This window comes from Pteronotus mesoamericanus, unplaced genomic scaffold (genome assembly GCF_021234165.1).
Source record: "Pteronotus mesoamericanus isolate MK-2021 breed Mesoamerican mustached bat unplaced genomic scaffold, CSHL_Meso_final contig_173, whole genome shotgun sequence".
Classification (NCBI taxonomy): domain Eukaryota; kingdom Metazoa; phylum Chordata; class Mammalia; order Chiroptera; family Mormoopidae; genus Pteronotus; species Pteronotus mesoamericanus.
In genome coordinates, this window is record NW_026555072.1 from 6,308,723 (window position 1) to 6,452,901 (window position 144,179).

A 144,179-nucleotide genomic window follows, 5' to 3' on the forward strand; every position below is an offset into this window, starting at 1 on the left:
GCAGAGTAACTTGCTCCTTCCATACTGATAAGCAAACATTAAGTGCTGGAAACAAATGCATAAATCACAAAATGCTGCCATGAAAGGAATCCTTGGAAGCCATCAAGTGCAACCTACGCTTTTCCAGATGGGGAGACTGAGGCAGAGAAGCAAAGTCATTTGCTCAAGGTATTTTATGCTAATTAGGTGAGAAAGCTTCGATCAGACTCTACACTAACTGATTATAGCCCAAGCAGACAATATTATAGCATTTAATCAGCTCTCAGTAATCCTTGATAAAACATGAAAGTCAAAGCAAACTATGAAAAGTTGGAATCAATACAAAGTGGCTTTTTAAACCCATCATCCATGGTAATGCCTCATTGTGACCTCCTGCTATAAGAAGCCATTTAACCTTGGGACTATTGACTAAATAGAGAAGGCAGGTCTGAATCAGGGGTTGTAGTGCACTTTATTAACCAACAAAACAGTACCATACAGGCAAAATCGTATTTCAATTGCAAAATAGACACATGCATATTCCCACATGTAGTAGCACTTGGGCACATTTCAGACAGAACACTAGGCACCAAGTTCATAGTCAAACTAAATGTAGTTCACGATGCTTCAATATTTTTTCTTCAGTATAGTATACGTTCTTATTTAACAGTTGTGACGAAAAGGATAACTTTTAAAATCTAATTCTCAATCCTACAATGGGGTAGCCTTCAGAACTGTGAAGCAGATGGTTTAACAGAGCCATGTTCTATCAGCTGTTGAAATTGACTAGTTTCTCTGGAATGGAGAAAATACCTACGGTATCTTTCTTAGTGTTGAACAATCACTTAGTGCTAAAATATGGTGGGAGTTCTCAGCTCCGATTTTATGTTTATGCACATCGGGACTGGCATCCATTTTAATAATCTGTAGCTTAATAGGGCTGATCTAATTAGAATAAATTAATTGGTTTTCTAAAAAGCCGAGAAGAGGGTAGTTGAATACTCAGGATTTATTCAATATTCAAGTTCTGGATATGCTATCAATCTGATTACTGTTAAAACTCTTGCGAGTTGAGATTTTTGCCAAAAGGTATGTCAGAACCAAGTTAATAAGTAAGTGAACAGAAATAAATGAAATAGATCAGGGATGTAATTTTTGTAAGTGGTTTGGTGTATGTGCATTTCCTTATGTACTAGAGCATATCCAAGACATTGCCAAAAATCCTAACTTAGCAAAAACACTTTTCAAATGAAAGTTAAACAGCACCAGGAAAATTCTACACTTTGCTCTTGGGTTAGGCAAAACAAATATCTTAAGTCCTCACACCAGGGCCATAACTTAATTTTGGATTTATGATAAGGTTAATTATATAATAAACTTGGGTTAGTCTCCTTTGGCAATCTTTAATTCCCATTCAATAAAAAATAGATTAGGTTAAGGGATGTTAGGAGATAAAGAGGATATGAAATAAAATGCTGAATATGAGAGAAGACAGAAGAAGCAGTAGCCTACTCAGCAGCTATAAAACAATCATGTGACATTTTATAGAAGGGCAAACATGATAATGTCACTCTATTATAAAAGCATAAAATAATTCAGGGATATAATGCCTGACCTGATTAATTAAAAAATTAATTGGATCTAACTTGTTTAATAATATATGGAAATATGTTCATTGAAATTTTTATTTAAAAATTTTGGCACATAAAAGAGTAAGTTTCAGCTATCTAGAAACTTCATTTGAAATGAAATGTTCATTCATTGATGATGCAGAATAAGGCATTACTGTGTGTCTACCACCTGCATACCTGAGTCCACTGAATCTTCTCAATTGCTTTATTGATCACATGTGTTGATTTTTATCCAGGAATTTACATTAAAAAATAAGTAGTTTGTGGCTGAAACCTTTGGAAGGGGCTTTTAAAAAATCTGATAGTTTTAATTTAAAAATGGGAAAGACAAGAGGTGGTACTGGTCTGGGCCCACATAATTCCTTAGAGAATTTAGTATTCATAGGTAAAACCACTCAATTTCATGTCTTTTATAAAGCTTAATAACTAAAGCAAGTGAATTTATAAAATATAGCCATAATTTCCTTCTGTATCTCATAGTCTCAACAAATAACAATATGAAATTTTTAATGTCTATTTCAGTTATTTGAGAGAAACTGGCATGCTAACACTTACTATAGGGTAACCATGTTGAAAACATATTTAAATTAACAGACCTGTCTAATTCTACTATGGTCATATGAAAAAAGAAAAATAAATTTCAGCCAGGATCTACCTGAAAGAAAGGAAAATACAGCTTTCCTGAAATTGGTAGAGAATGTTATCATCGATGATGAGTGAAGTGATGTCTAGCCATACTCCAGGAAGAAGAAAAGATGCCTCATGTAGAGCTAGTCAGCGAGGCCTCTTGGGGACAGTCCTGCCATTAGTTTACTCTGCTCACCTGGGGAGCTGTACAAAAGTCACAGAAAGTCAATTTAATCATTATGCTTTGGTAAACACTGTCCTATTTAAGAAGCAAAGGGGAAAATATACAGGTGAGCTAACACTGAGACTAGATGTCTAGAAACTGTAGGAATCGGAAGTGGTCCAGAGACTCCTGTGGCAACAGCCTACAAAATGCCCCTCCCCACCTCACTGGTATATCTCTACCGCTTTCATGTACTATTTCCTCATACAAAGTGAGAACTGCTCACCCCAAGAAGCCGTGATCCTCTCAGCTCTGGACCTACACTTCACCATTTCCTAAAGACTGAAAAGATCAGTCACAGGCTATGCCGTCACCTATTTAACCTCTACAGAAAGTTAAATGCTTCATTTCTGCAATCGTCAGGCATTTTATGTTAAAGGGGAAAAAACAGAACATAGAAATTGTTTCTGATAAGCGCTTGAACTCGAAATTAAAAAAACTGATCACAAGGTTGTATTCTACCAATAACACAAATTAATCTACACCGACAAATAAGATGGAGCTTGCTCTTACTGATTTTAATGAGGTGATTCCATGAGTTGTTTTCACTTTAACACAGACTAAGCTAAGGGGTTACATCCAGTTCATTTAACTATGGTCTAATGAGAGACAGCCATTAATTTGTCAATATTTTCTTTCTGATGATACTGGAAAAGAGTAAGCAGAGCATATAGTTCAGGATCATTTCAGCAGCCTAAACTTGTATGCCACAAAACACAGGGCAGTCACTGATGTGGAAAATCCAATGATCTTCAGCAGGCCTGGCACAGAGGGAAGATTCCTTTCCCAGAACGTGCACATGATTTCGGTAGCTGGAACATCCTAGATGAATGAACATAGATAATTAGCAGAAGACTCCTGCACTAACTAGGAGGGGCAAAACGTATTTGTAAAATACATGCATGGATATGCCTTGGAGAGTGGCACCAACAATTATATCAGAGGCTAGAAGATGAAAGACAGGAGTTTTATATGCAGTTACTGGTCTATGGAGATGAAGCTGCCAAATTTACCTCTGATTCAGGTTCTTCAACGTCTAGATTTGCCACCTTCCCCATAACATACAAGATCTGAAAGAAACCAGCAATTGTATTGTGAAATTAAGTTCTATAGTTTTGACAGATTCAAGGCCCTGCTGGCCACAGATGAGCCCCCTGAGTGGAGTAAGGGTACAAAAAATAGACATACATATTTATTTATTCAAGATCTAAAAAGGTTAGATACAAAAAACAATGCTGGACTCAGGAGGGAAGGTAACTTGGCTTCCTCCCTTACCGATCTAGCTGCTCGTTCTCCAGCTTCAACAGCTCCTTCCATGTATCCGCTCCAATGTGTGGCTGTCTCTGTTCCAGCAAAATAAATCCTGCCTACTGGTTCACGAATCACCCTTGAAGTGAACAGAAAGGTCATGGTTGCTTGAGAAGGCACTGAGGGTTAACGAGTCAATCACTGCCCTCATTTACCCCACAGAAGACAAGGTATCTCATATTGTTTAAAAAACTCCCACGCAACTCAGTCAAATGTGAAAGGCTTCTCCCTCCTTGTTTCCTGGGCTTGCACCCAAGGGTCTGAATTTTCAAGCCAGAGAGAATCAGGCTGTCAGATCATCAATCACTAAAGGTGATGTTGACCTTTTCCTAGCCATCCAGAATTGGAATATAAGAACATGCATTAAATTCACTATCAGACTTATTTGTTGTATGATTACTGTTTGTAATCCATTCTGCTCCCTACACTGTCTTTCCAAAGGGGTATGTTCTGCAAGAGATCTCATCTGATGGCAGACCCCAGCCTGGCAGGCACTCCCAGGTTGCCAGGAGGAACTATAGTAGCAAGTGGAAAGATAAGGAGATTAAATGATTTCTGTCAAGGAAAAGACCCAAGGGATTATATGTCTATCTCCTTAAAAAAAAACAACCTCTGTACAGTTAGCATCTAAGAATTTATCTGGAGACTGGCTGAAGGCAGGGAAATGGGCCTCCTTTTACAAAGAGATCTCAATGAAGAGAACCATGGAAGGGCTGAATGGGCAACTATCCTTTCCTACCTTGTTGGCTTTGACTCCTACCATATGTATAGACACTTTCATAAAATCTGCTAAGCTTCACATCTCTACCCCAAAGGCCTGCACCTCAATTAATAATAATAAAAGAATCTCATGTAACAAAAGGGTTACCAAATTTTTTTCCTTCCTGGACAAATGTGACCTTCAGTTAACTTTCTAGCTCTGTTCCCTTGGAAACCTGATGAAGGTATAATACTATCTATGTTACTGAGCAACACTGCTTATGCTAAAAATGTCTTCCCCAACCCAATAATGATAAATTGGATCCAGGCTGGGAAGACTGGCATGAATTGTAAATACCTAGTAGGAGCTATCTCTTTGGATTTCAATGAGTGTGATGCCTCTTGTGACTGGGCATATCCCTTGCAGGGACCCTGGACACTATGCCAATGAGGCCATTACAAGAGACAATGGTTCCTATTGGGCTTCTAAACCAAGATGGACTTCCCCACCCTGTAGGACTATCATCTCCACACCTTAGCTGCATACAGCAGGGGCCCCTCTCCCTGAAGAGGAATATATGATACTGCTCTGCTGGCAAGACATGTTTGGCCCATGTCCTTCTGTGTAGAGTGGTGCCCAGGAGCCTAGAGTAGTCATATGAGACTGAATGTCTAATTCAGCTCAAGAAGGCCCCTTGAAGGACACTATAACTTGGGATAATTTTCACGTGAACTGCCGACATCTGAAATCCTCACCTGTGTTCTGCTATTGTTCTCTGTGCTGACAGCTATTTTTCTATGCACCGACATACTTATTTTCCTATGGACATCCAGAAATATATAAACTGGCTACCTGAGACATTATAAATAGGAATGCTGACTACTATTTCTAAATTTCCCATTGAACTTTGCTTATTTTTGTAAGTTTGGTATCTGGGTAGTACCTTCCATATTGAGTCATGATGCCAGGAGGAAAGTAGGCGGTATAACAGCCCCCAGAGTACTGTTCTTCGCACCAGTTTTTTTCTTCATAATGCACTGGCTGAAATTCAATGAAGAGAAAATTCCAAAGAAAAGACGCAGCTGAAATTCTTTCAGTTAACAATGAAAGTTCTTGTGTATTTTACTTTTAAAAAGTTTATATTCTTAAAAAATATGGACCTGGTTTTCTATCACATTTCTGGGGAAATATGACGGAACCAAGTAATGGTCTTCTGTGAGGTACCAAATGACTAAACATGTATACTTTGACTTTCTCAACCTCTTTACTGTGGACACAGGGCATCTCCAGGCAGATTCTGAAGTATTTAGACCTAAGTCTACAGGATACCCCATCAATAATCAGGTTCTGGAAAGGTCTACTGAAATCTCTGGATTCTCTAAATAACAGACTTTACCTCCTCATCTACCAAGGCATTACTGCTGAAAAAGGGGGTGAAAGGGAGGAAGTAGAAAATAAATACAGAGTCCATTTCTGAGTTTTTTTCCAGAACTAGTTCTTTAAGCTAGAAAACTGAATGATAGGAATTCTGATAAAAAGGGAAGAATTAAAGATTAAGATGTTTGTCAAGGGACATGAGAGAACCTTCTCTGATTTCCCTAACACATTCTGCCAATTTGTTATTTGAACAGTTCAGAGATAATCCTCTAAAAGAGCCTTAAGCTATCTGTTAGGATCTTCAGAAAGAATTTCATTTTCATAATTGTTTTCAGTGGTAGATTTAAAGCAATGAAATTCTGAAATGAGCTGTTAACTGAGTCTACAAATGGAAAAATAAATTGATATGACTTTGACCTGGGTAGAGTCTAGATTCAGTTATATTGTCAAGTATGTACTGCAGTGCCTTCACCAAAAAATGATGGGATTTTATTTCACAGAAGTCAGTTGACCTTGACAGGAGGGCAGGCTCTTGGTTCTGGGAACTGATCTTATCCACCCAGGAGATAATACCTGAAGCTCCAGGCTCTGACTACACCTGGCTGCCAGTTATTCAGTGAACACTTAAATAGCCCAAGGAATCACTGCATCAAAAATTTCTTGCACCTAACAGCAGCTTTTAATGGCCTTCTGTGATAGCTGAAGTTAATCCTCCAGTAAGCATATCCCTTTATACTCTCTTCATAAGCCTGTCAGGGAACCAGAATGTGCTTTGCTTTACCCTTTAGAGCTAGTAGAGAACAACCTGCTAGGTATTAAAGCTGAGTGTTCTTACTTGTAAAGCTTCTTCAGATCCAAGCACTTTGGAGTACAACTCACAGATTTTTCTCTTTCTATAAAAAAAGAACCAAAATTGTTAAGGAAGTAATAACTGATGAGTATAGAATAAACACTATGAGTTCCAGGGCTCTTGCCAATGAACCAGATTTATCAAGGAAAAATTAAAATCCATGGCCTTCTGTAACCACACAAAATGAACATTTCCATGTATCTGCACTCCAAGTAACTCTATGCCTCAATATAGTTATTTGATTTAAAGATACAACAGAATTTTCCTTCTTTTTTTATAGTTTGCCTCGCACTACCCAATGCCATCTCTATTCAAGATTAAAATGGGGGAAGTAACTTTAAGTTAAATTCAATCATTTTAGGGATTGATTCTAAGTCACTTTTCTGGAATATGTACATTTCTACAATAATCCCTATTATAAGTTTGTAGTACATATGATTTTTTAAACCATCCTATATCTGTTTTACAAATATTATGAACATATAAAGCTCATTTAATCTTTTAGGCAGAACATAGATTATGCTAGACCAAGAGATGCCTATGGTCATTCCAGTCTAGTAATCTGTAATTTGAGAGAAGGTTTATGAACACAGGGTTCCAAAGGGTGTCTGGGGAATGAGCATGATGTGGTGTTACCCCAAACACAATCTTTGGTTACATTCATAAATCCTTATGTAAGTGACTAACACAGAACATGACACATATTATGTTTTAAAAGTCAGTAGCTGAATTTATCTAAGTCCTTTTTGGAAAAGATATATTTTGAACTCACACACACCCTTAGTGAAATTTAAGTTTTAATTTACTAAAACTACCCATTTTAGAAATGACTGGTTCTACTTTGGGATTTGTTGGAAGAGGTCCCCACTATGCAGTTATATATTTTTGGTTTACCTTCTTTAGTCTTTATGTAGTTTAAACATTGAAAGTGCTCCAAAATATTTCTTACAGGTTAAGAAACAACAGGAAAAAAGAGTTGCTAAAAATGTGGCAAAGGGTTTAATTCAAATATATAAGGCAAGCATTAAAAGCTGAAAAGACAGCCCTGACTGGTGTGGCTCAGTTGGTTGGGCATCGTCCTGCAAAGCAAAAGGTCACTGGATCCATTCCCAGGCAGGGCACTTGCCTGGGTTGTGGCTTGGCCCCCAGATGGAGCTTGTACAAGAGGCAACCAATAGATGTTTCTCTGTTGCGTAAGTGTTTCTCCCCCTCTCTTTCTCCCTCTCTTCCCCTCTTTCTAAAAGGAAATAAAATCTTTTTTAAAAAGCTGAAAAGACAAATGGCCAAAAATGGGGGTGGGCAGGGGAGGGGGGAAGGGAAGGTTATACTTAGCAGTAATAGAACAGATTTTTAAAGGTGACACTTTCATGTTTCCAATTACATTAGACAATATTTTTAAATTTTTTTATCCTCATCTGAGGACTTTTTTTCCCCCATTGCTTTTTAGAGAGAGAAGAAAGGAGAGAGGAAGGAAGGAAGAGAAACATAGAAGCTTTGCATTGATTGGTTGCCTTCCCCACACTGGATGCGTATGCCTGGGGACCTAGCATGAGGGATCTGGGATCCAACATGCAACCTAGGTATGTGCCCTGACAGGGAATCTAACCCACAACCTTTCAGTTACAGGAAGATGCTCTAGCCACTGAACCACACCAGCCAGGGCTAGAAAATATTTTTTAAAACATACTCCTACTGTCTCTGAATAATGTTGGACAAAGTGTAACCTTATAAACTTACCCAAATGTTCATGTTCACACCATTTATATAACTCAGAACTTCCATCTTGTGGATATACAGTGTTAGGAGAGCACCAGGAGAAAGTGGAATTATAAACACTGCTTATTGCAACAATGTTACCATCAAATGTTTTAGGAGGGAGAAAAATGCCACTCCTGAGGTGATGTCATGTAACATTAGGTCACTATTTAAGCTCCAGTACAAACAGGAAAAGTTTGGTTTCCCTTCAAAGAGCTGTTTATACTGTAGATCAATAATTACAAAGGAAAGGGAGAACTGGAAGTAGTCTCAAAACTACTATCCTCCTATCTGTCTCTCTCTGTCAAATGGAAGCCCTTCATTTCAGAGAAGGAGGTTGGGGCTCAGTGCACTAATGAGAGTTGTTACACATCACTCAACTAATTAATGGCAGGGCTGAAGCTCAACTCTCCTGAGCATCCTACCTATAGTTAGTGCTCAATAAAAATGTATTGAATCAAAATCCATCCTCAGCCTAGAATGGTGTCCTCTATGATATAGATACAGATATAGATGACTGATCCTTAGCTACTTCACATGAGGTTACAAAGAATAATGCCAACATTTTGAGTCAATTAGAAAACAAAAGTATTGACAATTGTTCTGAAAAGTTTAATGAGGTTTAACTTATTTTGGGGACATGTAATAAAATCTTTATTAAAACAGTGTGAAACCTAAAATCTAATCAACATAGAGGCAGCTGATTTTTAAGTCATGAATGATAAATCAGTTATAATAGAAATATGTCATTATTAACTGTATTTCATATTATTAGATAAGTCAAGAATAAGTTCATACAACTACATCAGGAAATTATCTTCCCCATTCATTCCTCCCATTAAAATAAAAAAAATAAAAAAGTAATGCAAGGCAGTTGGAGCAATACACTGACTGATTAGTTGGACTCTAAAAATGATAGAACATTTTAATGATGGACAAAAGAGGTCACTGTGTACAACATTTTGTAGTTAAATTTACCCACTGGTTTCTAAATCTGGATGTTCATCACAATCACTTGCAAAGCTCATTAAAAAATACAAATACTCAGGCCCCACCCTCACCTACTGAATCATAATTTATCAGCCTCAGACAATATATATTTTTCAAACATTCTTTTTTAAAATTTAAGTATAGTTGGTATACAATCTTATATTGGTTACACTAGTTTCAGATGTATAATATAGTGATTTGACATTTTTATACATTACAATGTAATCACCCCACAAGTAATCATCTGTGATCATGTTACTTATCACAATATTATTGAGTAAATTCCCCTTCCCCTTTTACCCATCCCCCTACACCGCTCCCCTCTGGCAACCATCCCTTTGGTCTCTGTTCCTATGAGTCTGTTTGGTTTTAGTTTTGTTTACAGCATTTGTCTTTCTCTGATTTATTTCACTTAGTGAAATACCCTCTGAGTCCATCCATACTGTCACAAATGGCAAGGTTTCATTTTTTTTTATTGCTGTGTAATAGTCTAGTGTGTGTGCATGTGTGTGTATGCACCACATCAAGCATTCTATGGGACATTTTGATTCAGTGAGTTCCGGGAACTGTTGTTCCAGTCAATGACATATTAGCACTTCTAAAGGTGTTGTCTAATAAAAACTTTTGAGAAATTCAGTCACCATGTGGAATCATAACCAAATGTCTACACTTGGGTTGGTATTTATTTTACTATTAATAAGGAGGGGGAAGCAGGAAATCCAAAAGAAAATGTCAAGCTTAGTGTGGTGTAATGAAAGAAAGTATGCATTAGATGCTATTCCTGACTTTGTCACAAACTAGATGCAGAGCCTTGACCAAATCGTTACCTACCACTGGACCCCACAATTTTTCCTCTATCGAGTGAGTAGCTAGACGCTAAAATAGTTCCCTTCCTGACAGAAAATCTCATGGTAATTCAAGTAAACTAATCCATGTGAAAATGTGGTAATTTCTGCAGCTTTTTGTGACTTCCAAGGTCATTCAAGTAACTCTTAAAGCAAGGGCTGCTAGTGGATTTACTGTTTAATGTTTAAATTAAATGCAAGGAGAAGTACATTGTGTATATATTGGTCCTCTTCAAAAGCTAACAAGGGTTTTAAGACTACCATAAACAGGGGAAGTCCAGAAATTCCTAGAGGTAGCCCTCCAACAGCAAAATGACTGTTTCCAGGTATGATTTTATTTGAACAAATAATTTCAAGGTAAAGCAAAACAAAGCAAAAATACAACATGGCAGAAAGAGAGAAAGGGAGAAAGAAAGAAAAATCCATTGTCTTTAAATCCTTTTATACTAGGAAGCTCTTGGGAGAAGGGAACATCAGAACTGTGTCCTAGATAATCTAGATAATTCTCCTAATAAAAGGGGAATACTTTTATGTATATAAGTTGAAACATATATGTATGGATTTGTTTTTCAGAAAAAGTGCATGTCAGAGAAACTTTGTAAAGGGATAATGGTCTTGCAAGGTTATTGAAACTGGGTCTCTAAAGGTTTTTTCACAGGTAACACCTATGATTTTTCTTCATCCATCTTACAAAGAAACCCTAACCTCTCAACCACTATAAAATAAAAACAGATATGTAAAACTTAATTAATTTATGCTTATGGACAAGGGCTGTGCCGAGGTAGCTGTGGCAAAATACAAAAAGGTTGTTTCATTAGGATTTTGAGAATATTAATGAATTATTATTTTTTGCAATGCTATTATATTGTTAGTGCAACAAGCACGATATAAGCTAACTTGTTACATATGTTCCAGAAGTAAATTCTTACCTTTCATCTTTATGGAGTTTTGCTAGTTGGACAGCTTTTCGAGCAAGTATGAAGCTAGAAAGAGAGGTTACATTTAAACAATTAGGTAATATCTTAAGAGTTGCCTTTTCAAAAATGTTCTTGCTTCCATGTGCTCAGCATTAATGAAATCTCCCACACCCTCCCAATATTTTCCTCTGCTAGAACAAATGCCATGCTGTCTTCAGTCTGCCTCTGTATCCAAAACCCCTGCTAGGGTGTAGGCTCCTAAATGACAGGTGGCCTCCTACTCAATATTTTACCCCCAAAATTTGGCACAGTTTTTGGCATACAGTAGGAAACAAATGTCAGAACAATTGATGTTGTATTAAATGATTATCCTGGTAATGACTATTGCCTTATGCCAAATACTTGATAAAAGCTGGAAAAACAAATGTAAATATATGTCTGTATGGATGCCATGGTGGGACACCCAGATTCCTCTTCAGAACCAAGCATTCATTGCTCTCAGCTCACAGCTGAACCCTTCTCCAGCAATTGTACTCTGTAGCAGAGAACTGCCTGGCACAAAATCCCCTGCTCCTCACCAGCATGACTATCTCAGGAGTTCAGGATACCTCTAAAGGATCATAGAGCTCCAGAACTCACTGTGGGGTGGTTTAGGCCTTCATTGGATCAACACTGGAAACCAATCTCTCCTTCTGTCTGGTCCTGATTCCTTCCCCACAGGCAGTGATCCCAGAGCACTTCCCAATAAACCTCTTACACCCAAATCACCATCCCCAAGTTAGCTTCCTGGGAAACTTGCCTAGTACATTCCCCAAATTTAGTAACTGAGTAAAATTCAGTTATACTCTGCTTCCTTTTAATCAAATAGATTTTATTCATTATACTTATATTACTAATAACTTGCATATTTTAAAGAATTGAATTATGACAAAGAAGTCCTTATAATATTACTAGAAAATAATTTTTTTAACCAAAAATCTAAACGAGCTAAGGGACAGTGAAGTTATTTCTCCATTAAAAAATTTTAAAAATTGAATTTCTTTTGTTCTAGACATAAAAGACAAGTAGATCAGGACTGAAAATGCAAGGACTAAAAACAGGTATTTTGTCTTCTCCCTCAGCCCAAATTAAACTAACTTTGACTTGGAAGTTCCTTTAGAGCTGTTCTCATTTCAAGCTGTTGAGATCACTTTGGGAAGCAAAGATACAAAAATGTATTTGTGTTAACACAGAGAATAGTATTTCAGAGGAAGCTGTACACTGTTTAAAAATTTGAACTGTTGTGCTTTATGAGAGATAGTCATAATTTTACTTGATTTAATACTATATGTTATGGCTTGCTAGTAATGATTTTAGTTAAAAGTTTAGATTCATGCAACAATCTATTGTTTTAGACTTATGCAATTATTTAAATGAAAATCACCAATATCTGATAAAATATTAAATCATTTAGCTGAAAACCTTTTTAGATCTTGGGAGCTTTTTACAGTTCCCTTTCTAAAGAGCAATTAGTGTTAGCTATTTCTGTTGAATCTAAAGTCAAGAATGAAATAACCTTTTTGATCTACTTCTATATGGAAAACTATCCTTTAAGTTTCTTTGGTGTTTTATTGAGGAAATCAAACATACTGGCTCTGGGGTGGGAACATTTCACAGCTCTAAAGTACAAGTTCCTTTCTAATTTCCAAAAGGCACTAAATATCACAAACAGTACTGGGCAATTAATACTATCTTCAAAGCTTTCCTTGCCCAGAACAAAGAGCAGGGTGGAGGCAATATAGTTTCAAGGCAAGAACAGGGTGGAGACTATTGCCCAGATAAATCTTTTTTAGAAACTGCCTAAATAATCCCATTACCATCTGGAAGTCTTCTGCATGCATGTCTTTATCAATAAAGCTAGAAAGCCCAGAAGGGCAGATGCTACAATATCTAACTCCCAGGTTAAGAGAACATCAATGTTCTTCCATCCACAGGTGGACTAATGTTGACCGAGTCACCTAAAATATCTACCTCAACCTCCTGATTTCCTTTGGCATGTAGAAGGTGATGCCAAACTGCACAAACACTCTGTATCCTTTCCTGAACAGAGTAGTTAGAGATGAAGAGCATATGTTGTCATTGTGGTTATTATGTTGTGATCTCCTGCCCTTTCCATGGAGGCTAATGCTGTTTCTTACATTTTACAGACAGAGAAGTGGTTACAAAATGGTTTGGTAGCAATCTGGTAGCACAGCCTGTTTTCCAAGTCCCTTGGGTCATGGGTCTGCTCCTCTTGTTTTTGTAATTTCCCTTTAATAATGCAAAACACATGAGCTCTACTCTTCCAGGGGTGAAGGGGAAAATCACAGATCCCTAAAAGTCACTTGACTGCTATATAAGCTGTGCTCTTTTGCTGCCATATGGTAGACCAAATAGCTCTTTTGTTTGTACAGCTTTGAGGAGCGCTAAAATACATGGCAACTGGGATACTGTGGCACTCCTTAGCAATCTGTGGGAGTCCCCTTTCCTTCTCTGGATGCCTAGTCCTCAAAGGGCAGAGCAGCTGTGGGTGGGATTGGGAGGAATGGGGAAGACCTCTCCTCTTCTAGACACAGAACTTCTCCCTGGACCATCCCTGGTGAAGGACAGCTATAGAATGATCTGCTAGAACAAGTGGCATCTACTGAAGGCCTGGTACTGCTTCAAACTGCACTTCCTAATTAGTCATGCATCTTATATCCCAGGGAAACAATGAACATATTAATATTTGCTACATAGCAATGTTTGGAATGGAGAAAAGGATAAATCCCAGAAACCCTAACTTTGGAAGATTTTACACGATAAAACAGTTCTCATTCCAGAATGGTTGTGGATATTCTGCCTCTAGGCAGGGTTGTCTACCATACCACCTAGTTAATGCTGCTTCTTTTGCTGTGTTTAATGTATAAGTTTTATGGAGGGAGGAAATATATGGGAATAAGTTCAAATAGTGTCAATTTTAGTAAAGCTTCCCAGTGTTCTTGTGCTATGTATAAAATATTAATATTTTAATACATGGAAACATAATATAGTTCTGTAGGGTTAATTATTATTGACTGCACTTGATTTTGAAACAGTATGCTCTGACAGAGTCCACACAAATACACCAACACCATTTGAAAAATGCAGAATACCCAGTTCTAACTTACCCCATGATAGCAGGCAGTGATCCATCTGGCTTGCTGTCATCCAGGGTTATCGAAATTGGAGCCTCCTCATCTTGGATGATCATACAACCACAGTAATCTTAACCAGAAGAAAATCAATAGAATATTGAGATTGACCTCATCAGAAATTTAGGGGAAATATATATATATATATTTAGGGGAAATATATATTTATATATATATATATAAAATTTATATTTATATTTATAAAACTATTTTGCATAGAGAAAAGAAAAGTTTAAACTATTGCTCTTTGCCTGAACTTCCTACAAGCCATTTCCTATCAAATATACACTTGACTACATAAGATGTCTATTCACCCAGACACATGGAAAATGACCCATCTTGATTACCTTTACATAAAGGTCATATATGAAAAATGCATAACTGGTATTGTAAGATGATCTTGGAGCCCTGGAATACACAGCGTAAGAGAGGGCTGTGGGCTGTGTTAGGGAGAATCACTATTATGAACTCATGGAAGAAGTGGCAGGAAGCAATCCTTTGAGTATGAGCAGAAGGCTTATCAACAATAGCTACCCTATCTGCCCAGACCCTGCCTCATTTAATCTTCACAATAACCTGACAGTAGGTTTTGTTGTTACCATTTTACACAAGGAGACTGATACCGAGAGAGGTTAAGTGTCACACCACAGACCACATAGCTAGTAAGCAAGTGAAACCCAGGAAAAAGTGACTTCAAAGCAGTGCTCTTTCCATGGTGCCCTTTTGTCTTACTCTGCTCATGAAGAGTAAGTGGGAGGACATATGCAAGGAGGCAGAGTAATGGTGGCCCTGCAACTAGTGGGATTTCTTCCCTCCCCTTAACAGCCAGCAAGTGTTTTTAGGGTCATTTTGTGTTAGGATGGACTATGAGGAAATGAACAGACTGATATTTCTGTACTTTTCTCTACCAATTTGAAAGCGCTACCTTTTTTTCTGTTCAATATCTAGTATAATGTGCCTAAAAAAGTACAGTTCCTTCTCTTAATACAATTTAAACATGAATAAATGCAGCCTACCCTTCTTCTTCCAAAAAGCTTCCTTGTAATACATCATACACTTAATGATAGCTCCCATTGGAAGACGTTGGACTAACTGGTTTCTCTCAGGTGGCAACTCTGGAGTAAAGTGAATCTTGGCTGTCAGAGTCGGAGGGATGGCAGTAATTACATATTTGCACTAAAAGACACAAACACAAAATACCACCTCAAATGTGAGCCAGAATGTTTGCAGAGGGTATGAAACATGATATTTGTCATTTTGAATAACACTGAACAGTAAGAGCATACAAAATGAGGCCAGTGCAAGGCAGAAAACAACAAGGTAGGTCAGCAAAATCTGGTCATTTGGAAGACTGAGTTGGAAGCATGCCAGTATTATGCCACTGCTTGGATTATATTTGGTTAGAGGCTACAGAATACACAAGCACTATTTAATATACGATCCTTTTGACTAAACTGAATTACCTCATAAACTTCATGATTCAACGTCTGTACAATGATGTTGTCACCTGACTGGTCAACACAGGTAACAGGACGTGTCAGCTTCACTCTGTCGCCAAGAAGGCTCATTATCTTTTCACTCACTTGACCAGATCCACCTACAAACTTCCGTTCCTACAGGAGAAGGCAGGCAAGAAACATAAAAGCCCAAGGACTATCATATTTGCCACTGATTAGAAAACCTCCAGAAAGTCAGAGGCCATACCTCCACCCTCTGTACATTTAACCATTGGAAGAACTCATTAAGTCAGAGGCAAAGTCTACCAAAAGACCTTGATTACCATGTTCTGCAGTTCCTGGCAATAAAAAGCAGTTACTAGTTTATAAAGTCACAGAATCAAAAGACATGTTCACCTGTACTGGTCCCTTCACTGAATGCAAACAGCAGCAAGTCTCTGGGCTTCAAATGCCCAGAGGGAATGCATGGAGGGAATCCTGGGAAAGGGCAGGTGTTGTGCTTCTCCCATGGGATATGACTTCTTTTTTTAAAAAAATTAATTTTCTTTTTAGTTTTATTGAAATGGGGATGGAGTTTATAACTCCCCTTGGTTTCTTAAAGCCCTAGCCAAGGGTTGTCTAAACAGATTAAAGTGTTGTCTAAGAGAACAGGTTCAGAGTGCTTTTATAAAGCACCTGGTCATCACCCAACGATATTCTAAGAATCTAAATCTCAGATATTGAGTAACTTTTTGCAAAAATGTCTCGAAGTTTCAATGTGGGGGAAGAAGGGGAAAACCTAAGCACCTGTGTGTTCCTCCAGACATTGTTAAGTAGTTCCTTTGATCAGCCCTATAAGTCCATGAGTGCTTTTCCCCACTGTTATCTGCTCTACTCAACATGGAAATGGTTCCAGCTAAATCTAAGAAGTTAAATCCTTAATATAATGCATTTTGTAAGAACCAGGGGAATATACTTAGCCTGTTGTAGAATATTCTTTGTAATGGTTAGAAATACATGTAGGTAGACTGAGGAACAGCTCAACATTTAACAGTTGGGTACCTCAATCATGCTCTAATAGAAAACCTTGCATGAGCAGCCACACAGTGATTTTATGCTTTTCATAACTGGCTATTGTTCTAATGACACCACCAAAGTTCTTTATAAAAATATGCTCATAGTAGTTCAGACCTAAAATGATGATCTATCTTTCCTCAAGAAACTAGGACCATTTAATTTATAATTTGACCTCTGTTTTCCAAGACTTATTTTCAGTTTTAGTAGAGTGCAAATGGAAAGACCATGGACTATTTCATCTCGTTCACTGCCTATCCCTCCATGTCTAGTATTGGTCAAATTAAATTATTAAATAATAAATCTAAGTTCTTTATAAAAACATTGTTATAATTGTTTGAGAGTCATAATGTGAACTGTGCTTTCCAAAAGTTCATGTAGAGTATGGCTAGAAGCATCCTGGCTCCTCTGAATGAGTCAAGATACCCTGGAAAGTAAAATACAGGTTTAAAGGAGTAATGTGTTATTTCTGCCTATAAGTAACGAAAGAAAAAATGCAACTGTCCCGTATTTGCTAAAGGTAAGGATCAAGTGGACAATAACTCTTGGGGCCACAAGAGCAACTTGAGGACTTCTGGATATCTCCTAAAGAGAAAAATAATTCACTTAGTGGAGAAGGGCTCCACCCCTTGCACTATGGAACAGAGCAAAGTTAGATTTAAACTACTAATTAAACCTCATTTCATCAAGGCATTGTATTCCTAGAAAAGAGAGACCCATTTGCTTTGGATAAGGGAGAGCCTTGAAATGATCTTAGAGGCTAAAAAAAATGGGGAATTAGGATTCTGGCCTCATCACTGGTTTGCTGTGTGTTCACAGAATATGCTAAATGAGTCCAAAACAGAAGTAGTATGGAGCCAAATTCTAGTTGGGAGCAAAAATTTAGAATCCAAAATACAGAATTTACTAATGAAATGGTGGCCATAAATCACTATGAAAATTAGAAGAAAGAATAGTGACTTCTATTCTATAATAGTTAACATAAAAGAATAACTGAGACACAGAATGGGACAAAAAAGCTTTATGTATGGAGCAGAGATGACTTTAAATATAATAATTTTACAAGTATAGTAATCCCCTCCTTATCTGTGTGCAATATCTTCCAAGACCCACAATGGATGCCTGAAACCACGGAGAGAAACAAACCTTATATATACTATATTTTCCCTATACATACATATACTTTACAGCTTCTCTTTGGCATATCAAAAATGCCAAATCACTACTCTTGCAATTTGGAGTCATTATTAAGTAAAATAAAGGTTACTTGAACATAAGCATTGTGATACTGTAACAGTTGAGATGATTACTAAGTGATCAACAGGCAGGGAGCACCTATAGTGTGGAGACACTAGACAAAGAGATAATTCGTGTCTCAGGGAGGACAGAGTGGGAGGGCATGAGATTTCATTTTATTTCTCAGAACACTGCACAATTTAAACTTATGAATTGGTTATTTCTGGAATTTTCCATGTAATATTTTCAGATTGTAATTGACCAAAGATAACTGAAACTTCTGACAGAAGGGCAACTATACTAGAAATTTTTGGAAATTAGTTATTTCAGTAATTTAGCTTCCCCTTACATAAATAGCCTAATTTTACCTATCTTCAAAAGGAAAGAGCAGCATTCCCAAAACCTACATAATTCAAAATATAACATTCTTTAGCTGTGATCTTATTTGCAGGAATGAGAAATGGAAATGAGAAATTTTGTTTTCAGAAAAGTTTTTTGAGATCATCTCAAGCTGCTAATTATTCATGTTTCAAAATGCTTCAATTATTCAGACACTGATCTGGGGGTAGGGGTAAAAATCTCAAATAAAGTTATACTGGTAAATGGACCCTCCATACCTGGCCCCCATTGGTAACGGAGAATATCCGAGTGGTGCCACCACACTGCTTCACATACCACAAGAACCACAAGGCAGAAACCTCATGAGGCTCAGAGGTCACATTGATGTTCACAAAGAGAGACGCAAACTGCTTAGCAGTCCTGGTCACAGAATAAGAGTGCATGTCAGAAGTAAATACATATATGCTTCACTGGGCATGTTTTTAAAACACAATTTAGTATGGTTAGAAAATATTTCCATGGCTTTTGAAAAAAACATCATGAACTCAATTTCTGAAGGAATGCATATTTTAACTCTTAGGAAAAATGAACTTTTACCTTGCTTTTCAGAAATTATGGGTTAGCTTCAAATATGCTAATCCCAGTGTAGTCTAAAGGATCGATATGCTTTTCAGGGATAATTAAGGATATCTGTTCTCACTTATTTGAATAACCCTCCTCTACTCTCCACCTCCACTGGTCCAGGTCCAGGTCCTGGTCCAGGGTACCACTGACTGTCACCTGGGTTACAATTGTGGCTGCTCATGGTTATCTCTACCTGGTCATCTTATACTCCCTCTTGATGCTTCTCCAAGTTATAGCCAATGAAGTCTTTTAACAGCTCAAAACAAAACAAAACAAAACAAACTCTACTCCACCTAAAACCTTTCAAAGGTTTTCACGGAAAAAGGCAAAAGTCTCAAATATGGCAATTACTCTTGCACCATCAGCATCTCAACCAGTTCTCCAATCTGTCATTAACATCACTTTCTCATGGCCTCTTTATGGTCCAGGAATACTGTCCATACTTTGCTAAAACATGCCAAACTTCGAACCTCAGGGCCTTTATAAAAGCTATTTGCTGTTCTCTCTACCTTGAAAATAACTTCTCCAAACCATCCACCCTTCGTAATGCCCACTGTTCACTGTGGCTTATTGCTGGAATATACCACCCATTAGACTATTCATCCTTCAGGTCTGCAGGATGAATCCACAGTACATCATTCTTGGAAAATACCACCCCCTCACACCATCAAGGTTTCCCCCACCATACCATAACTACTGCTGTACATTCCTGGGAGATACCATCTACAAATATCATCCAACTTTTATGTCTCCCCCCAATCTATTGTGACTCATTCTTGGAAGATACTACCTTTCCACATCATCCATCCTTCCTGTCTTCCTCATGCACTATGGCTCATTCCTGGAAGATACAATCTACACAGCTTGTCTACTCCCCATTCAATGTGGTTCATTCTTGGAGGACACCATCCCATCACACCATTCATTCTTCTTGCCTCCATATCAACTGGCTCATGACTGAAAGATACCATTCTCCCACACCATCTATTGTTCCTCTCTTACTACGCCCCCTGTGGTAATTGCTACTAATACTATCTAAACACATATTTCATCTCCTATGTCTCCTCTAACAACTGTGGCCCATTCCTGGAAGATACCTACTCCCCTAAACCATCCACTTCTCCTGCCACCCCCATCCACTGTGACTTATTCCTGGAAGACACCATCCCACTACATCATATATCCTTCCTGTACCTCCCCCTACTGTCACTAAGCATTCCCAGATTATACCACTCCCTCACATAACTTATCTTTTTGTATCTCCCCATCCACTGCAGCTCATTCCTGGAAGATACCATCTCCTATACCATCTAACCTTCCTCTCTCCCCATACTCTGTGGCTTATTCCTGGAGGATACCAATACCACCACCCACACCATCCACTCTTCCAGTCTCTCCCACCCCCATCCACTGTGGCTTATTCCTGGAAGATACCCAGTCCCTACTCCACCCAGCCTTCCTGTATCCCTCACCCCATTCATCAGCTCATTCTTGGAAGATAGCATCTGCACATACCATCCATCTTTCTTGTCTACCCTCATCAACTGAGGCTCATTCCTGGAAGATATCATTCAACCAATCCATCCATCCTTACTGTCTCTCCTCATGTACTGTGGTTCATTCTTGGAAGTGACCACTCTCCTTCAACATCCATCCTTAGCTATCTACCCTCATCTATTGTGGCTCATCCGTTTACACCATCATCTCTTCCTGTCTTCCCCCATCCCCTATGGCTCATTCTTGGAAGATACCATTCCCTCACATCATTCATCATTTCTGTCTCTACTAACTCACTGTGGATCAATTTTGGAGGATACTAATCCCCTACACTATCCACCCTTCTTGTCTTTCTCCTGAAATATAGCATCCCACTGCACCACCCATCTTTAATGACTCCTCTCTATGCACTGGGGTTCATTCCTGGAGAATACCATCCCTCACACTAGCCATTCTTCCTATCTCCTGCCAGCAACTTGCTTATTTTTGGAAGATACTATCCAAACATACCACCCATCTTTCATGTCTTCCCTCCATCCACTCATTTCTTGGCTCATTTTAAAAATATACCATCTGTACACACCATCCACATTTCTTGTTTTCCCAATCCACTGTCACTCATTCTGGAAATATACTGTCTTCTTACACTATACATTTTTATCCACTATAGAACTTTCCTGAAAGATACCATGCTCCAGCACCTTCTACCCTTCCCTGTTTCCTCCCATCCTCTGTGGCTTATTTTTAGTTGACGCGTCAACTTTCTTGTTTGTGTTCAAAGATTTATTCACTAAAGAATATCTCCTTTATTCTCTGACATTTCAGGTTCACTGTTACAGTCCCTCTCCTAGCATTATGTAATTTTGTCTATAATGCCAGTCTCCTGCTAGAAGAATGTAAACTCCATGGGAGCAGGGGCCTTGTTTAACAAATTCACCACCATTCCTCAGTGCTTGCTACAGTACTTTCACATAGAAGCCTCAAATGGTGACTGAATAATTTGTAACCATTTATTACAGATTATAAAGATTTTAATCTTTATTTATACAGATTAGTTGATTATTTATTAACATATAGCTAATAACACACGTTCTCACTGAAAACATTATGCAATTTGTATTTTTGCTAAAATATACTAGTGTCCTTCCATTTCATATTTTTATATCTATATGGAATTACTTTAAATTCTTTCCAAATTGTTTCTATAGCTGACCACTATATAATCTGAAAACATAATCACTTGTTTTATTGCAAATCACACAACCCTTTCATTAAAAAAAAAAAGTTCTACTTCATTCACCTACTTTTCCTCTTAAGCTTTAGGTTACTTTTATGTTCAAACATGCTCTGAAATCTAAATGTTTTTAACATTGCTACTGACTGAAAGATCATTAGGTTTCCTCTTAACTCTTTTCCTATAACTTATAAAGAAAAATGCTGCAGTTCAAGATAGGATAGAAAAATCAGAATTGAAGATAAAAAGTAACTTTTAAATGTCAAGATTACTGTGTCCAGCAGATCTTATCAATGAGGTCTTTCATCGTAATCCTGTCCCACTCTTCTGCACGTGGAGCATTCCATGGTGCATCAGCTGGAATCTGCAGAGAAAGAAGGGCTCATATCTAGGTGTGATGGTTACTGCCCACTGCCTTGCCAAGAAGCCCTAAGAAGAACCTCTGAAAACTGGTTTTTATATCCATGTTGGAATCTGTGATTGGCATATAATTCAATGTAGATAGCTCTTTGGATTCCATGTATTAATGCTGTTACTATAATAACTAATAATAATAATGGCAATATATAAATGCATGTATAACTATGTAATAGATACATAAATTAATAAATTTTGAGAATGATAATTATTAGTATTGAAAGCTAACACCCATTTTAAGTCCCCAATTTAAGTTTCAGAGTGATGTTACAGAGACTGAGACTAAGTAAAAAATCCTTGAGGCAACTAATCTTTCTTTCCTTTACTACTAAAGGGGCATCACGTAAGTAGGATACCTGGCATACATACATCACATAGATTGTCAGTGGCAGAGAGTGGAAAGTACACAGGCATTAATATTAGACGGATGTGGGTTGAACCTTGGTTCCCTTGCTATGTGGTCTTGTGGGAATTACACAAACCCTTGGCACTCATTTTCCTTATTTGTAAATTGGAAATACTGTGAACTTTTCAGAGTTGTTGGGTGCACTGGAAAGGATATGCATCATTATCCAGAGCCATGTTCCCTGGACTGTAAAAGGACATGAAACAGTGGCTATTGTTACTTTAGAAACAGGTCATGTGCAAACTGAACACCCACACTTTACCTCTTTTCCCATGTTATCCATTGTCCGCCACAGGTTGTTGTAATCCAGATATGCAATGGGATTCCAGACTGGAGGGAAGGCACCCCGAAATGGGTAAGTTTTCCCCTGTAACATAAAAACAAAGGATAAATGAAGATAGTATTTTAAAAACTCAAAACCAACCAATGTAAGAGCCATTTTCAAAGTAATAGAATCCTCTACTGTGTCAAAAGCAACAGGTCTAAGTAGTTTTTAAGGCCTTATTTACTAATTCAATTCCTTTTTCTTTAAACACAAAACATCTGGTGAATCTTAATTAGGTCACAACACCTATGAATACAATTTTGCATGAGATTTTGATTTTTTTATCAAATAAAAATATTAGATATTTGAAGAAAGCCTACTGTGTGCACTGCACAATATTAACTGTGTTGATTTTTTTTTAAAGGGCTAAAGCAAAACTCTTGATTATCAAGGCAGGGACACAAGATATTACAGCATTTGCATTCATATGTGCACACTTGTAAGCATGTGCACACACACTCCAATTGAGTAAAAATATACACAGCCAGTAAGTGACAAAGAAGAAATTTTCTCTTCCACAGTAACAAATTCAAGTAACCTGAGCAGATTACATGATCCAATTTCTTATATGAAAATACTGTGTTGTATTCCTGTAATGCTTTTTGTGACTCCAAAATCCTTTATCCTTACTACCACTATCAGCACTAACATTTATTAAGATCTTTCTCCATGCCCTGGCTGGTGTGGCTCAGCAGACTGAGCACCAAACTGCGAAGCAAAGGATCACTGGTTCGATTTCCTGTCAGGGCACATGACTGGGTTGTGGGCCAGGTACAATGTGTGGGCACGCGAGAGGCAACCACACATTGATGATTTTCTCCCTCTCTTTCTTCCTCCCTTCCCCTCTCTCTAAAAACACATAAATAAAATCATCTTTTTAAAAGATCTTTCTCCATGCCTGGCACTGCTCTAAGCTATTTATATGCATTATCTCATGTAATGTTTATCCCAACTTTGAGAGGCAAGCCCTATTAATATTCCCATTTTATAAATGAGGAAATTAAAGCCTGGGGATATTAGCTAGAAAATAGAAAAATAGAAATTTCTTGTTCTCAAAGTATTTGCTCATAAACATAAGTTTTCTGGCCTCCCATAGGGTTGGTGAAATGTTGAAATAGGCTTTTTCTAAAGACATCTTAAACTTCCCAACTTTTAAAATAGAGAGAACTTTGAAATGTGAAACTTATAAACCTTCCACTCATATTTTTTATAATTCTAAAGAGTAAAAATGGAGACTAATAAGTTCTGAGGTATAAGATGGCCGCTGGGCAAACAGGGTCAACTTTGGAAAATGCCAAAACATGTTCTGAGAGAAATGGGCAGAGACATTTTACCAAGAACACAAAAAATAGCTATGGAAAAAGGAAAGAATGAGGTTAAGTAATAGCTCATAGGCAGCCTTCACAACAGCTGGTTCTTGTTATAATTCTTCTCTTAATTAAAATTGGGGGAAAATCTACATTTTTCTCTATGAGTTTATATTCAAGTTAACAGTCTCATAAAAAAACTAATCTTTGCTTTGAAAAAGTTACTTTTAAAAATTAAATATGCCCAGTCATCTGAGAACATTAAGAAAAGTATTATAAATATAATTTAAAAAATGTGTCCTACATTCCTAATTAAGTTATTCTCAGGACAAGGACAACCACAGTAAGATTTCATGCGAGGTCCTAAGGACCCCATGATCTAAGCCTTGTTAAACAGAGGTGTCAGGAGGACTGAAGAGTTCAGCGAGACAGAAGAGTCTAGCCTGGCAATCATTTTAGGAATGGGAGCCATGGAATATTCTAAGATTATAAAGACCCACGATGGCATTAATCTTTATCCTGTTGAGAAAAGCACCAAGTTGATGAAGGAATATTATTATTTACTCTTAGCATTTCCTAGCTTCTCGGCTCTTATTCCACAGAAAACCTAAATCTGCTAAAGAAATGCATATACTATGTGGAAACAGTCACCTACATGTCACCTCTTCCTTTCTCACAAACTCCTGGAAGGCTCATTTCTTCCATGGCCTGCTTCTAAACTAGGTAACTCTTGAGACTACTTTTGCATGTGTCAGTCCCCAAAGTATTGCAGTGGGAGGGCCTGGAGAAGTCTGTTAGCTGAGAACTGCCTGCTAACCAGATCTTCTCAGACTCTTAAATGCAATGTCATAGTTTTCTCAAAAAGGTGTCAGCAGTTTCTCAATCCTAAACCACTTAGGCACAGAAATGCCTTTACAACCTAAGACAGTGAGGTAGAAACTCCAGGAATACTTTCACATGGCTACTGCTCTTTAAAAATAAAAAAGCTTCCCAGCAGTGGAATCGCTAGGTCAAAAGGCATTTCCATTTTTAGTTTTTTAAGGAAATTTCATAATGTTTTCCTCAGTGGCTGTACCAGTCTGCATTCCCACCAACAGTGTCCTGGGGTTCCCTTTTCTCCACATCCTCACCAGCACTTGCTGTTTGTTGATTTATTAATGATGGCCATTCTGACCAGTGTGAGGTACTATATCATTGTGGTTTTAATTTGCATTTCTCTGATGGCTAGTGATGTTGAGCATCCTTTCATATGCCTATGGGCCCTGTGTATGTCCTCCTTGGAGAAGTGTCTGTATGGGTCCTGTGTCCACTTTTTAATTGGATTACTTGTCTTCCTGGTGTTAAGTAGTATGAGTTCTTCATATATTTTGGAGATCAAACTCTTGTCCAATATGCCATTGGCAAATGTGTTCTCCCATACAGTCAGTTCTGTTTTCATTTTGATGATGGTTTCTTTAGCCATGCAGAAGCTTTTTAGTTTGATGTAATCCCATTTGTTTATTTTTTCCTTTATTTCCCTTGCCATAGGATGTATATTGGCAATAATATTGCTATATGGGCTATCTGAAATTTTCCTGCCTATGTTTTCCTTTAGGACTTTTATGATGTCACAACTTACAGTTAAGTCTTTTATCAATTTTGACTTTATTCTGGTATATGGTATAAGTTGGTGGTCTAGTTTAATTTCTTTTGCATGTACCAGTCCAGTTCGCCCAACACCATTTGTTGAACAGGCTATTTTTACTCCATTTTATGCTCCTGTCCCCTTTGTCAAGTATTAATCGACTGTAGAGACTTGGGTTTATTTCTGGGCTCTCTATTCTGTTCCACTGAGCTATATGTCTATTCTTATGCCAGTACCAGATTGAATACTGAATCACCAATTCAAAAGAACTTATGCACCCCCATGTTTCATAGCAGCGCTATTTACAATAGCCAAGTGCTGGAAACAGCCTAAGTGCCCATCAGTAAATGAGTGGATGAAAAAACTGTGGTACCTTTACACAATGGAATACTACACAGCAGAAGGAAAGAAAGTGCTATTACCCTTTACAACAGCATGGATAGAACTGAGACTATTATGCTAAGTGAAATAAGCCAGTCTGTGAAAGACAAATACCATATGATCTCACCTATAAGTGTAATCGAATCAACAAAATAAAGAACAAAACAGAACCACAGGCATGGAAACATGGAGCAGACTGACAGTGACCAGAGGGGATGGGGGAGGGAGATAATGACGGAAAGAAGGGGAAGGGACTAGTCAAAGAATATGTATGAATGACCCACGAACATGCACAGCAGTATGGTAATTGGTGGTGAGATGGGCAGAGGAGGGCAAGGGGAAATAATTGGGACAACTATAACAGAATAATAATAAAAATGATTTAAAAATATTAAAAAAGTAAAAAATAAAAGTCTTGAACAAAGGGCAAGTTTATTTTGTGCCTATACTCTGAAACCCTCCTACCCTTCCAAATTGGCTTTTACTCTTTAGAGGAGAATGTCTTTGATACAGCAGAAACTGTTGATGTCTAGTAGAACACAATGTTCCTGGAATTGTGCCCAAAATACTTAAGTCCTTTTGAGAAATCACATCCTTGATCTACGAACATTTGTAATAACAAAAGACTAGTGCGAGATGAGGACAGTTTATGACTCCCACATCATTCTTTATTTTTGGTCATATGAGATAAGCCAAGTTTATAGTAAGAAAGTAGCATTGGCATGTTAGAGAGCTTCAGCTCTCTGTATCTTTATATTTTAGTTAAACAAAAGGAAATGAGTGTTATTAAAGACTATCATAGGCCACTGAGGATGGCTCCCAACTATTTTTCTTTAATCGTCTAAAAATAAACAAATATGTTCTGGATTGGTTTAGCAATATGTCTATAACCCATATGAATTCCTTGGCACCATTCTAGTCCCACTGTTTCATAACAAGCCTATAAAAAAATTTAGTGGTTTCTTTTCCATAGTTCATAATAATGCTTTAAATAAAGAAATAATCTAAAAAGAGACCCATTAGGAGAAAAAAAGATAGCGGAGGAGTGAATGGGAGTCACGCTGACCTCCTCCCAAGACAAAACTGGAATTGCGACTAAATAGTGGAGTAATCACCTGGAAAACAACAGAATGATAGAGGGAGAAGAGCCTTGGAGCTGTGGACAGACAGTGGAATCAACTTTCACACATTCGAACAGGTGAGAATTGCAGTGGAGGCTTGAGAGGGTGGGCTGGGAGCCCACGGGCACCAGCACCAGAGGGACATTGAAACAGCCAGTTGGATCCCCCTGAGAAGAACATAAACAGGGACCCCTAGACTACAGCAGCTGAAACCAGGAAAACACACAAAGCGCAACCCCAAAAAGCTTAGGGGTGCTCTCTTCCAGAGACAGGTGGCTGGAGATGCAAAGAGACATTTAAAGGGCCAACACAAAAATGTGCAGTGGCAGCTCCCTTCCTTGATGTCTGGGTAGAGGCGGCAGCAGAATGTGCTGGTGCCTGAGGAAAGATTGGTGAGGAAAACTTTGTGAAGAGATCTGAGACGGTGGCCAGCAGAGCCGCTGGTGATAACTCACCTCCCACTTTGCAGCTACCATCTCACTCAGGCATAAGTAAATTAATTAACCTGCCTTTTGGGCGCTCCACACACAGCTTGTGTGCATGTGGGCTGGGGGCTGAGTGCAGACTGGCTGGAAGAAATAGAGGATCCCTGGCCAAAGGGGACACACAGCTGCATAGAGACCCTTGAGGAGAGACTGGAGACAGAGGGGTTGGAGAAAGAACTGAAGGATTATCCGAGATTCCTGGATCAGACTCCCCCCTCATTCTGTAGTCCCCATTTTGCGCAGGCAGGCCACACCCCTAAAGAGGCAGAAGCGGGCGCACAAGCTGGAAGGTGGGCGATTACAATGCGGTCCACAGAAATAGTGGATCCCTGGCCAAAGGGGTCACAGAGCTGCCCAGAGACCCTCAAGGAGAGACTGGAGACAGAGGCATTGGGGACTCCAGGTGCTGACTCTTCCCCAGTCCATGATCTCCATCTTGCTCAGGCGGACTACTCCCCTGAGTGACAGCAGCTTATAAGGGGATCATAGTCCCACCATCAGGAGGCACTGCTCTGCCCTGTGGTGCCTAAGCCTGACAGATGAGGACAGAGTGACCAGATTGACAATCACAGGAGACAGACACAGACAGCAGATTCCTGGAAGGCTCAAATGGCTCCAGGTTAGATAGGGTCAACAACTGACATCATCAGAGGCAGACCCAGAAAGAAAAGTAAATAAATAAATAAATAAATACATAAACAAAAAAAACAAATAAATAAAAGACCTGCCTACTACAATAGAAGTTTAATCCACAAAGTCAGGAAATCTAGATGGAAATCGAAGCAAAAGCAAAAAAAAAAAAAAAAAAAAAAAAGACTCTCACAAAAATGGGAAGAAAAAAAAGTTCCCCCAAATGAGGGGAAAGGAGGAATCCTCACACAGAGAGCTAACTGAAATTGAGGCAAGTGAACTATCAGATACTGAATTCAAAACAATGACTCTAAGGAAGCTCAATGAGCTCAGCCAGCTCAAAGGTAACTATGAGAAACTATCAGGAACTTAGAGCAAACTATATCAACCTGGAAAAGGACATACAAACTATCAAGAAGACACAGGAGGATACGAAGAATACCATTTCTGAGTTGAAGAACACAGTAGAAGGAATCAAAAGCAGACTAGATGAATGGATGAAACTAGAGAGCATTATGCTAAGCGAAATATGCCAGGGGGTGAAAGACAAATACCATATGATCTCACCTATAAGCGGAACCTAACCAACAAAACAAAGATGCAAGGAAAATAAGACCAGCAACCCTGAAAGAAAAAGAAACCAACAGAGACAAGAGGGAAGGAGGGAGGGGTGGGTGGGGGAACAGGAAGGGAACGGGAAAGTCAAGGAACATACAGCAAGCACTCATGGACAAAGCCAAAATGGGGAAGGATTGAGGGAGGGAGGCGGGGCAGGGGAAAGTGTTGGGGGGAAGGCGGAGACAAATATATTTGGGAAAATGAATAAATTAATTTTAAAAAATACAAAAGATGTTACTTTTATGTAAAATAGTTGGGGAACAGGCTTCATTCTATATCTAGAATCTCAATAGTTTAGTGGGCAAGTTCCAAAAATTATATGGAACTACAAAAGACCCCGAATAATCACAGCAGCCTTGAGAAAGAAGAACAAGTAGGAGGAATCACACTACCTGATATCAAGCCATACTACAAGGACATAATAATCAAAACAGCATGGTGTTGGCATAAAAAGAGACATATAGATAAATAGAGCAAGAGAGAGAGCCCAGGAATAAACTTGTGCCTTTATGGTCAATTAATATTTGACAAAAGAGGCAAGAACACAAAATGGGATAAAAACAATCTATTCAATAAATGGTATTGCGAAAATTGGACAGATAGATGCATAAAAATAAAACCAGACCACTTTCTTACACCATATACCAGAATGAAAAAAAAAATTAAAAAAGAGACCCTTTAAATAGGATGGCAGTGTTATATTGTATTAATAGTTAATAAAATAATTTTCTTCCTCTTTCCAAATTCAGGTAGCCAAGCTCTCTTCAAACATGCATAGTTCTACTCTACCTAGAAAAAGCCATTATAATTGACATGGAAAAAATCTATCCCATTGAAATGTGCTGGTTCTCCCAAATCTGCATCCAGTTCCTATGCTTCTCAAGGCCCTCCCTTCTCCCACCTACTGACTCCCCCAGGGTCCAATCCCCAGGCTTTTCCTTTTCCTCTGCCCAGCCATTTCCCTGGGGGACTCATCCACCATCTATATTTGTTATTATATTTGCACACTGTTATGGTTTTCATTTTCAAGCCTCTGCTCCTTTTATAAGTATTACCAAGTTGTTATCTACAACCTTTCTCACAAATTTAAGACTGGCAGCACACTCCTGAATGCTTGTTCATTGTTGGGAAATGCCCTGTCTGGTTTCAGAAACTATAACCCTGCCAACAGGCTGGAGCACCCCAACGCTGGAAATAATCAGGAGACCTTGGAGAAACAGGCTCCTAAAGATTACGCTCCTGGCAGGGGCGCAACTCTTGCCTCTCTGCTTTGTCTTGTGAGGTCCTTGTCAATGATGGGTAAGACCCCTTGGGGGAGAGGTGACCTAAGCCAGGCATTGACTGGTATAGGCAGCAGACAAGAAACTGGGGGACACGGAGAAAGGGCAAAAAGGCCAGCACCTCTCAGCTTCGCTTGGACACAGCCAGAGTCCTCATTATAGCTGAAAAACAGTCTCCTTATCTCTTTGTGGTCCTCTACCCATATCTGGCTCAGGCTTGAAACAGTGCAGGAATCAGCCCTAAATCAGATCTGGCTGTTCCCGGGGAAATCAGGCTGAAAAGTAAATTCTTTAATGTGTGCTTTGTTCTTCCCTCAAAGCTCTGGCCAGCTTATGCTGAGAAGGACATTTACATTATTTACACCCCTTACACTATATTGTTAGGCACCTTTATGTCGACTTTAGTCTCTCACTTGTTTATACTGATCTCCTCTCAGAGATCCCATGTAAATAAGTGTGTTCCTGTCACTTGTCTTCTTAAAAGCATCATATATCCTCTGTGAAACTTAACATACTGATGTAATGAGATAACGAATGCACTCCTGTTACCTAGCTCCACTGATAAGATTTTCAATAAAAGCTTTGGAACAAAGGGCGATGGGGCCTTCTCCATTAGAGGGATATGCCACGGGCTTCTCCACTAAGAGGGAAGTGCCCACCTCTGCTCTCCCGGCAAACAGAGAAGTGCTTGCGATGATTTGTGTTTATTCCCCTTATCTGTGACAACCCCGGGATGGGCTCTGTGGGATTCAGACCCCTGTTTCCATCTCAGTTGGCCCCCGCCAGTTTCCCTCAGATTCAGAGTGCGCTGCGCTCCCTGTGGCATGCTCCTTCCCCCCAGCACTGCGGTTGCTGCCTGGGCCGGACAACAGGTGACCCCCAGTGGCGCTTCCCTGTGGTGTCGCGCCCCCTCTAGCTGCCGTGCAGTGCAACAGTCCATAACCTAGCATTCCACCTTATTCTCAGCCCCTCTTCTCAGGACTTGCACAGTTGTCAGGTAACACAGTGGGCACTTGAACTGTACAGTCCTATCTTTAGGAAAAGATAACCATTAAGCTCAGATATAAATGATTACACATCATCAAGAAGGAAAGGTTCAAAATAAATAGTTATGCCATTTTCCCCAAGAAATTCTAGTTATATACAATAATTACAAACAAAGCAATTATGATAGAAGTAATAGGAGTTCTGGAATCTGCTGAGTAAGTAAAGATAATTGACAGAGCATTTTTAACAACTTTAATATATCATTCACATACTCTATAGTTCATACATTTAAAGTGTAAAACTTAACACTTTTGGATATATTCACAGAGTTGTGCAACTATCACATGTAATTTTACAACATTTTGTCACCCCAGGAAGAAACACTTAATCATTAATAGTCACTCTCCATTATCCCCCACCCCATTTGAAGAACTATGAGATTATTTTTTCAAAGCAGCTGCATCATTTTACATTCCATTTTACATTATGAAGGTTCCAATGTCTTCACATCCTCACCAACACTAGTTACTGTATTTTTTTATGACAGCCATCCTGGTGGGTACAAAGTGGTATCTCATTTTAGTTTTGACTTGCATTTCCCTAATGACAAATGGTGGTCAAAGTTAAATCAGGCTTGATTAATGGAAGGTCATGTTGTTGAGCCCATCCTCACTGCCATGACATTTTTTATGTGGGCCCACTGAGAAAGTTACAGTGGAAAGAGATGGTGTGATGACTTTGTACTGCGTCAACTTGTTCAGGCTGAACTGGATTTCCTAGAATTTCCTTTCCTATTCATTTCTGGTTAGTGTAGGCAAAAGTAAAGTGAAGCAGCATTCATTCTGTAGTTCACATATATTGTTGCTTATCTCACAGCACAAAATAGCAGCCTATGGCACCTCACCATTTTCTATGCTGTATTCAACTGATTTATGTATGTCTTTCATTCCTGACTAGTCTCAATTCACTTGAGAAGAAGGACTATGCTTCACATTTGTTTATTATATCCTACACTGCCTTGTAAATACCAAGAGATGCACCTTAAATGAAAGAAATAAAAAGGAGTATGGAATTTTTGCTTTTATAGCCCTTCTCATGTCACATTTAGCTCTAAGCGTCCAGTCTTTTCCTATGCAAATGACTTTTTCTTTTCCCAAATCAGACAAGACCTTCTAATGAATGTCAATTTAATACTAACTTTTAATATCAATTCCCCATACATGCCTTTTCTAAAATAGCCATAACCAATATTACCATCAAATTTAGTAGAATTCACTATGTGTAAGATGTTTAAGGGAAAAGCAAAAGAAGACTCAGTTCCTTAGGAAACCTAAATCTCTAAAAACATTCCCTATGTTAGCATTTCTCATTCTGATCTTTATGGCTGTTATATGAAAACGGGTTCCATGGTCATAAATTTAGGAAATCTTGGCTTATAGTTAAACATCTTTAAATTTTTTTCTTACTGCCAATCCACATAGGACTCCTAATTTGCTAATGGACATCTTGGTTCTCAAAGAGAGAATATAGAGCACTTCCAAAATTTATCTGCCCAACAAACCCCCTCTTTGGCAAAGAACTTTTGGAATTAATGTTGCTAAGAAAATATTCCCGTAAGCATTCTTTCTTCATATTCTGGCTGGCATTGGCAGGGGCTTGAAAGAACATGGGAAGTTGTGATAACCAGAAGACTTACTTTCCAAATGCTACATGGAAATATATTTTCATGTCTACCTTTCCTGGAAAAGAGCATACATCATCCCACAACAATGAGCCTAATAAGAGACATAAAATAAAATCACACTTGCACATTTACCTAAAACTGAAAGTTCTCTGTGCTGAGTCTCAGGCCTAGACTTCTGCCAGTTAGAACTGAGCAATACAGAAAGTGCGTCAGAACAGATGAAGGGGGTCAACTGGAGTTAACTGAGTGCATTCACCTTGTGCATCCTGGTGACTGGGCAGAGACAGCCCTCTACTGGATGGAGTTACCTCAGCTATGGCTCCTATGATCATGATGGTAAAGACATGATGAGGACTTGTAGCAGGAGGGAGGGTGGACCAGGAGCCATCAGATTCCTAGCACAACCTTCCCAACATTTTTACATCTGAAAAGCATTTTTTTAAAAAATCTTTTTTTAAAACACATTGGGAAAAGTCACAGATACTCAAGACTTCTTTGGTAGGTGCCCAAATAATTACATAGATTAGCAACTTCACCATGTCTGTGCCCCAGGAACTACTTTTATCAGCCACTGCTGGTCAGCAAGTGTGAGCCAATAGCGATTCCTTCCCAACATCTGTGAAGGCTGATACTTTCTCAGAGATGTTCATCTGCTAAATATGGAGTGGAAACTAGGCCACTGGATAACATATAAAATTAAATCTTAGCCTGAAGTTCACTGTGTATAATTTGAGCCACACAAATTATAAGAGTTATAGGAATGAAAGGAAATGAACTAGTATATCAGTAATTGTTCTCTTTGTTTGATAAATCTGACATGAGAAAAGTCTTTTAAATGAAAAGGACTCAGCTCCACAGCTTTCGGGATCAAAGTGTTCATTATATTTAACTATAATAGCACAGATTTTCTGTGATCCCACCTAGAATTTTCTTCTAGTTGCATTAAACTCAAACACAGCAAAAAATAAAATGAAATGCTATGAAAATAGTATTGGATTGCTCAAATACAAGGTATCAACATTATTATCATTATTTGTCTCTTTTCAGTTTCAAGCTCTGTGTCTGCTAAAGCTAGTTATCAACTAGATTTTTACATTTATCTATCTGTCTCTGTCTCTCTTTCACACACTTCTGTAGGACCTTGAACTTTCTCCCATCTCTAAAGTAAGGATAACTGTCACTTACTGAAACTCTGAGGCCCACTATGTTTTCAAAAGTTATTTGTTCATTGAGGTTGACATAGTAGTGAAAAACCTTGGAGTCTACACCCAAGGGAAAGGGCTATGTAGCAGCATCAATCTTGTTAAGAGGCAGGTCAGGACAATGACAGAAAAGATTTTCTGGCTGGGTCCGAGTGTGTTCATGGGACAATGGAAATAATTTCCCTTCTTCAGGAAGTGCCCAGAATACAGCAGATATGAAATTCACAGTATATTAGAGGTTTTTTTCATTGTTTCAACTGAAAGGCTATTCTGCAAAAGTTTGAAAATTCCAGACCAATGATGAAGCCTTTCAGTTGGGGTAGTGGGCATATGCTCTGGGGTGTGGGGTAGTGACTTCAAAAGGGTGGAACAGGGAGGAAGTAGAAAGCAAGAAATGGGGAGGAAGGAGGATATTCTAACTTCAAATTGGCAATTATGTTCTAACCTATAAGATCAAAACCTCCAGGAACTGGGTTATCATGAAGACTAGAGCAATTCTCTTGAGGAAGCTGCTTATATAATGTTTAATTCCATTCACAAGGTTCTTTTTGTCATTAGCCAAAATGTTGAAGCCCCACTTGAGGAGGTGATTACGAAGTTCCACAGCTTTAGTGAGAGAAATCCTTTGTCTGACCTAAACCAAGGTAGGAGGGTGACTATAGATTACTTTTCAATTAATGACCAGAAAACAATTTATGTAGTAATTAACTCCCTATTAAACATGAATGGAAGGAAGGTCAAAAAAGTTCTGTAGAGGGACGATGGTAGCAAAACCGTGTGAATGTTACTTAATGTCACTGAAATGTACACCTAAATATGGTTAACATGGTAAATTTTATGTGTATTTCACAGTTGCTTTAAAAATTAATGGAAGGAAAATATTTAATAATTAACCCGACTGCTATATATTGGGCTGTCATTTCAACTGAGCAGAAACTTTATTCTCTTAGAAACTAAATCAGAGACTTAGCCCTGAAAGTTTACAGGAAAAGAAAGAAGCTTTTGAGAGAAAATGGCTAATGCTGACCAAGTTTTCTAAACAGTACAAGGCTTTAAGAGTAATTTCTGTCACTAAGCTTTCCTGTGACCACAAGAAGTAAATGAATTCTTTTTAAAATGGGGGGGGGGAAGGAAGTTACTAAAAGCTACTTTTTACAAGCTTTGCCAATATATCTTTTTTCTGAATACTTGATAGATCAAAGTGAAAATATGTAAATATTTTTAGTCTCTCTGCTTTTAAAAACCTATACAATTGTAACTTAGAGAGAAAAAAATCATCCTTCTTACATTACCTCATTTTTTACAATCAAAACAAAATTTCTTATCATGAGCACAGGCCCACTACCTCTTGCCTGACCTAATTGTCTTCTTTCTATCTCCTACCCTGATTTATAAAAATTACTTTAAGTCCTCCTTTTTTTCTTTTTCTTTTTAACCAGGCAGAGTATAATGGCATAAAATAAAATACTCTTGGACATACTTTGGCCAATAAGTTTACATAAATCATTTATCAAAAAGTACAGCCTAAAATTCCAAACCATGCTCTATACCTCTGGACTTAGTATTTTAACACAATAATAAAATTCATCTGTAGTCTTCAGCCTACTGAGCCTAACTGCCATGACCTGGGGTTGCTCAGGTGTCAGGTGCTCATGAAGGCCAGAGGGGCTCCAGATCTGCATCTCAGGATCTTCTCAAGACAAGAGAAGTCACTCTGGTGAATGGCGCCATATATGGCTCCCAGGCACACACTTTATCCCTCAGGTCCACAGGAGCCCTTGTTGCCAAAGTGGCAGATAATTTTTGTCACATCTTGGAGCAGTTTATTAGAGGTTCACAAGCTGACTTTCTGACCATGGAATAAGGAATAATGTGGTTAACGCACTGAACCCTGAGATTAAGAGTTGGAAAATCTCATTTTGGCTCCTAAATTCTCTGAGCTTGTCTTCTCATCTGTTAGATAAGGAAAAATAATGTTTATTACTTCATAGGGTCATTGGGAAGCTCAAATGGAGTCAGGATAGGAAGAAGCTAGGAAAATTCCTGGGCAAGTGGAATAGGGAAACTGAGACAAATAGTTGAACAAAGTGGCTGAACAATTTACAGGCAGGTGCAGATGGTCACCAGGGTGGACAGCCCTGAGTTCCTGGCAGGGGGCAAAATTGGGAAAACAAGGACCTTGCCCCAAAGGTAACCTTTCCTCTCCTGATCTTTCCTCCTGGAGATAACATATTAAATGCCTCAGTTGCATTTCAGCTCCAGGCCCAGAAAAGCAGCAAAACCACACTATTATTAAAAGCAAGAGTTATACCTGGCAAACATTAAGACCAACAACAACAAAAAATACATCCTCTGCTTTCCACACAGCCTACTGGCTAAACCAAAGTTCACCTCCTAGCAACAACAAAAAATTACTTAGCATTCCAGCACACACACAAACTGTAAAACCTTTAATTTCAGTTGTTGGCATAGAAACCTGGAGTAAATGGCTGTGGGAAGGATAGAATAAACACACGGAAAAAAATGCTTGCTGAGTTGTTACTATCAAGAAAGCCTATATTGTTTCAAATAAATTTTTATCACACTATTCTCTAAAAACAAATGTGTGGTATATATTTATAGATTCTAATTTTATTTAGAGAGGATGTGAAAAGCAGAGAGAAAGTCAGAATGCATGAATATGCCAATTTCTCTTTCAAAACAGCTCCTGAAAAATGCCTTGCTCCATCTCTGGCAGTATTCTCCATCTCCACACCCTACCTACATTACTAAGATCTGAAGGAACTGATGGAAAATCATATCCAGCATTTCTTCGTTCCTCCCCAAAACATGGCATTGCAAAATTTAAAAAAAAAATCCACAATCCAATGAAATTCACTCATAAGACAATCATAATAACTGCACATTTTATTTACTAATGCAAGTAATGAATCAATCAATCCATGAGGCATTCAGGTCCATCTGCTTCCCTAATATACAAAGAAAAAGAATCATTGAATAGAATGTTTTAAAAATATCTAGCTGATGCCACCTTTTAAGTTACAGACACATGATTAATTTATATTACTTTCACAAATCAGAGATAATCTCCAAAACAAAGCCATATTGAATTCACAAATTCATTAAACCTGTTCACTGTTAAACCCAGGCAAGAACATTTTATGTAAGAATAAGAATTTACTAAACCAGAATTAGAATAGGAATTCTATTCACAGGATTCATGAAGTAAAAGGCAGAATTGTTAGCTAATATTATTTATTGTTATTATTTACTTGTCTCCTCCTTTTAGATGGCAAGCTCCATGGGAGCAGAAACTTTGATCACATTCCCACCACTCTATTTCTAGCCTGGAATGATATCTGGTCCAGAGTATACTTCCCAGTAACTATTTATTGAATAAATGAATGAATTTAACATAAGAATGTGAACCTTCTCTGATTGAAGTAGATAGACATAGTCTATTGGGGAAGGGGTGAGGTAGAAAACACTAAACATCTATCCCTAGTGCTCGGCTCTGAGGCTCAGGCTAGGTACTCCACATTGTTATGTCAAAACTTGCACTGTAAACACAAATGAGCAAAGGTCAAGAATAGTTCTTTGGTGAATACTAAAGTGAAGCTGGATGCACTGCAGACTGCTGACAGGAGAAACGATTGAGGCATTCTCTCAAGCTGAACATTAGGAAAACTGAAGAGCTGAAGCAATCTGGATCATAAATAATACTGCTTGATTTAACTAGACAGTGGCAATCTGCCAGTGATTCACCAACTTCACTATGGCGTTATTTTAAAAAAAGAATCAGGAAATCCAAGATGGGAGTGGAGTAAGTAAAAGAAAGCTACACTAACCTCCTCCTAGGACCAATCTGGAATTACAACTAAATTATAGATAAATTATCTTGAATAACCAACTGAACACTAGCTGGAGAGAAGCTTTATAACCATGGACAGACATAGAAAACCAAGGAGCTACGATCAAGGCTACTTTACCCAGCAAGGCTTTCATTTAAAATTGAAGGAGAAATAAGGAGCTTCCCAGACAAGAAAAAAAAAATAAGGAGTTTGTTAACACAAAGCCAGTACTGCAACACATGTTAAAGGGCTTCGCAGAAGGAGGGGGCGGAGGGGGTGGAGGGGGAGGAGGGGGAGGAGGAAGAAGAGAAAAACAAACAAAAAAAAAGCCCCAAAGGAAAACAGTCTAACAATAAAATGTCAGTACATATGTACCTATCAATAACTTTAAATGTAAATGGCTCAAATCCTCCAACCAAAAGACAAAGGGCAGCTGAATGGATAAGAAGGCAAGACCCATATATATGCTGCCTCCAAGAGACCTATCTCAGAACAAAAGATACACACAGATTAAAGGTAAAGGGGTGGAAAAAGACATTTAATAAAAATGGAAAAGAAAAAAAAAGCTGAGGTAGCAGTACTTATATCTGACAAAATAAACTTTAAAACCAAGGTTACATTAAGGGACAAAGAAGGATACTACATAATGATAAAGGGAACAATCCAAAACCCTAGTAAACATTTATGCGCCCAACCTAGTAAACATTTTTGCACCTAAATATGTAAAGCAAATCTTGATGGACATCAAGGGAGAAATCAACAGATATACAGTCATAGTTGGGAATTTTAACACCCCATTAACTTCAATGGATTGATCTTCCAGGCAGAAAATCAACAAGGAGAAAACAGCCTTAAATGACACACTAGATCAAATGGATTTAATTGATATCCTCAGAGCATTTCACCTGAAAGCAGCAGAATGCACATACTTTTCAAGTGCACATAGAATGTTTTCCAAAAGAGACCACATGTTAGGACACAAAACAAGTCTCAGTCAATTTAAGAAGATTGAAATTATATCAAACATCTTTTCTGATCACAATGCTATGAAACTAGAAATCACTCATGAGAAGAATACTGAAAAACATACAAAGACATAAAAGCTAAATAACATGTTAAACAATGAATGGGTCAAAAATAAGATAAAGGAAGAAATCAAAAGATACCTTGAAACAAATAAAAATGAGGATGCAAAGATCCAAAATCTGTGGGACACTGGGAAAGCAATCTTCAGAGGGAAATTCATAGCATTACAAGCCTATCTCAGAAAACAAGAAAAAGCTCAAATAAACAATCTAATTTTACACTTAAAGGAACTTGAAAAGGAACAACAAACAAAGCTCAATGTGAGTAGAAGGAAGGAAATAATTAAGATCGGTGCCAAAATAAATGAAATAGAGTCTAAAAAAAAAAAGATACAAAAGATCAATGAATCCAAAAGCTGGTTCTTTGAAAAGATAAGCAAGACTGACACACCTTTAACCAGACTCATCAAGAAAAAAAGGGAAAGGACCCAAATAAATAAAATCAGAAATGAAAGAGGAGAAATAACAACTGGCACCAAAGAAATATAAAGGATTTTAAGAAAATATTATGAACAATTATGTGCTGACAAACTGGACAACCTGGATGAAATGGATAAATTCCTAGAAACACACAATCTTCCAAAAATAAATCAGGGACAATCAGAGAATCTGAATAGGCAGATTACACCTAATGAAATTGAAGAAATAATCAAAAAACTCCCAACAAACAAAAGCCCTGGACCAGATGACTTTCTAGGTGAATTTTACCAAACATTCTGAAAAGAACTAATACCTCTTCTTCCCAAACTATTCCATAAAATTCACAAGGAGGGAAGTCTCCCAAGCTAATTTTATGAGGCCAGCATTACCGTAACTCTGAAACCAGATAAAGACACTACAAAGAAAGAAAATTATAGGCCAATATCATTGATGAACATAGACGTTAAAACCCTGAACAATATATTAGCAAACTAAATACAGCAATGCATCAAAAAGATTATACACCATGATAAGTGGGATTTATTCTGGGAATGCAAAGATGGTACATCACTCACAAATCAAAAAATGTGATTCACCACCTAAACAAAATGAAGGATAAAAACCACATGATTATATTAATAGATGCAGAAAAAGTTTTTGATAAAATTCACCATGCACTTATGATAAAAACTCTCAGCAAAATGAGAGTAGAGAGAACATACCTAAACATAATAAAGGCCATATATGACAGACCCGCTGCCAGCATCATAGTTAACAGGCAAAAACTACAAGTGTTCCCGTTAAGATTGGGAACAGGACAAGGGAAATCTGCTTTCACCTCTATTATTCAACATAGTATTGGAAGTTCTAATGACAGCAATCAGACAAAAAGAAGAAATAAAAGGCATCCAAATTGGAAAGGAAGAAGTAAAACTGTCTTTATTTGCAGATGACATGATACTGTACATAGAGAACCCCAAAGATTCAACCAAGAACCTACTAGAACTGGTAAATGAATTCAGCAAAGTAGCAGAATACAAAATTAATATTCAGAAATCTGTTGCATTTTTATGCCAATAATGAACTAACAGAAAGAGAAATTATGAAAACAATCCCATTCACAATTGCTTCAAAAAGAATAAAATACCTAGGAATAAATCTGACCAAGGATGTAAAAGAACTGTACTTTGAAAATTATAAGACACTTAAGAAGGAGAAGGAAAAAGATGGCGGAGGAGTGAAAGGGAGTCACGCTGACCTCCTCCCAAAACCAAACTGGAATTGCAACTAAATAATGGAGTAATCACCTGGAAAGCAGTGGAGCGATAGTGGGAGAGGAGCCGAAGAGCCTTGGTGCCGCGGACAGTGGATTCGACTCTTACACATCCCAACGGGTGAGAATTGCGGTTGAGGCTCGAAAGGGTGGTCTGGGTGCGCACGGGCACTGGCACCAGAGGGCCATTGAAACGGCCAGTTAGCATCCCCCCGAGAAGAACGGGGTCTGAATCATAAACAGGAACCCCTAAACTACAGCAGCTAAAGCCGAGAAAATAGAGACAAAACGCAACCCCAAAAAAGCTTAGGGGTGCTCTCTGCCAGAGACAGGTGGCTGGGGATGCAAAAAGACATTTAAAGGGCAAACGCAAAAGTTGCAGCGGCAGCCACCCTCCTTGATCACTGGGTAGAGGCGGCCGCAGGGTGGGCTGGTGCCTGGGAAAAGACTGGTGAGGAAAACTTTGTGAAGAGAACTGAGACTGCGGCCGGTGGAGCCCGGGTGATAACGCACTTCCCACTCTCCAGCTACCATCTCGCTCAGGCATAAGGGAATCAATTAACCTGCCTTTTGTGCGCTCCGCACACAGCTTGTACGCCTGTGAGCTACGGGGCTGAGTGCAGACTGGCTGGGAGAGCCTTGAGGAGAGACTGGAGACGGAGGCATTGGGGAAAGAACGGGAGGAGGAACCGGGGAGTCCCGACTCCCTCCCCGTTCGGTAGTCTCCATTGTGGGCTGGAAAGGCGCGACCCCAAAGAGGCAGAAGCGGGGCGCGCATGAACCAGACTGCCTGCGATTGAAACGCAGTCCGCACAGGGGTTGGATCCTCAGCCGAAGGGGTCACAGAACTGCCCAGAGGCCCCTAAGGGGAGACTAGAAACGGAGGCACTGGGGAAAGAACGGGAGGAGGAACCAGGGAGTCCTCACTCCTTCTCCTTGCCGAAGTCTCCATTGCGCGGGAAGAGGCCACACCCCAAAAGACCCAAGAGCCGAAAAGCAAACATAGAAACCCCCAAAACACCCAGAGCAGGTGCGCACACTTGCGCCGAGTGACTGGCGAGGGTTGGCGAGCGTGTGTGTGACCCACGCGGGCTGGCGAACGCTTACACCTGCCGGCAAGGCCTCACACAGACTGGCACCCATACGGCCTGCGAGGGATTGCACAGAGGGGCAAGGGCAGGCATAAATTGACCTACCCGCCGCGATTGCGGAGCAGCCCACAAAATAAGTAGAGCTGCCCAGAGTCCCTGGAGGAGAGACCAGAAACAGGATTAACCGGAGAGTCCTAGAGCTGATTTCCTCCCATTTCCGTAGTCCCCATTTGGCGAGGGCAAGCAACGCACCCAAAGAGCCAAAAGAGGGGAAAACACACAATAGAAGACCCTAAACTGACCAGTGCCGCGAAGCTCGCATGCCAGGGAGGCAAGATGAGCACGGGAGGTCGCGAATAAGCCCCCTGGTCTGGGGCAAACACATGCGAGCCCAGGCAGGTGGGGGACCCTGCCGCGCTGGGAACGCGCTCAAGGAGCTCTCGTGAGAGCGCAGAGAGATCCCAAAAAATAGCCCAGCCCTGACCGAAGGGGTCACAGAGCTGCTCCAAGCAGGAGTCAGACACAGGCATTAGACTCCTGAAAGGCTCAAACAAACAACCCAGGGCCCTATAGGGTCAACAACTGACATCATCAGAGGCAAGCCCAGAAAGAAAAGTAAAGGACAAAAATACTTAACAGACTCTCACAAAAATGGGAAGAAAATGAAGTTCCCCTCAAATGAGTGGAAAAGGGGACTCCCCACAGAGAGAGCTCAATGAAATAGAGGCAAGGGAACTATCAGATATGGAATTTAAAACAATGGTTCTAAGGAAGCTCAATGAGCTCAGCCAGCTCAAAGAGAACTATGAGAAACTGCAGAGAAACTATCAGGATCTTACAGCAAACTATATCAGCCTGGAAAAGGACATAGAAACTATCAAGAAGACACAAGAGGATATGAAGAATACCATTTCTGAATTGAAGAACGCAGTAGAAGGAATCCAAAGCAGGCTGGATGAAGCTGAGGATCGAATCAGTGAGATGGAAGACAAGGTAGAAAAAAGCTCCCAGAAAGAACAAGAAATGGAAAAACGGCTCAAAAAGAATGAAGAAGCATTTAGGGAAATGCAGGACAACCTGAAACGCAATAATATCCGTATAATAGGGATACCAGAAGGAGAAGAAGAGGAGCAAGGAATAGAGAACCTCCTCGAAAAAGTAATGATGGAAAATTTCCCTAATTTGAGGAGAGAAAGGCTCTCATGGATCCAGGAGGAACAGAGGACCCCACTCAAGAAGGACCCAAGGAGGTCCACTCCAAGACACATCATCATTAAAATGGCAAATGTCAAAGACAAAGAGAGAATCCTCAAGGCAGCAAGGGAGAAGGAGAAAGTAACATACAAGGGGGGTCCCGATACGCCTAGGAGCTGACTTCTCAACAGAAACACTACAAGACAGAAGGGAATGGCAACAAATATTCCAAGCCATGAAAAGCAAGGGCCTACAGCCAAGGCTGCTCTACCCAGCTAGGCTCTCCATTAAAATAGAAGGAGAAATACGGAGTTTCCCAGACAAAGAAAGCTAAAAGAATACATCTCTACCAAACCAGAACTCCAAGATATGCTAAGGGGACTGGTTTAAGCAGATGAAGGAAAAGAATGAGACAGAGAGGAACACAAGTACAAAGAGAAAAGATGAGTAAGTTTCTATCAGTAATATCTCTCAATGTGAATGGACTAAATGCCCCAATCAAAAGACACAGGGTAGCTGAATGGATAACAACACATGACCCACACATATGCTGCCTACAAGAGACCTACCTCAGAGCAAAAGACCTACACAGATTGAAAGTAAAGGGATGGAAAATAATATTCCAAGCAAGTGGACATGAAAAAAAGGCTGGCGTTGCCATACTTGTATCAGACAAAGTCGATTTCAAAGCAAAGGCCATAAAGAGAGACCCAGAGGGGCACTTTATCATACTTAAAGGAAGAATCTATCAAGAAGACATCAACATTGTAAACTTATATGCTCCCAATATAGGAGCCCCCAAGTTGATAAGGAAATTGTTGGATGACTTCAAAAAAGATATAGATAGCAACACACTGATAGTAGGGGATTTCAACACCCCACTGTCAAAAATGGACAGATCTTCCAAACAAAACATTAATAAACATATCGTAGCGCTGAATGACACACTGAATCAAAGAGACTTAACTGACATATATAGAATCTTACATCCCAAAGAAGAAAAATACACATTCTTTTCAAATGCTCATGGCAGTTTTTCAAAGATAGACCACATGATAGGACACACAGCAAGCCTCAGTAAATTCAGGAAAATTGAAATAATACCAAACTTTTTCTCAGACCACAAGGCCTTGAAACTCGAAATCAAACTCAAAGAGAAACTTCAAAAACTTGGAAACTCATGGAGACTGAACAGTACACTATTAAACAATGAATGGGTCAATAATGAGATAAGAGAAGAAATCAAAAAATTTCTGGAAACAAATGAAAATGAACAGACAACTGTCCAAAACCTATGGGACACAGCAAAGGTGGTCCTGAGAGGGAAGTTCATAGCAATACAGGCTTACCTTAAAAAGATAGAAACATTTCAAATAAAAGACCTAACACTACAACTTGAAGAACTGGAGAAACAACAACAAATAAATCCCAGAGCAAGTAGAAGGAAGGAAATAGTCAAGATTAGAGCAGAACTGAATGACATAGAGACAAAAAGAACAATTCAGAGGATCAACCAATCCAGAAGCTGGTTCTTTGAAAAGATTCATAAAGTGGATAAACCTTTAAGCAGACTCATCAAGAAAAAAAGGGAGAGGACCCAAATTAATAATATCAGAAATGAAAGAGGAGAAATAACAACTGATACCACAGAAATACAAGTGATTATCAGAAACTATTATGAACAATTATATGCCAAGAAATTTGAAAATCTTGATGAAATGGACAAATTTTTAGAAAAGTATAATCTTCCAACACTGAAGGAGGAAGAAACAGAAAGCTTGAACAGACCGATAACAGTTGGGGAAATTGAAGCAGTAATCAAGAAACTCCCAGCACACAAAAGCCCAGGGCCAGACGGTTTCCCAGGAGAATTTTACAAAACATTTAAGGAAGAGCTAACCCCTGTCCTTCTCAGACTATTCCAAAAAATCCAAGAGGAGGGAAGACTGCCAGACCCCTTCTATGAGGCCAGCATCACCCTGATCCCAAAACCAGATAAAGACCCTACAAAGAAAGAAAACTACAGGCCAATTTCGCTGATGAACATGGATGCTAAAATCCTCAACAAAATATTGGCAAACCGCATCCAGCAATACATTCAAAAGATTATCCATCACGATCAAGTGGGATTCATCCCAGGGATGCAGGGATGGTTCAATATACGCAAATCAGTAAACGTGATACACCACATAAATCAAAGAAAAGACAAAAACCACATGATCATCTCGATAGATGCAGAAAAAGCATTTGACAAGGTACAGCACCCATTTATGATCAAAACACTCAGTAAAATGGGAATAAATGGGGCATTCCTCAACGTAATAAAGGCCATATATGAAAAACCTACAGCCAATATCATACTCAACGGGCAAAAACTGAAAGCTTTCCCACTAAGATCGGGAACATGACAAGGATGTCTGCTCTCACCGCTTCTTTTCAACATCGTATTGGAAGTCCTAGCCACAGCGGTCAGACAAGAGAAAGAGATAAAAGGCATCCAAATAGGAAAGGAGGAAGTAAAACTATCATTGTTTGCAGATGACATGAGAGTGTACATAGAGAACCCTGTAGACTCTACCGAAAAACTCCTCAACCTAATAAGTGAATTTGGCAAAACAGCAGGATACAAAGTCAACATTCAGAAATCAAAGGCGTTTCTGTACACCAGCAATATAATAGAAGAAGAAGAAATCAGGAAAAATATACCATTCGATATAGCACGAAAAAAGATAAAGTACCTAGGGATAAATCTAACCAAAGACACAAAAGACCTGTATGCAGAAAACTATGCAACATTGAAAAAAGAAATTAAGGAAGACACAAATAAATGGAAGCATATACCGTGCACATGGATTGGAAGAATTAATATCCTTAAAATGTCCATACTACCAAAAGCAATTTATAGATTCAACGCAATCCCTATTAAGATACCAATGACGTATTTCACAGAAATAGAACAGACATTTCAAACATTTATATGGAACCATAAACGACCTCGAATAGCCGCAGCAATTTTGAGAAAGAAACACAAAGTAGGAGGGATCACAATACCGGACATCAAACTCTACTACAAAACCACTATACTCAAAACAATCTGGTACTGGCACAAGAACAGACTCATAGACCAGTGGAACAGAATAGAAAGCCCAGAAATAAGCCCAGGTCTCTATGGACATCTAATATTTGACAAAGGGGGCAGAAGCATAAAATGAGGCAATAACAGCCTCTTCAACAAATGGTGTTGGGAGAGCTGGATGGCTACATGCAAAAAATTGAAATTGGATCATCAGCTGACACCATACGCAAAAATAAACTCAAGATGGATAAAAGACTTAAATATAAGTCGCAACACCATCAAAGTCCTAGAGGAGAACATTGGCAGGAAACTCTCAGATATCCCACGCAGCAATTTTTTCACTGATATGTCTCCTAAAGCAAGGGACATAAAGGAAAGAATAAACAAGTGGGACCTCATTAAAATAAGAAGCTTCTGCACGGCTAAAGAAAACATCAGCAAAATGAAAAGGGAGCCAACCATTTGGGAAAATATATTTGCTAATGATACATCAGATAGAGGTTTGATCTCCAAGATATACAAAGAACTCATTCGACTTTACTCCAAGAAGACAAATGATCCAATCAAAAAATGGGCAAAGGACCTGGGCAGATGCTTTTCTAAGGAGGAGATACAGAGGGCCCAGAGGCATTTGAAAGGATGCTCTGCATCACTAGCCATCAGAGAAATGCAGATCAAAACCACCATGAGGTATCACCTCACACCGGTCAGAATGGCCATCATAAACAGATCCACAAACAACAGGTGCTGGCGAGGCTGTGGAGAAAAGGGAACTCTAGTCCACTGTTGGTGGGAATGCAGACTGGTGCAGCCACTATGGAAAGCAGTGTGGAATTTCCTCAGAAAGCTGAAAATGGAACTGCCTTTTGATCCAGGGATTCCCCTGCTGGGACTATACCCTGAGAACACCAAAACGCCAATACAAAAGAACCTATGCACCCCAATGTTCCTAGCAGCACAATTTACAATAGCCAAGTGTTGGAAGCAACCTAAATGCCCATCAGTAGATGACTGGATCAAAAAATTATGGTACATATACACAATGGAATACTACGCAGCAGAAAGAAAAAAGAAGTACTAAACTTTGCGACAGCATGGATGGAACTGGAGAGCATCATGCTAAGCGAAATAAGCCAGGGGGCGAAAGACAAATACCATATGATCTCACCTATAAGCGGAACCTAACCAACAATGCAAAGAAGCAAGGAAAATATGACCAGCAACACTGAAAGGAAAAGAAATCAACAGAGACAAGAGGGAAGGGGGGTGGGGGCAGGGAAAGGGAAGGGAAGGGGAAAGTCAAGGAACATATAGCAAGGACTCATGGACAAAACCAAAGGGGAAGAGCTGAGGGAGGGAAGGTGGGAGGGGGCAAGGGAAAGAGGTGGGGGGAAGGCAGAGACAAATGTATTTAAAAAGTAAATAAATTAATTAAAAAAAAAGAAAGAAAGAAATGGAAGAAGATATAAATAAGTGGAAGCACATACTGTGTTCATGGAGAGGATGAATTAACATCATTAAAATGTCCACACTACTCAAAGCAATCCACAGATTCAACACGATTCCTACCAAGATGCCAATGATGTATTTCACAGAACTAGAACAAATATTTAAAACATTTATATAGAACCACAAAAGGCCCTGCATAGAAACAGCGATCCTGAAAAAAGAATAAACTTGGAGGAATCATGCTCCCTAATATCAAACTATACTACAAAGCCATAGAAATCAAAACAGCATGGTAGTGGCATAAAAACAGACTCATAGATCAATGGAACAGAATACATAGCCCAGAAATAAACCCACACCTTTAAAGTCAATTAATATTCGACAGGGGAAGCAAGCATATGCAATGGGCTACAGATAGTTTATTCAATAAATGGTGTTTGGGAAATTGGACAGATATGTTTAGAAAAATGAAACTAGACCACCTTCTCACACCAGACACAAGAATAAATGAAAAATGGAACAAAGATTTAAATGTTAGACCCAAAACCATAAAAATTGTAGAAGAAAACATTGGCAGCAAAATCTCAGACATTGCTAGTAGAAATTTTTTATCGGATATATCTCCCCAGGCAAGGAAAACAAAAGTAAAAATAAACAAATGTGACTTCATCAAACTAAAAAGTTTTTACATGGCAAAGCAAATTGTCAATAAAATAAAAGATGACCCACAGAATGGGAGAACATATTCGCTGATACATCTAATACAAGGTTAATATCCAAAATTTATAAAGTACTTACAAAACTCAACACACAAAAAAAAACAAACAACCCAATTAAAAAATGAGAAAAGGACCTGAAGACACTTCTATAAAGAGGGCACACAGATGGCCAATAGATATAGGAAAAGATACTTAACATCACTAATCATCAGAGAAATGCAAATTCAAACCATAACGAGATACCACCTCACACCTATCAGAATGGCTATCATCAATAACTCAACAACCAACAAGTGCTAGCGAGGATGTGGAGAAATGGGAACCGTTTTGCACTGTTGGTGGGGATGCAGATTCGTGCTGTGGAAAGCATTATGGAAATACCTCAAAAAATTAAAAATGGATCTGCCTTTTGACCCAGTGATCCCATTTCTGGCAATATATCTGAAGGAACCCAAAACACTAGTTTGAAAGAACATAAGCACCCCTGTGTTCTTTGCAGCATTACTGACAATCGCCAAGATATGGAAGCAGCCCAAGTGTCCATCAGTAGATGAGGGGATAAAACAACTATGGGACATTTACACAACCGAACTCTACTTGACCATATAAAAGAAAAAAATTTTACCCTTTGTAATAGTATGGATGGACCTGGAGAACATTATGCTAAGTGAAATAAGCCAGTCAGAGAAAGACAAATACCATATGATTTCACTCATACGTGGAATCTAACAAACAAACTGAACTAACAAGCAAAACAGAGACAGACTCATAGATGGAAAACAGATGACAGCTAAGGGTGGAGGGATTGAGCAAAAAGTAAAAAGGACACATAGACATGAAGAACAGTGTGGTGGTTGCTGTGGGGACTAAATGGTAATGGAAAAATGGTAATGGTAAATGGTAATGGTAAATTTTTGGGGACAAGGGGACTAAATGGTAATGGAAAAAATTATAATAAAATTATATATTTAAAAATAATGTATAGGAAGTCAAGAAAATAAAAAAATAGAATCACTGTATTATATTACCGAAGCCAGGGTTGTTGCAAGAAATAATAATGTGATTTTCTGGGCTTCATGGGGAACCCTGCATTCAAAAGTCTAGTTGTAATTATTCCATACTTTGAGAGGGTCCTGCTGCAAACATTAGTAGAGGATGAACTTGTGGGAAGACTTAAGGAATGCTACATCAAATGCCTAAGTAAGGAAAGGAAAATGTTAATAGTAGCATCCAGGCTCTTTGCTGCTGCTACTGAGCCCCTCTCTCTAAGGTTAGGGCCACACATCCCTGATAGTCCTATTCCAAAGAAACAGCTTTTCATAGAGTAGAGCTACTCAACTGCCACCGCATTTTTCTTTAACAAAAATACATATATGGCTGAGCTGTCGCATAACCTACTGGAAAAGGCATCTCATGGCAAAGGACTTGGTAGCCAGAGGCTGCATTCAAGAATGTAAGGCATTATTAACCTCTGGATCTTTGTCATTGCATGACCATGCATGTCAACACAACAGAAATAATGTTCTGTCATAATTATTGAACATGCAGCATGTGGCAGGCTTGGTGCTAGGACTACTGCTTAGCCAGTACTTTGGACAACAAAGAGCACATTGAAATAGTGGCCACAGTGATTGATCCCTCAAGGTCAACAGCACTCCTGTAGTAATGACAACCCTAGCTCAACTTTACAGAGATCCGTGTATGTTCCAGGCCCTGTGCCAGGGTCTTCACCTCTGTTATCATACTGAATCCTCACAAGGACCCTAAGGCAGGGGCTATAGTCCCATTTCACAAAAACAGGCTGAAGCTCAAAGGCCACGTAACCTACTCAAGCAAGTAAGGGCTACAGAGCTGGAATTTAGGTCAAGACCTTTCTACTTTTCCATGTTGTCTCTTCCTATTCCAGATTCCCATGTCAGGGATTTTGGTGTGGCTTTGAACTCCATGATGTTGCCTTTGTGCTGGTCCTGGTCTTCTTTGAGGACTGTCTTCTAAGAGTCATTTTGTTTCCTTCATTGTGTCCCTGAAGGCACTGCTAGAGATCATTTTGCTCAGTCCTTTGGCCATGAGCCTGGAAGAGCAATGTAGCTATCTGCCATAATATAAGCATTGTGTCTTCATTTTTGTGATTGATGTAGTAACTGGAAAACAGTCATTTAAGTGCTGGACAATGAATGTTGAAGCTCTATTTTGAATTTTAGTACTTACATGTAAACACATATTTAAAATGCTAAATACTGTGGTTTTTTTTTTCATTTAAGATATAATCTCACCTAACAAAAAGATGGAGAATATAAATAACATTCAACCATCCTCTCACATACTTTAACCTGCCAACGAACACATATTTTCAATCAAGGTAGACAGAAATATTAAGGTAAAAAAGTAGTGGGTTTGTTGGCATTTATATTAACTGAATGAATAGTTCATTTCTGGTAGTGTTTCTGATAACATCATATCATCTCTGCAATGAGAAATACTCAGTATAGAGGATATTTTTATGGTAATCAAGAAACTATAAAAGGAGCAGGCCAGACTAGAGAAAAGCATAAAGATATTCAGTTAGACATTCCAGGTAAGATTGCTAATAAACTTTGTAGCAAAAAAACAAAAAAAACAAAAAAAACAAGTTTCCTTATTTAAAACCATCTCAACTTTCACTGTTATGTCCACTTCTAGGGAAAAAAAATGGATTTTCCCCAAAACAATAGTGTATTGCATGGCCATGCATGCCATGCAATAGTTGGGATGTGTGGCTCTAACCTTAGAGAGAGGGGCTCAGTAGCAGCAACAAAGAGCCTGGATGCTACTATTAACATTTTCCTTTCCTTACTTAGGCATTTGATGTAGCATTCCTTAAGTCTTCCCACAAGTTCATCCTCTACTAATGTTTGCAGCAGGACCCTTTTAAAGTATGGAATAATTACAACTAGACTTTTGAATGCAGGGTTCCCCATGAAGCCCAGAAAATTCCAGAGGTATCAGAAAGCCTAAGCTAATGATGCTTATCTCATTAAGGTCCTGTCAACAAGGCTGAGTAACATGCCATGATTTTTTGACAACTTTAAAGCAAAGGCAAAATTCTCAAACATCATTTTCTAATTTTACTCCCACCCCCACCTCCATTGGGAACAATGAGGAGTTGGCTGGGTGATGCTCTAAAAAATATCTCACCTTACCGTCACGTTTTAGAGTGGGCATAGCTGGGGGATAAACAGGTACTTAGTTGGAGGACATAGCTACAAGTTTTCAGTTTTTCTCTTTCAAAAATGTATATAAAAGAACATGAGACTGGGAGAAGAGTAAACGAAAGATACTTGCTTTGGCAATAACTGCGTCTATTCATTGCCTGAGTGATGGTGAGATACCTTACAATGGATATGTGTTCAGAAAAAAAAAAAATGGAGGGCCAGTACACTTAATTCAGGGCCCTGAGTTTCGTTTCCTAAACCATATATTGGGATCACTAAGAGCATGCATCAGGGGGTAGGCAGACTGTTACTAGTTACATAGTCCTGTCAAGTCAATTTACCTCTTTGAACTTCAGTTTTCTGCTATGTAAAAAGGGGATAACCATGCCTTCCCAGCAAAGTAGAAGTAAGTGTTCAATGAGTTGATATATAAAAAAGCACTTAGGTGTTCATTGTGAGGTTCTGGATAAAAATAAAAAAAAAATCTCTCAGCATGTGAAAGCTATGGAGGAAGAGATTATAAGCATGAATTTGCTCAGATTCTAGGATAATCACGTTTCATTTGCTTCCCAATTGGACTGGAGAGTGAATTTACAAGACTGATTAATTAATACTTGAGTGCAAAGGATTTGGTCTCTCTTCCTATATTAAATGTGCTAATACACAGAGAAGTATTCAATATGTTAGCTGCTATTATTCTTACTGTTGTTATTACTTACTAGTTCAAAGAAACACCATGCTGTGCAGAAAAAAGGGGAAGCAAGGGGATTTTTCCATCTTGATTGTGCCTACTGAAGCTAGTATTCCTCAACACTTTGTATAATCTTTTATACTTTTTTCATTCCTTCATTGACCTCTGACGCACAGGTTTTCTAAAGGCTACTGGTTTGTTTTTTCCCTTGTATCACTTATAGACTTTCCCAAGCATCCCAAACCACCTGGCTATTAGTTTTCCAAGATTCCTGATTGGGCATTGGTATGTATGCATCACAGGTATCCTTAACTCCCAGCTCCAAAAAGCTGGGGAGACACCAGACACACTATATTGCCTGGATTTTAGAGGGGGATAGCTGTTTCTATTTGAGAAGTGATGCGGTTACTGGCATGGGAATCCTGACATTAGAATGAGTAAGTGACCCCTGGCTATCGATGGTCATTCTAGGAAATGAGCTACAATGTCAGATTGGAAATGTGACTTCTCAAGACACATTTCCAGACTTCAGCTACTCTGTTTGGCTTCACTAAGAAAGAATAACACTGGACAATAACAATAACACTGGAAACAGCAGCTGTTCCTTGAGTGGATATCAGCATTTAGAGGTTAAACAATCATTTGTTTAAACAATAGGAAACTGCACAGCCAGGGTAGACTTTGCCAGAGCCAAGGCTAGGTAGAGAATAAATTATCAAGTCATGTAAAGAAATGTCAGGTAAGAGAGAGAAAGGATAACCGTGTAAGTCTTTACAAAGTGGCCTCAAACTACTGTGTTTCTTGAGGCCTTAGAACTGCATCATAGGTGCCTTAGGGGCTGCCAGGGGTGGGATTGTGGGTGGGGGGGGGGGGTGGTGTGTGTGTGTGTGTGTGTGTGTGTGTGTGTGTGTGTGTGTGTAAGTGGCTGCCGGGGGGGGGTGTCTCTTTCTCTCTTTCTCTCTCTCTCTCTCTTTCTTTCTCTCACAGGCACCCCTGAACCCCAGAGACAGGAGGAAACTGAGAGCCTTACACCCCTACTGCGGTTGGACTGGGATGGGTGTGCAGCCTTCAAGTGCCTCAATGGGTTATGTGGAGGAGGGCTAAGCTGAGGTATGATCACTTCCAGTAAAGAAAGGCTGAATACTACTTAAAGCCAAGACCAATTTTTTATGATTGTTCTGAGAAAAAAACAACTCAAAACAAAACCAAATTTTTTTCCCAAATACAATACTCGCCCACTGGTCCCTTGAATAAAATATCAGGCTTACCTTGACATATTGTACAACACGCTCATTCACGTTCACTTTGTAAGTTTTTAAACCCAGCTCCTTAGATAACCTTAAGATCCTGTTCTGGGTGGGTCCCACATAAGCCCCGCCAACATCTACGTAATCAACATGTTTATTCTGTAAAAAGAGAACAAGTGTTAAAAAGACGTCAGATAAAATTTGAATAAAAAGGTTGTCTTATTGTAAAACATTTATTTTTTATAACTTAAATGTGTCTTACATCTCTCTGATAAATTGCAACTGGAAATAGCAATCTTTTCTCCTCTACTCAAGAACTGGGCACAACCCTGTATGACATTCTTCATCAAGCTACCCCATTTGCATAGTTATTGGTGAGGCCATTTCAACAATAGCATACAAAAAGAATAAAGAACACTGTAGTACATTCTGCCAATCTATAACCAATTTAAAGCATTTAGGTTATTTTCTATGCTTTTCTTTGGGGTTGTTGCCGCAGGAGCCACCCAGGGATTTCTTAGGCCTAATTTTTTGATTTCCAATAGATGAAATCTCAAATCAGCCCACATTGATGGGTTCTTGATCTGATTTTAAAACACTTACAATGAAGAATGCATCATAGTAAAAGAGTACAAACACACGTTAAAAAGATTCATATACCTAACAAATTAGTTTATAAATATGCAAGCTTTTTTCCTTAAACTGAAATTTACTTTTCCCCTCTTAAATGTAGTGCTACATTTTTCCAGCTTTTTTATTAACATATTCCCCAATGAATTAATCAATAATTAAATACTGAAGAGTTATAACTCCTCCATGTGTTTGTAATAACTTTTTATGGGTCTGTTTCTACTTTGTTGTTTATATCAGTTCTCATTCACATTGCGTCTTCTCCTTGTTTGTCTGATTATGTTTTATTGCATGCCACTTATTGAATTTGAAAAACTGGAAATAATTTTAATCCTAGGAGGATAATATCTTTCTTAGAGAAGATTTATGTCTGCTTCTGCCCAGCACCTGGATTCACTAACAATACCAGATAAGTTTATTGCATTTTCTGTGCCTCAATGATTTGAAGCTGGGTAGAAATGTACTCATGGCCTAGTCCTTTTGCTGTTTGCTCTTAGTCCTAGGAAAGTCGAACCCAAAGCACAGGTAGTTTACCAACACCTCTCTCCACACACACACATTTTTCTGAACTTTGGGCTTGACCTTCAGTAGTCCTGGCTTTGTAAGACTTTTGAAAGTACTACTCAGCCTCTCACAGGCTTCTTCAGTGGTCAGCAAATTCCTCCCTCCCCAATGCACCAGTAGGTCAATCTTTTCCTTCTAGATGTAGAAGGATTGGTACAATTTACCTGATCTGTTATTTCCAGAATATTGTCTAGTATTATTCAATCTCACTTTCATGGAGTAACCCAAACTCATATTCTCTTTTTATTGCAGCATATGCTTTGCTAACATATTGTTTAATATTTTTGCATTTATGTTCAAAAATGACATTGATATCATCCCATGATTTTCCTTTCTTCTACAGCCCTTGTCTGTTTTTTTTTTCCTCTGGTATTAGACTATTGCTAATTTCATAAGTTAGTGATCATACTTCTGCTCTCTAGAAGGGTTTTTATATAAATTGAATGAATGAATTCTTCAAACATTAGGTAGGACACACCTGTAGAGCTATTTAGGCTTAGTGTTTTCATCATGGGAAAATAAACTGCAGATTCAATTTATTTTGAGGTAAAAGCACTACTTGTGTTTTCTATGTCTTCTTAACTCAGTGTTTATTTCAATAAATTATATTTTTCTTATAATATATGCATTTCATGTATGGTTCAAAACTATAGGTTTAATGTTCATTACATTTCCTTTCATTTATTTATTCTTTATTAGATCAGTAGTTATATCTTCATTTTTATACCTTTCATTGTTTATTTGGTGATGTCTCTTTCTTTTGAAAAATCTTATCTGATACTTGTCTATTTTTAATAAATCTCTTCAAAGAATCAACCTTTGTTTCATTGATCCTCTTTATTAGGTATTTATTTGCATATCATTAATTTATGCTCTTTTTTCCCTTATTACATTCTTAATTTTCTAACTACTTGCATGCTTAGCTTATTCATATTGAGCTTCCCCCCTTTTCTATTGAGGTTATAAATTTTCCTCTAAGTGTTGTTTTAGTTACATCTACAACTTTATTTTAGTATTTCCATTGTTGTTCAGTTTTAAGTATTTTCAAATTTCCATTACACTTTCTCTCTAAATCCATGTTTCTAGAAGGTTTATTGTGTCTTAATTTCCATAGCTGGAAGAGTGTTTAGTTATCTTTTTTATAATAACTGTATTGTGCTCAAAGAATGTGGTTTATATGATAATAATCCTTAAAGCTTACTTTATGACCTAGCACATGGTTGATTTTCAAAGATTTTCCTGCTTGTAAAAAACATATACTCCATAAGATTTATGTATATTTTATACATTTCCATTAGAATAAAATTAACTGTGCTCAGCCTTTTTTGTTTGCTTAATTTATTAACTTAGAAATGCATGTTAAAAATCTCCTCACTATTGGGCACTTATCTTTGATTCTTGTCAATTTTTGCTTTATCATTTGAGGCGACATTATTCAGTGTATACAAGTTTAGAATTGTTTGATCTTCATGGTCTTTTACCATTTGTGTACAGACATTTATTTCAATTAATTTCTTTTTGCCTAAAGTTTATTGTCTGATATTAATATGCATATAACAGCTTAGATTAGTATTTGTAATCTCTTTTTCTTTCAGTTAGTTTTGTTTATTCTGACTTTTTTCTTTTAATTGACAAGTTCAGTCCATTTACACTTATTATTTCTTTAAAAATATCTGAACTTTACATCTTGTTTTATTATTACTTTCCCTTTGTCCCGCTTTAACAATTTCTCCCCTGATTTCTTTTCTTATTTTGGATTAAGTATTTTCTTCTTTTTACTTTCTTTTTAAGTTTTCTCTTCTACTTGTTTGGAAGTTATACAGTCAGACCTATTCTTTTAGACATTTTCTAGCTATATTAACATTGCATGTTAATAGTTCATTAATATAGTATCTTTCTAATGAAAAGTACAAAAACCTATATGCTTTTATTGTAATGGCACTTCTTCCAAACTAAAAACTAAAATGTACTTTGCTTCAGGTTTTTTTTAATCTCTCAACAAATTTGACATTCTGTTTTATTCTGTTGTTGATTTTATTTAACTATTTACCAATATCTTTGTTCACTGTCCCTTCTTGAATTTCAGAACTTTTATTTGTAATAATTTTACTGCTGCTTGAAACATTCTTTCATAGTTTCTACTAATCTGGGTCCTAACCTCTCTATTTTTGTCAGCTTGACAGATAGTTCTAGCAAGTAATGAATTTTGATTAGTTTTTCTTCCTTATAACTGTGAAAATATTATTTCCCTATCTTCTGGCATCTATTTTTGCTGTTGACGAGTCACTCATAAGTGTAATTGTTGATTTTTTCAGAGTATGTATAATTTTCCTTTTCTGCTTCTGAAAAATCATAATTGCTTTTGATACCTCTTCTCTTTTGTACCCTGTAGCTTCTCTGTTCTGGGTGAAATTTTCTTTTCATTTATCATGTTTTTGACCTCTTAGGTTTCCTGGTGTCTTCCAACAATCCTGTAATATCCTCAGCCATTATTTTTTTATACTATTGTAACACTATCTTCCATGTCCTAGCTGCCTCCCCTTGCCCTCAGCAATATATTTTCCAATATTTATCTCTAAACTGCATTCTAGATTTCTTCAGATCTAGTTCACTCACTTCAGTTGTGTCTAATGTCATGTTTAATCTTCCCCTGAGTTTAATTCTGCCTAAGGTTTTTCATAACATATAAATTAAGTAGTGTAAATTAAGATGGAAACCATGAATGAGAGCAAGCTTTACTTCTCTCCCTTTCTAAACGGTAAGGTTTATTTCTCTTTTACTTTCATGTACAGGGTATAGCACAAGGGATTTCAATTTGGAGTGTTTCCTATTAAAATCCCCTACCTTCAAAAGGTTCTGGGTTTTATCCACAGTTCTCTGTATGCCATACATACATCACAGTGGAATTGCAAAGTCTACAGGGTTCAGCAGGCATGCAGGGTCAAAGTCAAATTTTGAGCTCCCTAGCCTTCATGTTTTTACTTTGCTGTGGGGATTAATTTGTTCATTCAATATGTATGTTGAGCTCCTCTTTTAAGGTGCCAAGTACTGTTCAAGGAACATCTGTTACATCAGTGAACAAAACAAAAATCCCTGTTCTCAAGGACTCTATATTCAGTAGAAGGAGACAGAAAATGAACCACAAACATAATAAATATCTTAGAAGTTGATAATAACAATGACAAAGAAAAAAACTAGAGTAGAACAAGGCAGATGAAACTATAGAGGACAGAAGGGATGATTTCAACTTAAAATACAAGGGACATGTAGTCATCCTTAAAAAGGCTGTAACTGCATAAGGACCTGAAGGAGGTGAGGGAGTTATCCACATGCATATTTGGGACCAGAGCATTTCTGGCAAAAGGAAGAGCAGTTCAAAAATACTAAGGTAGAAGCGTGTCTGGTATGTTCAGGAAATGGGAGGTCAGTGTGGCTAGAACAGAGTAAGTAAAATAAAGAGAGCTGGAGATGAAGTTAGAGAGGTTACATGGAGAGGGGCAGTCATGAAAAGCTTCACAGGGCATTATAAGAACATTGGCTTTTACTCTGAGAGAGGAGAGACATTGGAAGGTATTCAGCAGATAAGCCCCAAGGTCTGACTTAGGAAAGCTCATTCTATTGCAACAGATGCTGCACTAAGAGTAGGTTGTGAGAAACGATGAAAGCCGAGAAATCAGACGGCTATTGCAGTAATTTACTTTAGAGATGATGGTGTCTCCCACCAGGTAGCAAACATGGAAGTGGTGGAAAGTGTTGAATTCTGTATATATCCAGAAGGCAGAGCCAAAAGAATTTCTTGACAGAATGATTGTTGAGCATGACCCCACATTTTTAAAAAAGTTGTCATCCTCTGACATGGGAAAGGCTGTTGGAATAGTGGTATTGATGAAGGTCAAAAGATCAATTTAGATGAATTAAGTCTGAGGTATCTATTCAATGTCTATGAGATCTGCAAATTTCTAACTTCTGTGTCAGAGTAGCATGTATATTTTATTCAGCATTTTACTTATTTCAATGGGGAGAGTTAATCAGTGTTTTCATTCTGCCATAATACCCAAAATAATACCAGAAAAGTGTTCCCTTCACCTCTTCTTCTGTCCTTAACATAACTCATACATTCCCTTTTACTAACTGTTGGTGCTGTCCTCCAAACTTTCTCTAGTCTCCAACATCTTTTTTAAGATATAAAGAACAAAGTACCTCAATACATCATACATCAGCACCTCAATACATTTCTAAGCTTTAATAAAGACAGCAGGAGAGTTCTTGGGAGTTTCAAAACATGATGTCTGTAGAACACTGATACTAACTTTAAAGTAAATAATCCTAATTGAAGTAGTAAAAAGTTTGAAACATTTACACAATGTTTCTTTATAAAGTCAAAACATTCTAAAGCAGGTACCCCCAGTTAAGCCTGAATATACTACAACTGTAATACAATATTCTGCCATGTGGCACCTCAGTTTTTAGGGTCTTGATTTCAATCTCATTACACAGCCTTTGAAGAGGCCACAAACATGCAACCCTGTTAGAAAACAAATACACCATTCTTGTAGTAGCCCTGCAGGCATTTCAATTTAATTAATTTGGTTCTTAAGAATTATAGAGGAATCACACTAAAAAAAAAAATTGGAGTTCGGAAGGCCTATATGAACAGCTGCCAAGTGACAATATCAAATTTGATATGTTGGTACTTAAAGATCCAGAGTAATTTTTATGGCATCTCCTCATATAGTATAATCCTAATTGATTATACTATTAGAAGCAATTATAATATCATTCAATTCATTTTCTTATTAAATCCCATTTGTGTCCCCGCTTCCTAAAGTCCCCTTTTCCCTATTCATTTGAAATCTTATAAATGTTAAATTCGAGTTTCCAAGCATTTCAGAGTTCCTTTCTCATATACCTAAGAGGAGTTATAATATCATGATCAATACACAATAGTTCCTGTTTAGTGTAGACATATGTAAATTATGCAGCATGAAAAAGCAGCCTGGGGCAATAACATATTAGAATTCTCATTTCCCTTATACAAAGAAATTTGTTCTTAACTGAAAATCTGCAACATGACTGATGCTTGAATTTAATAACCAAAAGGTTTTAGAGATAAGAAAAGTAGGGCTAACGGACAACTTAATAACTATATCCAAAATGAAGAAATATTTTCCAGAAAATGACAGGAGAATCATATCTAATGAGGTTGTACAGGCAGAATATGCAATCTTTCTTTTGAACTACAAACATCTGCCTTCAATTAGAATTTGAGTTGGAAGGGAGTTTCAAGTACATTTAAATTGAATTTCTATGCTCAGATGAGAAAAATGAGACATAAAGTACTAATAAGATTTACCCAAGGTAAGACAGTGTGTCCAGCCAGTTCAGGGACTAGAATCCCAGTTTCCTCACTCCCAGACCAATAGCTTCCCAGTGTACTACACCTGAGGAAGTACTCAGAAATTCTCCAGATACAATTATTCTGGATTTACAATAATTTAAAGCAAGGAAGCAAGCAAATAAATATACATCATAGAGCAGCACTTCTGTAATGTTCCTGGCAAAGTGCAGATTCAGCTTCAGCAGGTCTAGGATAGGTCCTGAGATTCTGCATTTCTATCAGGCTCCAAGGTGATTCTGAATCTGCCAGCCTATAGGGCACTTTGAATACCAAGGCTGTAGAACACTCTTAGAGCTAAACAAAATGAAAATAGGCCCATCATACATCCCTGTACATCTAAAAAGGTAGGAAGCAAATGACAGGGGGAAGCATAGCATGGTGTGACTAAAATGGCTGGAATAATATCTTAGTTTAGATGTTGCTGTTTGGCTATTCCATATCCATCCATATTCTCTTTCCCATGCCTGCTTTTATTATGCATCCTGAAAATGTTAAATACTTACTTTCCCAGGCTTCCTAGCAGCTAAGGATAGCTAAGTACCCCAACTCTGACCAACTGGACTCAAGCAAATGCCTGCTGGGGTCTTGGGGTAAAGGAAAAACTTAGTGGCAGATAAGTTGGCCACCTCTTCATGCTCTTTCCTGCCTTAAATGAAGACTTGATGCTTAAAGATGCAGCATCCATCTGGTTACCAGTGGCAATAAGCCAACATATAAAGAATGAACAGAAAAACTAAAAGAGCATAGTCTTGATGACAAAGTTTTACCCCTGCACTACCCTGGACTACCTACCACCAGACTTCTTATGTAAAATAACTGAATGATTGTATTGCATTCTTATTATTATGGTATAAGCCACTCTGTTCTAAGTCTGATACATCTTCTAATTAGATGCTTCCTCTCCTTCCAGTCACTTCACCAATTTAGTTTTGTCCTTATAGCCAATCCCCAGCCTTTAATACTTTAATATTTGCGTGCTCTAACAAAGAATCTCATAAATGACCTTCTAACTGCCAAACACAAGGGTCTTTTCAGTCTTCATTGTATATCAAATGCTGATAGTATTTGACTGTTTATCATACCTTCCTCTTTACTGATTTGCATGGCACTGTTCTACTCTGGTCCTCTACTGCTTCTCTCTGGCTCCTCTGCCTCCTCCTCCCTTAAATCTGCATGCTCCCCAAACTTCCATCGTTGGCCTTATTTCCTTCCCACCCTATGTCATTCCACTGTATACTTTCATCAGCTCCCACAGACTCAACCACCTGCAACCATTTCCTTGAATAGCACTAATCAATAATTAGTGCGCATTTTTCTAGAATGGTGATATAATCCCAAGCACAGGCAAACCTTGGAGAGACAACAGGTTTGGTCCCAGACTGCAGCAAAAAGCAAATATCTAATAAAGGGACTTACATGATTTTTTTTATCTCAGTGCATATAAAAATTATGTTTTACTATACTGTAGTGTATTAAGTGTGTAATAGCCTTATGTCTAAAAAACAATGTACATACTGTAATTTTAAAATACTGTATTGCTAAAAAATGCTAAGCACCAACGAGCCGTGAGCAAGCCATAAACTTTCTGCTGATGGAAAATCATACCTACAATTTGTAAAAAGATAAAAATAAAAGAAAACAAAACAGAAAAAACAATGTCTGCAAAGCACTACAAAGCAAAACACAAATAAAACAAGGCATGCCATATAAAAAGCTGTGATGCTAACATCATACTTAATGGGCAAAAACTAAAAGCTTTCCCACTAAGATCGGGAACATGACAAGGATGTCCTCTTTCACCACTTCTTTTCAACATCATATTGGAAGTCCTAGCCACAGCGGCCAGTCAAGAAAAAGAAATAAAAGCCATCCAAATAGGAAAGGAGGAAGTAAAACTGTCATTGTTTGCAGATGACATGATAGTGTACCTAGAACACTCTATAGACTCCACCAAAAACCTCCTCAACCTAATAAGTGAAGTTGGCAAAACAGCAGTATACAAAGTCAATATTCAGAAATCAAAGGCATTTTTGTACACCAGCAATGAAATAGAAGAAGAAGAAATCAGAAAAAAATACCATTCAATATAGCAATAATAATAATAAAGTACCTAGGAATAAATTTAACCAAGGAGGTAAAATACCTGTACACAGAAAACTATACAACATTAAAGAAAGAAATTAAGGAAGACACAAATTAATGGAAGCATATACCATGCTCATGGATTAGAAGAATTAATATCATCAAAATGTCCATACTACACAAAGCAATTTATAGATTCAACGCAATCCCTATTAAGATACCAATGATATATTTCACAGAAATAGAACAGACATTTCAAAAATTTATATGGAACCATAAGTGACCCCGAATAGCCACAGCAATTTTGAGAAAGAAAAACAAAGTAGGAGGGATCACAATACCGGACATCAAACTCTACTACAAAACCACTATACTCAAAACAATCTGGTACTGGCACAAGAACAGACCCATGGACCAGTGGAACAGAATAGAAAGCCCAGAAATAAACCCAGGTCTATATGGGCAACTAATATTTGACAAAGGGGGCAGAAGTATAAAATGGAGCAATAACAGCCTCTTCAACAAATGGTGTTGGGAGAGCTGGACGGCTACATGCAAAAAATTGAAATTGGATCATCAGCTGACACCATACACAAAAATAAACTCAAGATGGATAAAAGACTTAAATATAAGTCGCAACACCATAATAGTCCTAGAGGAGAACATTGGCAGGAAACTCTCAGACATCACATGCAGCAACTTTTTCACTAATATGTCTCCTAAAGCAAGGGACATAAAGGAAAGAATAAACAAGTGGGACCTCATCAAAATAAGAAGCTTCTGCACGGCTAAAGAAAACATCAGCAAAATGGAAAGGGAGCGAACCATATGGGAAAATATATTTGCTAATGATACATCAGATAGAGGTTTGATCTCCAAGATATGTAAAGAACTCACTCGACTCCCCTCCAAGAAGACAAATGATCCAATCAAAAAAATGGGCAAAGGACATGGGCAGACGGTTTTCCAAGGAAGAGATACAGAGGGCCCGGAGACATTTGAAAGGATGCTCAACATCACTAGCCATCAGAGAAATGCAGATCAAAACCACCATGAGGTACCACCTCACACCGTTAAGAATGGCCATCTTAAACAGATCAACAAACAACAGGTGCTGGCAAGGCTGTGGAGAAAAGGGAACCCTAGTCCACTCTTGGTGGGAATGCAGACTGGGGCAGCCACTGTGGAAAGCAGTGTGGAATGTCCTCAAAAAGCTGAAAATGGAACTGCCTTTTGATCCAGTGATTCCCCTACTGGGACTATACCCTAAGAATCCCAAAACGCCAATTCAAAAGAACCTATGCACCCCAATGTTCATAGCAGCACAATTTACAATAGCCAAGTGTTGGAAGCAACCTAAATGCCCATAAGTAGTTGATTGGATCAAAAAATTATGGTACACTTACACAATGGAATACTACACAGCAGAAAGAAAAGAAGAACTACTAAGCTTCGCGACAGCATGGATGGAACTAGAGAGCATTATGCTAAGCAAAATAAGCCAGGGAGCGAAAGACAAATACCATATGATCTCACCTAGATGCGGAACCTAACCAACAATACAAAGATGCAAGGAAAATAAGACCAGCAACAATCAAAGGAAATGAAACCAACAGAGACAGGAGGGAAGGAGGGAGGGGTGGGCGGGAGGAAAGGAAAGGAAGGGGAAAGTCAAGGAACATATAGCAAGGACTCATGGACAAAACCGAAGGGGAAGGATTGAGGGACAGGGGGAGGGGGGCAAGGGAAAGTGGTGGGGGGTAGGCAGAGACAAATATATTTGAAAAAATAAATAAAACATAAATTAATTTAAAAAAATGCTGTGATGTATTGAAAACCATTTCTTGTCGTGTCTAGCTGACTCTGCCTTAGCAAAAAGTGTCTCTGGTAGCAGCACATCATTAAGGGAAAAAAGACCAAGGAAAAAGTTATGCAAAAATATGCTACATTTGTTTCTCATTACTGTAGCTACTCTTCTTTTAAGTTGTGAATTAGTGGATAAATAAACAACAAACCTATACTAAGTGCACTTGTGTCATGGGTGTATGGTTAACTTTGAATCCAGTCAAACTGTAACCCCACTCTGAGACACTTCATCCTCTATTTCGGTCTCTAATACAGAAATTATGACACTGTGCTAAAGTTATTTGTTCACATTTGTGTTCTTCATTAGAATGTAAAGTCCTGAGGGTCAGAGACTATCACACTTTTGGTGAGTGCATATTGAAAAGAAAGGATACTTATGTGATGGAGGAGTTTAGGGCTATGGAGGCCCAATGGCTTCACTGCATGAATTCTTGAGATCTCTTCTAGATCTGTGTCTTCCAATGACCCTGCTTCTAATTTATGTAAGATATTATATGTAAGTATTTAAATCACTTACTCTTACAGTGTATGTTCTACCTCCAACTCTGTCCCGGGCTTCTAAAACCAAAACATTAACTTCATGTTCAGCTAACAGTTTAGCAGCAGATAATCCTAAAAGGAAAAAAAGGGAAACAAAATTGAGGAACATATAAATATCTAAACGTGAAACATCTAAGATTTAACCAGGTCTACACATAAAATTAATGCAGGGCATCATACAGAATCCATTGATTTTTCTGTGTTTTTAGTATATTCTGACTACACTGTGATTAACTTTATAATCTAGCATATATATATATATATATATAAAATATTACTTTCATTACAACATTACATTATAATGTTGTGGATTAACATTATATCAAAGGTGCATGCTATCAACATTACTTTCACTGATGTTAAACTTTTTTTTTTAAATTAATTAATTTATTTTTCCAAATACATTTGTCTCTGCCCTCCCCCCTCACTGATGTTAATCTTGACCAACTGGCAGAGTTAGTGTTTTCCAGGTTTCTCTACTGTGAAAGCTACTCCACCCAACCCTTCCATGCTATACTCTTTGAACAGAGGTCTATGTACAATCTACACTTTAGAAGATACGGAGAACAGACTGATGGTTGCCAGAGGAGCTTTGGGGGCTGGGTGAAGAAGGTAAAGGAATTAAAAACTACAAATTGGTAGTCACAAAATAGTCCCAGGGATATAGGGTACAGCATAGGAAATATAGTCAATAATATTGTAATAACTATGTATGGTGCCAGATGGGGACTGGGAATATCAGGGGGACTGACTGCTTTGTTAAGTATATGATTATCTAATCATTATGCAATACACCTGAAACTAATATGAAATAATATTGAATATGAACTGTAATTGAAAAATAAAATTTAAAAAAAGAAGTCGGGAGTTATGTCCCAGTTCCTTGAGGATAAAGTATGGACATAAATTATTTTGAATTCTTCTGCTCAGGAGATTTGTCTCTTTTCCCCCATTTATTTATTTATTTATTCATTCATTCATTCAATCATGTGTTTATATCAATATGGACTCATAAATAGCTGTTTTATACTTTGGGTTATAATCCAATACCATGTTGTTTATTTTGTTGCTCAAATTCTTCCATCTTTGGTCACTGAGAGCTCTTTTAATTGTCTCCTGTGTTGCTTTCAAATGCTCCCATCATTTTGTATATATGTGTCTGTGTACTTCCTTAATTTCTGGTATTACAAGATATTCCAGCCTCATCTTGTCTCTCTCCTCCTATAATCAGCCATTTCTCCCATGAGCCTTGGTTCCTTCTATTAGAAACCAAGATCTGGGCTCTACGTGTGCCCCATTGTTACTTGGGGTATCATTGCTTCTAGGCCCTCTCGGTTCACAGAGTAAGCAAATATATGTGTGTACATACTTGTTTTTAAATCTACATTTTTTGTACTCTATTGATATTTTATACCTAGTTATCTTTATATTCCTATTACAAAAAATATGAAGCAGACTACAGAGATAAAAATATTTCAAGGAGAAAAAAATGGTTAGTTAGAACATTAGGGTGAAAGAGGAAAAAGAACAACACCAGAGATAAGATTAGTAAAGTGATACAAATAGTAACTAAATATGTATAAAAGCAGTGGAGGTAATGAGCTATTCTAAGTGACTTTTCAACTTGGTAATTTGATAGGTCATGCCTAATGATATATCTTAAAAACAAAAAAGAACTGCAAACATTTTGTTTAGTAACCATTTCATTGGTGTTAGTATTGGTATTGTCATTTTGAGATAATTATGTATGTGGTATGGGATAAAGGATCTGACTAAATTCAAAATGCAAAAACCTGAGAATAGGAAAATAACAGCTCATAGCAAGGCAAATTTTTAATAATTTTGCAATTTAAGTGTTTTAAATAGGGATTATGATTTTTAAACAATACAATTTCTCTCCTTATATCTCTCTCTTCAATCATTTGAATTTTACAGAAACCACAATCAGGTGGGTTAATGGATTTATTAGTGAGGTTTAAAAAAAAGCAAGTCTGCAAAGAGCACACCTCGTTTGAGAGTTCAGGCAATGGTGGTCCTGGTTATTATATCAGGAGAGCCTGGGGGAGAGTAGGCAGCCAGCATTGGGGTTGCCATGGCAACTCCAAACCAAGTTGCAGCTTCTTAAAGCCGCTGCCCATGAAAACTGTATTCACACAGATTCTGCACTGCTTCCAGTGTCCTGAGATGGCTACTGTCCCCCATAGAAATGGTACAGGAAATGATTTAACCAAAGAAGGAGTTAATAACATCTGCAATGGCCCTGGCTGTGTGGCTCAGTTGTTTGGAGCATTGCCCCATAAACTGAGTAATCACAGGTTTGATTCCCATTCAGGGTACATGCCTAGGCTGTGAGTTCGGTCCCCAGTCAGGGCACATACAGGAGGCAGCTGATCAATGTTTCTCTCTCACATCAATGTTTCTCTCCCTTTTTCTCTCCCTCCTTTCTTGTATCTCTAAAATCAATAAGCATGTCCTGGGATGAGAATAAAAGAAAAACTCAAGACACATCATAATTCAATTACCCAAAATTAAAGATAAGGAGAGAATCTTAAAAGCAGCAAGAGAAAAGGAGACAGTTACCTACAAGTGAGTTCCCATGAGACTATCAGTTGATTTCTCAAAAGAAACCTTTCAAGCAAGAAAGGGCTGGCAAGAAGTCTTCAAAGTCATGAAAAGCAAGGACCTACATCCAAGATTATTCTATCCAGCAAAGCTATCATTTAGAATGGAAGGGCAGATAAAGTGCTTCCCAGAGAAGGTCAAGTTAAAGGCGTTCATCATCACCAAGCCCTTATTATATGAAATGTTAAAGGGACTTATCTCAGAAAAAGAAGATCAAAACTATGAACAATAAAATGACAACAAACTCACAACTATCATCAACTGACCCTAAAAAAACAAAAACAAAAACAAAAACAAAAACCAACTAAGCAAACAACTAGAACAGGGACAGAATTACATAAGTGGATATTACATTGAGGGTTATCAGCAGGGAGAGGGAGAGGGAAGAAAGACGGAAAAGGTAGAGGGAATAAGAAGCATAATTGGTAGGTACAAAATAGACAGGGGGAGGTTAAGAATAGTATAGGAAATGGAGAAGCCAAAGAACTTATATGTACAACCCATGGGCATGAACTAAGCAGGGAAATGTGGGTGGGAGTGGGGTGTAGGGTAGAGGGGGATAAAGGGGAAAAATGGGACAACTGTTATAGCATAATCAACACAATATACTTTTAAAAAGTATACTTTTTAAATATATACTTGCTTCAATAAAGACTTCAGGGAGATAGTGCTTTGCTTCCTGGGATATAAATCTCAAGTATCCTGTAGAACCTAGCTTCAGAATTATTCCTGCCTTCTTTACCTCACCAAGGGTTTTTTCTTTACCTTAACTCTTTAAGCACATTCACAATGCTCTATTTCAGAAAATAAAAAAAAGAAATTGATCCATTTCACTCATGTCACCCTTTTGAGTTAAATTTCTGGTTTTCCTTATACAACAAATGATCTAGTGTCTCCACTTCCTCACTAGAACAAACCTTGAAAGGTAGTGTATTCCTCACAAAAAAAAAAAAAAGAGTCCAGTGACCCTACTGTCAATATAGACAAGTGATATTATCATCTGTCCCTGTTATGCTGTTTTTTTTTTCTTAGCACACATTGCCACCTGGTACACAGAAATATTAAAAGTCAGCAGTTTCTAAATACTACTAGTACATTTTCTGGTCTTTGAACCAGTACTGCACTTTTTAGCAAAAACAAACAAACAGAGAATATCATCTGCATACACATTTACTTGGTATATACAACCATTCCTATCTATCCATCTATCCATCCATCTATCTAGCTGGATATTCATCTGTATTTTCTGCTTCCTTTCAGAAATAATGCTCTGCTTTTGAAAATGCAAAATCTTCTAATCCTCTTGATAAGCTCAAACACAGTGTTGTCTCAAATGATAAAGGGATAAAAACTAACATTTAACTTCAATTTGTCCTGAATTGGATAGACTGGTTGTCTAGACAGCCCTAATTTGTTTGATTATTGTTCAGCATTCATCTTCACTTTAGATACATGGATCTCACCTAAGTTAGGGAATGCAATTACCCCTAAATTCACTATTCGTCCTATTCTTTCATTGAAATTTAAAATATACCAAGGGCACTCCACACTCCTGTCCTCAGATTCTGCACACTAAGATGCACTGTGGTTTAAAGCATTGATTTCCATACTATTTTATGGAACACTAGTCCTCAAAATGCTCCAGGGAAAGTATCAATGTTCATGGAAGTTGAGATATCTTATGCTATTTCTCCTTCTGGGAAATGTATGATGTGCACTGGCATATTAAAGGCTCTGACAAGTCCTATAGTGATGAGACCTGTTCAATTCAGCATTTCTCTACCCTCTGACTTAAAAAAAGAAAAAAAAAACCCTCAAAACACATTTTGGGAAAGCTAATTTCAGATCTTAAAATATTGTTCAAATATTTACAGTAATAAACTCCCTTGGGCAGGGTCCCAAGTGAACAATGAATTCCTAGAGCACAAGCTAAAAGTAATGAAATAAAGCTTTAATGTAGCTCTGGCTTATGCTGTGCTGACTCTTTTAGTTCTCTCCACATATTCTTAGAAGTGACATGCTTCTTCAACTTTGACATTTGCCACCACTTAGGAATGTGTATAGTACACATCACATTAAGTTTTTAAAGTTAATTTTCTATGATTCAGTGAAGTGGTCTCTGGCTGATAGAATTCTTACATAACTGTACGTTTTCATTCTTGGACTGAATACTTTGAGGATGATAAAAACTATCATCAAACATCAGCTCATACTGAAGTTTAAAAACTATATTCCTGAAGCAGGAAAACAGAGAGCAAAACCCATAAATTTTGCTCAAGGCATATAATGACCATTCAATCAAGAAATACTTATTAAATAAATTAACAAATAAAAGCAAAATAAGGGGCTTTAATTTAAGCCACAGTTCACAGTGAACTCATTTAATCTGGACATGGACACCTTAAGGGTCATCTCCATTACATTTCAGAATTTATCCAAAATCCACAACACTTCTGTCAAGCATTATTTCCTTCGTGAAATTATTTCCTTGTCACTCATTTCTTGCTCCCTTCTCTGTGTCACCACTGAACCCCTGAAACAATCTCAAGCACCAAGAGAACTTCAGGCTCATAGTTATAACCTTTACTACATAAAAGGGGTCCTGTGCCTCACATGGTTAGTAGAGAGACAAGTGAACTGACAGATAAAGCAGAGAACTTAACTCTTTCATTTGGGTCCAAATTTTGTCAAATGCTTCAATGGCCAATGATCTTTATAAGTTATTACACATGCACATCAAATCAGAAATGTATATAGTCATACACTGCATAATGACATATTGGTCATTGACAGATGACATATACGATGGTGGTATATCATACAGCCTAGGTATATAGTGGGTTATACCATCAAGGTTGGTGGAAGTATACTCCACCATGTTTGCACAACAATGGAACTGCCTAATGACGCATTTCTTAGAACATATCCACCATCATTAAGTAGCACATGACACTATTTAACATCAATGGCTTCCCTTTAATATTAAGATCTGTAAATACCTGTCTTAGAAAACTACTAAAAAAATCACATCAACCACCACAGCCTTCCATTTTCTTCACCAATGTTTTCTCCACATATTATTTCTTTTCAAGCCATGCCAGATTCACTGTTCTATTTATCATGGTCTTAATGTGGGAAATGCAGGTATCTCAGCCATGATGTCTTAACTTTTTATTATTGTCTATTTATAAATTCATTTCTAGTAACTGTTTAATGACCTAATAAATCCTTTAAATTCTTATTTATCACCACTTCTGCGAAGTCTCAGTATGAGTCCAAAATATATACACTGCAGGGACAGTGACACTAAAGAGATTTCCATAACATCAGATGTTGGTCTGGTGTAGACAAAAAAGTCTATCCATATAAACATGCATATTTTTATTGAAAAGGTCTAATAGCTTTCATCAGATATGCAAAGGGATATTTGATCCAAAAGGTTAAGAACCACTTATCTAAACTATTCAAACAATCACTATGCACTGTCCTACATACACTAGAGACAACTTTTCAAAAAAGAAAGAAATTCTTTATACAAAGGTCATCTGACCTAATAGAGTGCCCCATATTTTTAATTTAACTGTTTGTGAATCAGTAACATTACATGTAATATATTCTAAAGTATAAATTGCTGTGTAATAACAGTCACTACTAGGTTTTAGACCATCAAGCCTCAAAGTAAAGCAATATTAAGGTTTACTACAGTTCTATGAATGACCCCATAGAGCAAGCCCAGGGAGACAGGGTACGGAAGGAGCACTGTCCTGATGGTCAACATTTTAGGGGCCTGAAGTCAAGTTATGCCACTAAGAATTTTGTGGCATATGGTAATTCACTTAACCCTCAGAATCTCAGTTTTGGTACTGTTGAGCTTTTACAGGCTGCAATTCTGTGACCCTTGAACATAAGTCAACTCTCAAAGCTAATCTGTTTTTTTATGTTCTTATTGACACTCTGACCTAATCAATTGATTAAATATTGCTACAAAGTGGAGTTTTAATTACTCTGGCCTACCAACAACTAGAAAAGGGCTTTTAACTAAGGCTTGGAGGAGCCATGGGGAAAGTGTGAATGAGAACCTGTAAGAAAGACTCAGATCCTGATTTAAGTTAGCACAAGATGTCAATATGATACATGATGCAAACCATTTCCAGAAAACAAAATGAAAGAAAACAAATATTGATGGGGAGTCTGAAAGAGAAAGCTGAAGAGACAGTTTATTACTGAAATAGATACTGGAGGCTATTTACATAGAGCTTAACCGAATGTATAATTTTACAGGTTGGCAAAATCACGGTTCAAAGATTTTAGGCTGCCCTGATTCATAATGTTAGACAACATAATGAGGAATACATTATCCAAGGAAAATACAAATTGCTGGTAAAACTATGAAATATTTTTCAAAATAAAAAGATAAAACAGACCTAATAATCAACTTGTCTCAAAACGTACAGCATTTAAAAATGTAAATGAACTTCTTTTGATTCATTTTGTGCAGTTCTAATAACTCACAGTTAAAATGAAAAGTAACTGCCATTATGAAATCGATCCATTTTGTATATATGAAAATATAGATTTCAAGCAAGTGCTGATTGGATGTCTACATTCTTGCAAACCCCTGCATGTGATATAAAACTTATAACTTCAATCTTTCTGAGTAAACCCAAATCCAAATACTGGCAAGATTTGTCATATGGAAAATAAGTTTATATCACACCTAGCATATTTTATGACCCAATATTCACCAATAGCAGGCTTCCACATTTCCTTTTCTCAACAATTTGTCTCTGTGATCCAATTACACTATAGTTATACTATACTTATATAATTATTATTAAAATAATAAAAAATGATGAATAAAATTATATAATTATTTTTAATTATTGTCAATTACTAAAATTGTATATAATAACTCTTAAAAATTATCATGTATAAAGACCCATGGACAAAGCCAAAGTGGAAAAAGATTGAGGGAGGGAGGTGAGAGTCGGGGGCAGGGGAAAGTGGTGGCTGGTAAATGGAGACAAATGTATTTGAACAATAAAAAAATTAAATAAAATAAAAAATAAAAAAGTAAAAATTATTATATATAATAATTACACTTACACAATTATTATTAAAATGTTAAATAATTAAAATATATTTAATTATTGTTAAATATTTTTCATATTAGCTGAGGATTATGTACAGATTCAAATCAATTAGTACTGGCAAAATGCTAAAATTGCCCATTACATGTAAGATAAACTCTAAATCTCATTCAACCATGAAGATATCAAAAAATCAGAACCCCAAAAAATCTAATTCTTATATTATTTGTTCAACATAAAAACAAGTTTATAAAGTAAAAGTTTATTTTTGAGAAAAAAATACAAAATAGGGACAAAGAAGTATCCTAAAAAGCAGAAAGTTAATGCTCAGCCTGCACTGAACCTCAGGGTATCTAAATAACTAAGGCACCAAAAAGAAGTGGCATTTTTAATGTAAGCTTTTTTTAACCACCACAAAACCACAAGTATGCGCTTCCAAGTTCTGGGTTAACATGACTAAAATGCCCTTAGCAGAAATGATTCTTCAGGGTGAAATATTTCAGCAAAAAGGGAAATTGTGGTATGTTGTAGACTCAATTGTTAACATTCAAAACACTATTATTCAATCTTCTTGCACAATGGCTTTTTTGGCTCATAACAGAAAATTCAATCCCTGCTGATTTTACACAGAACCAAGTTCAGGGAGGCTAATGCTGTCAATTGTTTTACTGGAGCTCAGCTCATTGATAAAAAATATAGGTGAGTTCTCTGTTGTTTAGACACTATTCAGAAATATCTTTTTCTACATGACACTTGGAATTTCATTTCAAAAAATATGGAAAAACTTTTTAATCAGCCAGGACTATACAGTGTTATGACTACAGTGTTTTCACTGTGCACTCACTAACCACAGCTAACCCAGGCACAAAAATCATGGGCAGATGTGGCACACTGGCATGATTTCAATGGCCCCCAGGATCACATCCCTAGAGGCACAGTAGGCAACTAACTATTTTCCTTCCCTGGAGCTCTTGCCATAGGCTTAAATTAAATATTGCCCATGTATGGATTACAGTCTCATTACTCAGTATCTGCGCTCCTCCAGTCTCTTCTGTTTGGTATATCTTTTTATCATCCTCTTTTTAAAAAAATATTTTATTTATTTTATTTTTATAAAAGGGAAGGGAGGGAGAAAAAAAGGGAGGGAAACATTAATGATGTGGTTGCATCTCGCACACCCCTTACTGGAGACCTTGCGTGAAACCCAGGCACGTGTCCCACACTGGGAACCAAACTAGCAACCCTTTGGCTCCCAGGCTGGCAATCAATCCACTGAGCCACACCAGCCAGGGATTTTTTATCATCCTCTTATCTCTACCTGTTTAAAGTTCTACTTCCCTTTCCAGGTCCCAGCACTTTGTTCATATTTGTAACAATATTTCTCTCACTGCATTAATGTCTATTATTTTCTCACTTGATAACTTCTTACAAAAGGACAAGGCAGGATACTACTCACTTATCTTTATATATAATACCTCTTTCCTTGTGATCTGGACAGTGCTTGGCATATGGTAGAGGCTCCCAAAATGCTTGACTAACTCCAGGCACCAGAGCCACCTGTGCTCACAATGAGCTATTTTGAGGGATAGAGCATTTCCTTTTCCTAGATGTGTCCAAAGCTACAGACAGATAATCACTAAGGAGATGCTATCCAGAGGATTCAAGTTCTTGGTGATTGGACTAGATAAACTGCCATTTAAAACCCCCTTTTGCCCAAAGACTCTAAGTATGTATCGTCCCCTGGTGGTGGGTTTTTTTCTCTCTTTCTAAGGAGGGCCAATTTACAAATTCTCAGCTAAGAGCAGATTTTGAAATCTTATGTCACCGAGTTTCTGTCATTTGTTACCTTTGCATCAATTTAAGAGTAAGAAATAGCATCTAAAGTCAGGGACTGACCCATTATACTGAAAATAACATTAAGAAATAGAGATAGAAAGTAAGTGTGAATTGTTAGATATAGATTATAAGCTCTACAAGAGGAGAGAAAAATCAAGGGGGAGCCAACTGATCAAAGAAAGCACCCTTAATCAGTTATTGGAAAATAGATAAAATATAAATGGTCAGAGAGAAGAACTTCCATGTTAAAAAAAAACAAAAACAGGGAAGAAAGAGAGGGATAAAATAAACCTGATATAACAATGAGGACAAGATAGCAGAGTGATTAAAGCTCAAGTCAGTGTTCGGGATAGTGGAAAATGCTACTTGTCCAAAAATGTGGGGCCAGATAATTGGAGGTATGGAGGGGAGCTTGAAGGGCTGGTAATAGACAATTAAGGTCTCACAGAAGAGCGAGGTGATGAAAGAAGTTTTTAAAAAAATCATGTGTGGGAGAACACTGCAGAATGGAAATGAAAGGAGAGCCCAAAGTAAAGGGTAGCCACTTGGAAGATGCTCATAATCTAGTGAGATGAAGGTGTCAAGTTTCTGTCCTAGGGACAGAGGTGTGACTGGGAATGGAGGAAAGGAAGATTCTGAAAGGAGCTAGCAGGAGCTGTTGACTGGATATAGATGTTATAGAAAATGATGTGTCAAAAATGATGAAAGGTGGTAGTGCCAAAAAGAGAGTCAAGGAAGTGAGGAAGAGAAGCTGGGTCAGAGGGCAAGGAGGCTTTGATACATGTTAAATATGAAGTAAGAACAAGACATTCAAGTGTGAAATATTCAGGAGCATATATGCTATGTGACAAGAGTTCAAAGGAAGAAAAGGATTCAAACTGGAGACTTAAGAGCTTTCTGTAGATAAGGGAAAGCTTAAGCCCTAGAATAAGAGAGGGGGAAAGTGCCTAAGAGCTCAAAAGTGATGAACAGCTAAATCTTGAGGCCACTTCAAAACTAGAATTTCACAATAATATGGGCACAATTAAAGGAATAGAAAAGGAGCAATCAGTGTGGGGAAAAAAACTCAAGATCTAATAATGTCACAGAAAACATGAAAGGATTTTTAGAAAGGACTTGATCATAGATGATGGTTGATGGGTAAGGGCCAGAGCATGTAAAGGATACCAGTATGCTACTTACAAACGAGCATGGGATTTCCCCCTCTCAACTACTAACATACTATATAAAAGTATTTAATTGGTGAGTGGACAGAAAAAGAGATTTTGTGGCTGTGAGCTATACTCTGTTTTATGTATCTTAATGACAAAAGGGAGTTATAGAAAGATCTTGCTATTCTTAGTGCAAAGATACACAAAATGAAAGATAATTCTGCTGATATGGAATTGATTTTGAGGAAAGTCATTTAGAATTTGTACTCTTCTGGCAGCTACTTTGTTGTATAATAGGAGTAATACTGCAGATAATACATATTGGCCATATATTTTAAGTGTGTGGGTAACATACTAAAATGTACAGTCCTTCCAAAAGTTATAAGAAACATCCAAAACATTTACAACTGATAGAGGGACTATTAAGTCACTCATGGGATACTGCGAAACACACACAAAGATGTGTTTGAGTTCTCAGGAACCCTTAGGACGTAATGCCTCTCTCATTTACTAACGAAACACCCAGTCTGTGTGCAACGTATATCCAGAGCCAGACTTGCATCTATGAACCATATGGGAAGACGCTACAGTCATAAGGCAGTGTTTCAGGTCAGTTTTGGTGTTAAAATCACTCGAATCTGACTGATAGAGATGATATGAGAGGAAGCCCAGTGCCTTTTCCATTGTCACTGACAGATTGAAAGCTGGCTTTTGGAATAGGTGTGTGAACTCCTGTGCAAGAAATTCCCTTTTCTTTCCCCAAATTGAAACAAAAAAATTAATAATTAATAGCAACCATGGACAGATCCAGATTTTAAGGATCCTGAAGCTTACAGAATTTGGGTGCTCTCCTTAAGAAAAAAGAATGCAAAATTACAAATACAAGATTCAGTATGAAGCTGGTTATTTATTTAGAATGAGAACAAAAAGGGACCTGCATTTGTAAGGTCATAAAGCATAAGGGTCATCAGCTGCATGATAAATTCATGTGTGGAAAGGGAGAAAGAACAGGTAATCAAGCAAAGGAAAAATTAAAGACAAAATGCTCCTGAAGAAATACAGGAACATAGAACAAGAAAAACACAGGAATAATATCCCAGAAAGAACCCTGAATTATTAAAATGTGAAAAGTATGGACATGGGAGAAGAGATGGAACTCCTAATCAATTTATACAACACATCATCATATTTATTTTCCAGTAATCAAAAATCATATTGTTTCTAGGTTTTTGGAAATACCAGTCCACTTCATTGCAGGCACTCAACGAGTGTTTGTTGAGTGTGTGAAGGAATGAATGGAAGCAAAGCAAATACTTCTTTTTCTTACTCTCCAACAGGATCTACTTTCTTCTGATGTTCCAACATACATGCATGATTTTGCTGGCACTGACTGGAATTGCCAAAGCAACAGCTTATACCAGTCCAAATAAAAAGCTATGTTCACACAAAATTAATTTGTAAACATGTTCAGAGTCTTCTCAAAAGGATTATACATTAAAAGGGCTACTGTAGGGCCACCCTACTTACTCTCTTCTTGCCTTTCTCCCTACTTCTAAGTCACATCCTGCAGGTATACTTCAGAAATTATTAATACCCTCTTGGGTTGTGGACAAATTAGTGTGGGATTCCAGCTAGGGCTAAAACACAATTTGTAAATTTCAAACATTTATATTAATTATGACAACATAAGTGACAATTTAATATATCAGTCATGATGAGGTTTCCGGGATGATCCTGAAAAGCTTCATGTACCACTCCATTGGTCAGCTACACCCAAGCCAGAACCAGGGCAACCCAGGCTTACCAGGACATAAATCTGGGGGCTTGCAGGAACTCTTATTAAATGACCCAACAGGGCATGCCCTAACTGGATCTTGACTCCAGCTTCACAAAGGGATTCCCTTTGGGCAATAAATGCCCTACATCTTCCCTAGAGTTCTAAAAAAGCACTAGGGGTAGGTTAAAACTAAAAGCCCACCCCTCTCTCTTTTTCTTTTTGTAGTGTTCTTTTTTATTGAGGTTACAAAGGTTAATAATATTATATGTTTTGGGTATACAACATTATAATTTCATATCTGTATACACTGTATTGTGCTCACCACCAAAATTCGTTTCATCTGTCGCCATATATTGGAACCTTTTTCCTTACCAATTCTTCCTCTTTCCTCTTCACTTACTAAATTTTCTAAAGAAAGGCTTTTTAAAAAGAGCAGGACTGGAATAACACTATTAGTACATCAATACTACATAAATCCATGTACTGATGTCCTTTGCCCTAGGGCAAAGGACTTGAAATCAGTGAGACAAAGCAGCGACCTCAGGAATTAGAAGTGAGAATCTTAAATAGGAAAAAATCATTTAGACACTCGCCAGCTAGATGATTGGACTCGAAATGCTCCAGACCTCAGTTTCTCGGTTTTGTAAAATGGAGGCGAATATATTACCCACTTGTCAGGACTGCTGAGGATGGAGAAAATCCACATAAAGTGTTAAATATAACTGCACAACCAACAGCTAATTAAATGTTAGTATTAAATAGTAGTAATAAATTATTGTTCCTGCCTCTCTCAGTTCACAGCATCAGCAACATTGGCACAACCCCCATTCCTGCCCTGCTAAGGCTGGGGCCAGAGCGGCTACTGTTGCACTCTCGAATGCATGCGAGAGACCACCCCCTTCCGCACTCTTTAATGCATGCGAGAGACCACCCCCTTCCCCAAACACCCGGGAGCTAGTGCAAATCTCCTACTCCCGTGCCACCAGGGTCTCTCAGGCTACCGCTGTGGTTCACACTGACCTGAAATGCCGCCTCCTATTACGACTACGTCGAACATGTGGCCCGAGACGCTCGCCTTCTCTCGACTCGCCATGCTCTGGTTGCTCTGGTTGACAGTCTCCCCCGGTGTAATTATAGAAGAGAGGCTGGCCAAGGGCGGGGCGGGCTCTGCTACTAACTCTCCGGAGGAGCCCGGGGGCGGAGCCGATTCTTCCAAGGATTGCGGGGCAGAGCCCTGCCCTGAGGGCGGAGCTGATAATTGTATTGATACCCGGGGAGAGTCCTGGAGCGGATCCAATTCATCCACCAGCCGTGGACGGGTATCTAGTCCTGAGCGCTGGGTGGACGTTCGTGCCAGTATTAGGGAGGAGTTCACCGGCGTAAGAGGTTTTTGTGCAGAACGCCGGAGGAGGCGGGACACTGGAGGGGGGCCGGACTCCTGTACCGACCCCGGGGAAGAGCCATAGACTAGGACAATTTCTTGTATGGAACTCCGCGGGGTGTTGTGCACTGAGGGTGGGGGGGACCCCTGAATGAACTCTAGCGAGGAGCCCAAGAGCATGACCCGTTCTTGTACCGAACTCCGTGGGGTACTAAGCACTGACGGCGGGGGGGACCCCTGAATCGACCCTATGGAGGAGTCTGGAAACGGGACAGATCCGTGTATAGATACTTGGGAGGAGCGGGTTACTGAGGGCTGGATGGAGTCTGGTAATGACACCTGGAGGGTGTTATTTGGTGTCAGAGGTACTTCCACTGAATCCCAGTAGGGGCTGAGCAATGAAGGATGCGAGTATCCAGGCACTAATATTTCAGGAGTGTTACTGGGTATAGGAGGTGTCAGTGGTACCAATACCCTGAGTAAGCCAGGCATCAAGGGCTGGATGGCTCCTTGTACAGATCCTTGGGGGGTGTTACTGGTCGTAGGAGGTTCAGGTACTGACACTCGGAGGTTGTCGGTGTCCAGGATGGAGTCGGGGGCAACCTCCTCAGAGGTGCTGGAGCCGGTACCCGACGTGAGGGTCCGGTTGGTCAGGACATAAGAGGGAAAGCCCCAGAGGCCGAGGTTAGAGTCGTTTACAGTTCTTAGGCCAGTACTGGGACTGAGTTGGGAAGGCGAGCTGGAGCTCCAGGAGTCGTCCGCATCCGGTGTGGAAATGTTAGACTGGTTGCTGGAAAACAAATAAGAAACGGTCCGCCACTCAGATTGCGTACTAGACCCGGACGTGGAGGCCAGGGCCGGGATCTGGGCTGAATAGGTCCCGACTTCGGGCGCTGGTTCTGCCTCTGGCCCACTCCCGCTGCCTCCGCCCAGTGAGGCCTCGGAGTTATCTGAGCTCATAGTCCTGCTGCAGGCTGTAGGTTTACGTTTTGCTCTCCTCTGCCCCTCCCCTACGGGGGCTGGCCTCTCAGACACGCTCCGAGCCCAGACCCGGGAAAACAGGCGCTGTTAAGGCCTGGCTCCGCCTTCCCCAAGAGCTCGCTTCGAATGCTTGGGGCGCTCTCGCGTTCTGAGTGGTCACGTGGCCAGGCGAAGCTACTAAGGTAGGGGGGATATGGCAGTGGCCGGGTTAGAGTGTGGGGGTGGCAGTTTTAACCTCTTGCTTTTATTCCTATGCTTTAACTAAAAGGAGACTGCTCCAAGGTAGACTTAAGGAATCGGGTACTTTAACGAAGGGAACTTACATCGGAGAGTCGCAGGCCCGCCCCTCCACTTGGTTTAGTTCGTTTATGACGTCACAAGGGGCTGGGTGAGGTCTGAGCAGCCACGCGCCGAACCTAGAGAGGGGAAGGGGTGAAGTGGTTAACTGTCACTTGGGGGAGACATGGCAATTGTTGGTTTTTATGACTTTTTTCAAGCGGAAGTGCTTAATCAAAATTGAAATAGGCGAGAAAATTAAGAACTCAGCTATTACAGATTAAGTGGGATATGTACTTTAAAAGCGAAAATCAAGGGATGGCTAAGGTGCAGATACAAAACAAAAAAACCACGTGTTTCCCCATCCTACTGAAAAGGGGAATATTTAATGCTCATATATTATTGTACAGCCAGCCTCTTCTCGTGATACTTTTATTCCTTAAATTTTTTACTTTGTTCCAGCTAGACGTGAATTTGCCATCACTAAACCCTCAAAAATGGATCTAATTATGACATGAATTCAAAGTAAATAATGAGAACTCTAGGAAGTTAACTAGCATCTGTTCCCACCTATAAACATATCTTCCACCCACCCCTCACCCCATTCTGTATCAAACAATATCTTGTTGAAGAAACTAAGGAAATATAAATTGTTTATCCAGTTTTAATAGTTCTTATCTAGAAAGGGAGTTGAAATTTATGGCTAAATAGATATCATTTTTATCTTGTTGGACATTGAAACAGAACAAGAAGAAATACTGGATAAAAAAACAATTCAGCCTTCTCAAATACTATTCTGTCCATATTTCTCCTTATTGTAGCTGTTCTCTTTTCTTTTCATTCAAATATTTGATTTCATATATGTTCTAGGCCTAGGGAAAGGTACAGAGGACATGGTAGGCACAGAGTAAGGTACAGAGGATACACAGGTAACACAAGGCAAATGGAGACCTTCATTGATCATACAGTCTCTAGAGGAGCTAGTAGAGGAGATTGACAAACACATGCTTGATTGTCAACCCAAACTCTAATCAATGTTGTGTTGGAAAGGTCCATAGTGATAACAAAGAGTTAGGGAGGTTAGCTTTGGGAAGAAGAGTGTAAAAATGAATCCAGAAAGAGGGAACAATGTGGGCAAAGGCAAGGTACAAGCGCAGCTAGAAGCATTGTTCATTGGAGTAGCTAAAAGCCAGCCAATGGAGCTATAGTAAGGGAAGAAGCTAGAGACAAAGGTACTGAGGTCTGCTGGGCCAAAGCACAATCTCTGTGTGTATTCTAAAGGAATGTAAGCCACTGCAAGATATTAAGCAGGGAGCAATATGACTAGATTGCATTTAGCAAAGGCTTGTCTCCCTACCATGTGAATAATGGGTTGAAGAGGACAAGAGTAAATACATACAGAGAAACCAAATTCTGGAATTCTTCAAAGAGGAGGCAACTGTGTCTTAGACTATAGTGGGTGACAGCAGCGGAACCAGGGAGAGGTGGACATATTAGAGACATTCACATGTAAAATTGGTAGGACTTGCTAGGATTTGGAAGATCTTGAGCATGTTTTTGGACATGTAGAGTTTCAAGTGCCATTCAGACTTCCAGATGAAGGTATAGAGTAGGCCTTAGATTCAAAGCAGGAATTTGGCTAGAGATAAAAATATGGGGGTCTTATTAAATAAATGATGGGTGGAATAGATGGAAGAAATATGAGTATATTCTCTTTTCATTTTATTGTTCATATTGTATATTTTGTATGACTTTTATAATAAAAAGAATAAAAGTTATCTTAAAATAGGTAAATCAAGCAATAATTGTGACATATTGTACAAGTATTATTTCCTCCTTTGTGTGACCTGGAGCAAATTACTTAACTTCTCTGTTGCCTGTCTCTTAAGTATACAATCTCATAAATTGTTGTATCAGTTCCAGCAGGAAACAGTAAATTATAGATTATTTAAAGAGAGTTATCATAAAGAAAGTATATTAAAAGATATGGGCAAAATTAAGAAAAACCACAAAGAATCATCTGTTATCTAGACTGGTGACAGCAAGAAAGCACAACTATAAGGAGAGAGCAGTAATCAGAACCTGAAAACAGAGGTTATTGGAAAGGGTTGCAGAGCTGCCTGATATAAGCTGTGACCTTTAGTTTGGAGAGGCAGTCAGCCCACAGGACACCCTGAGAGAGTGAGCCAGGAAAAATAAATATCCAATGTCCCTCTCCTCCCTTCCTTCCTCCAATCTCTTGCTGGTCCTCTCCATTGACCTAACCTAGCAAGAAGCTATAGACAAGGGAGCCTGTTGATGCAGTCCTTGCAGGTTAAGCAACAGGGGGCAGAACAAGCTAGAGAACAGTTGTGGGTGCACCTGGAAGGGCCAAGGAAATATATCCAGTACCATTGTAGTGAGGTTTCAATGAGCAAATGAATATAAAATACTCAGATAAATAACACAATACATACATTTTAAATTCTAAGAACTACATTATATTCATTTCATGGGCTGTAATTTACTTAACCATTATCCACTAACATTAAGCACTTAGTACTTTCCTATATTTTTATATAGTATAGCATGGGATGAACATTTTCATGCATAAACCTTGTCAACATTTGTCAGAATTTCCTTGAAGTAGAATCTTAAAAATAAAATCATTGGGTAAGGAAGTAGGAGCATTTTTAAACTTTTTGACATTACCAAATTATAGTACCTGCTCAAGAGATTGCATGAATTTATACCTCATCAGCAATGTCTAAGAATGGCTGTCCTTCTACTGCCCTCACTCCAACATTAACCAAGTTAACTTTTTTACTTTTCTTTTTTTCTTTGTTTTTGTTTTGTTACAGTTGTCCCAATCTCCCCCATTGCTCTCCCTTGCTCCACCCACCCCCCACTCCCACAGTCAATCCTCATCCTGTTGTCCATGTCCGTGGGTCATTTATACCTGTTTATTGATTAGACCCTCACCCTTCTTTTCCAATTTATCTCCCTTCCCCATCCCATATGGTCACTGTAGGTCTGTTCCTTCTTTCCATGCCTCTGCTTCTATTTTGCTTGTTTGTTTTGTCCATTAGATTCCTCTCAGAGGTGAGATCATATGGTATTAATTAGTCTTTTCAATGATTAGCTTATTCATGTAGCATAATACTCTTCAGGTCCATCTATGCTGTCACAAAAGGTAGGAGTTCCTTCTTTCTTTCTGCAGTGTAGTATTCCATTGTGTAAATGTATCACAGTTTTTGATCCACTCATTTACTGATGGGCAGTTAGACTGTTTCCAGCACTTGGTTATTGTAAATAAAGCTGCTATGAATATAGCGGAGCATAGGTTCTTTTAATTGGTGTTTGAGGATTCTTACAGTATTATCCCAGCAGTGGAATTGCAAGGTCAAACGGCAGTTCCATTTTTAGTTTTTTGAGGAAATTCCAGACTGTCTTCCCAAGTGGCTGCACCAGTCTGCATTCCTACCAACAGTGTGCTAGGGTTCCCTTTTCTCCACATCTTCGCCAGCATTTGTTGTATGTTAATTTGTCAATGATGGCCATTCTGACTGGTGGGAGGTTGTATCTCACTGTGGTTTTAATTTGCATCTCTCTGATGATTGTGATGTTGAGCTTCCTTTCATATGTCTATGGGCCCTCTGTATGTCCTCCTTGGATAAGTGTCTGTTCAGGCCCTTGCCCATTTTTTAATTGGATTATTTGTCTTCCTGGAGTGGAATCGTGTGAGTTCTTTATGTAGTTTGGAGATCAAACCTTCATCGGAGGTATCACTGGCAAATATGTTTTCCCATATGGTTGGTTCCCTTTTCATTTTCATGATGTTTTCTTTAGCCACGCAGAAGCTACTTAGTTTGATGTAGCCCCATTTGTTTAGTCTTTCCTTTATTTCCCTTGCCCCACAGGATATATCAGTGAAAGTATTGCTGTGTGGGATATCTAAAATTTTAATGCCTATGTTTTCCTCTAGGACTTTTGCAGTTTCACAACTTATGTTTAAGTCTTTTACCCATTCTGAGTTTATTCTGGTGCATGGTGTAAGTGGCTGTTCTAATTTCACTTTTTTTTTTTTTTTTTGCTTGTACTATTCCAGTTCTCCAAACACAATTTGTTGAACAGGCTATTTTTACTCCATTTTATGCTCCTGCCCCCTTTGTCAAATATTAACTGACCACAAAGACATGGGTTCATTTCTGGGCTCTCTATTCTGTTCCCTTGGTCTATGTGTCTGTTCTTATGCTAGTACAAGACTGTTTTGATTACAGTGGACTTATAATATACTTTGATATCAAGTGTTGTGACCCCTCCTACTTTGTCCTTTTTTCTCAAGATTGCTGAGGATATTCGGAGTCCTTTATGGTTCCATATAAATTTTTGAAATGTTTGTTCTAGAGATGTGAAGTATGTCGCTGGTATCTTAATAGTGATTTCATTGAATTTACAGACTGCTTTGGGTAGTATGGACATTTTATTGATGTTAATTTTACCAATCCATGAACACGATATATGCTTCCATTTATTTGTGTCTTCCTTAATTTATTTCTTCAGTGTTCTCTAGTTTTCTGAGTACAGGTCTTTTTCCTCCTTGGTTGAGTTTATTACTAGGTACTTTATTTTTTTCTTGTTGCTATAGTAAATGGGATTTTTTTTCTTTTCTATCTTTTCAGTTTAATTATCTCATTATCATTTTTTTTCACTGCTCCAGCTCTCTTTTATTTTATTTTTTTTAAATACATTTGTCTCTGCCTCTCCCCCACCACTTTCCCTTGCCCCCTCCCTCATTCCCTCCCTCAGCTCTTCCCCTTTGGTTTTGTCCATGAGTCCTTGCTATATGTTCCTTGACTTTCCCCTTCGCTTCCCTTTCCCTGCCCGCCCCTCCCTCCTTCCCTCTTGTCTCTGTTGATTTCTTTTCTTTCAGTGTTGCTGGTCTTATTTTCCTTGCATCTTTGTATTGTTGGTTAGGTTCCGCTTCTAGGTGAGATCATATGGTATTTGTCTTTCATCCCCTGGCTTATTTCGCTTAGCATAATGCTCTCCAGTTCCATCCATGCTGTCGTGAAGTTTAGTAGTTCTTTTTTTCTTTCTGCTGCGTAGTATTCCATTGTGGGATTTTTTTTATAGTTCCTCTACCTGATATTTCATTGTTGCTGTACAAAAATGCCTTCAATTTCTGAATATTGACTTTGTATCCTGCTATTTTGCCTAATTCACTTAATAAACTGGGTAGTTTTTTGGTGAGGCATTAGGGTTTTCTATGTACATTATCATGTCATCTGCAAACAATGACAATTTTACTTCCTCCTTTCCAATTTTGATGCCTTTTATTTCTTTTTCTTATCTGATCCCTGTGGTTAGAACTTTCAAAATGATGTTGAATGAAAGTGGTGAAAGAGGACACCCTTGTCTTGTTCTTTATCTTATTGGGAAAGCTTTTAGTTTTTGCCTGTTGAGTATGAAGTTGGCTGTAGGTCTCTCTTACATGGCCAATATTACTATTCCCACTTTGCTGAAGGTTTTTATCATAAATAGGCACTGTACTTTATCAAATGCTTTTATTGCATCTCTTAATATGATCATGTGGTTTTTGTCTTTTGTTTTCTTCCTGTGATATACTATGTTTATTGATTTGCAAGTATTATAGTATCCATGCATCTGGGGATGAACTCCACTTGGTCATGCAGTATGATCTTTTTAATGTATTGCTGGATCTGGTTTCACAATATTTTGTTGAGGATTTTAGCATGTATGTTCATCAGTGATATTGGCCTGTAGTTTTCTTTCTTTGTTGTTTCATTACCTGGTTTTAGAATCAGGGAAATACTGGCCTCATAAAATGAGTTTGGGAATATTCCTGCTTCTTGAATTTTTTTGGAATAGTTTGAAAAGTATAGAAGTTAGCTCTTTCCTAAATATTTCATAAAATTTACCTGTGACGCCTTCTGATCTAGGACTTTTGGGTGCTGGGAATTTTTTTATTACTACTTCAATTTCACTAGTTATCACTCTATTCAGTCTTTCTGCTTCTTTTTTATTCAGTTTTGGATGATTATAAGTTGCGAGAAATTTGTCCATTTCACCCAGGTAGTCAAATTTCTTGGCATATAGTTGTTCATAGTAATTCTGACAGTCTTTGTATTTCTGTGGTATTTCAGTTGTAATTTCTTCTCTTTCATTTCTGATATTATTTATTTGGGTCCTCTCCCTTTTTTTCCTGGTGAATGCGTGTATAAAGGCTTGTCAATTTTGTTTATCTTTTCAAAGAACCAGCTTCTGGATTTATTGATCCTTTGAATTATTCTTTTAGTTTCTATGTCATTCATTTCTGCTCTGATCTTGATTATTTCATTCCTTCTACTCACCCTGGGCTTTGTTTGTTGTTGTTTCTCCAGTTCCTGAGATGTAGGGTTAGGTGGTTTATTTGAATTGTTTCTATCTTTTTTAGGTAGGCCTATATTGCTATGAACTTCCCTCCCGGGACTGCCTTTGCTGTGTCCCATAGGTTTTGAGCTGTTGTGTGTTCATTTTGATTTGTTTCCAGAAACTTTTTGATTTCCACCTTAATCTCACTGTTAACCCATTCATTATTTAATAGCATGGTATTCAGTCTCCATGTGTTTGAATGCTTTTTGAGTATTTTCCTTGATGTTGGTTCTAGTTTCCAGCTATTGTGATACAAGAAGATGCTTAATATGATTTCAATTTTCTTGAAATTGTTGAGGCTTGTTTTGTGTCCTACCATAGGGTCTATCTCTGAAAATGTTCCATGTACATTTGAAATGAATGTATATTTTGTTTCTTTGTAATGAAAACTTCTGTATATCAATGAAGTCCACTTGATCTAGAATGTTGTTCAATGCCATAATACCCTTGTTGATTCTTTGCTTGGAAGATCTATCCATTTTTGACATTGGGGTATTAAAATCGCCTATTTTGAATATGTTGCTGTTGATATCTTTATTGAAGTCCTACAAGGTTTTCCTTATATACTTGGGTGCTCCTATGTTAGGTGCATATATGTTTAAAAGGGTTGTATCTTCTTGATGGATTATTGCTGTAAGTATTATGAAGTGTCCTTCTTTGTCCCTTGTTATGGCCTTTGTGTTAAAATCAATTTTGTCTGATATAAGTATTGCTCCAAGCCGTTTTTCATTGTCATTTGCATGGAATATTTTTTCCATCCCTAATTCTCAGCCTTTGTAGATCTTCTCTGAGGCGGGTCTCTTGTAGATAGCATATATGTGGGTCCTGTGTCTTACCTATTTAGCTACCCTGTGTCATTTGATTGGAGCATTTATTCCATTTACATTTAAGGTTATTATTGATAGGTGCTTATTTATTGCCATTTTTTCCTTTTGTACCTGTATTCCTCTCTGTCTCTCTTTTTCTTAATCTTCTTAAAGCAGTTCCTTTCACATATCTTGCAATGCTTGTTTGGTGGAAGTGTATTATTATTTTAGCCTTCTTTTGTCTGGGAAACTCCTTATTTCACCTTCCATTTTAAATGACAACCTTGCTGGGTAGAGCAGTCTTGGTTGCAGTCCTGCAATTTTCATTACTTGGAATATTTCTTGCCATTCCTGTCTGGCCTGCAGTGTTTTTTGTTTTTTGTTTTTTTTAACGATATCATTTATTTATTTTTAGAGACAGGAAGAGAGGGAGAGAAATTTCAATGTGTGGTTGCATTTCGTGCTCCCCCTGCTGGGGACCTGGCCTGCAACCCAGGCATGTTCCCTACAGTGGGAATCAAACCAGCGACCCTTTGGTTCACAGGGCGGCACTCAATCCACTGAACCACACCAGCTAGGGCAGTGTTCTATTGAGTAATCAGTTGATAACCTTATCACAGCTCCCTTGTAGTTATTGTTTCTCCCTTGCTGCCTTTAAGATTCTCTCTTTGCCTTTAAATTTTGCCATTTTAATTATGATGTTTCTTGGATTGGGTCTCTTTGGGTTCATCTTGATTGGGGCGCTCTGTGCTTCCTTGACCTGCATTACTTTTTCCCCTCACCATGTTAAGAAAGCTTTCTGTTATTATTTTTTCAAACAGGTTTTCTATCCCTTGCTCCTCTTCTTCTCCTTCTGGTATTGCTATGATACAGATATTATTACGTTTCATGTTGTCTTGAAGCTCCCTTAAACCCTCTTCATTCTTTTTGTGTCTTCTTTTCATTTTGTTGCTCTGTCTAGGAATTTTTCCTACATTAATTTTCAGCTCACTGAATCAATCCTCTCCTTTATCTAGGCTGCTTTTGATATCTTCCACTGTGTTCTTCATTTCAGATATTGCATTCTTCATCTCCTCCTGGCTCTTATTGATAGTTTCTATGTCCTTCTTCATGCTAGTGTATTTCACAGTAAGGTCCTTGTAGCTTCCCTGGAGTTCTTTGTAGTACTCATTTAGCTCATTGAGCATCCTTATAATCATTATTTTGAACTCAATGTCTGATAGTTTGCACTCTTCAATTTCATTTAACACTCTTTCTGGGGTTTCCTCTTTTCCTTTCAATTGGAAGTTATTTCCTTGTCTCCCCATTTTACATGACTCTTCTTGTTTGTTTCTGTTTCTTATGTTGTTCTGCTTTGACTCCCTGACTTTTTGGTGTGATCTTCTGTGGTAGGAGACCTGTGGGACTCAATGGTGCAGTCTCCTTGATATCCTGAACTTGATGCTCTTGCAATGTTTTTTATGCTATTTATATTGGCTTTCTGGTTGTAATTGGGTTTTGGTTGTTGTTGGGTCATTCTTTGGTGGGTCCTTCCCTCCATCTATCTTTCTGAAAGTCACTCATCCCACTATGTTTTGTGTACTGTTGTGCAGGTGCTGCCAAAAGAAAAACAGAAAGCCCAGGAAATGAACTCATACCCACAATATTATCCCCCACCCACAATCACATATATCAATAGCAAATGAGCCAGCAATAATAAAGGTATAAAGAGATTAAGATGACTATAAGAAAATAAAAATGAATATGAGATGACCTACTGAAAGAAAAATGATTTTGAGAGGATAGAGGGAGAAGCAGTAAGAAGAATAGGTAATAGGGACAAGGTGAATAGAGAAAGAAAGAAAACTTACATCATAAATAAAAAAGGGAGGGCAAGAGATGAAAAGGAGTAAGAGAAGGGAAGCACATAGTATTACGTTTAAAGGGAAATTTATAAAAATAAATATTTTTTTTAAATGTGAGAGAGAAGAAAAGCAAAGATAAAAATAGTAACCAATTGGAGAAAAAGACCCACTACAGTGCTATCAACACCAATGAGCAAAGATTGATATTGGTGGGAGGGAAATAAGGTGGAAAAAAGAAAGAAAAAAAAGCTTAAGAGATGTCTAGAGCAAAGAGAAGTGATTTGAGATGATAGAGGGAGAAGAAATACTAAGAGTGATGAATGAAAACCAGGCTAAGACAGGAAAAAATTAAAATTTAAAATGAAAAAATGAAAAGGCAGAAGGAAGACAAAAATAGAGTAGGAGAGGGGAACGGTAAAATTAGAGATTTGAAACACAAAAATAGTGAAGATCTAGAAATAAAATTGGAGAAATGCAACAACCACCACCATATTCACAACTGATGAGCAAAGATTGATAAAAATGGAGAGAGAATAAGAGTATTTTAAGAACAGGAAAAAGAATGTGAGATAACAAATGACAATAAAAATGGTTTTGAGAGGCTGGACTGGGAGAAATAATAAGAGTGTGGAATGTAAACAAGTCGTAGCAAGTGAGAAAATAAAATTTAAAATGAAAATAAGAGGAAGAAAGAAGATAAAATGGAGTAAGAGAAGGGAGGAGCAAAATACGATATTTGAAATAAATTATAATGTAAAAACTAGTGACTTAATTGACACAAACTTGAAGAACAAGAAATTAATGTTAAAAAGCTATACAGGAGAGAAAATAATGCAAATCATGAAGACCACAGTAGGTGGAATTCCTCTCACTGCCTGTTCTTTCTGAAACCACTCTGGTGATGTCAGATAGTGTGCTAGTCTGGCCCTAGGCAGCCTGTTGGAGACTTCCAGCGATTCACAGTCTGTGGATCCTTCCATTGTTAATCTAGTCACTCTGCAATCAGCAGTCAGGCTTAAGCACTGCAGGGACAGGGCAGAGTAACTCCTGGGGGCAGGGCTACTGCTTCACTTCAGGCCAATGCCACTCAGAGGGAAGTGCTCTCGGCCTGAGCAAGATGACTTCTATAGTATGGGAAATGACTCAGCACAGGGATCCTGGCCACTGCTCCCTCAGTTCTCTCCCCAAAGTCTCCATTCCCAGACTTTCCTTCAGTGTCTCTAGTCCATTCTGCCCCCCCTTTTCCAGAGCCGAGGATAAGTGGCTGCAAAAGAAATTATGTGCATTGGCCCTTTTAAAGGCTCCTTGTAACCCCAGCCATCTCTCTCTGGCAGACAGAAATGCTGCTGCCTTTCGCAGCTGGATGTTATCTGGGTTCCTTTCCCAGCTCGGGTGCAGGAGGCCAGGGAGCCCAGCTTGAGATTTAACTGCACACTTCTCAGGGGAAATCCCAACAGCTGCTGAATTTCCCTCCAACACTTAAGATCACCTGTAGGAGCCCAAGCAGGATTCACGTGTCTCCTCCACACTCTGTACCCATCATGTTGTGGTGAAGTGGTTTCTTCCATCTACCTACAGTTATAAGGCTTCTCTCCAGCTATTGTTCAATTGGTTATTCTGGATGAGTTCTCTGTAATTTAGTTGTAATTCTAGATTGGTCCTGGGAGGATGTTACTGTAGTTTCCACTTATCCTTCTGCCATCTTGGGTCCTCTCATGCTTTTTTACTTTTCTTACATTGAAAAGTGAAACATCAGCATGGCATTGCTAATCTAATCAGTGTTTTCTTGATTACTAATTAAACACTTTATCAGTAATCAATATATTTATCAGTAATAATATATTTATTATTCATTTAATTTTCTTCTGCTGTGAATGATCAGTTTATGCCTTTCTGTAGTTGATTTCTGTAATGCTTTAATAATAAGATATTAACTTCTATTTGATATTTTCACTGCAAATAGTTTATTCCAGTTTATATTTTTGCATTGTTTATGGCATTTTAAAGATACAGAAATTTTATTTTATTTTAATTATATTTTATTGATTATGCTATTACACTTGTCCTGATTTTTCCCTCTTTGCCCCCTCCACCTAGTGCCCCCTACTCCCTCAGGCTATCCCCCGACCATTGTTCATGTCCATGGGTCATGAATATAAGTTCTTTGGCTACTTCATTTCCTGTACTGCACTTTACATCCCCATGGCTATTCTGTAACTACCTATTTGTACTTCTTAATCCCCTCACCACTTCACCCATTCTCCTCCTCCCCATCCCATTGGGCAACCTTCCGGTAACTAACTTCTTCTCTTTTGCTTTTAAGAAGCTCTCTTTCTCTTTAACCTTTGGCCTCTTAATAATGATGTCTTGGAGTGGGCCTCTTTGCTTCCATCGTAATTGGGACTCTCTGCACTTCCTGGATTTGCATGTCTATTTCCTTTACCAAATTAAGAAAGTTTTCTTTCACTATTTTTCCAGATGGATTTCCCATTTCTTGTTCTTTCTCTTCTTCTTCTGGCACTCCATGAGGCAAATGCTGGGCCTCATAAATTTTCCCAGAGGCTGATTATACTATCCTAATTTTTTTTGGATTCTTTTTTCTTCTTCCTGTTCTGATTGGTTGTTTTTTCCTTCCTTATTTTCCAAATCATTGATTTGATTCTCAGCTTCATCCATTGTACTGTTGTTTCCCTGTAAATTGTTCTTTATTTCAATTAGTGTATCCTTCATTTCTGACTTTGTCTTTTTTATGCTGCTGAAGTCCTCAATAAGTTTCTTGAGCATCCTTACAAACAGTGTTTTGAACTCTGCATCTGATAGATTGCTTATCTCCATTTCATTTAACTCTTTTTCTGAAATTTTCATCTATTCTTTCATTTGGGCCATGTTTCTTTGTCTCCTCATTTTGGCAGCCTCCTTGTGTTTGTTTTTATGTATTAAGTAGGGCTGCTATGATTCCTTGTGTTGGTAGCATGGTCTAATGTAGTAGGTGTCCTGGATAGTTCAGTACACAGCCTCCCCTGTCACCCAAGCTGGGTACTTGAGGTGCACCCTTTGTGTGGGCTGAGTACAACCTCCTCTTGTAGTTGAGCCTTGATTGTTGTTGGCAGGTCACTGGGAGGGATTTACCCAGGCCAGTCAGCTGCAAGGACTGGCTGTGACCACTGACCACCAACCTCCACCATCTGTGAAGATCAGCTGTTCAGGGGAAGAATGGTGGTGCTCCAAGATGGTCTGTAATTGTGCATGGGGTATGAAGGCTCTGGGATTGCCTGAGTGGTTCAGGCCAAGCTCTGCCCCCACCTGTGTTCTGCCTGGGGCCCACCCTGCACAAGTGCTAAAGCAGTCTGAGGTGGCTGCTGCTTGTGCTAGGCTCAGAGATTCCCAGGTGAAGCCAAATGGTGAATCTAGGCTGGCTGCTGCTACTGCTGGGCCTGGGGCCACTTAGCAAGATGTACGGGGGCTAGGGACTTACTGGGGCTGGCTGTTCCTTGTTTGATAGGAATTAGAAAGTTGTGAAGCATGAGCCAAGACCAGCCATTCATGTGGAAAAGTCACTGTTAGCAGCTTTGGTGGGCCCTAAGTTGGGTTGGATGGACTCTTAGGGGATATCCAGGTCAGGCCAAATACTGATGGAGTCTCAGATCTGGCACTTGCCTGATGGCTCTCTGGATTTGTCTGGGGAGGGTTCATCAAGGGACAATATCCTCTGCCTGCCCTTTGGTGTCAGAGGATGCTGTCCCCCAGATCTTGCCTTGATGCCAGACAGTTCAGTTTCTCCCTGTATGCCACTGGTGCCTTTCAAGCTGCTACCCCAGTGCTGGAGCTCAAAGGGAGTAAGTCTGAGTAGGTGAATCTGTGTGTGGTTTCCCCAAGAGGAACTGCTTAAGGCTTCAGCAGCCTCCTCCACTAATTCAATCCCCGCTGGGTTTTGGCAGCCAGAAGTTGTGTTGACTTATCTTCCTGGCACTGGAATCCTGGGCTGGGAGGCCTGGTGTGGGTCTGACTCTTCACTCCCAAGATATCTTTCCTGAATTTCTATCCAGTGTGGGTGTGGGACCAGCCCATTCTGCATCCATGTCCCCTCCTACCAGTCTGGATGATGTGGTTTCCTCAATTCTGTAGTTGTCAAACTTCCATTCAACTTGAATTCTTAGTTGTCAGAATTCCATTCAACTCAATTTCTGACGTTCCTGGCCAGGCATGTTCACTCTGGATTTGGGCAGACAAAAGAAAATTTGCAGAACTTTGGGAATGCCTGACCTGCCTTTATTCAAGGGTGGGGTGATCCACACATGCCTAAAGCTACGTGTTCCACTAGCAGAGTCCATACTCCCTTCTATACTAAATGTACGCAAAGCTGACAGGGTGCCAAGATATTATATAATAAGCATGATTCTGTGCATGCGGGCCCATTCAAGGCTCTGGGAATACTGCTTATCAGGCCCAGTCTCAAGGCTGTGAGAATGCTGCTTATCTTAGTTGCCCAGACATCTGTGTGAGGGAGCCTGACTGACTCCGTTTACCCTACATATAATTTAGTTGTAATTTTGATGTGGTTGTGCAAAAAAGTGAGCCATGGCTGCCTACATCACCATCTTGACCAGAAGCCTCTATACAGGAATTTTAAGTTTATGCGCTTATACAGGTTCCGGCGCAAATGACGCCCCTTTCTTATTACAAAAACTTTTATTACAAAATCATAAGCATGTAATTCTGTAACATAACAATATCACACTCAAGCATATCATACAACATTTTATGTGAATTGTTCAAATTAAAACTATAAATTATTGCACAGGTATTATTCCCTTATCAACAACACTCAAGCAGGCATTACTTCTGCCAGACCCTGTATTTATCCCTTAGAGTGTTTTTCTGTTATTTTAAAACTTAGAGACCTGAAGGGAAAAAAAATCTCTCTTCTTATGTTTTTTGCTGTTTTGATATTTTAAAATGGAATTATTTAGTCCTAATCTATTGGTATGTATTTTTCTATGTGCTCCATTATGAGGGTCTGCATAGATACCCCGACACAAGTCCAAATAATCAATCATAACAAAATGGTTGAAAAACCTTTCTATTCTCCACAGAATTGTTTTACCTTTTATAACATAAATACTGAGATCTGGCTATGGATCATCTCTTCTGTTATACTGACCTGCTTATTCTTGCCACTTTGCCTTCAATGCTGCATTGATTTACTTATTGTTGCTTTATAGTAGGCTTTACCATATGGAAAGATTAGTCTCTTCCCATACTCTTCTTTACAAAGTATTTACAATATTCTTACATATTCTTTCCTTTACTATATTTTTAAATATTTAAGTGAATTTTCCAATCATTTCATTAATTAAAAACTGCCTTGGTTAATTTAATTCAGATGACAATTATTCCTAAATATTAATCTAAGAAATTTATATTTAGCCATATCAGTTAATATCTTTAAAAGAGATGTCTTTATTTCCAGGATATTTGTAGGAGATTGTCTTGTTCATACCCAAAATTAAACAATTTTGTGTGGATACTATGAGTTCTTATGTGCATGCAAATGCATGCACAAGCATGCATGTATGCATGCATATGTGGTATCTGTTTGAATCTTTTCAATTTGTGGACTCTTAATCGGGGAGTTTTATTAATTCCCACACTAAGACAGTTTTCTTCTACTTTAACATGGATTACTGTGTCTGTCTTTATTAATCATTATTTTTTCCTTAAATAAGTTAATACTCTTCTGCTTTTTGCTCTGTCCTCCTTCCCTTCACTTGAGCCTTTTTTAAGTGGTTTCTTCCTGAGAAACACCTGTAGTTATGTTATTAGAGCATCTTTCTATGTCCGTTATCATCTTTGTTCTTTTCCTCTGAACTCTGAGAGAGGTAATCGAATTTACCCTCCATATTTTTTATTTAATTTTCTGTAGTTCTTATTCTATTCTTTGCTATTTCTACTGAAGATTTTGACTATGCCTTTTCAGTTTAGGTATTTTTTGAACTTTAAGTCCTTATTTCATCCAACTCACCTTTTCATTTATGCCATGTATATGTCAATGAATTTTCTCCTATGATTTCCTAATTTTGCCATACAGACACCCAGTTTTATTCATTTTCTGGGAACAATATCAACTGTTTTTTAAAATGCTCTTCTTTGTCTAGACATGCATTGCTTTTTAATACACTGCTAGCTCAAGTGTAAAATGGTACAACCCCTGTAGAGAGGAATTTGATAAATCTAACAAAATCACTTATGCATTCACTCTTTGACACAGCAGTCCTAATTCTAGGAATTTAACCTAATGATACACTTCTACAAACCGGTAAAACACACACAAGTTTATTTATTGTAGAATTATTTTAATAATAAAATATTCTGAACAATGTACATGCCCATCTAAATGAAACTGGTTGCATAAACTTTGTTATGTCTACAAAATGAAACCTTATGCAGTCATTAAAAAACAATTAAGGTGGTCTCTATAAACTGTATGAGTGGTTTTCAGGATTTAGGTGATAAAATCAAAGTATGAAGGACTATATATTATATATGTATATATATTTGTGTTTGTACCTTCATGTAAGAAAAATATTTACTTATATTTGCAAAAAGAAACAAGGAAAGGATAAATATTCAGAAATTGATTGCATTTTTATACAACAATAATGAACTATCAGAAAGTGAAACTAAAAAGGCAATAATAGTCAAAACAGCATGGTACTGGCACAAAACAGACATGTAGATCAATGGAATAGAATGGAAAGCTCAGTGATAAACCCATGTCTATATGGTCAATTAATACATGAAAAAAGAGGCAAGAACATCCAATTGATTAAAGGTAGTCTACTCAATAAATGATGTTGGAAAAATTGGACAGATACATGCAAAAAATGAAATTAAATGATCTTCTTACATGGCACAAAAGAACAAACTCAAAATGGATTAAAGACATAAAAGTAACTCTAGAAACCATAAAACTTCTAGAAGAAAACATAGGCAGTAAAATCTGGGAGATTTCTCTTAGTAATATTTTTTCTGATATATCTCCTCAGGCAAGGGAAATCAAAGAAAAGATAAACAAATAGAACTATATCAAACTAAAATGTTTTTACACAGCAAAAGAAACCACTAACAAAATTAAAAGACAACATACTGGGAGAGCACATTTGCCAGTGATACATCTGATAAGGAGTTAATATCCAAAATTCATAAAGAACTCATACAACTAAACACCAAAAAAACAAACCATCCAGTTTAAAAATGGGCAAAGAACCTAAACACTTCTCCAAAGAAGACACACAGATGGCCAATAGACATATGGAAAGATTCTCAACATCAGTAATCATCAGAGAAATGCAAATTAAAAACAAAATTAGATGTCACCTCATACCTCTCAGAATGGCTATCATCAATAAATCCACAAACAACAAGTGTTGGTGAGGATGTGGAGAAAAGGGAACCGTTATGCCTTGTTGGTGGGAATGCAGAGTGGTACAGCCACTCTGGAAAATAGTATGGAGTTTCCTCTAAAAATTAAAAATGAAACTGCTTTTTGACCCAGCAACTCCACTCCTTGGAATATTCCCTAAGAATCCTGAAACACCAGTCAGACAAGATATATGCCCTCCTATTTTTATTGCAGTGTTATTAACAATAGCCATACTCTGGAAGCAACCCTAGTGCCCATCAATATATGAATGGATAAAAAAATGGTGGTACATATATACAGTGAAATATTACCTGGCCATAAAAAAGAATAAAATGTTACTATTTGCAACAGCAAATAAAGGTATTATATGTTGGTCAGAGAAAGAGGAATACCATATGATTTCACTTATATGTGGAATCTAAAGAACAAAATAAATGAACAGACAAAATAGAAACAGACTCATAGACACAGAGATCAGACTGATAGTGGCCAGAGGGAAGGGGGGTTGAGGGAATGGGTGAAAAATATGAAGGGATTAAGAGGTACAGATTGGTAGTTACAAAACAGTAACAAGGATGTAAAGTCCAGCATAGGGAATGTAGTCAATAATATTGTAATAACTATCTATGGCACCAGGTAGGTACTGGAGCACTTTGTGAAGTGTATGATTGCATAACCACTGTGCGGTACACCTGTAACTAATACAAAATAATATTGAATGTAACCTCTAATTAAAATTAAGGAAAAGAATCAGGAAGGATAAATCAGAAATATAGAAATGTGTGAGTGGGATAGAGGCATTAGGGTTGGGAATGAGGTTTCTCTTGAGTATTCATTTTGAAATTGTGCAATTCCCATAACATGTCTTTTTTTTAATTTTTTATTTTATTTTAAATTTTTAAATCATGTTTATTCTATTACAGTTATATCAGTTTTTACCCGCTTATCCCCCTCCACACATCCAACCCCCACCTCCCATTCCCACAGTCAATTCCCACTCTATTGTCAATGTCCATGGTTCATTCATACACGTTCTTTGTCTAGTCCCTTCTTCTTTCCACCATGGTCCTCTTTCCACATCCCCTCTGGTCATTTTCAGTCCGCTCCATGTTCCATGCCTGTGGTTTTGTTTTGTCAGTTTATTTTGTTGAATAGAGTCCACATATAGGTGAGATAATATGGTATTTGTCTTTCATCAACTGGCTTATTTCACTTAGCTTAATATTCTCCAGTTCCGTCCATGTTGTTGCAAAAGGTAGGAGTTCCATCTCTCTCTTTCTTTCTTAAATGCAGATTGATTTTATTTATTTTTTAAATGTCAAAATTAAGTATAAAGTATTAAAAAAATAAAACCCTTGTGAAGTCTCAGCAATTAAACCAACATGACACCAGCACAGAAAAAATCAAGTAGATCAATGAAACATAATGAGTATTCTAGACACAAACATATATATCTGTCTATGTAATATATGATTAAGTTGATGTCTCAAATCAATGGGGAAAATAACGCTTATTCAACAAATAAGGTGCATAGACCACTATTACTTGAAATAAAACAAATATAAAGCCCTATTTCACACATTATACAGGAAATATTCAGGTGAGTTAAAAATCAATATGTAGAATCTAAGGAGTTTTAGAAGAAAATAAAATTAATATTTTTCATGACCTGAAGTAAAATATTCAAACCCAGAAGCGATTGACAAAGTAAATATTGACAATATGCCTATATATAGATAAATTAAACATTTAAGTATATAGTAATATACATATAAAAAAGTTAAAAGGCAAGGAATAGAATAGAAAATTATTTGCAACACATCTAAAACATGATTAATTGGTATTTTTTCTTTTTTATTTGTTTCTTTGTTTTTTTTTGGGGGGGGGAGTTCTACAAACCTTTAATCAATAAATGGATAAAGACTACCAAAAAGTCATTTAAAGAATTTTTAAAAAATAGAAATAGGCAAGAAATATACTAAAACAGGTTTAGTTTCAACAAATAGTAAATGAACAATTAAAATAACATCACTGTCACAATCAGATTAATGAGTATTAAAAATATTGGCGATATCAAGTATTGGCAACTCTGAAAGGAATAGGGTATTCATAGAAACTTTTTCTTCATCTTAACGCAGTCCTTTTAGTATATTTTGCAGTACTGGTTTGGTGAAGGTGTATTCCTTGAGTCTTCTTTTGTCTGGGAAACTCCTTATTTTGACTTCCATTTTCATTGAGAGCCTTGCTGGGTAGAAGAGTCTTGGTTGCAGACATTTGCTCTTCATGAATTGGAATATTTCTTGCCATTCCCTTCTGGCTTGCAGTGTTCCTGCTGAGAAGTTAGCTGCTAGCTGTATTGGGGCTCCCTTATATGTTACCACCTCTTTCTCCCTTGCTTGCTTAAGGATTCTCTGTTTGTCTTTGCTATTTGCCATTTTAATGATGATGTGTCTTGGAGTGGGCCTCACTGGGTTCCTCTTGAATGGGACCCTCTGTGCTTCCTGGACTTGTGTGACTTTTTCTCTCCTCCAATTAGGAAAGTTTTCCATCATTATGTTATTCAACAGGTTCTCTATCCCTTCCTCATCCATTTCTACTTCTGGTATTCCTATTGTACGGATATTATTATGTCTCAGGTTCTCCTGCGTTTCCCTCAATGCCTCTTCATTCTTTTTGAGTCTTTTTTCATTTTCTTGCTCTTTCTGGGAGCTTTTTTCTACCTTGTCCTCCAGCTCACTGATTCGATCCTCTGCTTCATCTAGCCTGGTTTGATTCCTTCTACAGTGTTCTTCAATTCAGAAATCATATTCTTAATTTCCTCTTGTCTCTTATTGGTAGTTTCTATGTCCTTTTTCATGCTGATATAGTTTGCAGTAAGGTCCTCGTAGTTTCCCTGTAGTTTTTGGTAATTCTCTCTGAGCTCACTGAGCTCATTGAGCTTCCTTAGAACCATTGTTTGGAACTCAATATCTGATAGTTTACTTGCCTCTATTTCATTTAGTTCTCTTTCTGGGGATTCCTCCTTTCCCTTCGAGTGGGGCATATTTCTTTGTCTTCCCATTAGTTGTGAGACTCATTTGCTTCTGATTCTTAAGTTGATCTGTCTTGATTTCCTGACTTTATGGAGTGAACTTCTGTGGTTGGAGACCACTGTTTTTACTTTCTGGATCTGCCTCTGATGATGTCAGATGTCATCTCTATCTGACCTTAGGCAGTCTGTTGGAGACTTCCAGGAATCTACTGTTAGTAGCTGTCTCCTTCAGCTTTTAATCTATTTACTGTGCACTCAGCAGGGCACCTTAAACAGTTCAGGACGGGGAGGAATCCCACCTAGGAGTGGGGCTATTGGGTCCTTTGACACTGGTGCCACTCAGGGGCGTGGTCTCTGCCAGACCAAGTTGCTGCTGCTACATGGGGGATAGTCAGCATCGAGATCCCACTGGCTACTCTCTCAGTTCTCTCCTGAAAGCTTCCTTCCTCAGTCTCTCCTCAGGTGTCTCTAGCCCACTCTGTCTCTGCCTTTGCTGGAGACCAGGGTAAGTAGCTGCAAATAAAAATATATGTGTTGGCCCTTTAAACAGTTCTTTGCATTTCAAGCTGCCTGTCTCCGGCAGAGAACAACTCTGCTGCTTTTCGCAGCTGGCTGTTTTCTGTGTACTTTTTGGGCTGTGGTGCTGTGTGCTACGGATCCCACTTTTGGTTTAGAGCCCGCTCTTCTCAGGGGGATCCAACTGGCCATTTCAGTATCCTTCTGGTGCTGTCGCCCATGTGCGCCTGGCCCACCTTCTCGAGTCTCTACTGCACTCCTTACTGGTGAGATTGCGCTAAAGCCAATTCTTCTGTCCCGGAGGCCACAAGGCACCTCTCTCGCTACTGTTCAGTTGTTTGTTCCAGGTGATTTCTCCACAGTTTAGTTGTAATTCCAGGTTGGCCCTGGGAGGTGGTCAGTGTGACTTCCACTCACTCCTCCGCCATCATGATTCTTCCCATTACATGTCTTCATGGGTTCAAGTAAACATTCAGACTCACAAGACTACTATGGGCCACATGTGGCTTTGATTTGAGAGTTACAGCTTGACAGCATTATCAATTGTTATCTTCCATGGGAGTCCATATAACAGCAGATCATCAAGCAGTCCAGATAGCAGTATTTTAGCTATTCTCTTTTGTCCTCCAAATGGTAGTTCAGGTACATGGGAACAAGTTTTACATCAGATAAGTGTGGAACCTAGCTTGGAGTAGAAGCCTTATGCTCCATAGTAGTCAAAAACTTTTGTAATCATTCTACAGGCATAGTATCCAGGGTCCTTCATATGGACATACCCAATTATAGATAGCAGTTGCCACACCTAGGGCAGCCCAAAATTGTGGCTCTTGCATCAAGTATTTATATTATATATAGTTTATTTAAAGTTTCTACCAGTGCAGATGCTATTTACCAATCAAAAGGCACTTTTTTTACATAAGTAATGTTGCCAGAAAAATTGGAACAATTTGAGCATCAAAAGGATTATGATAACAATTAGTAAAAAGGCTTTAGTCCATTGTGTTATGCCTTGATAAACAAGTTAAAATATAGGGAAAAAGGAATTAACAAGAAAAGTTCTTCTTTAAAGAAAACTATCAGATAGTAAATATAGAAAAACTATTTAAAAAAAACACCATTTTCAACTCTTAGTAATTGATTCAAACAAGGATATCAGTAGATGCTAAAAATCTTAAATGAAAGATAATTAGTAAACAGTTAATTCACATAGCCTCCAAGTATAACTTCATAAATTATTTTATTAATTATAAAAGAGAAAACATTCATTTATTGTTAAGAGATCTGATAATCACCTTAACCAGGTGATCAAACATAAGATCACCAATCATCAGTATCCAACATAAAATGTCCTTTGATGTAATACAATTAGTACACAACCTCACTTACATAATGTCTACAATTAGTATACAACCTTACTTACAAAAATGTCTAACTTGAGTCCAGTCATGAGGAAATAATCAGAAAAATCCAGATATGTCATTTTTACAAAACTGGCTTAGATTCTTTAAAAAAGACTCAATATTGTAAACAAAAACAAAAAAAGGCAAAATTAAGAGAATAAAGAAACATGATGACTAAACACTGTGTGAGAAACCTAATTGAATTCTGGATTGGAAAATTAAAAAGTCTATAGACTTTACAAAAATTGAGAAAATTTAAACATGAACAGTATATTTGATGATATTGATTAGTTTTAATGATGGTAGATGCAATAATGGCACTGTGGTTTTCTATAAGAATGTTCTTAATTCTAGGAGAAGCAGGCTGAAATTCTTTGAGGTGAATGGCATGACCGCTTGAACTTGTTTTCAAGTAATTCATTAACAAACAAGAAAAATGATGGAAATCAGGTAATATACAAAACTATTTGTGAATCTAAGTGAAAGGTGTACTACTATTGATCAAAATATTATTTTAAATGTCCTGTAGGTTTGAAAACTCTTCAATAATAAGTCTTGAGGAGAAAACAGTTCAAATAAAAGATAATTTTGAGGCCAGGACTCTTTACTAAGATAAGTTATTAATTAGTTATAAAGACAAAAGAAATTCATAATACAAACAAAAAAATAATAAATTTCACCTCTCTTCCTGAAAGGAAACTTTTTAAGGATATGCTCCAGGAAAATATGGCTGAAAACTATGAAAGAGGGCTAGCCCATGCAAGGAACTAATAGAATTCCAATAAAATATCAGTGACCACCAGTTGGCAGTCTAGAAAGCAAATAGATAAAAATTGGAATTCAGTGAGCTCTTAGAAGAATATAGTGGAGACATATAGAATCAGTAAATTGGAAGACATTAGGAGTATGGTAAAGAAAGCCTATTATTATCCTCTCAATTAAAGAGAGACAGGGATGCAAATAAAAAATGTGAAATTACTGAACAATGTGTGAAATTTAAGAAAAAACAAATCCATTTCATCCTGTTAGTAGGTAAATTTTCCTTTGGGATCATAACCTTGGAACTATAGAGAAGAAAACACTGTATAATTATGCTACACTACTCAGCTCTACAATTAGCAGTATTATCATAACTGTTATTATGTATTTCATTAATTTTTCTTTTCAAATATTTTTATTGCTGATCAATGACAGTTGTCCCCATTTCTCCCCCATTACTCTCCCTTCCCCTACCCACCCCCACCTCCCACAACCAATCCCCTCATTGTCTTTGTCTATGGGTGCTTTATACAGATTCCTTGACTTGGCCCTTCCCCTTCTTTCCCCCATTATTCCCCCCATTACTTTCACTTTGTTCGTTATTTCTTTGTCTGTGGTTCTATTTTGCTTGCTCGTTTGTTTTGTTGATTAGGTTCTACTTATAGGTGAGATCATATGCTACTTGTCTTTCACTGCCTGGCTTATTTCACTTAGCAGAATACTCTCCAGTTCCATCCATGATTTTTCTACTTTTATAACACGTTGTTGTAATTACAGAAAATAATATAAATGTTATCAATCTTGACAATAAAAATAAAGCAACATCTCACAAGTTATGGAGAGGCAGGAGTAGAGGAAAACGTACAACTGTCACAATATTCATCAAGTGTCTAAAGATACTGTAGAAAATTAGGAGAAACTGAAATAAAGTTTAAGTATACAACTCAAAGATATAAAGGAGGAACTAAACTAATAAATCAACAACCAAATGTGGTAGTGATGGTAGTGAGGAGAGAATATGGGAGAGATGTAAATGAATTAAATCCTCATCCAAAATATAGGAAAGTCAAAAGATAGTGTCTAAAGTAGACAAATGAAGAAATAGTACCAAGGTGGGATTGTGAGGGAAAAAGCACTTCCATATGTCACTGATGGAGGTGTAAATTGTAGTACTCTGTTTTAAGGTATTATGTATTAAAAACCTTAAAAATATGGACACTATCACATAACAATCTTACTTGAGGAAATTACCCTAAGGACATAATTATAAGGTACTCATTTATAAGCACATTCATTGTTATACAAGTTATGTATTAAGAACCCAAATATAGGAGACATTAGTTAAATACATTTGGTTTATATATAAAGTAAATGACTGATATATGTTCTTTGACTTTCCACTTCCCTTCCTTTTCCCCCGCCCCTCCTCCTTCCCTCTTGTCTCTGTTCGTTTCTTTTCCTTTCAAGTGTCGCTGGTCTTTTTTTCCTTGCATCTTTGTACTGTTGGTTAGATTCCACTTAAAGGTGAGATCATATGGTATTTGTCTTTCACCACGTGACTTATTTCACTTAGCATAATGATCTCGAGTTCCATCCATGCTGTCGTGAAGTTTAGTAGTTCTTCTTTTCTTTCTGCTGCGTGCGTAGTATTCCATTGTGTAAATGTACCAGGGTTTTTTTATCCAATCATATATTGATGGGCATTTAGGTTGCTTCCAACACTTGGCTATTGTAAACTGTGCTGCTATGAACATTGGGGTGCATAGGTACTTTTGAATTGGCGTTTTGGGATTCTTAGGGTATAGTCCCAGCAGGAGAATCACTGGATCAAAAGGCAGTTCCATTTTCAGTTTTTTGAGGAAATTCCACACTGCTTTCCACAATGGCTGCAACAGTCTGCATTCCCACCAACAGTGTACTAGTGTTCCCTTTTCTCCACAGCCTAGCCAACACCTGTTGTTTATTTCTCTGTTTATGATGGCCATTCTGACCATCATATTATAATTCATAATTATAAACGGTGTGAGATGGTAGCTCATGGTGGTTTTGATCTGCATTTCTCTGATGGCTAGTGATGCTGAGCATCCTTTCAAATGCCTCTGGGACCTCTGTATCTCTTCCTTGGAAAAGCGTCTGCCCAGGTCCTTTGCCCATTTCTTTTGATTGGATCATTTGTCTTCTTGAGTTGAGTCGAGTGAGTTCTTTATATATCTTGCAGATCAAATCTCTCTCTGATGTATCATTAGTGAATATATTTTCCCATACAGTTGGCTCCGTTTTCATTTTGCTGATGTTTTCTTTAGCCATGAAGAAGCTTCTTATTTTGATGAGGTCCCACTTGTTTATTCTTTACTTTATGTCCCTTGCTTTAGGAGACATATCAGTGAAAAAATTGCTCCGTGGGATATCTGAGAGTTTCCTGCCAATGTTCTCCACTAGGACTTTTATGGTGTTGCGACTTATATATAAATATTTTATCCATCTTGAGTTTATTTTTGTGTATAGTATCAGCTGATGATCCAATTTCAATTTTTTGCATGTAGCCGTCCAGCTCTCCCGACACCATTAGTTGAAGAGGCTATTATTGCTCCACTTTATGCTTCTGCCCCTTTTGTCAAATATTAGATGCCCATACAGACCTGGACTTATTTCTGGCCTTTCTATTCTGTTCCACTTGTCTATGGGTCTGTTCTTGTGCCAGTATCAGATTATTTTGAGTATAGTGGCTTGGTAGTACAGTTTGATGTCCGGTATTGTGATCCCTCCTACTTTATTTTTCATTCTCAAAATTACTCTGGCTATTCAGGGTTGTTAATGGTTCCATATAAATTTTTGAAATCTCTGTTCTATTTCTGTGAAATATGTCATTGGTATCTTAATAGGGATTGTGTTGAATGTATAAATTTCTTTGGGTAGTATGGACATTTTGATGATATTAAATCTTCCAATTCATGAGCACAGTATATGCTTCCATTTATTTGTGTCTTCCTTAATTTCTTTCTTCAAAGTTGTATAGTTTTCTGTGTACAGGTCTTTTACCTCTTTGGTTAAGTTTATTCCTAGGTACTTTATTTTTCTTGTTGCTATATCGAATTGTATTTTTTTTTTCTGATTTCTTCTTCGTCTATTTCATTGCTGGTGTACAAAAATGCATTTGATTTCTGAATATTGACTTTGTATCCTGCTGTTTTGCCAACTTCACTTATTAGGTTGAGGAGCTTTTTGGTGGAGTCTACAGGGTTTTCTATGTACACTATCATGCCATCTGCAAACAATGATAGCTTTACTTCCTCCTTTCCTATTTGGATGGCTTTTATTTCTTTTTCTTGTCTGTCGCTAGGACTTCCAATACGATGTTGAAAAGAAGTGGTGTAAGAGGACATCCTTGTCGTGTTCCCGATCTTAGTGGGAAAGCTGTCAGTTTTTGCCTGTTGTATAGGTTTTTCATATATGGCCTTTATTATGTTGAGGAATGCCCCATTTATTCCCATTTTGCTGAGTGTTTTGATTATAAATGGGTGCTGTACCTTATCGAATGCTTTTTCTGCATCTATCGAGATGATCATGTGGTTTTTGTCTTTTCTTTTATTTATGTGATGTATTACGTTTATTGACTTGCGTATATTGAAACATCCCTGCATCCTTGGGATGAATCCCACTTGATCAGGGTGGATAATCTTTTTAATGTATTGCTGGCTGTGGTTTGCGAATATTTTGTTGAGGACTTTAGCATCTATGTTCATCAGGGAAAATGTCCTGTGGTTTTCTTTTATTTGTAGGGTCTTTTTCTGGTTTTGCGATTAGGGTGATGCTGGCCTCATAAAACGAGTCTGGGAGTCTTCCCTCCTCTTGGATTTTTTGGAATAGTCTGAGAAGGACAGGGGTTAGCTCTTCCTTATATGTTTGTAAAATTCTCCTGGGAAACCGTCTGGCCCTGGGCTGTGTGCCGGGAGTTTCTTGATGACTGCTTCAATTTCCCCAGCTGTTATCGGTCTTTTCAAGCTTTCTGTTTCTTCCTCCTTCAGTGTTGCAAGATTATACTTTTCTAAAAATTTGTCCATTTCATCAAGGTTTTCAGAGTTCTTGGCATATAATTGTTCATAGTAGTTTCTGACAATCCTTTGTATTTCTGTGGTATCCGTTGTTATTTCTCCTCTTTCATTTCTGATATTATTAATTTGGGTCCTCTCCCTTTTTTTCTTGATGAGTTTGCTTAAAGTCTTGTTGATTTTTTTCATCTTTTCAAAGAACCAGGTCTTGGATTGGTTGATGCTTTGAATTGTTCTTTTCGTCTCTATGTCATTCAGTTCTGCTCTAATCTTGACTATTTCCTTCCTTCTACTTGATGTGGGATTTATTTGTTGTTGTTTCTCCAATTCTTGAAGTTGTAGTGTTAGGTCTTTTAATTGAAATGTTTCTATCTTTTTTAGGTAAGCCAGTAATGCTATGAACTTCCCTCTCAGTACTGCCTTTGCTGTGTCCCATATGTTTTGGACTGTTGTCTGTTGATTTTCATTTGTTTCCAGAAATTTTTGATTTCTTCTCTTATCTCATTATTGACCCATTCATTGTTTAATAGTCTACTGTTCAGTCTTCATGGTTTGCAAGTTTTTGAAGTTTCTCTTTGAGGTTGATTTCCATTTTCAAGCCCTTGTGGTCCAAGAAAAAGTTTGGTATTGTTTCAATTTTACTGAATTTGCTGAGGTTTGCTTTGTGTCCTATCATGTGGTCTATCTTTGAAAAACTGCCATGAGCATTTGAAAAGAATGTGTATTTTTCTTCTTGGGGATGTAAGGGTCTATATATGTCAGTTACGTCTATTTGATCCAGTTTGTCATTCAGGTGCACGATATCTTTATTAATGTTTTGTTTGGAAGATATGTCCATTTTTGACAGTGGGCTGTTGAAATCCCCTACTGTCAGTGTGGTGCTGTCTATATCTTTTTTGAAGTCATCCAATAATTTCCTTATATACTAGGGGGCTCCTATATTGGAGCATACAATTTTACAATGTTGATGTCTTCTTGATAGATTCTTCCTTTAAGTATTATAAAGTGCCCCTCTGGGTCTCTCTTTATGGCCTTTGTTTTGAAATCTACTTTGTCTGATACAAGGATGGCAACGCCGGCCTTTTTCTCTTTCCCATTTGCATGGAATATTTCTTTCCATCCCTTTACTTTCAATCTGTGTAGGTATCTTGCTCTGAGGTGGGTCTCTTGTAGGCAGCATATGTGTGGGTCATGTTTTCTTATCCATTCAGCTACCCGGTGTCTCTTGATTGGGACACTTAGTCCATTTACATTGAGAGTTATTACAGATAGAAAGTTATTCATTTTTTTCTCTTTGTACCTGTGTTTTTCTCTTTCTCACTCTTTTATTTCATATTCTTAAACCAGTCCCTTTAGCATATCTTGGAGTGCTGGTTTGTTAGAGATGTATTCTTTTAGCCTTCTCTTGTCTGGGAAACTCCTTATTTCCCCTTCTATTTTAATTGAGAGCCTTGCTGGTTAGAGCAGCCTTGGTTGAAGACCCTTGCTTTTCATGACTTGGAATATTTGTTGCCATTCCCTTCTGGCTTTCAATGTTTCTGTTGAGAAGTCAGCTGCTAGCCTTATTGGAGCCCCCTCGTATGTTACTTTCTCCTTCTCCCTTGCTGCCTTCAGGATTCTCTCTTTGTCTTTGATAGTTGCCATTTTAATGATGTTTTGTCTTGGCATGAACCTCCTTGAGTCCCTCTTGAGAGGGGCCCACTGTGCCTCCTGGGTCCATGAGACCCTTTCTCCCCTCAAATTAGGGAAACTTTCCATCATTACTTTTTCGAGGATGTACTCTATCCCTTGCTCCTCTTCTCCTTCTGGTATCCCTATTATATGGATATTATTGCATTTCACGTTGTCCTGCATTTCCCTCAATGCCTCTTCATTCTTTTTGAGTCTTTTTTCCATTTCTTGTTCTTTCTGGGAGCTTTTTTCTATCTTATCCTCCATCTCACTGATTCGATCCTTGACTTCATCCAGCCTGCTTTGGATTCCTTCTACTGCGTTCTTCAATTCAGAAATGGTATTCTTCATATCCTCTTGTGTCTTCTTGATAGTTTCTATGTCCTTTTCCAGGTTGCTATAGTTTGCTGTAAGATCCTGATAGTTTCTCTGCAGTTTCTCATAGTTCTCTTTGAGCTGGCTGAGCTCATTGAGCTTCCTTAGAACCATTGTTCTGAATTCAATGTCTGATAGTTCCCTTGCCTATATTTCATTTAGCTCTCTCTGTGGGGAGTCCCCTTTTCCACTCATTTGGGGGGAACTTCTTTTTCTTCCCATTTTTTTGAGAGTCTATTAAGTAATTTACTTATTTTTTATTTTTGCTTCTGCTTCAATTGGGGTGTCTAGATTTCCTGACTTTGTGGATTAAACTTCTATGGTAGTAGACGGGCTTTTTTGTTTGTTTGTTTGTTTATTTATTTCCTTTACTTTTCTTTCTGGGCCTGTCTCTGATGATGTCTGTTGTTGACCCTATATGGCCTTGGGTCTTTTGTTTCAGCCTTCCAGGAGTCTACTGTCTGCATCTGACTCTTGCTTGGGCAGCTGTGTGACCCCTTCTGCCAGGGATCCACTATTTCTGTGGATCGCTCTGCACTCTCCTGCCGGCTCCTTGATCGTGCTCCCGGCCCGGGAGGATCCCCGGCAAGCCTGGGCTCGTCTGTGCATGCCCCAGCCCAGGGGGCTTCTTCGCAACCTTGTGTACTCTTATGGTCCCCCAGGCCAGCCTGCACCCCAGCACTGGTCTGTTTAGGGTCTTCTATTGTATGCTTTCCCCGCTTTTGGCTCTTTGGATGCGTTGGTTGCCCTCGCCAAATGGAGACTATGGAAATGGGAGGAAGTCAGCTCCAGCAGTCTCCAGTTAATCCTGTCTCCAGTCTCTCCTCCAGGGATTCTGGGCAGTTCTGTGACCCCTTCGGCCCGGGATCCACTATTTCTGGGGCCTGCTCTGCACTTGCGGCCTGCAGGGGTCAATTTATACCTGCCCTGCTGCTCTGCGCACTCCCTCGCAGGCCCCATTGGTGCCAACCTGTGGGAGGCCTTGGCAGCCTGCGCGAGCCCTCGCCAGCCCACGCAGGTCCACACACACGCTCGCCAACCCTCGCCGGTCACTCAGTGCAAGTGTGCGTGCCTGCACTGGGTGGTTTTGGGCTCTGTATTGTGTACTTTTCTGCTTTTGGCTCTTTGGGGTTGTGTCCTTTTCCCGCACAATGGAGACTAGGGAAAGGAGAAGGAGTCGGGACTCCCCAGTTCCTCCTCCTATTCTTTCCCCAATGCCTCCATTTCCAGTCTCTCCTCAGGGGTCTCTGGGCAGTTCTGTGACCCCTTCGGCCAAGGATCCACCCCCTGTGCGGACTGCGTTTCAATCGCAGGCAGTCTGGTTCATGCGCGCCCCACTTCTGCTTCTTTGGGGGTGCGCTTTGCCCTCCCAGAATGGATACTACGGTCGGGGAGGGAGCCGGGACTCCCTGGTTTCTCCTCCCATTCTTTCCCGAATGCCTCCATCTCCAGGCTCTCCTCAAGGCTCTCCCAGCCAGTCTGCAGTTAGCTTCCCAGTTTACACGTGCACAAACTGTGTGCGGAGCTCAGAAAAGGCAGGTTAATTGATTCCCTTATGCCTGAGCGAGATGGTAGCTGCAGAGTGGGAGGTGCGTTATCATCCGGGCTCCACCGGCCTCCGTCTCAGTTCTCTTCACAAAGTTTTCCTCACCAATCTTTTTCCAGGCACCAGCCCACCTTGCTGCCGCCTCTACCCAGAGATCAAGCAGGGTGGCTGCCACTGAAATTTTTGCTTTGGCCCTTTAAATGTCTCTTTGCATCCCCAGCCACCTGTCTCTGGCAGAGAGCGCCCCTAAGCTTTTCGGGATTGCGTTTTGTCTGTATTTTCCTGGTTTTAGCTGCTGTAGTTTAGAGGTCCCTGTTTATGATTCAGACCCCGTTCTTCTCGGGGTGAGCTAACTGACCGTTTCAATGTCCCTCTGGTGCTAGTGTCCGTGGGCACCCAGCCCACCCTCTCGAGCCTCCACCACACTTCTTTTTTTTTGGGGGGGGTGTCACAGTAAAATTTATTTGTCTTTATGATTTATACAAAAGAACAAACTCTGTCAAGATGGCCAGATGTAGCTTAGAAAATGACTGGTCCCAGTTCAATCACACAAATGTTCATTCAGCTTAAAAATGAGTTCCTTTATAATGATTTTAATCTTTTCTTTGTCAGTCCCCAAGGCTTGCACAGTTCAGCACAAATGTTTTTGCTATTTTATTATTGTCAGGCACACGATATTTACCAATTCCCAGGAAATAAATGAAATCAATGAAAATGTCCTGTGACAATTAATCACATTTTCAGAAATAAATTTGATGAGCTTATTATAGTTTTACACAGTTGAGTTATAAGACTTACATATGAAACATAAAACAATATTAAGAAATTACATTTGTATTAAGGATTTATTTCTTTTAAAATATTTATCATACCTTTTTTTTTTGTACAAGGGTTCCACTGATTTCTTTGATATTAAACATTATTTAACTCTGACTAAATATATATAGTTCTATTTGTACCAAACATCAAGAATTAAAAAGTTAAAATTTCAGGAGGTAAAAATGGAATTAATGCTTCAGTATAAAAAAAACACCTGGCCCATGTGGGTACTTTTGCTATTATTGCTTTGCTTCTATTGGAAAACTGTCCTGGAAATCAAGGCATGTACCCCATAGCTCTCTGCTTAAAGTATAATTTGGTTGAACATTATTATCTATTAATACATCCTTATCAGCACCAAAGCCACACTTCTTACCCGTTGGGATGTGTGAGAGTTGAATCCACTGTCTGTCCACGGCTCCCAGGCTCCTCTCCCACTATCGTTCCATTGTTTTCCAGGTGATTACTCCACTATTTAGTCGCAATTTCAGTTTGGTCTTGGGAGGAGGAGGTCAGCATGACTCCCATTCACTCCTGTGCTATCTTTCTATTTTTAGTAACTATTTATCAAATATGTTATGTGCTAGTCTCTGTCCTAGATGACATGTATGCTATCAGGAGTAAAACAAATAAAGTCTGTACCGTCATGGAACTTAGATTTTAATAGAATTGTGGGGAGCAGAGGAAAAAATAAATAAATAAGTAGTTACATAGGATTTCAGATGGTAAAAGTCCCCTGAATAAAAATCAAGCACAGTAAGGGGAAGAAGAATAGTACGATAGGGTTTACATTTTGTATAAGGTGATCAAGGAAGCCATTTTTCATATGGTGACATTTGAGTAGATGTGTCACCGAATTGGGGGGAAGAGCCAAGGAGATACCTGGGAAGAGCATTTAAAGCAAAAGAAGAGCAAACATAAGTACCTATTTCGAGACATATTGCTTAATGTTTACTTGTTTGAGGAACAGTAAAGAAACCCACAAGGTTGCAGTGGAGTGAACAATTAAGGGAGTAGTAGTGGATGAGTGTACTGAGGGGTTTGGCAGATCTTATAGGAGCTTGTGGACTATGCTCGGAATTTTGGATTATCTTCTTTCTCTCAAAGAAGGAAAGCCATTCAAGGTTTTGAGCAGAAGAGTAAATTGATCTAATTTTCATTTTAAAAGGATAATCCTAGCTACTTTTTGATGTATAGACTATTAGGGTACTTGTTCTTAAATCTGAGTGACCTTGGGAATGCTTGGAATAATAGAGTTTGGTGGAAATCATGTTATGTAACTTATGAGGCTAGATCCCAAAAGATCATGACGTTTCCACCTGATTTTCTTGACACGCTTGCTCTAGTGGAAGTTGGCCACCATGTAAAAAGTTTGAGGAATCTCCATGTTGGAGTGGCCATGTGTTTGGCATTCCAGTCAACAGCCTAAGGTGAGCTCACAGCTGACAGCCACCATCAACTGTTAGGTCCTTTGAGTGAGACCTCTTGGATAGCCAGCCCAGTTGAGCCTCCAGATAGCTATAGCCTCTGCTGACACCTGACTACAATAGCATAAGGGACTCTAAGCAAGAACAGCCTAGCCAAGTCTTTCTGGAAGCCCTGACCCACAAAATTATGAGCAAAATAATGTGATTGTTTGATACTACTACATTTTGGAATAATGCATGAATAGTAACCAGAACACCAGGTGAGAGACGACAGTGACTTGAACCTGAATAGTAGAAGTGGAAGTAACTAGATGTAATCAGATCCTGGAAATATTTGGAAAGTAGAGTCAACAGAGTTTAGTGTGCAATGTGAAGGAAAGAGTACTGTCAAATATTAATAGGCCCACTAGGATGAGGCAAATCAGGCAGCTTCCTCAGGTGCAAAGCTTAAAAGGCACCAAACACTGAGTAATCAGGATGAATAATATTTCAATGCATTATTTTAAAAATCAAAGTTAATGCAAAAATTCATAATGAACAAAATATCAAAATATTAAAGAAAGACAGGACAAGTAATTGATTTTTGCTCTTGTCTTCATGTTCCAGTATAGGTAGGCACAGCAATGCTCCTGGGTCTTCCCAATATGACCATTCATTGCTTTTACTCATCTCAGCAGGTAGAAGATGCAAATGGGCCACTCTGTTCCATTTCCCTGTATGCCATCATTGCCTATGAGCTTTTCTCAGCTCCTCAGGTCACTGGAGTTCATAGGACATTCTTTATAGATATTCCCATTGGCCTTCCCTCTTTTTTCTAGAGCACTTGTTTGTGTGTCATTGGAACCATTTGAGAGCTGATTGCCTGAAAATTCAGTGTCTTTTTGTCATTTTTGTAAAGGCAGTTACCTGACTACAATATTTACCACAAGGTTAACAGATGCCAAATCAGCCTCATAACTTGTATTTACCTACTCTTCTCCAGTCACTACACACTTCTCCCAACAGAAGTGAGTACCCTATAGTCACAAGGGCCATTTCTCTGAGATCAAGAGGATGCCTCCACCTCCCTCAGAGCTACTGCATCTAGCTGCTATTTGAAGAAGGGCCCAACAGGAAAACAAAAGGCACACACGAATTAGGATAATTTGAGGAACATTTATTAATCAGAATATTCATCAAGGTGTGGGCAGAGTGCAGGGAGACTGCAAAAAAATAGTGAGGTATCCCTGAGGAAATGATAGCAGAGCTGTTACCACTCCTAGGCAGGGCTAAAATAAATGAAATTTGAAAGGATAAATTAATATGAAGAGGACTACCTTTAGAAAAGCTGTGAGCACTGGTTGAGGGACTCAGTAGCTCTTTGAGAACTCACAGGGAAGGAACCATGGAATAAGTACCCCAAACTTACTACCTTTAGCCTATTATCTCCCCCCATTGAACTCCCCATTTTGACAAACTCAACCCAGACTATGTGGGGGCCTGTTACAGGCCAGAGAGAGAGCAGCCTCTCATGGCAGCAAGCAGTATGCAGAAGAGTGGACAGTAGATCTAGAGAGGTAACTGGAGAAATCCAGTACAAATAGCTTTCATTTAAAGCAAGACTATGTACCAGATACCTTGTTTTCACAATGAAACATCATCTTTTGCCATTTTCAGGCCCAGTATCCAGAATTTATGGATCTTTTAACAAACGTATTTTAACTTGCAAGCAACCCCACTCTCTGATTGTTTGCCACTTATTTCCTATAACAAATTTAGATAGTAAAAACAAAATCTCTAGATATAACCAAGTGTTATCTGCTAGATCTGCAGGAGACAGTAAATTTATATTAATCTTCACTTTCCAAATTCTCCAGTATTCTGCTGTTTGAAATGCCTATTGATGTGTTTTATCAAAAATGGTGATTTGAGAGTGGAGTAAAAGTTCCTCTTACACCTAACTCCTGGGAGAGTGGATTGGTACAAACTTAAGAGAAAAACAATTTGGTGATGTACGTCAAAACTTTAATAATGTTCACTCCTATTATTATTTTTATTTTTGAAAATTTTTCATAAAAATACAAATAGAAAAAAATGTATGTTCAATTATTTTATAATAACTCCTTCCAAAAAAGAACCCCTGCAATTTGGAATAACTAACCATGCAACAATAGGAAAATTGATAAGAATATGTCACAAATGCACCATTGAAGATCATGTAGTCTTCAAAAATTATGTTTATAAGAAATTTTCGTGACATGAGAAAATTATTATTATAAGTTTCAGTGGCATGTGGTCTCAATTGCATAAAGCAAAATATATAGGATGGAGACTCACTGAAACATTAAGCTAAAATTTGTTTTTATTTTGAAATAATTATAGACTCACAGGAAGTTGCAATAATATTGCAGAAGAGTCCAGTAAACCCTTCACTCACCTTCCCCCAATAGTAACATCTTACTTAATCACAGTACATTACCAAGACAAGGAAATGTACTTACATAAATTGGTACATGCCCACCAATACCACTGAAGTTATTTCTGAATGATAGTCCATAAAAGCCCTTAGCAATCATCATGATGGAAAAGGTTTGTTAAGAGTTAGACCTGTAAAAGGAAAAAAATGAGCAGGAGCTGTCAGGAGGCAATGCAGTGTCTGCCATCCCAGTGGGCAAAGGATGTCAATTAAAGGAGCCCCAAGTTGGGTGGAAATGTCCATCCCAGAGTACCAGCACCTTGACCAGTCATTCATTCACTGGGGGTTGCTGTAAGAAAACTGCTTTGCTTAGTCATTGGTTTGCACTTCCCCGAGAGTATTGTGATTTTGGCTCTAAAGCTGAGATAAATCCAGAAGAAAATCATAGCTAGATTCTTTCAGTTAACAACGTCCCTCACTTCTTGTCAGAGGGTCCTTTCTTGAAGGGGGAAATGAGTGACACATCCCCATGCCTGCCACAGCACCCAGGATTAGCTTCATGGGCATGTGACCTGCGCAGTTCTACATGGCCCTACATTCAGAACGGCCTTTCCTTTTTTTTCATGCTTTGCTGTCATTGTCTTGAAATTCTTAATAATTTTATCTTTGGACTCATGATTTATAAGTAAAGTCCATTGAGACAATGGGGCATGCATGTGCACTGAGGAGATAAACCCAAAATACATGTAATCTGTTCCTTGTTACCTCATTTGCATATAGCATTAGTGATGCCCTTTGCAAACAAGGGGCTTTTGCATTATCATTTTCATTGAGCCATGGGAATTATTAAGCTAGTCCTGACAGCAGCCCTCCTTGACCAGGCTCCAATCCTGAATAAATGACTATCCCCTGATCCTACATGTTCTACTACAAGTATTACATCTTTTACTGAAAGTAGTATAAATATTAAAATTTCCTGTTCATACATCTCTTGCCACATTATGGAATACTGATTTTTTTTTTTAGTATACTCCACTCTTAAACAACATAAATGCCAAGAATTTATGGGTTGTTTCTGTTCTTTTGTCTATCATTCTTCCTCTAATCTTCTACCCATTTCTTACTCCATTGTAAATTGTTAAAAAGCGAAATTCATCTGAGTGAATTTTAAAACTTATTGGTTTTATTTAACAACATGAATTGGGCAGCACCAAATCTAGCAGTTAGAAAGGAGCTCCATGTAGTTGTACAAAGTGAAAAAAACTTTTATAGCCAGATGGGAACAGGAAAAAAGAAGTTGTACTAGGAAAAAAAAGAAGTGACTTATTTTTGGGTTATTGCAAGATTCCTTTAGGGGATGACAGGAATCGATATGGTAGACTACCTAATGGGTGCTGATGAGACAATTTTTTATTGATTTGTTTAAGATTCCATTTCTGGGAGAGCCAAAACTGTAATTAAGTCTCAGTGTGGTGACCCTGGACTTAGTATAAGTGACTCCATTTGGTGCCTGTTGTCCTCTTTTTTACAAAATGAAAGGGCAATCTGATTTCTTTTTTTCTTTTTTTTTGGAAGATATAGCTATCCCCCAATATCTGTTTTCCATTTCTTCCTGAGAAATAGAACCCACAGTTTTGATGTTCAGGATAAAGACCATAATTTCCCAGCCTCCCTTGCAGCTAAGTGTGACTAACTTCTGGCAAATAGATATAATTGGAAATGTCATGTGAAACTCCTAGGAAGTTTTCTTAAAGGGAGGCATTATCCCCTCTTCTTTTCTTCCTGCTACTGGAATATAGACTTGAAGGCTAGAAGTTATGATGCCATCTGAAACCATGAAATATAAGGAGACTGGCAGAGTAATAAATGGAAGGAGTTTCTAGACTTCTTTTACATGAAAGATACATTTTTTTTTGTTTTGTTTAAGCCACTACTCTTTGGGGTTTTCCGCCACAGGCAGCTAAACTTAATCCTTCTGATATAGTTCTTTAACTGAATGTGGAACAGTAAGTGTGGCTGCTGTTGCCCTGCTCAAGAAGGATACTTCCAACTATTCCTATTTAGTTTCATCTTATCAGGGGGCTAAAATTCTCTCTCTCTCTCTCTCTCTCTCTCTTTTTTTTTTTTTTTTGCTGCCCATACCCACCTTTTGGTCGAGAGTGGTATGGGGAAGGGGGCTTATAAATGACCAATATTTTTGAAAGGTGGGTTGTTCTCAGGATATGAATTGGCAGAGGTAGGAGAAGGGGGATTCCTTTTACTCAGCACTCTGGAGATTATAACAGAAAACTCATTCCTCACATTCTTCTGTCCTTCCATTTGAGTTTCTATTTTACCATCTCTTTGTACTCCATTTAGGCTCTGTCTTGTCTAAACTTTGGGACAGGAAAAGCTGGCACACAACTTTCTCAGACTCTTCATTTGACATAAAAGTTAAAAGTTTCTTTTAATATTTTTATGTACCTTTATTTATTTCATCTTCAGTGTAGACTGAAAGAGTGAAATTGGCCTTCAGTATACCAGTGATAACAAAGAGGAAGAAGGGGATAAAATATAACACAACCAAAATAATAGTTTAAAATATAGCCCCATTGTGGCATGGAACTGCACTGATTATTATGGCAATAACCAGTTATAGTATCACTGAGATAAGGTATGTGTGGATCGAATTAAATTCTCGAAGAAAATCGAAGAAAAAAAAAGTTTGTGGTTGAGTTCCCTAATAAGTGACACAGGTGACTAAAGTTCAGAGCAAGGACTGGATATGGAGTGAGATGGGAACAATATTCTTGCAGCTGCTCACTGGCTGAAGCCTCTGGCTCCTTTAAAAAGGTTCTGCAGTGACAGAGGATCAGGAAAAGATACAGCTTTCTAAGTACAACAAAATTATTTCTTTCCCAGACTTCTGGTCAGCAATGATATTGAATCAAGCCCTTTGAATAATTTTTTGACTTTGGCTCTGGCTGTCTGCATCAATAGTCCCTACAGGGGCCATGTCTGACATTTGTAAATGTGTTTACTTTTCCCTTCACCTAAAGAGAGTGAGAGAACCCTCTGATTCATGTGGCTGTAGGCAATTTGAAGTCCAGGCTCTTCTTTAAATCATCCCTTTAACTTTGAATTTTTCATGACAGAATTTGAACAACAAAAATGATTAAAGAAACAGGCAGTACTCTCATTTCAACAGATAAACAATTAAGCTCAAATCAGCCTCACTTAATAGATGCAGCTGCGGGCATTCCCACTGACTGGGACTAGGACAGCAAAGTGAAATGGTAAGGTAAACAAACAATTATCTACACAATTTGATCAATATAGAACCAGAAACCAGGCAAACAAGATCCTCCTTAAAAGTATCATCTTAAAAAAAAAAAGCATTATCTTAAGAGGAATTATATACCAGATAACTATTTTCAATTTCCTCAACTTGTTTTTGTAGAAACACTGTTCAAAAGAGTTGAGAACATGTGCTGGTTATTCTCCACTTGTCACTCCTCCACATTGATTTTCCACCTTTCTCTGCTCTACTCTGACCTTCATGGAATACATGGCTTTGGTACCCCTTCATTTTAGCTTCTGGTTGTGTTGTGCCTTGGGTGGAGGGGTTGCCAAGAAACTGAAGGACAGGAGAAAAAGGCCAGGGCAATTATGTCATTACTATGAACATATCTTCCCCCAAACCTGCTACCTACTTAGATAAGGTCATGACCATGTTTGCCTTCCTCTAACTCCTTTCCTGTCATCTTCCGCAGCTCCAGCTCTCTGCCAGGATCCCTTAACATTATTCCCTTTCCATGCTTCCTGCCATTGCTAGACCCTGCATGCTTCTGCATCCTTTGTTAGCTTCATTAATCCAGACCATACCTTTGTAAATATTCCCTTAAAAAGTCTATTCCAAAATCCTAGCTGAATTTGTCATGTGTTTCTTAGCTGAGTTTGTCATATATTCCTTATCAGGTTCCTGATTATAATCAATGGCATCAATATGACCTACTGATAAGCAACACTTTGGAGCTATATTTACTTTTTATATTCTATTTTTGAATGAATCCCTTGAGTATGTTTCAAAAATGAGGTTGTAATTACAGTGTGTATCTACTGTGAATATACCCTTTTAAATTTACTGAACTGGAAAATAATGTCTAAAAAGAGAAAGTGTGACCTGACAACTGCTATCAGTCACTATGATCCTTTACCGTAAGGGTGAAAATTCCTTTTTTTAAAGATTTTATTTATTTATTTTTAGATAGGGTAAGGGAGGGAGAAAGAGAGGGACAGAAACATCAATGTGTGGCCGCCTTTTACGTGCACCCCCACTAGGGACCTGGCCTGCAACCCAGGCATGTGCACTGACTGGGGATCGAACCAGTTACCCCTTGGTTCACAGGCTGGCGCTCAATCCACTGAGCCACACCAGGGCTGAAAAAGTCTTCAGAACAGTTTGGAATGGTGAGTATGCACATGAAACAGCCTCGTCATTTCCATTTGCTTCATGTTCCCAATAAAAGTTGCAGAGCATCTATGTCCACAAAAATACTTCCAGTTTATATCTGTAATATATTAAGATAATTTTAAAAAATTTCCCCAGGGGGAAGTAAAATCTGAATTTATGATTATTATAATAAAAAATTTTAAAAGAAGATGAGAGTGATGTGGGGACATCAGAAACAAGGCAAGCAGAGAGTTAAGAATTAAAAGGCACGGCCAAATACTATGCAAGTAGCAGAGTTACCAGGCCCTACACAGTCTCCTGACCAATTCTCTATGATTTGGAGAGGAGAGGGGTTTGGAGAAGCTTGGCTATTGTTTCTGAGCATGTAGTTTGGTATATAATGGGGATTTTTACAGGACATTTTAGCAGACCTGATATAGAGGCAGTAAAAATAAAATCACAGATTTTTTAGATTAGGGTTTCTTAACTTAAGACCAACTAATAGAATTTAGAAGGATCTGTGAACTTGAAAAGGAAACATACATCTTCATTTTCAATAACCTCTAACTGAAATGAGCATTTCTTTTAGTTATAAATGTAAGTAACATATCCTAGTAGTTGTACCTGTGACTTTCTTTGTCATCAACAAGAATTACAGGCATTGTCATGTCATATGGTAATTCTTGAAGCTATCTTAAAACTCCTTTGTACTCATCGCAATACTTCAAACTTAGTCACAAAATCCACTGCTATAACTTTCTATTTGATGTACTAATAAAGAATCATGTATTATAAAAATGTTAATACTTTGAATTGCTTCTCAGCCTTTTGGCTAAAATCAAGTGTTAAAACGGTAATTCTTTGGAAACTGTTTCAATGTAATTGGTTTCCTTTGTAATCTTAGATCTTTTACATTATTAATTTAGAAACATTACTTGGACTGCTGAAAGATTCATTGCACAAAAATCTTTAAGATATTCTGCCTTTGACAACCAACTCTGACTTTGAAACCATTCAATGTTTTTTAGTCTCTATTGATTATTGGGTCCCAACGACCTCTTTATTCATTGCCCATTGAATGATCAGAACAGATGTTTGACTTCTGTTGAGTCTAGGAGGGAGTAACTCCCATGGAAAATAATCCTAGGAATACTGTTACCTGGGGACACAGGAATCTATTTTCTGTTTTTTCTGTTCCCATTGAAAGGTAGCAGAATATGCCACACTAAAATATGTTACTTTGGCATAAAGATTGTTTTGAGCTGGAGGCAAATGTGAAAAAACAGATGCAAAATAAAGCCTTCCAGAGCTTTCCACATCTGACAAAAAGCAGAAACTTCTGAGAAATGAGGACTGCCATAAATCCTCCCTGCCAAGGAAGCTTTATGGCTGTGAAGAAGAGGGAAAGTCAGCACCAAAATAAACCTGCACAAATAATCCTTATTTTCCATTAGTTTCTGCCATATATTTACCTTCCCACAGTTTGCTGCCCTTGGAAACCTACACCCCATTTCCTCTGTCTTGTCACATTGCTACAAATTTATTTACTCTTTTGCTAAGGTATTATATGAACCCAAGTTCTAACCACTTCTTTGAATTACTCATCACTGAGTGCTCCTATGCGTATGCATGACACATATGTTAAGAAATCTCTGCTTGTTTTTTCTTAATCTGTTTTTTGTTAGTCTAATTTACAGGGCCCCAGCTAACCAACCCAAAATAGGTAAAGGAAAGAGAGTTTTTTCCATCCCAACAGCATTTAGAAAAACTTCGCTTGGCCACAATTGACGAGCAAATGACAAAACTGCCAAGTTTAATAGGTAAAAGTTATAGTTGGTTTATAAATATGTGCTGTCCCAGCAGAACAGCAAACAGACCTTTCAACACTTAGACTAAGTTTTATTGTGCCCTATTACTTTTGGGTTACATGAAGTCACCACTGCAGGCAAACTTCCAGTTGTTAAAACAAGACTGCTTTCATTAACAACATGAGTTGTGTATTTATCTCTATTTACATGGTCTCGCTTCCCAACTGGATTGCACACTTATATGTAATAGGCACCGTTTGTCTCATACCAGGAAATGGTACTTACATAGGTTGTTGGTACATGCTCACCAGCATCACTAGTTACTTTTCAGTGATAGTCTGTATAAGCCGTTAGCAATCATCCATGACTTATATGCATATCACTATTGAAATGCTATCACTTCAATTTTTAAAATATTGTTACTTGATAAAATCCAAGTAAGACCTGTTGTATAGTTAACTGCATTGCTAATGTCAATTTCCTGGTTTGGAAATTGACTCTCCTTTCCACCTGCCCTACTCCCCAACATGCATGCACACATATGCCCACACATACACATTCTATGAACTAGTAAGACCAGCACAAAGCTTCATAATGTCATCCCTTTATTGTGCTGCATCTTCCCTCTATATGAATTTCTGCCTGGATGATCTATGTTCATTCTTCTTGGCTAAATTAATCATTATCTCTTTATGAAGCTGTATCTATCAGTAAATGTTGTGGGTTCTAGTTGTTTCAAGGGTCTACCTTTCTAGGCAATCCAGTTTCGTTTCTTTCCCCAGACCACCAAATAATCATACCGAGGGGCTTTTTTCCCTCTTCTCATCTCTGTGTATTCTTTGTCTTTATCCTCATCTTTTTGTCTGTTTCACACTCCTGTTACTCTCAACACTTGTCACTGTCCATGCCACAACTTTTAGATGTGAGTCTATCCTTTCTATTTACATGAGGATCATTAAAAACAAGACCCAAAGTTCATTTTCATCATGTCATCTCAAAACCATTTGCCAAGGGGATATACAGAAGATTTAGGGTGAAATAGCGGTTCCAAAGCAGCCCCAGGGGCAAGATATATTCAGTAGGATTAATCCCTTGCTTCCAGGAAGAAGGCAGATCCAGTACTCCTAACTCACTTAGGATATCTGCTTCTGTAGTTGGCACATCAAATCAGGGATGGCAGATCCCCCAGGCCTTCCTTTGTTATCAGTCTCTCTTTCTCTCTACTTAGCTCTAACCTAAGTGAAATGTAAAATCTCTCAATTTGGTTTAAGTTTTAAATGCTAATAGATGTCTGAGGAAATTGGTCATTGGTGCAGTTTAATTAACGGAAGAGATCTTGCAGGATGATATGTGTCCTCACATGTACATCCTAGCCACCTTTTCTTGCCTACTGCATAGTCTGCAATTTGTCAAGTGAGTGCCTGCTGTGTATTCTAGAGGCTTTTTAAAATTTTTATATCCTTCTTTCTTTAATGGAGAATTTTAGATTATATTTGAACCAGGATTTTATTCACTCAGTATTCTTCTTTGTTCTCCCCAAATCTCTGAGGGAGAGATTGTATTGGTGTTGACATTTTTATATAATATCTCTATCACTTCTGTGAGTGTTATTACATAGCTGATGATCTAGTGAATTCAAAGTCAGCTAGTGAATGTCCCTTCCACAGTATTCTTCCAGCTAGATCTACTGCTACTCCTTATGTAGCTCTCTGAGCTATTGGGTAATAAAGAAGTATATAAATTTTATATCCCTTTTTAAAGAAACTTAGTCATCACATCTTATTTTTTAACAACACTTGTCCTATTGAATATTGTTCCTTCTTTTCTTTTCTTTTTTTCATTTTTTTCAAATACATTTGTCTCTGCCTACCCCCCACCACTTTCCATTGCCCCCTTCCTCCTTCCCTCCTTCAGCTCTTCCACTTTGTTTTGTCCACGAGTCCTTGCTATATGTTCCTTGTATTTCCCCTTCCCTTCCTTTTCCCGACACCCCCTACCTCCTTCCCTCTTGTCTCTGTTGATTTCTTTTCCATTCAGTGTTGCTGACCTTATTTTCCTTGCATCTTTGTATTGTTGGTTAGGTTCGACTTATAGGTGAGATCATATGGTATTTGTCTATTGCACCCTGGCTTATTTCGCTTAGCATAATGCTCTTGAGTTCCATCGATGCTGTCGCGAAGTTTATTTCGCTTAGCATAGTGCTCTTGAGTTCCATCGATGCTGTCGCGAAGTTTAGTAGTTCTTTTTATCTTTCTGCTGTGTAGTATTCCATTGTGTATATGTACCATGATTTTTTGATCCAATCATCTACTGATGGGCATTTAGGTTGCTTCCAACACTTGACTATTGTAATTGTGCTGCTATGAAAATGGGGGTGCATAGGTTCTTTTGTATTGACGTTTTGGTGTTCTTAGGGTATAGTCCCAGCAGGGGAATCACTGGATCAAAATTTCCATTTTCAGCTTTTTGAGGAAATTCCACACTGCTTTCCACAGTGGCTGCACAAGTCTGCATTCCCACCAACAGTGTACTAGGGTTCCATTTTCTCCACAGCCTCGCCAGCACCTGTTGTTTGTTGATCTGTTTATGATAGCCATTCTGACTGGTGTGAGATGGTACCTCATGGTGGTTTTGATCTGCATTTCCCTGATGGCTAGTGATGCTGAGCATCCTTTCAAATGCCTCTGGGTCCTCTGTATCTCCTCCTTGGAAAAGCATCTGCCCAGGTCCTTTGCCCATTTTTTGATTGGATCGCTTGTCTTCTTGGAGTGGAGTCGAGTGAGTTCTTTATATATCTTGGAGATCAAACTTCTATCTGATGTATCATTAGTAAATATATTTTCTCATACAGTTGGCTCCCTTTTCATTTTGCTGATGTTTTCTTTAGCCATGCAGAAGCTTCTTATTTTGATGAGGTCCCACTTGTTTATTCTTTCCTTTATGTCCCTTGCTTTAGGAGACATATCAGTGAAAAAATTGCTGCATGGGATACCTGAGAGTTTCGTGCCTATGTTCTCCTCTAGGACTTTCATGGTGTTGCGACTTATATATAAGTCTTTTATCCATCTTGAGTTAATTTTTGTGTATGGTGTCAGCTGATGATCCAATTTCAATTTTTTGCATGTAGCCGTCCAGCTCTCCCCACACCATTTGTTGAAGAGGCTACTATTGCTCCATGTTATGCTTCTGCCCCCTTTGTCAAATATTAGATGCCCATACAGACCTGGGCTTATTTCTGGGCTTTCTATTCTCTTCCACTGGTCTATGGATCTGTTCTTGTGCCAGTAACAGATTATTTTGAGTATAGTGGCTTTGTAGTAGAGTTTGATGTCCGGTATTGTGATCCCTCCTACTTTGTGTTTCTTTCTCAAAATTCCTGAGGCTATTCAGGGTCGTTAATGGTTCCATATAAATTTTTGAAATGTCTGTTCTATTTCTGTGAAATATGTCATTGGTATCTTAATACGGATTGTGTTGAATCTATAAATTGCTTTGGGAAGTATGGACATTTTGATGATATTAAATCTTCAAATCCATGAGCACTATATATGCTTCCATTATTTGTGTCTTCCTTAATTTCTTTCTTCAATGTTCTATAGTTTTCTGCGTACAGGTCTTTTACGTCTTTGGTTAAATTTATGCCTAGGTACTTTATTTTTCTTCTAGGTATATCGAATGGCATCTTTTTTCTGATTTCTTCTTCCTCTATTGCATTGCTGGTGTACAAAAATGCCTTTGATTTCTGAATGTTGACTTGGTATCCTGCTGTTTTGCCAAAAGCACTTATTAGGTTGAGGAGTTTTTTGGTAGAGTCTACAGGGTTCTCTATGTACACTATCATGCCATCTGCAAACAATGATAGCTTTACTTCCTCCTTTCCTATTTGGATGCCTTTTATCTCCTTCTCTTGTCTGACCGCTGTGGCTAGGACTTCCAATACGATGTTGAAAAGAAGCAGTGAGAGCGGACATCCTTGTCGTGTTCCCGATCTTAGTGGGAAAGCTTTCAGTTTTTGCCCATTGAGCATGACGTTGGCTGTAGGTTTTTCATATATGGCCTTTATTACGTTATGGAATGCCCCATTTATTCCCATTTTGCTGAGTGTTTTGATCATAAATGGGTGCTGTACCTTGTCAAATGCTTTTTCTGCATCTATCGAGATGATCATATGATTTTTGTCTTTTCTTTCATTTATGTGATGTATCACGTTTATTGATTTGCATATATTGAACCATCCCTGCATGCCTGGGATGAATCCCACTTGATCGTGGTGGATAATCGTTTTAATGTATTGCAGGATGCGGTTTGGCAATATTTTGTTGAGGAGTTTAGCGTCTATGTTCATCAGCGAAATTGGCCTGTGGTTTTCTTTTCTTGTAGGGTCTTTTTCTGGTTTTGGGATGAGGGTGATGCTGCCCTCATAGAAAGAGTATGAGAGTCTTCCCTCCTCTTGGATTTTTTGGAATAGTCTGAGAAGGACAGGGGTTAGCTCTTCCTTAAATATTTTGTAAAATTCTCCTGTGAAACCATCCGGCCCTGGGCTTTTGTGTGCCGGGAGTTTCTTGATGACTGCTTCAATTTCCCCAGCTGTTATCAGTCTGTTCAAGCTTTCTGTTTCTTCCTCCTTCAGTGTTGCAAGATTATACTTTTCTAAAAATTTGTCCATTTCATCAAGGTTTTCAGAGTTCTTGGCATATAATTGTTCATAGTAGTTTCTGACGATCCTTTGTATTTCTGTGGTATCCGTTGTTATTTCTCCTCTTTCATTTCTGATATTATTAATTTGGGTCCTCTCCCTTTTTTTCTTGATGAGTCTTTTTAAAGACTTGTTGATTTTATTTATCTTTCCAAAGAACCAGCTTCTGTATTGTTTGATCCTCTTGAATTGTTCTTTTTGTCTCTATGTCATTCAGTTCTGCTCTAATCTTGACTATTTCCTTCCTTCTACTTGCTGTGGGATTTATTTGTTGTTGTTTCTCCAATTCTTGAAGTTGTAGTGTTAGATCTTTTAATTGAAATGTTTCTATCTTTTTTAGGTAAGCCAGTATTGCTATGAACTTCCCTCTCAGGACTGCCTTTGCTGTGTCCCATAGGTTTTGGACTGTTGTCTGTTGATTTTCATTTGTTTGCAGAAATTTTTTGATTTCTTCTCTTATCTCATTATTGACCCATTCATTGTTTAATAGTCTACGGTTGAGTCTCCATGAGTACTTCTCTTTGAGGTTGATTTCCAGTGTCAAGCCCTTGTGGTGCGAGAAAAAGTTTGGTAGTATTTCAAATTTCCTGAATTTGCTGAGGCTTGCTTTGTGTCCTATCATGTGGTCTATCTTTGAAAAACTGCCATGAGCATTTGAAAAGAATGTGTATTTTTCTTCTTTGGGATGTTAGGTTCTATATATATCAGTTACGTCTATTTGATCCAGTTTGTCATTCAGGTGCACGATATCTTTATTAATGTTTTGTTTGGAAGATCTGTCCATTTCTGATAATGGGGTGTTGAAATCCCCTACTATCAGTGTGTTGCTGTCTATATCTTTTTTGAAATCATCCAACAATTTCCTTATAAACATGGGGGCTCCGATATTTGGAGCGTACAGTTTTACAATGTTTATGTCTTCTTGATAGATTCTTCCTTTAAGTATTATAAAGTGTCCCTCTGGGTCTCTTTTTATGGCCTTTGTTTTGAAATCTACTTTGGTACAAGTACGGCAATCCCAGCCTTTTTCTCATGCCCATTTGCTGGGAGTATTTTTTTCCATCCCTTTACTTTCAATGTGTGTAGGTCTCTTTCTCTGAGGCGGGTCTCTTGTAGGCAGCATATGTGTGGGTCATGTTTTCTTATCCATTCAGATACGCTGTGTCTTTTGATTGGGGCATATAGTCCATTCACATTGAGAGATATTACTGATAGAAACTTACTCATCTTTTCTCTTTGTACCTGTGTTCCTCTCTCTCTCATTCTTTTCCTTCATCTGCTTAAACCAGTCCCCTTAACATATCTTGGAGTGCTGGTTTGGTAGAGATGTATTCTTTTAGCCTTCTCTTGTCTGGGAAACTCTGTATTTCTCCTTCTATTTTAATTGAGAGCCTAGCTGGGTAGAGCAGCCTTGGCTGTAGGCCCTTGCTTTTCATGACTTGGAATATTTGTTGCCATTCCCTTCTGGCTTGTAGTGTTTCTGTTTACAAGTCAGCTCCTAGTCGTATTGGGGCCCCCTTGTATGTTATTTTCTCCTTCTCCCTTGCTGCCTTTAGGATTCTCTCTTTGTCTTTGATAGTTGCCATTTTAATGATGATGTGTCTTGGAGTGGACCTCGTTGAGTCCCTCTTGAGTGGGGCCCACTGTGCCTCCTGGATCCATGAGACCCTTTCTCTCCTCCAATTGGGGAAATTTTCCATCATTACTTTTTCGAGGAAGTTCTCTATCCCTTGCTCCTCTTCTTCTCCTTCTGGTATCCCTATTATTCAGATGTTATTGCGTTTCAGGTTGTCCTGCATTTCCCTCAATGCCTCTTCCTTCTTTTTGAGTCTTTTTTTTTCCATTTCTTGTTCTTTCTGTGAGCTTTTTTCTACCTTATGCTGCATATCACTGATTCGATCCTCGGCTTCATCCAGTCTGCTTTGGATTCCTTCCATTGTGTTCTTCAATTCAGAAATGGTATTCTTCATATCCTTTTGTGTCTTCTTGATAGTTTCTATGTCATTTTCCAGGTTGATATAGTTTGCTGTAAGATCCTGATAGTTTCTCTGCAGTTTCTCATAGTTCTCTTTGAGCTGGCTGAGCTCATTGAGCTTCGTTAGAACCATTGTTTTGAATTCAATATCTGATAGTTCCCTTGCCTCTATTTCATTTAGCTCTCTCTGTGGGGAGTCCCCTTTTCCACTCATTTGGGGGGAACTTATTTTTCTTCCCATTTTTGTGAAAGTCTGTTAAATAAGTTACTTATTTTTTTATTTATTTTTGCTTCTGCTTCAATTGGGATGTCTAGATTTCCTGACTTTGTGGATTAAACTTCTATGGTAGTAGGCGGGTCATTTTATTTATTTATTTATTTATTTTTGTCCTTTACTTTTCTTTCTGGGCCTGTCTCTGATGATGTCAGTTGTTGACCCTATATGGCCTTGGGTCGTCTATTTGAGCCTTCCTGGAGTCTACTGTCTGTGTCTGACTCCTGCTTGGGGCAGCTCTGTGACTCCTTTAGTCAGGGCTCGGCTATTTTTTGGGATCGGTCTGCACTCTCAGTCTAGCTCCTTGAGCGTGCTTCCCGGCACGGCAGGATCCACTGCCTGCCTGGGCTCGCATGTACTTGCCCCAGACCAGGGGGCTTATTCACAACCTCGGGTACTCATCTGGCCCCCCTGGCAGGCCAGCTCCCCGGCACTGGTCAGTTTGTGGTCTTCTATTGTGTTTTCTCCGCTTTTGGCTCTTTGGGTGCGTTGCTTGCCCTCGCCAAATGGGGACTATGGAAATGGAAGGAAGTCAGCTCTAGGACTCTCCAGTTAATCCTGTCTCCCGTCTCTCCTCCAGGGAGTCTGGGCAGCTCTGTGACCCCTTCCGCTGGGGATCTACTAATTTTGTGGGCTGCTCTGCAATCGCGGGCCAGGCGGGTCAATTTACACCTGCCCTTGCCCCTCTGTGCACTCCCTCACAGGCCATATCAGTGCCAGTCTGTGGGAGGCCTTACTGGCCTGTGCAAGCGTTCGCCAGCCCGCGCGGGTCACACACACACTCGCCAACCCTCGCCGGTCACTGGGCGCAAGTGTGCGCCTGTTCCTTCTATCTTATTTATTTACTTTTTTAGGGTGTTAATGTGGTATATTTGACATACAGCAAACTACACATATTAACGAGTGTCATTTGATACATTTTAACATATGTCTACACATCTGTAACCATCACCACACTTAAGAAAATGAACATAGCTGTCAGCTCTTAAAGTTTCCTGGAGCCACTTGATCATCCTCTCCTGCTGCTCCCTATACCTAACTCCCAGGCAGCCACTGATTGGCTTTCTATCCCTCAAGATTAGTTTGCATTGTCTAGAATAGTCTATACAAGGAGTCAAAGAGAACACATTCTTTTTTCTCTGGCTTCTTTCACTCAACATGTTACTTTGAAATTCATCCAAATTGTTTTTGTACCAACAATTCATTCTTTTCTATTGCCAATATTGGGCATTTGTGGAAACAGAAAATTATAGATATACCACAATTTATTTATCCACTCACCTCCTGATGGACATTTGGGCTGATTCTAGTTTTTGGTTACTACAAATATAGGTACTCTGAACATTCACATACAAGTTTTTGTATGGGTTTATGCTTTGATTTCGCTTTGATAAAACCTACAAGTAGAATAACTGGATCTTGCAATAAGGATATGTTTAACCTTTTAAGAAATGGCCAAATTGTTTTATGTGTGGTTGTGCTGTTTACATCCCTACCAGCAATGTATGACAGTTCCAGTTCCTCCACATCCTTGCTATATTCTACTGAATATTAAGTCTATCTCATTGGCAAAATGGACTTGCTATAATTGCACCTAAAGAGAATAGCTTAAAGGCTTTTTTTTTTTTTTGGTAGAGAAGTACATGTAAATCTCTATTTGAGGCAAATAATAATTTGTTCTAACAAGTATTACCTGCCCTTAAAATTCAGTTTCCTATTACCCTCATATATAAAATCATATCCCACTGACAGAAAATAAGGGAATAAAATTCAAGTATAAAAAATGAGAAAACCATTGACTTCATATTTCAATAACTAAGGTATTTTAACACATAATAGGAAAATTTTTGCAAATGTATATGACAAAAGTACATTAAATACATTTCTCACCACATTATTTTGTTCCAAGTGTAAAAATAAACAGTGTTTAGAGATGAACACATTTTTTGGTAATATGTAAGTAACTTTCCAAGTACTTCTCTGGTAAAGGAATAAAATTTTATATGTATCAAACTAATCCAAGGCAACGAGGCTAAGGAAGTATTAATAAGTCATGAACCAAGCTATCCGATGAGCATTTCTTCCCTCAAGAATTATTGCTCAAAAATGCAGAGAAACACAATAGAAATATTTTTGTGGTTTTAGTATGCATATACCTCACTGTAGATTGTACTCTAGAATATTTGTACAAAGCATAAAGCCATTACCTTCACTTCTGGCTGCACATAGCTCAAATAACATGGGGACTAATTGGTTTATGAAGTGTAGCTCTTATCAACAGAAATAACACCACCAGCAAGGCACAGTTGGGAAGTCCTTGGGCTTTCCTGTTGATGGCTCTATGGGTCCAGTCATGTTGAGGCAAAATCCCTTTGGTAGTTCAGTAAATAAAGTCTACTTACTGCATTTTCTAGAATGAATAGAGTTAGGGCAATGATCCAGGGCTTTCGGCTTTTAGAAGCTCTGAAATTCTTGGATGCCATTCTAGAATGGGGCAATACTTTAACCTGCAACTGTATTATGCAGCAATCAAAGTTTCAATGATCCATTCTGTTGGATTTCTAGAGAGAACTGATGTAAATGAATAATGCCCAACATGATAGGTATCATCTTAAAATTAAAAATTTTTAAAGATATAAAAAATTAAGAGATAATATCTTTTCAGTATCTCAGATTATTGAGAGAAAACATTTTATTTTATTTATTTTGGGGGGGTTGAGAGGGAGAGGAGAAAAAGTATTTTAAATATAAGATATAATTATTTAAAAACAATATCAGTTGGAAGAGGAATTTTTCACTCAGCAGCAAAGAGGAAAATACAGAATGTATAGATCTTTCTTCTTTCACTTAATATTAAGTCATGAGAATTTTTGAATTTTTTACTAATTCTTGGAAATCACTCTTTATGATTTCATGACAGTCCATCAAATGTATATCTTTAGTTATTTAATAAGCCTCATATTTATTTGTTTTCATGTTTTTGAAAATTGAATTAATTCTGTGATGAAAAAATAGGTAGAACAAAGCTCTTGATATATTTGGAATTGTATTTTTTAGGAGAGATTACAAGAAATGGATTACTTTAACAAAGAATATTACTCTCTTCATTTTAATATGAAATGATTAAGTACTTACCAAAAAAACTGCCAATTTGTACACCATTGGTAGTAAGAAAGAATGTGTTAGGTATTTTATAAAAAAATTTTTAATAAACTTACTCGTTTTAAAGATTTTACTTATTTATTTTTAGAGAGAGGGGAAAGGTGGGAGAAAGAGAGGGAGAGAACCATCAATGTGTGGTTGCCTCTCATACACCCCTAACTGGGGACCTGGCCCACAACCCAGGCATGTGCCCTGACTGGTAATCAAACCAGTGAACCCCTGGTTCGCAGGCCAGTGTTCAATTCACTGAGCCATACCAGCCAGGGAAGGTAGTTTATAGTTTTTTAATGTACGCTAATTTAATAGAAAAAAGACTGCTTTGTTTTAATTGCATTTTATATCACTAGTGATCATTTCTTCTTAATATTTGCTAGTTTTTGAGTTATATACTCATACAATTAAACCTTTATATCTTTTAAAGCATCCATGCCTTTATTTACTTCTGTATATGAGCTTCTCAGACATTAAAAATATCAACCTTTGTTCTATCTGTGCAAAATTTATCACGAACACTTCTACCTGGATCTCCAGTTCTAAACTAGCATACACTGAAACATCCCTAAAACTAAAACTAAGTCTAAGCTAAATCATTTTTCAAATTGCAGTTTTGTATTAGCCATTTTTCAAAGTTTTTCATTGTATCACTCCTAAAACAATGTTCTAAGGAAGACATTTTCTGCTGCATTCATATTTTAGCTATTTGCACTCATGGCCTTTCTGTTTCCCAAACTCATATTACATTTAATATTTTATAAGGGATTGTTTGAAGTCAAGTTGCCATAAAGTTGACTCTGAGCCAAAGCTTAGTACATAACTTAGTTTAAAGGAAGTGTATTCAGTATGATTCTCAGGATTTACATCTGTGGGGAAGTGAAGAGAGCCAGAGCTAGTTAAGGTGAACTGCCCTGTAGACACAGCAAAGGTCTTAGCTGATCTCCCAAGGAGCTCTGAAGCTGGGATGACCCTTCAAAGTTTTTCACTGCCTTGAGCTAAAGGTACCAGGCTTTCCACTCTAACCTTGACCAATTATTGGATGAGGTCTTATCCTAGAGAGGGAGCATGACCTGGAGGTAGTGGGTTGTTTCTGGCCCTTGGAAATTTCTGGACTGGGATCCAGCTACCAGCCACCAACATTACTGGTGGCTGGGGCAATGAATGTCTCGGTTCTCAAGATGGAATCTGGGATGATGGATAACAGCATTTGCTACAGGACTGAAACACTGGCAAGAATTGCAATTCTCTGGAGGCAAACGGCTTCTTCTCTCCCCTATCTGCACCTCCATGGGCCTGAGAGGTTAAGTGTAGCTTTGTTCAACTTAGTATGGTCTCAGATCTTCTCTCAATTCTGGGTATTAAGTAGTATTTTACCTTGTGACTTTGGAGCAAGTTTAGGCTTTTCTTTGGACTAAGAATTGATATTTATGAGACTCACATAGGGGGCTCTGCAGTTATGTAGGCATTATCTGAGTTGCACACAGCCCAACTTAATGGCACAAGAAGAGGTCTGCACCAAACCCTCCAAAACTGATAGGATTTTGGGAAAATTGGCTTTCCCAGGACTGATATGTACCAAACTGGGCCATTTCCTCTGACATCCCACATCCTCACTTAATGTGGACCAGAAAGTCCTTGATTGGGTCATAAATCAGTCTTGAACTTGGATATTGAAAGAGTGGTTAACAAGTCATTGACATAGATGCTTCTTACAGCTTTGAGGTGAAATTTCTAGGCCCCAACAGAAAATAGTTGTTTTACCGGATAATTTTTGTTTATATTCATTACTATCTACAACCAGGAGACAGATGTACAGAGATCCCTAGAAATAAAAGATGTCTCTACTTAGAGCCTAACTATATTTATGGTAACAGTCAATGAATACATATTGAAGAATCATAGTATCATTACTCAAAAGAATATCAAGTGCCCCTCAAAGGAGGTGAGGAAAAGTCATGAGAGATGTTAAGGGAGTCTTGAAAATGGGGCCACTCACAGAGCATCTTCTTAGCAAATCCTTCTCCCTGACAGCATTGGCTCTGCCTCTTCTCTTCCAGAATGCCCTTTGCTCGTGCAAAGAGTAGTAAGGAGCATACCGTATTGCTCCTGGAGTCAGAATAACTAGACTCTAGGCTTTCTCCATAAATAACTTAGGTAACTTCCCTGAGTCTCAGTGTTCTATTCTACAAAATGGGGGCAAGAGTCCTGACCTGGTTCTTGTGGTTATTCTAATAGGTCCTAATTCATACCTATTTCTTGTGCATCATTAAAGAACAAGGTGTTCTGATTAAGTCAGTTTTTCAGATAATAAGACCCACCTATGTTGGGAACCATCCCACCTGGTTTCAGGGACTACAGCCTCGCCAACAAGAGAGAGGGCCCCAAGGCTGGAGCTGAGCCAGGAGACTTTGGTAAAATAGGCCACTGAGGAGATAAAACCTGTCCCCTTGGCAGGGGTGCAACCCCAGCCTCCCTCACATCACCATGCTTGACCCCAAAGGATGGCTGGTTAGTCAATGATGGGTAAGACCCTTCGATGGCAGGGGCAACCTAAGACAGGCACAGTCACATAGGGTCCATCTGGGAAGGACCTGGGGGACAGAGAAAGGGGGCAAAAGACCCTCACCCCTCAGCTTTGCCATGGCCGAAGTCCTAATTCTATCTGAAAGAAGTCTCCTTATCTCTTGGCTGCTCTGCCTGGCTGCCTGACCAGGTCAGTGAAAAAATACTAAAGGCAAGAACAGCCCTAAACTGGATCGGGCAGTCCCCAGAGACAATTAGGCCTGGAAAAAGAATGCATTAAATCCTATGAAACTTACTTTGCTAAGAATGCCCTTGAGTTAATGAGTACTGATGTTTGGGGTCAAGCATAGAGTGTGATCAATTTCCCAGGTTTCAAGGTTGTGTGGACACCACACTGTCTTCCAGTCTCTGACTTGAGACAAATCTCTGTGTTTCTTCAGTTGTTATCAATGATCTCTATCTGTTTTCTGTAAACATAGCCTTTTGACATTGATTGATGAGCTTTTTGTGCATGCTGTATACCCCTGTGCATATCATTCTCATTAAAAACCACTTAAAGAGAAGGTCTCGGGACATTCTCCACTAGAGAGAATCACCACCCTCTTTTCCTGGCAGACTGAAGTTTCTGGAATGACTTATTTTATTTTACTCCATCTGCAGCAATCCGGGTGAACTCCGCGGGAATGGAGTACCCCCATCACACCTAGGTAGCATAATGTTAATAATTTTAGTGAAAATACTTAAAAATCTATATTGTACAATTTAAATTTTTGAAAATAATTCACAATAAACATAACATTCTTTTTGATGACTTAGGGCACCATTATGAATATACGTTATTATATTTTGATATGATATAGTCTATATATAGTCATGTTTTTAACTTTTTATTGAAATATAAATCCAGAGAAGTGCACAGACAACACAACTGGGTAACTGGCAGTTAAATAAAGAAAGAAAAACATGCCAGAACCCTAGAAGCCTGACTCATGATTCCTTCTAGTCATTATCTGCACCTCTCCAAAAAAAAAAAAAAGTCATTCTGATTTCTAGTAGCCTAGTTTTGCCTTAAATGTGATCTCATTGTAATTATTTTATTTTACTTTTTCAAAATTTTATTTTTAAATCATGTTTATTCTAATACGGTTGTCTCCATTTTCCCCCTTTGCCCTTCTCCACCCATCTCACCCTGTCCCCCTCTTCCACAGTCAATTCCCACTCTGTTGTCCATGTCCACAGGTCATTCATACATGTTCTTTGTTTAGACCTTTCTTCTTTCCACCATTGTCCTCCTTCCACATCCCCTCTGATCACTTTCAGTTTGCTCCATGTTTCCTTGCCTGTGATTTATTTTTTTCATTAGTTTATTTTGTTGAATAGATTCCACATATAGGTAAGATCATATGGTATTTGTCTTTCACCAACTGGCCTATTTCACTTAGCAAAATATTTTCCAGTTCCATTCATGTTGTCACAGAAGGTAGTAGTTTCTTCTTTATTTCTTAGTTTTTTAAAAATGCAAATTTATTTTATTTACTTATATTTTTAATTGACAAGATCCATTATAAAATATTTTAAAAATTAAATCCATTATAAAGCCTCAGCAATTAACCAACATGACACCAACACAGAAATAATCAAGTAGATGAATGAAATATAATGAGCATTCTAGAAACAAATGTATATATCTGTCTAACAACATAATATATGATTAAATTGATATTTCAAATCAGTGGGGAAAATAAGGGTTATTCAATAAATAATGTGCATGGACCACTATTACCTGAAATAAAATATAGAACCCTATTTCACACATTATACAATAAATATTCAGATGAGTTAAAAATCAATATGTAGAATGTAAGAAGTTTTAGGAGAAAACAAAAACTAATATTTTTCTTACCTTGAAGTAAAATATTCAAAACCAGAAGCAAGTAAAATATTGACAATATGACTATATTAAACATTTAAGATTATATAGTAATATACATGTAAAAAAGTTAAAGGATAAGTAATACAATACGAAAGTATTTGCAACACATCTAAAAAAGGGTTAATGATTTGTTTTGTTTTTTTGCGGGGGGATTCTTCAAACATTTAATTAAAAAAATGGATAAAGAATACCAAAAAGCCATTTAAAACTTTTTTAAAATAATAGAAATAGGCAAGAAATACACAAAAGCAGGTTTAGTTTCAACAAACAATAAAGGAACAATTAATACATCATTGTCACAATCAGACTAATAGGTATTAAAAAGTATTGGTAATATCAAGTATTGGCAACTGTGAAAGGAACTGGGTATTCATAGACTTTTTTCTTCATCTTAAAGCAGTCCCTTTGCCATATTTTGCAGTGCTGGTTTTGTGGAGATGTATTATTTTAGTCTTCTTTTGTCTGGGAAACTCCTTATTTTGCCTTCCGTTTTTATTGAGAGCCTTGCTGGGTAGAGCATTCTTGGTTACAGGCCTTTGCTTTTCATGACTTGGAATATTTCTTGCCATTCCCTTCTGGCTTGTAGTGTTTCTGTTGAGAAGTCAGCTGCTCACCATACCAGGGCTCCCTGATATTTTACTACCTCTTTTTCCCTTGCTGCCTTTAGGATTCTCTGTTTTTCTTTGATATTTGCCATTTTAATGATGATGTGTCTTGGAGTGGGCCTCACTGGGCTCCTCTTGAATTGGACTGTCTGTGCTACCTGGACTTGTGTGATATTTTCTCTCCTCAAATTAGGGAAGTTTTCCATCACTAATTTTTCAAACATTTTCTCTATCCCTTGCTCTTTTTCTTTTCCTTCTGGTATCCCCATTATATGGATATTATTATGTTTCAGGTTTTCCTGCAGTTCCCTAAAGGCCTCTTCATTCTTTTTGAGTCTTTTTTTTTTTATTTTCTTGCTCTTTCTTGGAGCTTTTTCTACCTTGTCCTCCAGATTTCTGATTTTATCCTCAGCTTCATCTAGCCTACTTTTGATTCCTTCTACTGTGTTCTTCAATTCAGAAACTGTATTCTTCATTTCCTCTTGTCTCTTATTGATAGTTTCTATGTCATTTTTCATGCTGATATAGTTTGCAGTAAGTTCCTCATAGTTTCCTTGTAGTTTTTTGTAATTCTGTCTTAGCTCACTGAGCTCATTGAGCTCTCTCAGAACCATTGTTAGGAACTCAATATATGATAGTTTGCTTGCCTCTATTTCATTTAGTTCTCTTTCCGGGGATTCCTCCTTTCCCTTCGAGTGGGGCATATTTCTTTGTCTTCCCATTATTTTTGAGGTTCTTCTTGTTTCCTTCTGCTTCTTAAATTGAACTGTCTTGATTTCCTGACTTTGTGGTGTGAACTTCTATGACCACTATTTTTTGTTGTTGTTGTTTTCTCTCTGAATATGCCTCTGTTGATGTCAGATGTTGACCCTTTTTGACCTTACACTGTCTGTTTGAGACTTTCAGGATACTGTCTGTGGATGTTCCTTCAATTGTTAATCTAGTCTGTCTTCACTCAGCAGGCCTGCTTTGAGACACTGCAGAGCGGGACGAGGCCCTTCTCGAGGCAGGGCTATTGATTCTCTCATGCTGTTGCTGCTCAGGGGAGGGGTCCCCCTGAGCAAGATGGCTGCCTCCATTGGGGGATGAGTCAGCACTGAGATCCCACCGGCCACCCTCCCAGTTCTTTCCCCAAAGCATCCTTCCCCAGTCTCTTCTCAGGTGCCTCCAGCCCACCATGCCCCCGTCTTTTCCAGAGACCAGGGTAAGTGGCTGCAAGTAAAAATTTATGCATGGGCCCTTTAAACAGCGCTTTGTGTCTCCTGCCGCCGTCTCTGGCAGAGAGCAACTGTGCTGCTTTTTGCAGCTCGGCTGTTATCTGTCTACTATTTGGGCTCTGGTGCTGTTGCCTGGGGATCCCCACTTATGGTTTAGACCACGCTCTTCTCAGGGGGATTCAACTGGCCATTTTAGTATTCTGCTGGTGCTGCTGCTTGTGGGCACCCCACCCACCTTCTTGAGTCTCTACCATAGTCCTTAGCATTTATGTTGTGTGAAAGCTGATTCTTCGGTCTCTCTGAGGTTATAAGGCTCTTCTGTCACTATTGTTCAGTTGTTTGTTCCAGGTGATTTCTCCACAATTTATTTGTAATTCCAGGTTGGTCCTCCTCTGCCATCTTTATCTCGTTGTAATTATTTTACTTAACAGGGAAACCTATTATTTCTTTTTATATGCTCTCACAAATTTATCTTATGTGTAATTCAGTATACTTTCATTTTGCCTGTCTATTGCTTTGTTATTTTTGGTCAATTCATTTACTCAAGCTAAATTTATGAACACCTGCTTTATGCCAGGGATTGTTCTAAAAATTGGGGAGACACTTAATCCCTGCTCTCATGGAATTTATATTCTAGAGGAAAAGATAGCAATAAAAATAAACACATGAAATTACTGCAGATTGCCCTAAGTATTATGATTGCAATCAATAATGTGCTATGATACAGAATAAAGTAAAACATTTTTAAAATATTTTATTTATTTATTTTTAGAGACAAGGGAAGGGAGGGAGAAAGAGGTGGACAGAAAAATCAATGTGTGGTTGCCTCTTGCATGCCCCCAGTGGGGGCATGGCCTGCAACCCATGTGCCCTGACTGGGAATTGAACCAGTGACCCTTTGCTTTGCAGGCTGGCATGCAATCTACTGAGCCACAGCAGCGAGGGCTAAAGTAAAACACTTTTGATGGAATTGTCAATGAATGTCTTTTTCAGGAGTGTCATTTAAGTTAAATAAGAGCCAGTCACACAAAAAATCAAGGGAAGCATGCTTTATGCAGAAGAAAAGCACGTTCAAAGACCCTGAGTTGATAAACAATTAGCACGTTCTAGTAACTAAGATGGGGCCCATATGGAGGAGCTTTTTTAAACAAGAGACATATAGTAAGGATGGATTTGGAAAGAGGGGCAGAAGAACATTCATGTAGGGTCTTTCAGGGCATGGTGAATGTATTGAATTTTATTTTCTGAGCAATTAGAAGCCATTAGAAGATTTTACATATGGAAGTATAATGACCCGGCCTGTGTTCTAGTTACTAAGTGGAGAATGGATGGAAACATTAGAGTGGATATGGGGAGGAAACAAGTTAGGAGGCATTAAAAATTAGACAACAGGCACCAAATAGAGTTGCTTCTGCTAAGCCCCACATCACCAAACCAAGACTGTTTTTAAAACAACTTTGGATTTAATAACAGTTGAGTAAAGGAGTCAAACACATGATGAATATACATAAACTACTAGCTTTCATACATGAGCAATACCAGTTAGAAAATATAATGAAAAACATACCCTATTCATATTAATAACTAAATACATACAATATCAATATCAGATCTATACTTGAAAAAAATCTACACAACTTTTAAAAAGTTAAATATAAAAGTATACTACTATAGCATATTTAAAGCCCAAGATATATACAAAAAAACAAGACATATACAACAAAAATCTTGTAACTAGAATATCTAAAAATTTTCAAAACTCAACAGTAAAATAACCTATTACTCAATTAGAAAATAAGGAAAAGACATGAACAAACATTTCAGTGAAGAGGATAGACAGATGACAAATAAGCATGTGAAAAGTTGTTCAACATCACCAACCACCAGGGAAATTCAAATTAAAATGACAATGAGATAGATATTACATACATATCAAAACGACTAAGATAAAAAATAGTGATAACACACCAAATGCTGGTGAGGATGCAAAGAAACCAGGTTACTCTTACACTGCTGGTGGTAATATAAAATGACATAGTCACTCTAAAAAATGATATCACAGTTTCTAACACATGTGATCACCATATGAGGCTCTTTGATCATAGAGAAATTAAAATTTATTTTCACACTACAACCTGTAGACAAATTTTCACAGCAGCATTATTTATAATAACAAAAGTTTGGAAACAACCCAGCTGTACTTCAATGGGCCAATGGTTAAATTGTGATACATCTTCAATTGATATATTGAATATATCAATAAAAAGAAACAAGCTATTGATATATTCAGCTACTTAGATCTCAAGGGAATTATGGTGAGGAAAAAGCCAATCTGAAAAGGTTACATATTGAATGATTCCACTCCATATTCTTAAAATTTTAAAATTATAAAGATGGAGAAAACTAGTTGCCAAGGGTTATGGAAGGGATGAGAGAGGGAAGAAGCTGTAGCTAAGAAAGTGTAGAAGAGATCGTTGAAATGAAACTGTTCTGTATTTTGATTGTGGTGATGTTCACATGAATCCACACATATGATAAAACTGCAAAAGAGTTAAATATACACACATGAAAAATGAATGCATGTACCATGAGTGAAACCTAAATAATTGTATCAATGTCAATTTTCTCATTGTAATATTGTACTATAGTTATGCAAGATGTCATTATGGGGGAAACTGGATGAAGGGCATAGAGAATCTTTTTGTATTTTTTCTTATAACTGCATCTGAATCTATAGTTATCTCAAAATAAAAAGTTAAAAAAGAATCTATCCCTATGAAGAGCTGACAATGATAATCCACAATAAGGATAAGTACTTGTTCCTAAAGTAGAAAACTAACAAATGAAAGATGTGCTTAAAGATATATAAGATGTGTTTACTTACCTATTCAATCCTTCAGCAAGCCATCCTTTTAACTGTATATATCCACATAACGAATTCTGGACTATGGCTCAGCTAATGTTAATGGTATTTTCTTTAAATTACTTTTTTTTCAAATTTGTCTCCACCTTCCCGCCACCAATTTCCCCGGCTCTCCTTCCCCCATCTCCCTCCCTCAATCCTTCCCCACTTTGGCTTTGTCCATAAGTCAATGCTATACATTCCTTGACTTGACACTTCCCTTACCTTTCCCCGCCCACCCTTCCCTCCTTCCCTCTTGACTCTGTTGGTTTCTTTTCTCTTTCAATGTTCCTGGTCATATTTTCCTTGTATCTTTGTTTTGTTTTTTAGGTTACACTTATAGGTGAGACCATATGGTGTTTGTCCTTCACTCCCTGACTTATTTCACTTAGCATAATGCTCTCCGGTTCCATCCATGCCATCACAAAGTGCAGTAGTTTCTCTCTTTCTTCTGCGTAGTATTCCATTGTGTAAATGTACCATAATTTTTTGATCCAGTCATCTACTGATGGGCATTTAGGTTGCTTCCAACACTTCGCTATTGTAAATTGTGCTGCTATAAACATTGGGGTGCGTAGGTTCTTTTGAATTAGCGTTTTGGGATTCTTAGGGTATATACCCAGCAGGGGAGTCACTGGGTCAAATGGCAGTTCCAGTTTTAGCTTATTGAGGAAATTTCAAACTCTTTTCCACAGTGGCTGCACCAGTCTGCATTCCCACCAACAGTGCACTACGGTTCCCTTTTCACCACAACCTCATCAGCACCTGTTGTTTGTTGATCTGTTTATGATGGCCATTCTGACCAGTGTGATGTGGTATCTCATTGTGGTTTTAATTTGCATTTCTCCAATGGCCAGTGATGCTGGGCATCCTTTCAAAAGTCTCTGGGCCCTCTGTATCTCTTCCTTGGAAAAGTGTCTGCCCATGTCCCTTGCCCATTCCTGACTGGATCGTTTGTCTTCTTGGAGTAGAGTCATATGAGTTCCTCTATATTTTGGAGATCAAACCTCTATCTGATGTATCATTAGCAAATATATTTTCCCATACGGTTCGCTCCCTTTTCATTTTGCTGATGTTTTCTTTAGCCGTGCAGAAGCTTCTTATTTTGATGAGGTCCCACTTGTTTATACTTTTCTTTATGTGCCCTGCTTTAGGGGACATATCAGTGAAAATATTGCTGTGTAGGATATTTGATAGTTTCCTGCCAATGTTCTCCTCTAGGACTTTAATGGTGTTGCGACTTATATTTAACTCTTTTATCCATCTTGAGTGTATTTTTGTGTCTGGTGTCAGCTGATGATCAAATGTCAGTTATTTGCATGTAGCCGTCCAGCTCTCCCAACAGCATTTGTTGAAGAGGCTATTATTACTCCACTTTATGCACCTGCCCCCTTGGTCAAATATTAAATGCTCATATGGACCTGGGCTTATTTCTGGGCTTTCTATTCTGTTCCACTGGTCTATGGGTCTTTTCTTGTGCCGGTACCAGATTGTTTTGAGTATAGTGGCTTTGTAATATAGTTTGATGTCCGTTATTGTGATCCCTCCAACTGTTTTTCTTTCTCAAAATTGCTGCAGCTATTCGGGGTCATTTATGGGTCCATATAAATTTCTGAAATGTCTTTTCTATTTCTGTGAAGTACATCACTGGTATTTTAATAAGGATTGCGTTGAATCTATAAATTGTTTTGGGTAGTATGGACATTTTGATGGTATTAATTCTTCCAATCCATGAGCACGGATTATGCTTCCATTTATTTGTGTCTTCCTTAATTTCTTTCTTCAATGTTACATAGTTTTATGCATAGAGATATTTTACCTTCTTGGTTAAATTTACTCCTAAGTACTTTATTTTTCTTCTTGCTATGTCGAATGGTATTTTTTCTTTCTGATTTCTTCTTCTATTTCATTGTTGGTGTACAAAAATGCCTTTGATTTCTGAATATTGACTCTCTATCCTGCTGTTTTGCCAAATTCACTTATTAGATTGAGTTGTGGTTTGGTGGAATCTACAGGGTTTTCTATGTACACTATCATGCCATCTGCAAACAATGATAGTTTTACTTCCTCCTTTCCACTTTGGATGCCTTTTATTTCTTTTTCTTGTCTGACCACTGTGGCTAGGACTTACAGTACTATGTTGAATAGAAATGGTGAAAGTGGACATCCTTGTCGTGTTCCCGATCTTAGTGGGAAAGCTTTCAGGTTTTGCCTGTTGAGTATGATGTTGGCTGTAGGTTTTTCATATATGGCCTTTATTACATTGAGGAATGCCCCCTTTATTCCCATTTTTCTGAGTGTATTGATCATAAATGGGTGCTGTACCTTATCAAATGCTTTTTTTTGCATCTATCGAAATGCTCATGTGGTTTTTGTCTTTCCTTTTGTTTATACGATGTATTACGTTTATTGACTTCTGGATGTTGAACCATCCTTGCATCCCTGGGATGAATCCAACTTGGTCATGGGGGATGATCTCTTTAATGTACTGCTGGATGTGGTTTGCCAATATTTTGCTGAGGATTGTAGCATCTATGTTCATCAGCGAAATTGGCCTGTAGTTTTCTTTCTTTGTAGGGTTTCTATCTGGTTTTGGGATTAGGGTAATGCTGGCCTCCTAAAAAGAGTCTGGGAGTCTTCCCTCCTCTTGGATTTTTTGGAATAGTCTAAGGAGGACAGGGGTTAGCTCTTCCTTAAATGTTTTGTAAAATTCTCCTGTGAAACTGTCAGGCCAAGGGCTTTTGCGTTCCAGGAGTTTCTTGATTACCACTTCAATTTACCAGCTGTTATCAGTCTATTTAAGCTTTCTGTTTCTTCTTCATTCAGTACTGGAAAATTATACTTTTCTAGGAATTTGTCCATTTCATCGAGGTTTTCAAATTTCTTGGCATACAATTTTTCATAGTTGTTTCTGATGATCCTTTGTATTTCTGTGGTATCAGTTGTTATTTCTCCTCTTTCATTTCTGATATTATTTATTTGGGTCCTCTCCCTTTTTTTCTTAATGAGTCTTCTTAAAGGCTTGTCAGTTTTATTTATCTTTTCAAAGAACAAGGTCCTGGATTGATTGATCCTTTGAATTGTTTTTTTTTTTTTTCATCTCTATGTCATTTAGATCTGCTCTAATCTTGACTATTTCCTTCCTTCTACTTGCTCTGGGATTTATTTGTTGTTGTTTCTCCAGTTCTTGAAGTTGTAGTATTAGGTCTTTTATTTGAAATGTTTCCATCTTTTTTAGGTAGACCTGTATTGCTCTGAACTTCCCTCTCAGGACTGCCTTTGCTGTGTCCCATAGGTTTTGGACTGTTGTCTGTTGATTTTCATTTGTTTCCAGAAACTTTTTGATTTCTTCTCTTATCTCATTATTGATCCATTCATTGTTTAATAGTGTGCTGCTCAGTCTCCTTGAGTTTAAACTTTTTTGAGGTTTTCCCTTGATATTGATTTCCTCTTTCAATCCCTTGTGGTCCAAGAAAATGCTTGTTATTATTTCAGTTTTCCTGAATTTGTGGAGTCTTGCTTTGTGTCCTATCATGTGGTCTATCTTTGTAAAAGTTTCATGCGCATTTGAAAAGAATGTGTGTTTTGCTTCTTTGGGATGTAAGGTTCTACACATGTCACTTAAGTCCATTTGATTTAATGCATCATTCAGCTCCACAATATCTTTATTGCTGTTTTGTTTCGAAGATCTGTCCATTTTCGACAGTGAGGTGTTAAAATCCCCTACTATCAGTGTGATGGTCTATATCTTTTTTGAAGTCCTCCAAGATTTTCTTTATATATTTGGGTGCTCCTATATTGGGTGCATATAAGTTTTTAATGTTTATGTCTTCTTGATCGATTCTTCTTTTAAGTATTATAAAGTATTCCTCTGGGTATCTTTTTATGGTCTTTGTTTTGAAATCTGTTTTGTCTGATTTAAGTATTTCTACCCATGCTTTTTTTTTTTTATTTTTTCCTGTCCATTTGCTTGGAATATTTTTTTCCATCCCTTTACTTTCAATCTGTGTAGGTCCTTTATTCAGATATGGGTTTCTTGTAGGCAGTATATGTGTGGGTCATGTTTTCTTATCTGTTCAGCTATCCTGTGTTTTTTGATTGGAGCTTTTAGTCCATTTACATCGATCGTTATTATTGATAGAAACTTAATCGTTTTTTCACTTTGTACCTGTGTGTTTCTCTTTCTCACTTTGTTTCTTCATCTTCTTAAACCAGTCCCTTTAGCATATCTTGTAGTGCTGGTTTAGTGGAGTTGTATTCTTTTAGCCTTCTTTTGTTTGGGAAACTCCTTGTTTCCTTTTCTGTTTTAATTGAGAGCCTTGCTGGTTAGAGCAGCCTTGGTTGAAGGCTTTGCTTTTCATTACTTGCAATATTTGTTGCCATTCCCTTCTGGCTTGCCATA

The 144,179-nt window shown here is 38.1% G+C and overlaps 1 protein-coding gene across 2 annotated transcripts; it reads right to left on the reverse strand.

Annotated features, from left to right (window-relative positions):
* Positions 1–439: 439 nt before the first annotated feature.
* MAOA (monoamine oxidase A) lies at positions 440–78,311 on the reverse strand. Of its 2 annotated transcripts, XM_054566529.1 has the most exons (15): positions 78,164–78,311; positions 64,645–64,739; positions 53,609–53,746; positions 22,919–23,023; positions 22,106–22,197; positions 18,757–18,898; positions 15,857–16,006; positions 15,410–15,569; positions 14,370–14,466; positions 11,215–11,268; positions 6,681–6,738; positions 5,412–5,509; positions 3,736–3,847; positions 3,474–3,530; positions 440–3,282 (listed from the first exon to the last, which is right to left on the reverse strand). In XM_054566529.1, the coding sequence occupies exons 1-15, from the start codon at positions 78,234–78,236 to the stop codon at positions 3,142–3,144; spliced, it is 1,572 nt and encodes a 523-aa protein (XP_054422504.1). In that variant the 5' UTR covers positions 78,237–78,311; the 3' UTR covers positions 440–3,141. The 2 variants fall into 2 exon arrangements, with proteins under 2 accessions (XP_054422504.1, XP_054422503.1); XM_054566528.1 differs by lacking the exons at positions 18,757–18,898; positions 22,106–22,197 and having other exon boundaries at positions 78,164–78,286.
* Between the last annotated feature and the right edge of the window lie 65,868 nt (positions 78,312–144,179).

Coding starts and splice junctions, on each gene's coding strand:
- MAOA (XM_054566529.1), bottom strand. CDS start 78,236: ATGGCGAGTCGAGAGAAGGCGAGCGTCTCGGGCCACATGTTCGACGTA. Junction 53,747..64,644: donor GTAGAACATACACTGTAAGA/GTAAGTGATTTA, acceptor CTCTTTTTACAG/AATAAACATGTTGATTACGT. Junction 14,467..15,409: donor AGCTTTTTGGAAGAAGAAGG/GTAGGCTGCATT, acceptor CTTCTGGTTAAG/ATTACTGTGGTTGTATGATC.